The following is a 144,179-nucleotide window of genomic DNA, read 5'->3' as shown; positions in this document are numbered from 1 at the left end:
CCCCACTCTGCTTTGTACTACCTGGTGGTACTTGTACCACTGGTTAAAAAGCCCTGTTCTAGACCAATGTTTCTCAACCTTGGGAACTCTAAGAAGTGTGGACTTCAACTCCCAGAATGCCCCAGTCAGCTGGGCTGACTGGAGAATTCTCACAGTTGAAATCTTCACAACCAAGAGTTACCAGGTTGAGAAACATTGCGCTAGACTAATCTAGTGCCGAAATTTGTTCTCTGCTTTCACCATTTTCCCTAGATTGTTCTTACAGTTCTTTGCAATCTGTTTCCAATTTTTGGATCTTCTCAAGGTATGTACACAGGTAGAAGATGTATAATGTGCATCACTTTCTGGCCATTTGGCTGCCTCTGCTTCAGAATCTGAGAGCTTTTAATTGAAACATAAGAATTGAATTTAATTGAAACATAAGAACCAGAGGTTGGAGACTGCTGGAGAAAAGATTGCAATGCATGACAAGAGGGAGAGAGAGAGAGAGAGAGAGAGAGAGAGAGAGGGAGAGGGAGGGAGGGAGGGAGGGAGGGGGAGAGAGAGAGAGAGAGAGAGAGAGAGAGAGAGAGAGAGAGGGAGGGAGGGAGGGAGTGAGGGAGGGGGAGAGAGAGAGAGAGAGAGAGAGAGAGATGGAGAGACCTGGTCTCTTCTCAGTGAAATAATTGTGGGAAGCTACCTTCCACACATGAGCATTTCACTTTTCTTTCCTCCTCATTAAGAGTTATTTGAAATAACTTTTCCAGTCAATTGAAGGAGAATGGTTAAAAATTAGAATACATTTTTTTTTTTTTTGCCACAGCGTCATTCAAGGCAGACCTTTTTAGTAGTAGCATCTCAACTGTGGAAGTCCCTCCATAAGGAGGAGAAATTTGTGGCTGGCTCTCCTTCAGCGGACTTTTAATTCTGTGCGTTATTTTAAATCTCTGTGGAATCTTCATACTAACAATGCTCTCAAATTTTATTTCATAAGGTATTTTTTCCTGCCTATCTGTCTTGCATCTTTTATGTTGTCTTTCCCTACAAAGGGTTGGTACTGTACACCATCCTGAGTTACAAGAGGAGATTGCTTTGATATAAGTAGTAACATAAGATAAGATATTCAGTCTTCAAATGTTGGCTCCTGTGTAACTGAAGCGGCACAATCAGTGCACCAAAAGTCGCTATGGGCAGGTTGGGGAGTCCCATAGTTCCCAGAACTAGAAATAACTAATGACGGGGAACCTGCCCAGCCGCCCGATCAACACTCAGCACGGTGATCTCACAATGCTGACTCATAATTAAAGGCACACCAGAGCAAAGGGGGGGGGGAGGGGCTCTGAAAAGAACAGTGTATGACATAGCTAGAAGGCAAGGATGGATGATATACAGGTAGCCCTCTACCTATGACCACAATTAAGCCCAAAATCTCTTTGCTAAGCAAGACTATTGTTAAGTGAGTTGTGCCTCATTTTGCAACCGTTCTTGCCACAGTTGTTAAATTAATCATTGCAGTTGTTAAGATAGTAACACGGTGGTTAAGTGAATCTGGCTTCCCCACTGACTTTGTCAGAAGGTCACAAAAGCTGATCACGTGACCCCAGGACACTGCAAATGTCATAAATACGAGTCAGTTGCCAAGCAGCCAAATTTTGGTCATGTGACCATGGGGATGCCGCAATAGTCACAAGTGTGAAAAACAGTCACTGTTTTAAATGCTGTTGTAACTTCGAATGGTCACTAAACAAATGGTTGTAAGTTGAGGACTACTTGTACTTTATTCTAGATCATCTGACTAAGAATGAATAGATTTGATTTTATTTCAGATATGCATAAAGTAAGAGTTGGTTGGAATGTTGACTCCAATATCAAGCTGCCCATATTTCACGGGCATCTTCTGATCTCTCAGACTGCAAATATATATATTATATATATTAAAAAGATTAGAAAAGGGAACACTGCAGGCATCAGAAAAATGTTTCTGCTGCAGAAAACAAAATGCCAAAAGCTGGCTCCTCCCTACTGTATATATAATTTTTTTTACATTCATTTTGGTTTTAGGTCTTGCCCTTTGTTGTTTCTCTGTATTTTATGCTTCAATGTGTATTTGGCAAACTATCTTGCAGATTGATGGCAAAGTGCAATATGAGAAACCGAATGAATCTCTCTCCCTGCTTCTCCTTATTTTCATTCCTAAAATAGATCACAGAGAAATATTTATCATGTGATCATAAATGCTTATCATTTGATTATAACATTGAAAAGGACAGGCATTTTAAATTGTGATTGCATCGTGTCTATACTGATATAGGAGACAACATTCTAATTCCACTAAGGAAAGAAAGCTTTGGCTCCAAAAGAACTGCAGAGGGACTGGAAATCACCGAGACAATATTCTGCAATCTGATCCTTTCCCTTAGAAGAAAAAGTTGGGGAGCAAACCTTCCCAGTATGGAGAGTTTTCAGAATGTATTTGAAAGTTCCAGGTTAAGAAAGCCTTTTCTGTAGTTTTAGGGTAATCTACATAAATTTTGCAGGCAAGTCAGGAGACCCTTGGGTACCCCGATGGACTATGAAATATGTATTTGTTCAGTTTGAACACACAAAGGACTCTCTCTCTCTCTCCTCTCTCTCTCTCTCTCTCTCTCTCTCTCTCTCTCTCTCTCTCTCTCTCTCTCTCTCTGTGTGTGTAAAAAGAGCTAACCTCATTTCTTCTGGCGTCCAAACATACTCTCAATGCAATAAGAGCATACATGTGCATCCACAACAATCTCTTCATGAGATGTAAACATTGGGATGTCATATGTCACTTTGCTACCATAAGTAAACCTTCTGTGAATGACAGAGGCACTCAAGATGGAGGCTGATCACATAGTGAAGTTTGGGTTGGGTAGTCATTGCTTCCTCCTTTATGCATTCTGACTGTGTTTGAAAAAGCCTATTGTGCAGAACAAAAATGGAGCAAATTACTTCATATTGCCCCACATAAGAAATAATAATTGTTCTGGGGACATGTTTAAGACCAGCAAAATTGAATCCCTGAAAAGATGTTGTTAAAAACATCATTTGGGATATACATATCAGTATCAAACAAGGTACATTCTTTTATGTATTGAGACAAGTCAGTTTCTACCTCACTTGCATATGATCAGTGTTTATTTGGATTCTCTCTAGCCATGTCATAACCTGCTCTGCTAAATAATAGTACACTTTTCTTAATATGCAAATGAGCTCTAATTCTTGAAAATATAATACTGTAGTATTGTCCACATCCCTTTATAAATTTCTACTATTTTTCTCATAAACATGCAGCACTCTTCTGCAACTAGTTAAAGTAGGTGGCACTTTTAAGGCTTTCACACCAGCTTGGAAAAAAAAAAAAGAGAGAGAGAGATGTGGCTGCTTTAAAAGCTGCATTAACTTTAATGAACCGATTCCTTTAAGAGGGGCATCTCTGGTTTCCACAGTCTTGCACAAAAGTTTGAGAAAAGATAGGATGCTTTACAGAAGAAATGCTGGGCTTGAGCAAGATCTGAAAAGTGTTGGAATTATTTTTGAGGTACATACACAGCTCTACTCTATACAGCTATGACATTTCAGATCTAGCTCAGCATCCCTGAAGACTAGAAACTGAAAAAAAAAAGTTGACTGAGAGTTTCAGAAAATTAAATTGGAACTATGGAGCACAATTATGGAATTTATGTAGCTCTACACAGAGGTTTCAAGAAGTTGTGGTCTTATTTACAGCAAATATGACTCCTGGTCCAGCGCGAAATGACTGTTTCTCACATATCATTGCAATAGACAGAGGAAACTGTATAATTGGAAGGTGCACTTATGTACATAACTTTAGGAAGGGGAAAATATTATAGAAAGCATTACAATTGTTAATGAATGCCCTTCACTCTCCCTCAACTGACATTAAGTAATGCTTTTAAGGTAAACTACCAAAGTCTTTATTAGACTTGGTTGCCCTTATTCTAGTACATCACCCTATAGATATCAATCACATATATTCTCTTTTTAAAAATGATGTATGTCATGTGAAGTTTGATACTCATTTTTGGTTCCAGGATCCCAAAGTCTGACTCCTTTCCAAGGAGGCTTTAATTATGAGTCTTTGAGATCTGGAACCCATCCATCATACTGAAAAAATTTGGGTATAAGTGCTACAATGCAAATGCGGAGGATGCTTTTAGAATGCAAGTTTAAGGTTTGTATAAAATAATTACAATAATTATTTGTAATTATTGGCCTAAAAGCGAGCAAACCTTAGATTAACCAAGACAATCCCTTTTTTAAAAGGAAAGAGTTCAACTGCCGAATTAGGTAGAATGGATAAAAACATCTTGTGACTCCATATTACTAAACTGTTGATTCTGAAAAAAAACACACATAAACCATGGCAATGTTATTTCAGCAGCTCTGTCTCAAACCAGACATTTGGGCATATTCATAAATATAATAATGAAACTCATTGTGTGGGATATGACAACCTAAGTAGCAAGAAAGTAACAAAGAGGAAAAGGCCCTTTGAGCAGACTGATTTAAAGATGCCCTTTCTAGCTTAAAAATATTTTAAGATGGGAAGATATTGACTAACAGAAGAATAATTGGAAGAGACTAGGAAAAGCTGGTCACACAGCTGGTTCCTTTGAAGTATGCTGCATCTGTTTGGCATGCAAACCTAATTTTAAGCTGAAAATTATTTGCCCATTTGGACATAGGTACGATGACAGTAGAATTCAAGGTCACTCCCATTCTCTTGGTTAGACATCTGATTCTCCATCCTGCTCACAATTCTCTCTTTAGTAATGATGGTAATATTTATAAGAAGAGTTTGATGGAGATGGAGTACGTGGTTGTGTGAGTTCTCCTGAATACCAGCAGAAGTGTGCTGTAGAGCCATGGCTATGACCCACAGTGTGAAGACGAGCGGGCTTCCCCACATCTACCTAATATAGACCAAACAAAACTTTTTTTCCTTTTTAGTGGTTCTATTTCAGAAGCCAACTCAATGTGTTCACCACCTTTGGGTTTGCCTAGGATTAAAGAGAGGCGCATTGAGATGGTTTGATGAAATAAGAGAAGCAATTGTTTAAGTCTTTGGAAATCCAAATTCAAATTTTGACTAATGTGGAGTGTGAATTAGATCTTTAGAGACACACGGTCATTTTTCAAACAAAGATTGCAATGTGCTTGAACATGGTAAGAGGAACTTTTGACTGAGCCTTAGGCTGCACCACACTGGATAAAGCAATACGAAGAATCCTGGTGGATTTACCATTCAAAAATTTAACTTCAAAATTGACCGACAAAAATGGCAATAAAACATCAAGCTTAAAAGCTACTCTTTAAAAAAAATCATGAAAGAATCTTTGAAAGTTGACATCAGAAGTTATTGGCTATAAGAACGTTGTCAATTGAAAGAAGCCAATGGCTCTGCAGTGGTTTTTTTTTCAATATGTTATCAATCTACCAGAACCCATATTCTAAGAACAAATAGGACCTTAATCCACACAGTTGAAATGTTAATCAAATTTCAAACCATGGAGCTGAGTTTTGTGTGTGAGCAGTGTGATGGGATGAATGTGTCACAAAAGAAAAAGAGAGAGAGAAGGAATTAACAATGAGAAGATTCCCATACAAAGCATATTCTTAAATTGATACAAGTCATCTCTTGAATATTCGTATTCATCCTTCCAACAAACAGTAACTTCAAAGCCAGAGAAATATTAGCTTAGTTGGGATGTCTCACATAAATGTTAATTAGGGCATATTTAATGCATCCATTTAGAACCCTATTGCTACAATAGGCCCTTGCAGTTGATGCCAGAATCAAATATGTTGAAAGCAGGAATTTGTTTTTAAAATGGCCTATAAAACATGTCAACATTTGCAAAGCTGTTGGAAGGCTCTCTGCATTTGTGCGGGTGTATGTATCTCCTTCTATGCATGGTGGCCATTCTGAGCCATTTGAGGTCTGGCTTCCAGACTAGGCTACCTTGGGAGGTGTCCAACTCCTTCCTAGTGCTGAGATTTTTCATTGTGGCTGGCAGAAAAGGCAGGCATTTGGCAACAGCCTCATATTGATAGGATGCTGGCATATAATTCTGCTGCTTTTTTTCCTCAGGGGTAGGAGAGACTACATTGTGTTATGAATGGAAGGTGTTTAAAGGGATGTCTGCAAAAGCTCAGCTCAGCTCTTATTATTGGCACATGAAAATGTAACTGAAGCACCCACCTGCCAGCAGGAATCTTGGTGTGGCTTTTAAACAAAGGTTGTAAAAAGCAAGCATGCCCCATTACGCCAGAGAAGGGGGAAAAAAAAAGAGAATGTTACTGTATTTTCCCAACTGCTGTTATATCCCCAGCAGTGAGAATGAAGGAGGATTCTGAATGAGCCAACATTCCCAAGCTGATATAGGCTTTTAATGCCTTAAAAAAACAACAACCCCACATTAAAGAAAACATGGATTTGGTGAGGTCATCTCTGTATTTTTGAGAGCGCTGTTCTGCATTTGGTCATAGGTGTGGGGATTCCATCTTGGGGCAGAAGGAACCAGTTTAAGTTTCTTCTCACACATCACTTTTTTTGGAATTACGATTGTATTATGAAATGTTTATCAAGTCTGTGTGTGTATGTGTATGCGCATGCATTTTCTCCTTTTCTTCAAGATTAGTTTAGTTTTAATTAAGAAAACCTTTCTCAGGAGAAAGCTTCTCGAGGATTCTTCCTGCCCACAGGCGACCATACTTGTTGTTTTTAATTATTTTTCACTGTTACCCAAACTGCTTTGGGTCCTCCTGCCCAATTAAATTGAAGACATGGGATCCTCCCGCACAATATGTTTAATATTTAATTTTAATTAAATTAATTAAATTGTTTATTTAATTTTATGTCGCATTGTTGTGCAATGAGTAATGCAACATTTATGATAGGAAGACATTGGGAGGAAGTACAGGTGGAAGTGGAGGAGGAGGAGGAGGAGGAGGAGGAGGAGGAGACGGGTGGGGCGGTGGGGGCAGGAGAGGAGAGCTTTCAAACAAGCTAATCAAAGTCGTCAAAAGACTCTTTGACATCATTCCTAGGAAAGAAGCAACTGAATGGAAGGAGATAACAAAAATAAAAAATAAATAAATAATAAAAAAAACTCCAGGAGTTATCAGATAGAAAAAGTGTCGACGCACAGTACTGAGAGAGGCTTCTTTTACTTAAGCTATCTTGCGTCCTCACTTGTAGCAATTACAATGGTCACAATAGTCCTTTCTGAATTAAGCAGGCAATCAAGTCAGCGTTAGTAAACCTAACGCTTAAGCTTTGTTTCCAACTTGCATAGAATCAAAGAGGGCAAATATATTACTATCATTACACGCTCACTACATAGGCACAACACATTCACAGCACTGCCGATGATGAGTTCCCCCCAATTTTTTTCTCGTCTCTTTTCCAGCAGTTTTTTGCTTCTGGCTTGAATGAGTAGATAGAAGTGACCTCAAGTTAGGATTTGAATTTGCTTTGTAATGTACAATGCAAAACAAAACACACAAAAAAAATCAGTTTCATCTTTTTCAATCAGGTTCAATGTGCTTTTTTCTTTGTGCAGAAAGATAACAAAAGAAACATTCAAAAATATGGCTCTAAGTGAAATTGAATTCTTTCGTGGTGTTATATAAAAGAGGGGTTTTTTTTTGTAAGTAGGGATTTTATTTTAATAAGTTTTCATTCTTTTGCTTTGATTATACGCTCATCAATTTTCTGAAGTTTGGTTTCATGCCTGGATCATTATCTTCAGTGCTAAATGGTGAAATAAACATGATAGACCATAATGTATCTGTCCAATATCTCTAGGGACACTTGGATCCGTATCAGTGCTTCTGTGAAAGCGAGTTTAATATTATATTTTTATGTTTTACTGTGTAACATTTCAAGTTCACAGTATTAACAAGTTGTATGATACCTTTCAAAATTTGGAGATTGAAGATTGTAGAAATTCAGCTGCCCAGTGGCACGTACACACAGTGGTAGGTAGAAATTTAAAGCTTAGAACATAATCCTGCAGGATTTATAGAGATATTTCACTGTGAATTCAAAAGGAATCTAATGTAAATTTTGCTCAGGGAAAAAAAACCCAAAACAGCAAACTATTCTCTTGCAACCTGTAACACATCAACAGGGATTTTTTTTCAAATTCACTATTTTTGACTCTCTCCTACAGTATCTCCAAGCCCATGCCATATCCTCCTGTTATAACTAGCGAAGTGGTTTAATTCTACTTGAATTCTGCCATCTTTGTAGCTGTTCCTTCTGCTCACAAAATGTCAACAGGATTATATAGCACTGAACTTCATTTGACTCTATGGGATTTTGTTTTTGAGACAGGGAGCACACCACTGAATTGCAGGCTGCCCCCTCCCTTTTTTTCAGGGGAAGTACAGGTACAGACTACATAATACAGATACACAATTCTCCTAATTCTCTTAGACTGTACATAAATGCAGGTCTAAATTTGGAATGGAGAATAGAAATCTCTTATAGTTGAGCACTTTGGAGAATAGATAGTGGCGCCTCATAAGTAATTTTGACTGGCCTCTATGAAGGCTTGCATCCAGTCCATATGATGGAGACATTGCCATTCTCACAGTGAGTTCATCCACAGATTATCCATAGTACAAACTGCAAGTATGTTGTGAATGTGCACATCTCCAATTGAACAAAAATGGTTGAGTGTACATCAACAGCTGTTATGTACTCAGAACAGACACAATAATGGCATGGGATTTTTCTCCCATTCTTCACAATACCCATTGCCCAGATTTAATGGTTAAGAATTGAAAGAGAAATCCAATCCATTATTTATTTTTGGACCGTGACAGTTAGGCAAACATAAATATCTCTCCCTTCACATAGATTATTCATATTATAATGAACAATGTCTCACCCTTAAGGAGGAGACGGCTAAAACCCAATCTCTCTTTCAAAATTACAGATATTCAGACAGCAGCAGTTTTGTCTCAGCAGATTAAATATTATCATAAAAACAGCTGATGGTGCATTAAATTAAAAATCTGATTAGGACAGTCTTTACTGAAGGCTTTTCAAGACTAATGCAATTATTCCACTGTGGACTAAACATTTGGACTTAAATTGGCAGCGTTAGCCAGAAATTTTGAGGGGTGTTTTATTTTCTGCTTACATAAATTAATGGAAAGTTTCTTTAAGATTAAACCAGATTAACCATTACAAACTATTGGGCAGAGGCTGAATAGCGAGGAAAAGGTTGCTAGAAGGAAATGCATAAAGAATTTTATATGCTCTATTTACAACTTTACCATTTATAAATATATGATTTATTTAAATTAGAGGAAGGAAAAATTAGAACTAAATATTTTAAAGTTAGATCAGACTTTCATTTGCAGTCATTTGTATAAAAATGCTCCCTTGTGAATTAGAGTACAACCAAAAATCCAGCCCATCTAATAATGTTTATTTTCCCCCCTTGCAGGAATTATGCACAAACCTCACCAACCTGAGGGATAGACTTATTTTCCCCAATTACCCCATTTATTCCAATATCTAGGTTACCAAATGTAGCTGTTTTAAAGGGGAAGAATACCTAAAATCAGTGCTCCTCCTTTCTCGGGATACAGATAATACAGATACAGTGAAATAATCCAGATGACCACCAGAGTGTAGGTTTTTTTTGTCTCTCTTTGCTGCCCTCTCAAGGTTTTTCTTTGCAGTACAGCTCTGCTAACCCTAATTGGGGAGTAATATTTCTGATAAACATTTTGCAATCTTTTTTGTCTCTTATACAGACTGACGTTCTTCCCTGTACTGAAGCTGGTAGAAACCCCAAATTTTAAAATGAGGGAAGCTCTTTTTTTGTTTTCTGCTCAATTTACACTGTAGTGGGATGAGTTAAGTCTTGGGCAAAGAAATATGAATTCTAAAGAGGTCAGGGACTTCCAAGTGTCTGATCAGAATAGATTGGCAGGCTTGTGGTGATGTAAATTTCTGGATTTATCAAGTAGATAAATTAAGGTGGTGACAGTAAAAAAACATAGTGATAAGCCTAAATTTGGTTGAAAATAACCACAAGGAGACTATAAATGTCTTGCTTAGGGTTGCATTAAAAACAAGAAGATAGTGGATTTTGCCTTTAAAATTCCAGCTGGCAGAATGGATATTATCTTTTATAATTTGAGAAAGGCAGAAATACAAATGTAGCATCTGGAAAGACGACTAAGGCAAACAAAGTCTTGAGCAAAACCCAGCTATTGTGGAAGTAGCTACACACCTGTCTCAGCTATAGGGAAAACTTTACTAGTTAAATGTTTGAGAGAACTAAAGGGTAACAAGGCTTCTTGCATATCTACAGAGGACAAAGTAGGCATTCTTAAATGTACTCTTTTTCTGTAATGGTATACATATCTCACATAGTTTATTCCATATATGAAGCCCCTCAGTCCTTAATTCGGCCATAAAAAGGCTCTAGGTTTTAGAAGCAACAAAGAGTAGCTTCCTTGTACAGGTTGATTGCTGGATAGGACAGGCTAGCATAGATCCAGATGAACATCTGGAGTAGAAGCACAGCAATGTTCCGCCTCATTTAGAACTACTATGCAGTGAATAAATATAAATAATGTTATGAGATATGAAATAATATTTTGCATCGTTCCACAATGTAGACTGAATCAATAATTATCTTGGACTGCAAATGTATTGCTCTTTGGAGCTATACCTGGACTGAAGCCATCTTCTTGACTGCTTTTCAATGTACCAGTACCAAACCTTCTAAAACATATATACTAGATTACTGCTATAATTGATGTTTGATGTTTAATGCTAGGCTGGAAGAAACAATTTGCATCAGTAAGATATTCAGTTCCTAAACAGCGTCCACAGTGATTGGGGATCCTGCTACTTTCCTCACTTTCCTTAAGTCAGCTGTTTCCCTCTGTCTCCAACCACAAATAATGCATACAGTATGTTCAAAATTCTTGCCTTCTGTTAGACTTTCCCCCAGGTTTGCCAGTACATTTCTTGTTCTTGCAAATTTCACTGCAAGAATTCAGTGAAGAATTCAATCCGGCCAATTTTAGGGATGCTTTGCAGAGGGACAGGAAACTTGATTTTACCTTCAAATAAATGACTCTGCAAATGAACAAAAAAAGAAAACTAGATACATATCTCCTATTTGACATAGGTACTCCGATGGCCACATTTGAATCCCTTGAAACAGAATCTACATAGAAACTCTGAACCTGATGTATGGTTTTAATCACTGATGGTCAAATTTGTACGACTACTGGAGCCATTTAGAATTTTAAGAGTATATTCTGGAGAACATAACAATATGGCTGCTATAGTGGATGGGATATCTGCTACTGATCCTGACTTCTGATTTAGCTAAAGTCTAGGCAAAAAGCTTTGGGCTTGAAGTATCCAAGGTTACCTAGAATTGGTGTGAAAAACTGTTACCTAGATACGGTTGAAAAACTGTATCAAGAGCAAGACTTATACTTGCAACGTACATAAAAGATTTGAAAGGCAGAACATCAAGGCTTAGGCTAGGCAATAACAAAGGCCAATTATCCAAGAATTTTTAGAAAGTTCAGGTTCATCATTTTGAAGACAAGGTTGCTGCTGATGCTATTTTAGTCCCCAAATGAGTTGTTGCTCATCTCACCATCCAGATCCTTCATGGTGAGAGGGGCTGCAAATAAATTTAATAAATAAATAAATTGGTGCTAATTATCCTGAAATAGGATGCAGAATTAACTAGAAGAATGTATGTTTGAAGTTTGCTGCTTCTCTGTCTCTTTACTCTTTGATCTTCGGAATTTTGGTGGCATTTCATCGCCATAGCTGAGATCTCACATAACAGTTTCTGAATTGAAACCCCTTTGCTACACAGCAGACAGATACAGGATATTTTGTTGAATTTCCTCCAAACTGGATCTCTGGGGAATTGGAAAAATGATGGATGGCGACTACCTGCAACTAACAGCAGATATTGTTGTTATCAGAGGTCACTAAAATAGAAAGGGATGCCAGGAGCCATTTGACTAGTCCAGGGGTAGGCAACCTTGGTTCTTTTATGATTCGTGGACTTCAATCGTCCGTTGCTTGTGCACATTCACAGAAGTTAGACAGAAGTCTGCTACATTTTAGGCGATAACAGTTTCTTATCTGATATAAAAGGAAATTAATCTGAAGTTCTTCAGAATAATTTGGCGCATGTAGCAAAAAAGGGAGACGAGTCTTCTTCAAATATTGTTACAGAAAGAGCAGCACAGAATAGATTCAACTGAGTCATAACCACAGGGGCAGGTTCAACTATTGTACTCATGTCTGAGCTGCAAAAATATCTGTGAGACGAGACCCTTATTAAGCCAATTGTAGTTATAAAGTCATTCATCTTTTTGAGTGTTCAGGATTTTTTCATTAGGAAATTTGATAAAGGAATTCATTCTCCCCAGAAACTGGCAATGTTATGACTGATTTCAAGCCATGTCTGTAGCTGATTACTATGTATATTCTTAGACAGAATTATTTAATCTTAAAACATGCAGATGGCGTTTATCAAGTCAGATCTTAGAATAGAATAGAATAGAATAACCAAGTTGGAAGGGACCTTGTAGGTCATCTAGTCCAACTCCCTGCCGAAGCAGGAGACTCTACACCAATTCTAAACAGATGGCAGTCCAATCTCTTCTTGAAGGCTTCCAGTGATGAAGCTCCCACAATATCTGAAGGCAATCTATTGGTTGATTGTTCTCACTCCCAGAAAATTTCTTCTTATTTCTAGGTTGAATCTCTCCTTGATCAGTTTCCATCGTTATTCCTTGTCTAGCCTTAGATTGTGCAGGCAGCACATGAAACCACGCCCTCTCCAGTCCACAGAAAAATCTCTCCCCACAGAACCAGTCCCTGGTGCCTAAAAGGTTGGGGCCCATATGAGATAGAATTTTGTGTCAAGTAACCCAGTGCTAAGATAGTTAACCCAAGGATAATTTCTCAAAATATGCAATTTAGTTGGTCATTGAAGAGTAAAGATGGTACTTTCATTGTAAACCAGAGAGAGCATCTGAAAGTGCACTCCACAATGAGTTCTCAAAGTCATGAAGGATAAATTTGCAATAGGAAGAAGAGCAAATATGCAGACAACTGGTTAAAAAAAATGAGAGAAGAAGAAAATATAACTGAAAAAGCAAAATGTTTTGCAACAAGTAAGATTAGAAAGACATAACAAATGGAAAAAGGAAAGACAGTTTCTGTTTGATCAGGTACCTTGCAATCGGATTTATTTGATAGGGTGATGAATTTAATTCTACTTCACAATGTACGATTTGGGTTGATAAATTGGCCAATGAAGAAATGGGATCTAGCTAAGTAAGGAGACATTTCTTGATAAAGCAAAATCATCTTTTTGATAAACTTCAATCCTGTGTGAGAAATGTCTAATTTCTACAAAACAATGGAACTTTGAAACTGCTAAAATGGTCAGCGTGTCAGATAAAGCTCAATAAAACCAGCTATTTAGTGGCAAAATTGAAAGCTCAAACTCTGAAACCTTACGCAACTGCAGAGACACTTATCCTTCATGCTTGCACTATTACAGTAAGTAAAATATTTGAGAGTAAAGCAGAAGAACATTCCTCTCTCAGATAGCATAATTAGTAAATTGATTCATCATATTTCCACTGATAGTGAAGACAATGTTTGTACCTCATTTTGATGGTTATATGTCATAAAAACCAGTCTGATTTTTCATATTGACAGATTTTCTCCAGGGTGATCTATCTGCAAATTGGTGTTTCAGATCTCTGAACAGTTCAGCCATCACCACTGTAACTGAGTCCACTCCTCTTACTGCTGGTCCTCATCTTTTTCTCTTCCCTTCCAACTTTCCCTCCATTGCTTCTTCAGAGAAGTAGATTTTTGTATAATGTGCCCAAAATATAATTTAAGCATGGGCATTTATGCCTTGAGTGAGAATTCTGGGGTGATTTATTTGCTTATCCGTTTATTTTTTTTCTTCACCGTCCATGGTATTCTAAGGAGCTTCCTTCAGTACAAAAATTCAAAAGCATCAATACTCTTTACTTCTTCAAGGTCCAATGTTCATGTCACATAGCGTGTCATAGGGAAACCATTGCCTGCACCATCCTGATCTTTGTTGATTATAGACATACGGCATTTGAATTTTTTTTCCAAGATCTTCATTGCTACTATGTCAAGTGCTAGTCTTGACTGCTGGTTCCTTTACTGTTGCTAATTGATGCCCTCCCCTACTTCTTTGCCAATTCTAAAGTTAGTTGCTATTCATCAGTTTGATCTTTTTTTTATTACCCCATTTCCCTTTTTTTCTTTTTAAAGGGACACATACACAACCCAAGTAGATACTGAAGGAAAAGTTCGATGATCAACATTTATTCATCATGATTATTGCAAAGTAATTGAATACCCTTCCTGTCCCCAGCAAACAACAGACGTATAATCACTGCTGCTGATTTATCCCAGCTGGAAATACCCAACCATGAGAAAGCCTTTTGTCTCATCCAATGTCATTCTCTCCGTTCTGCAGTACTGGATGGCAAATATAAAAAAGTAGTATTGACTAAAAGGCTCTGCTCCAAGATTTTGGAAAGGTAGAAACCACAGAACATGTCCTTTTTTGTTACTCCTTTTATATAGATAGTTGAACCAGATTTATCCACCCTCTAGCCTCATGGCTCAGACTCGGTCTGTGCCCAGATAATGCTTACAGATGAACTTTCATTTATTGCAATCCATGTGACTAGGTTTCACACAGTAGCATGTAAGAACTGCTGGACCTTGATAGGCTAAGCTCCCACCACATAGATGTATTTTATATAACTTTAGATATTAACACATTTTGTGTAATTTTGCACATTAATATATATAAATTTTAGATATCATCATGTTTTTGTAATTTCAGATACCACATTTTATGTAAGTTTAGAAATATGGGTTCCAGTTAGGTTGTTTCATTGCCAGCTTATTTTAATTTTGTCTCAAATGTTATTTATTGATTTCTTAAGATAGATTTATAAATGTTCACTGACAATTTATAAATTGTCACTGATCATGGAAAAACTTCTTGTATTAGTCTAAGACTATAATAAATTGACTGAGTGAACTAATTGAATAGTTTCTATGTTGTAAAGAAACTGAGGGAACCTGAGGGAACTTGAACAGATCCAGATATTTAAATCCAAATGTTGATGGTAAGTTTCTTTTTGTTTTTGTTTTCTTCATGGCAATATAAAATAGGAAATATGCCAATAATGCAAGCATGTATATAATTAAGCAGTTTTGAAGGTGGCCAATTTATTTGCAACAGCTGTTAGTGAGGTTGTAAGTGCAACAAAGAGTTGTCTGGAGATAAGCACAAATTTCATTAAGCACAGTTTAAAATAACACCTTCCTCCTTGTTTATGAATATGTTTTTCCCTTAGAAATGTGAGGATCTTGCTGTAGGGGCACATCAGCTGCATAAACATGGCTTAAAAAGTCAAAGCATTATTGATCACACTTTCTTCTTCTATTCATAAGCTGATCTAAAATGAATGGCTTGTATCTTTACAATTTAATCAAGAAAACAAACACATGGATCATCAAATAAATCCAGAATTTTCACTGAAGGCACAAATCAACAGACTCAGATCATATTTTGAATACATTATGCAAAGACCTAGCTGTCCGGAGAAATCTATAAAGGAGGAAGAGTTGTAAGGAAAGGGAAAAAAATTTGCTCATTTTCTCAGCATAGTCTTCATGTTGAGCTGGTTTTACATCATATCACAAATTTATTTTTTTTAAAAAAACTATGAGCACACATAGTAATTTTTGTGCATGTTTCCATTAATATGTGTCATTTAAATATATTTTATCACATATCTAGTTACAAAATCATGTTCCCAATATAATACACTTTTGTCCACAACTTGGACAATATATGCATGCCTATATTCTCTTAGTATACAGAGTGTTAGTACCTTTTTAAAAGTTAAAAAGTTAAAAATCATAATTGACTTTTAGAGCTGTGTCATGGAGATAGAAGAAACATGCATTATTGATTGAGATGATGGAATACTTTGGATTATAAACCTTTGATTGATGAACAATTTTTAATTGCTTTTTTCTCTCTGGACAGAAAGGTTATGTTTTTCATTGGACAGAAAAATTAGAAAAATTCGAACTTTACTTATATTTACTGAGGGCAGACTTAAGGATGGACTGATAGGCCGGCTGGATAATTTGGAGTTCAAATGACAATTGAACCACAAACAAAAACAAAATGGATGTTCCATATTTAGCTTCAAATGATAAAAAATCATCCCTAACAAGTCCCCAACTTGATATACCAACAAAAAAATGTTGATGAATTTCAGAAATAAATTCTATGTTAAAATCAATACAAGAGACAATTGACTTAGCTCATGATGAGACTAAAAATAATATAAAAGAGATAAAAGAACAACTTTTTAATCTAAATCTACAAACTCAGAAAATGACCACAAAGAAGGAACTAGCAACCCAGAAAATAGAAGGAAAATCAGAAGAAGCAGATCCAAAGATGGAGGACCTAAAGAAAGGAACTAACAGACAGACTCAGACAAATGAGGAATTAGAAGATATAGCGATAATATCGGAAATGGAAAAGATATCTTACCTATCAAGATCTCAGAACATACTTGAGGATAAGAAAGAAGAGCTGATTGAATGGAAGATAAAGATGTTAGGAGAATTGGGAAAATTGGAGAAGGAGGGAGGCTGTTTAATGAATATCAGTGGGCTGAACATCCTCCCAAAAATACTTTAATCAAATTGTCTTTCTTATTCCAAACAGTATACCCAAAAATAGACAAATTATTTAATGATTCAAATGCATTGACTTGGAAAGTTAGTTGGCAAAGGAAGAAAGCTAGAGTAAGACTGAAGAAAATAGAAGTTTTGACCCATTAGATGGGATATTATACTATTAATCAGATGTTTGAACATGGCTGAGAATAGATAATTGTTAGAAACAGAAGTATTATCATAACTAGAAAGATAGGATTTGGTAAGAGAAGGGAAATATGAAAAATGTTAAGAGGGCTTGAATAAGGAAAGGTTTTGGTTACCCAAATATAACTTATTATGAGAAATTATAAATGATAGAGACATTTTGAACACTGATGGGAAATTAAAATTTAAAAAAAAGCAGGAAAAACAGGATATTAATTGAACAAATGGATATTAAGTACAAATGAAATTAAGATATATTTTGGTTAGAAAAGACATTTTAAACCAACATTATTGATATTATTAGGAAAATGTAAAAAAGATGTTGATATTCAATTGTATATGTATTAACAACAATAAGAATTGTATTTGCCTAATGTGGGAAAATGTGTACTATCAGAAGAAGAAAGGAAGCATTGGATGGTGTAATATTGGGCCTAGACTTAAGAAATTAATATGTACCACTGAATTACTAGAAAAAACTAGAAAATTAATAAAATATTTATTTAAAAAAAAGTTTAAAATCATACTGAAAATGCTACAGGTATGAATTTATGGACTTAACCGTTTCAATTTATTTATCCATTCATAAAATATATGCAAAAATATATTTCAAACACATTTCTTCCCATCCTGATACTACCACCTTTAGAACATAAAAGAACACAGAACATAGGTATATAAAATTGCCTAACAATATCAACACCATTGTTTAAAAATGTATCCAGTATTTAAATATATTTAAAATATCAGCCTTTGGAGCCACTGTGCTTTTTAATATTTATATCTGGGGGAAAAGCCATCAAATCTGGTGCTTCTGAATCTTTTATCTTCCTTGGGACAGGAAAAAGAAATCCTTGAAGTTGGTAAGCTAGAGCCTTAAAATGCATTTGAATTGGTCTAGAATAGATTGTAGCTTCATATAACCTACAGATTGATTGACCTTCCTCTAATCTATCTTGGAATTTTTCCCAGGAAAATCTTGTTCATTGGGGAAGGCTATTATTTCATAAGCAATCTAGTGTCATATAGAGTGAAACTGAAGTACGTTCTGACATGTTCATCTTGCGCTAGTTTTGAATGTGTATACATAAAAATGAATGGAAAATATATCTAAATCTAAAATATCTAAAAAGTTAATGAGCAGCACCATTTTTTAAACTTGTTCATATGTTTGAGATATACCCTTTATCTATTTGCACTTTGTAAATTTGTGTGTGTGTGTGTGTATACTGTGTGTATGTATGTATGTATGTATGTATGTATGTGTGTGTATATATATATATATATATATATATATATATATATATATATATATATATACTTACCTTGAATGAACACCCTGTCAGCCCAGATATGGGAGAAAGAAATCATATATATATATATGTAGGTCTTTGGTTATTCGGGTTTTCTCCCACGTAAAATTGGAAGTGTCTTGGCGACGTTTCGACGAAGTCCCATTCGTCATCTTCAGGCTGGTGTCTTCAGCTTCGTGCTCCTCGAAGCACGAAGCTGAAGACACCAGCCTGAAGATGACGAATGGGACTTCGTCGAAACGTCGCCAAGACACTTCCAATTTTACGTGGGAGAAAACCCGAATAACCAAAGACCTACATACAAACACCCACGAAAACCTCAAAAAACATATATATATATATATATATGTTTATATATATACACACACACACACACACACTGTATATGCAGGTCTTGGTGTATTCGGGTCTTTTCCCATGTAAGATTGAGAGTATCTTGGCGATGTTTCGACAAGGTCCCACTCGTCATCTTCAGGCTGAGGTCTTCAGCTTTGTGCTTGTGCGAGCATACATACATACATACACACACACACACACACACACACAAACACACACACACACAGAGATATATCACAGTTGTTTATATACATACATACATATACATACATACACATACATGCACATACATACAAACACCAATAGGCACATACATATATTTAGGTACACTTTTACATGGTCCATGTACCTTTTATAGAGAGGCATGCAAATAATTGTACAGTGATTCTTAGCATAAAAGATATCAAAGTTTTTTTCACTAGAGGAGAACATAAATCATAAAAACATAGGTCTGGAATGGTCCTTTGAGGTCTCTAGTCCAACCCCCTGCCCAAGGCGGGTCTCCTTATACCATCCCAGACAAATGATTGTCCAATCTTTTCTTGAGAACCTCCAGCGATGGAGCATCCACAACTCTGGGAGGCAAGCTATTCCATTGATTAATCATTCTCACTGCGTCCATCATTTCTGGACCATCATTTTCAACATATTTTTAAAGAGAGCCCTTGGATGAAACTGAAATATTTCTTTTCCATTTATTAACTTTTTTCAGAGGTAGCAATATGGAATCCAGGCTTCTTGAAGATATTACAAAATACTACGTGTAGTACCCACAATTGACACAAAGTCAAATGCACTATATTTCCATGAGTATTTCATAAGAATTCTCTTTATGAAAATGACATTTATCTGGAACATCTACAGCAGATATGGGTCCCTCAGAAGTGGAGAATAAGGGTAAGTCAAAGGAGCAATTATCTCTTCCATTATTTCTGAATGCTGGCTTTAGTGAAGTCCAAAATACCTGAAGGTCCATTATTTTTGGAAGACTGATCTATAAGACAGTTGTGAGTCAATGCTGTCTTGATCTACCTAGTCAAGTTATTTATATTAAATAACATCAATTTTACTTCTTTGGTCCTGGTCCCTAAGATTTTTCCAGGTGCTAGGACAGTGGTTCTCCAGCATTGGAGATGGATAATCCACGCAGTGGGTTGAGACTGTATTCCTGGCCAATCAGATCAGTCAGCCAAAGTTGCCACGCCCGTCCTGGACCATGATTCCCCAGTCTTGACTGATCTGGCCACACAGAAAGACGTACAACTTTGGCTCCTGGGCAGGTATAGTTCCTTTCCATTGGGGGGATTTTCTTCTAGTAGCTGAAATTGCTTAGTTTAAAAGTTAATTAGAGATAATTTAATTCAATTTAATTGATTACTCAAAAATTTCCTGGCTAAATTGTAAGACTCAGGAAGTCAGATTCCCTACAGGGGAAACCACCCTCACTTAAAAGGGGGAAATCCCTAACTCCCCTCCCTAACCCAAACCCCAACCACCTTCCCACAACCGGAGCAGCCGGCAGCCGCCTTAAACAAACGGGGAGGCTCGTGCAACCCCTCGCGTTAAAAAGAAAGAAAGAAAGACAGAAAGGCAAGCAATTAGCGAGGGGAGCGGAGGACAAAGGGGACGCATGCTGGGAGGGAGATTGATTAAGGGAAACAGCTGGCGTGCGAAGGAGCAGTCTCTTTCACTCACTAGGCTGCTCAGGATTTTTAAACGAGGCGCCATTGTCTGCACAGCTGGGAGCATGCGCAGCTCTTTGTTACAACCGCACGTGGCACAGGCAACCTTTTTAGCACAGGCGCAATAATCTCCTGCTCCTTTTAACACATGCGCAGTAGTCTCCTGGCAGCGGCGGCCATACTTTTGTCCAAACAGGGGATCTAAGGCTCCCTGAGAAGCCTAGGTTCAGCCGCTGGAGTGAATTAATAGGCAAGCAGTACTAGGGTACTAAAGCATCTATTATTCATTCAGAGACATTCAAATCAGACACATAGCTGCTGGTTCCAGGACTTGGTGTCTTCAATCTAAAGTAAATAAGAACCTTTCATAACTAACTGTGTTTAGTTGCCTTTGGCTCCTTCCAGACTTCGGGTCCCCCATTAGTGGCCCGTATGCTTCTGGATTTAGTGATGGGTTCCAGGCATCCCCAGTCGCGTGCCTGTTCTTATCCGTGCACAGTGACTAACCCTGACAATTTTGCAGAGTCTGCTCCTGAGTTCCAGACGCCCCCAGTAGTGCGCCTGTCCTTACTCAAAGTTGGAGCTCTCCTACTACCTGGGTCCCCCCTATCGTGGCCCGGTGTTAGTGGAGAATGGAGGAAGCAATCATTCCCTCCAGTGGAGCCCTGCCTTCATCCTCTGGAGCACCCGCTTCAGAGGATTCGGAATCCTCTGCAGCCCCTAGAAAGGCTGCAAGGAAGTCATCAAAGGAGGCTGACAAACAGGCAATCAGAAGACACCAAGCCCTAGAAAAAGAGTTTGACAGAGCCCAGAAAAGGGCCAGAATTGAAAATAGGCAGAATGGGGGGATAGGTCCTGATCTACCGCTGGGTCTCCCTTCATCCCCACGGGCCATTTGGTCATTAGGGAACTCATCACAGTCCCAAACAGAGGGTGGGATAGGCGAATTCTCATCGCTCTCCCGATCCCCCTCCCCACGGAGGTTACAGGAAACCCCGAGGACCATGCTAACCACAGCACCTGCAGGGTCGCAGGCAATGGTTACTCCTCCTGCATTGACGGGGGATCTGCTAGCTACCCTAATAGCACAGGCAGTGGACCATGCATTTGAGGCCAGGGCTCAAACTTCCAAAGCCAAGCCTCTAGGACTTAGAACGAGGCATCGGGAGGAAACGGAGGACCATCACGACCTCTCCTCCTTCTCAGACTCGTCGGTCTCTGAGGAAGCTTACCTGGACCAGCCAGGTACATCACAAGGGATTCAAATGTCTGAGGAAGAGGAGGACACCTCACCTCAAGGGCCGTCCTTCAGCGGCCTGTTTAACCCTTCTCTTTTTGTTACCATTCTGCGCAAGGCTGAGGCCACAGCCCATCTGGGGCATGGGACACCAGCGGAGCCTGTCACAGTTGACACGGAGGCTGAGCCGACGTTCGCCGAAAAGGTAACCACTCAACACCGCATACCATGCCCGACCATGTTCCTAAACACAATAAGGAAACAGTGGGCAGCGCCAACCTCCCTAACGCTTCCTAGCAATGCGGAGAGGAAGCTATTTAACGTAGCAAGGAGCTAGAGGGAACTTTGGAGGTGCCGGTGGTGGACGAACCCATAGGTCCCCTGATATCGGACACGGCCATATCAGGAGATTTTGCTGAGGCTCTTAAAGCCGAGGACCGAAAGAGTGAGTCCAACTACAGGAGAACGCACCAGGCAATAGCTTGGGCTACCAGGGTGACTACCTCCGCGTCCTTTTTCACCAGAGCCACACTTTGTTGGCTCCGTGAGTTACAGGGCCGGGTTCCCATGGAGGATATACGCACTCACCAGGAACTCAGCAAAATGGTAGCGGCCACGGAATATGCGTCGGACGCGACACTTTTAGCGACCAGGTTTTCAACCAAGGCAATGGCAGCAAACAACACGAGCAGGCGCATCCTCTGGCTAAAGAACTGGCAGGCGGATACCAAATCCAAGTGGAAATTGGCTTCGGCTCCGTACCAAGGGGCAAAGCTGTTTGGTGAGGCACTAACGCCATACCTGACAGAGAACAAGGACAAGCGCAAGGTCCTTAAACACATGCTTAAAAGGCAGGACAAGAGACCCGGCTCCTGGGGAAGGAAACAATCCTTTCGTACGGAAGCCAGGGTCAACTACTTTCAAAATTCCCAACCCTTCCAAGCTAGACAGGATAGGGAAAGACAGGGGGACAGACAGAACACAAGACATAGGCAAACGCAGGAAGACGGCCCTTTCGGGGGAACAACCGCCCCTTCTGCCGTACCAGATGACTCCCACCCAGACCTTCCCATAGGGGGCAGACTAGCAGGGTTTGCTCCCCAGTGGGAAGAGACCACCACGGACGTATGGGTCAGGAACACCATACGTCATGGTCTATCTCTAGAATTTCTCTCAAAGCCCCCGAACCACTTCCGCCCGTGCCCCTGTCCCACAAACCCAACAAAGAGAAGGCTCATGAACGAGGCCGTTCAGCACCTTCTAAACATACGGGCCGTAGAGCCGGTGCCTATGAACCAGAGAGACCAGGGGTTTTATTCTATCCTCTTCGTGGTCCCAAAACCCTCGGGGGGTTGGAGAGCCGTTCTGGATTTAAAAAGGCTAAATTTCTACATAAAATACCGCAAATTCAAAATGCAGACACTACGCTCCATCCTTGGAAGCGTAAGGAAAGGGGATTTTCTGGCATCGATCGACCTCACGGAGGCATACTTGCACATCCCTATCTCTCTGGCTCACCGCCGCTTTCTACGGTTTGCCTACAGGGGGCACCATTTTCAATACAGGGCACTTCCATTCGGCCTGTCATCAGCGCCCAGGGTGTTCACCAAGATTCTGGCGGTTCTGGCAGCACACCTAAGAAACGTACCAGTCAGAGTCCAGTGCTACCTGGACAATATTCTAATCCAGTCATCGTCCGCCCAGCAGTCTCAGGCGGACCTAAAGTTAGTGATAAAACTGCTGCAGGACCACGGCTTCTTGGTGAACTTTCCAAAGAGCCCTCTAACCCCAACTACGAGAATACTCCATCTGGGAGCGGTCATAGACACAAAGGAGTGCAAGGTGTACCTATCACAGGAATGCCTCAGCAGCATAAAGAAAGCCGTAAAACAGGTAAGCCGCGGTCAGTCAGTGACACTGGTCTGTCTCTCCCAGCTGCTAGGGAAGATGATATCGACCATAGCAATAGTTCCTTGGGCAAGGCTGCACTCAAGAGAACTGCAGTGGTTCATGCTCCCGTTTCAGAGACAGCAAATCAGTGCATCCCGGAAGAGGGTAGGCATACCTCTGAGAGTACGACACTCCCTCAGGTGATGGCTATCTCCAGCTCTCCTCAGGGGGTCCCCCTTCAGGGAACCAGACAGAGTAGTAGTCACAACAGATGCGAGCTTATTCGGCTGGAGAGGCCACTTGGGGATCAAGTGGACACAGGGCCGCTGGTCAGCGGTGGATCTCCGACACAACATAAACTGGCTCGATCTGCGGGCTATTCACCTAGCGTTAAGGCATTTTCACAGCAGCATAAAAGGCAGACACGTACTGGTCCTGACGGACAACATGACAGCCAAGGCCCACATAAACCGTCAGGGGGGCACACACTCTCACTCGCTCTCGGCCGAGGCCCTCCTACTGGGGGCCTGGGCGGAACAAAATCTGGCCTCCATAAAGGCCGACCACATATCGGGGGAGGCAAACATCCAAGCAGATCTGTTGAGCAGATCAACAATAGATCACTCAGAGTGGCAACTACACCCGAGGATCTTCAGGGAGGTCTGTCACCGCTTCGGGCTTCCCCAGGTGGACCTTTTTGCCTCTCCTTCCAATGCCCACCTAACTTGCTTCTTCTCCCGATTCCCATCCAGGGGAGCAGAGCAGACGGACACGTTACGGAGCCCATGGCCAAGGGGACTCCTGTACGCGTTTCCACCCTTACCTCTCCTTCCGACGGTAGTATGCAAGATTCTGCGGGAAAAGGCCAAGGTAATCCTTGTGGCCCCTTATTGGCCAAGGAGACCTTGGTTCGCAGACTTGAGGAGTCTCTCCCGCACGAATCCATGGCGGATTCCTCCGGAGAGGATCTCCCTCAAGCAGGGGGAGATCTCCCACCCAGAGCCACAATGGCTACAACTAGCCGTCTGGCTCTTGAACGGTCAATTTTAGCCAAGGGGGCTTGCTCACAGGGTGTAATTAGGGTCATACAGGCATCAAGGCGCCCCTCCACGAACCGTATCTACGAGGCCACGTGGAGAAGCTTCCAATCATGGTGCTCTAAACAGGAATTGTTACTCGAAGGGATCACAGTTCCCAAGATCCTAGAATTTTTACTAGATGGCCTAGAGAGGGACCTCTCACCAAACACGCTGCGCAGGCAAATCGCCGCCCTCTCAACTATACTTTCTGCCAGCCCCGGTGAATCCTTGGGCAAGCATCCCTTAATACGATCCTTCCTCAAGGGGGCTGCGAACATCAGACCGCCAACCGTGCACAGGTATCCATCGTGGGAACTACCACGAGTACTACAAGCTCTTACCAGAGCGCCCTTCGAACCACTCAAAACATGTGACATTCGCTACCTGACCCATAAGGTAGCATTCTTAGTAGCTATCACGTCAGCTCGACGGATATCCGAGTTAGCTTCTCTCTCAACGAGGAAGGACCTGTGTCATTTTCACAGGGACAAGGTAGTCCTAAGAATAGACCCTTCATTCATTCCAAAGGTCAACTCCTTTTTTCACAGATCACAGGAAATAGTCCTACCAGACTTCTGTCCAAACCCAGCTCATCCCCTGGAGCAACAATGGCACACCTTGGACGTACGAAGGGCACTAAGACATTACATTTCACGCACAGCGGAATTCCAATGCTTGGAAGCGCTTTTCATATCCTTCCACCCCGCTACTAGGGGCCGGAAGGTCTCGTCCTCTACCATCGGTAGGTGGATTAGGGCATGCATCACTGGGGCATACCAGGCGGAGTCCTTGCAAGTCCCCAAGCATATCACGGCCCACTCCACAAGGAGTGCTGCCACCTCAGCAGCATGGGCCATGCAGGCTTCTATTGAAGAGGTATGCAGGGCAGCCACTTGGGCCTCGCCCTCTCCATTCATTCGCCATTACAAAATCGACAAGTACTCCTCTGCAGAGGCCTCCTTCGGTAGGAGGGTTCTCCAGCAGGTTCTAGACCAAAGTTACACACGGGACCAGTCTATTCCCCAACCCAAGGGACAATAGGCTTTGGTATGTCCCACTGCGTGGATTATCCATCTCCAGTGCTGGAGAAGGGGCGTTGACTTACCTGAACGCCTTTTCTCAGCGCGGAGATGGATAATCCACACCCACCCTTATAGACTAGGATAATAGGGTATATTTAGTGGAGCCAAAACGTCTTACTGTCAGTCAATGGCTGCGCTCGTGTCAAGACTGGAGAATCATGGTCCAGGACGGGCGTGGCAACTTTGGCTGACTGATCTGATTGGCCAGGAATACAGTCTCAACCCACTGCGTGGATTATCCATCTCCGTGCTGAGAAAAGGCGTTCAGGTAAGTCAACGCCCCTTTTCAACCTGTGGGTCGGGACCCCATTTGGGGTCGAACAACCATTTCACGGGGGTCGCCAAACAATGCAGTCCAGCATTTTCCTCCCTTTTCCTTAGCTGTGCTACTCCCTTTTATTCTATTGGCTTTTGAAAGCCAATATAATAGACTCTCTTGAATAGAGTCTAATTCCATTGGCTTTCAAAAGCCAATAGGAATTGTCCAGGCTGTCTCTGCCCTGCTGAGCCTGCCAAAAGTCCCATTCTGCAAACGGTGCTGCAAGTTGTCTGCAGCGAAGACGAGCTGTCTGGAAGCTTCCACCCCTCCTTGCTGAGCAACTACTAAAAATGTAAGTAAAAGAGAGCCAGGGGTGGGAGGTGGGAGGCTGGCGGGCACAGGGAGGGTTGCTGGTGCGCGTGGGGCCCGGCAAGTCCCTTACCTTCTTTGGGCTGGGCCAGCTGGTGGCCCAGCTGGTGGTCGGCCGGCACCGTCTCTGCCGCTTGCCAGCTACACCTCGGCCGGTGCAGGGGGCGTCACCACACATGTGTGGCGCTCCCGGACAGGGAAAGTCCTTGACTTACGATCGGTTGGGTAGTCCTCGACTTACGACCAGTTGGGGATCGCGGCATTAAAAAGGTTGAGAACCACTGTGCTAGGAATTCTGACAGATTTTTTTGTGTAATTTTGTCTCCTTTAATATTAAAGTTTCGTCTTCCCAATTTCTATATATATACTTTGAACATTTCTGATAGCCCTAAAACAGTTTTAGATATTGCATTTAGAATTCTAAGAATAAATCCCAAATAAGAATATTTTCTGCATTTCCCCCATCATCTTATTTAGAATGGGAGCTATTTTTATTTGATAATGAATAAGATAAGAAACACATACACAAACAAAAAAAAGTCTGGATAGCAAACATTGCAGTACCTGGAGACAGCAGAAGAGAAGAGAAAGAACTGGAGAAAAACCACAAAATACAAAGCCCTGCAAATAGAAATAGAATTATTGTGGCAAAAGAAAATAAAGATAATTGCAGTAGTAACAGGTGCCTGGATACAATCCCAAAACGTTTAAACATTTAAACCACTTGAACACCATCAGCATTGACAAAAATCACCATTTGTCAATTGCGAAAGGCAGCTTTACTTGGAGCAGCTTACATCTTGCAATGATATCTTTAACATCATCAAACAACACTGCCTTATTCCAAGTCTTTGGGAAGAATTTGAGAGGTGGATAAAAATGCTAAATCCAGGCTACACATCTGGCTAACTGTGATCAACAACAACAACAACAACAACAATAATAATGTGAAAGAGAAAGAGAAGGGAGATGGAGAAGGGAGGAGAAGATTGGATCAAATTATAGGTGTGTTTTTTTTAGTTAGGTAAATATGTGACTAGAACAATAGATGAGGCTGGATCCAGAATTGCAGTAGGTGGAATTCTGTTCATGCCAGAAAAAGGGGAGAAAGAGACAAATATGCCTTATTTGCCTGTAACCTTGTGGCCTATAAGAAAACCTCTCCAGAGGCTTGAGATCACTCAGAAATACATGGCTCTGAGGAGAAGAGAAGGAAAAATGATATAGAGCAGTGGAGGCGAAGCTATGGCGCGCATGCCAGAGGCGACCCTCGGAGTCTTCTCTGTGGGCACGCTCGCCATCGCCCCAGCCCCACCTCCCCCTGTGGCCCCTTTCTCACCAGCAGCCCCCCCCCGGAGGAGAGTCCCCCCTGGGCGTAGCCCACATGGAGCAGTGCAGCCAAGCACATGGCAGCCAGGCAGCAGGGACAAGATTTCGCCCTCAAACCCCGTTGCATGCAGATGATACTGCAGGGCATGGGTGGCGGGCGTGGCCACTATGGTGCTCCAGGGCCGCCTGGGTGATCTGCAGTGGGCCGTGGAGGCGGTGAGTGGCCCTGGGGGCGGGTGGGGGCAAAGCGGGCGGCAGGATGGGGGTGGGCCAGTTTTTGGGCACTCGATCTCTAAAAGGTTTGTCATCACTGATATAGAGGCATGGCACTGAAAAGGGCCATAAAGGCAATAATTTCATCTCTCAGCTCAACGCAAGAATCCAAATCACAACATACTTGAGATGATTATCCATCTAGCAAAAAAGAGTTTCATTGTTAGGACGTTTTTCCTAACCTTCAAATGTCACCATGGCATTTGAAGTGGGATTTCCTATCTTCACCCCGTTAATTATTTTCAGGGCTGCTCTTGTATATGGAATGGTTTATTTTAAAACAGCAGCTAGAATTGCACCTTTTAGATGCAATTCCATTATTTCAATTTAATTTCCTAGCACAGTGATCTAGCACAAAAAAACCCTAAACTTGCTGCAGAGTAGATATGCCTTTATTTTAAGTATCAAGAATAAGACTTAATTGTTTTTAAAACAATACACATTTTAATTGATAAATCTAATTAAGAACATTAAACCAATTATCACTTGAAGCGGTAGCTAAAATGGATGCAGTAAAGTGAGGAACAATCCAGGCAGTAATTAGATTTCACCCTAGCTATTTAGGCACAATGATGCAGCCAGAAGCTAAGGACTGTAAGTCATAGTAATTTCTTAAAATCATCTCTAAACACCTCCCACTAATGCCAGCAGGATTTAAAAATCACTTGATTCTGATGCACGTATAAGTCAACCAGAGACGGATCAAGAAATATTAGATTCTGTAAGATATCTGAGATATTTATTTGAGAAAGCATCCAATGCATGTGGTGAAGATCAAGTGATATCCTTTCTTCTCTCATGCATTTAATGAAATAAATGGCAGAGGACCTTCCTTCAAACGCTTCTGCATGTGATCTTCAAGTCTATGCAATTATTTTTCCTATATAATTCATCACGTGGTCATAATCTTATCAAGCTAATCTGAAAAATCTACACATATATATACATAATGTGTTTAGACATCTGTTTGTCTCTATCACATCTTTAGATGTATTTTGTTTTGTGTTACCACTTGCCATGTTGAAGAATTGAGAACTTTGTGGAATTCTGTTCTGTCCGTATAAATGAGTTGTAATAGCAATGTTCAATCACATGAGGAGGATATTGGAAAAAATGGATTTATTCAGATTTATATGTAACGCTGTGATGAAAACAGACGAAAAGCTTTGCAATAGAGACAAGACGTTTATACTTCTGGTTGATGGACTAGACAAATATATAACACTGGATTTTCTTGAGCATCCTAGGATAAATTTGATTTCAGACGTGGAACAGAGTTATTTGTCTTGTCTGAGTTGCAAAGATTGACATATCACAGATAATTCTGTTTGAAACAAATAGTTTCATAGGACATCTACTGTAGTACAAAGCAACTAAAAACAATCCCAGAAAATTCCTTGCATGTTATGAGTGTACAGCCCTGATTTGTTATTGTGTATGTGTTTCAATACATTCTAAAGAGAAAGCAGTTTTCTTAGCCATTTTTGAATTACTGAACCTAGCATGATTTTGCTGCTTCAAATGGCAGCATTCTTTATTTTATTTTATTATTTTATTTTATTTATTTTATTATTTTATTTTATTCATGCAGTTCATAGTATATGCTGTTCTAACAAATTTTATTTTATTAATGTATTGCCTTACAAAATGGGCACCAGAACTGGCATATGAGGTTCTGATAACAACACATATAATAAATAGGCCTCTCTCCAATTGCTTAAAGTGTTATAATTCTGAAATGCAATAGATTAATCTCAATTAATCTCAATTTTGTGTTCTTTAGATGTGCTGGACTGCATCTTTCTTATTCCCATATACCAAACCAGCCACATAGTAAATGGGGATAATGCTGATTGTAATATAGTATACATGAAAACCACTAGTCAATAAAATATATCTTCTGAATTTCTATAGGAGTATAACCCCTAGGTTCAGTTATCCAGGAGTCCTTAAACTAGTTTCATTTGCAAATTTTGGATAGATAAATCAATACGAGATTAAAGAGGCAACCATTCAACAACCTGCAAGCAGATTTCCATTCACATGATGGGACTTTCTTCCTTCTCATCTTCAGAGTAATTATTCCAATTATATATTTCCCATCAGGATGATATACCAATACAAATTTATTAAATCTATTCTCTCTCTCTCTCTCTCTCTCTCTCTCTCTCATCATTATCTGTCTGTCTGTCCGTCCATCCATCCATCCATCCATCCATCCATCCATCCATCCATCTATCTATCTATCTATCTATCTATCTATCTATCTATCTATCTATCTATCTATCTATCTATCTATCTCTATCTACATTATTATTATTATTATTATTATTATTATTATTATTATTATTATCTGGGTAGATGATAGATAGATAGATAGATAGACAGATAGATAGATAGATAGAGATAGATAGATAGATAGATAGATAGATGTGTGTATGTGTGTGTGTGTGTGTGTGTGTGTGTGTGAGAGAGAGAGAGAGAGAGAGAGAGAGAGAGAGAATTTCTGACTCATGGGATAAAAGAGGACAAATTATATTCTTTGTCCTATCCAAGTCCTTGATTTTTTTCTGATGAAAGTTTCATATTTTCATTTGGAATTTTTTGAAAATAAGGCCCGAAAGGTGAAACATTAAACTATTGTTGAATTGAACTATTAAAGAAACAGGGTCCCACCCGGAAGCCAACACACAGACACCCCCATGGCTTATTAAAGAACATTCAAAACAAAGACTTTAACATGTCATTTTATGCTTGCAGACATATCTGATGTTTCTGGGCAGTGCCTGATATTCGTAGCCTGTGAATTTCTGAAACTTGCTTGAACAGAAATTTATGCAGGCCAGTGGAATTTTATCAGGCATATATAACAGTTTAACCAAAACTTAAACAAGAGATCAAATGAATGGAATGAGAAAGTTTCCCCCCCCCACTTCCTTAGATTTTTGTGAAGATAAGAGGAACATAACTTTCAATGTAATGCTTTGACTAATTCCAGGAATAATTCTTAAACTTTTTTATTTATTTTGTTAAAATTTCACAAATAAGACATATTTTGTGACAATGAAAAAGAATCTTCTTGCACATCAAGGCACCAAAGTTTAATTTACCACAATGCTAATACAGCCATTGCCTTGGGCACATAGATGCAGTCTATCAGGAAACATATTTTGTAAACATCTTCCCACAGCAATGAAAAAATGCTTAAATATTAATTTGGTTGTAATTGGCAGAGAAGCAATTAAAAAGATACCAAGCTGACTTCCTCCTTTCTCCATTTTCTTTGCTTTTCCCCTCCCCCCCAATTTATCCCTAATGTAGGAAGTGATTGTAAAACAATAGATCCCTGAGCTGTCCAGAATTCTAAGCTGAACTTGCCTTAAAGCTACAATATGGATTTAATTTATATGCAAATGTAAGCAATAAAAAGGCAGGCACTGTCAAAATTATAGTGTTTTTAAGGAGAGGCTGCTGAACTGGCACGTAAACTGGAATTGTGATTTTAGTATAGGAACTAATTATTATTGGTCACAGAGTTCTATTTTTTCCTTTTAATCTTCCCTCTCTCTCTCTCTCCCTCTCCCTCCCTCCCTCCCTCTCCCCCCCCCTCTCTCTCTTAACAAAGTGGAAATGACTTCCTTCAGAAAAAGGCAAGAGGGGGTGAAAGGGAGAGGAAATTAGAATATTGGGAATGAGTGAGTGAAAAGAGTCCAAAATATCTCATGTGAGCTTCCGATCAGGACAATTTCACAGTCTCTCTTTTTGACTGTTGTGCTCTGAACTGACCAGCACTATATGGAAGGCTGATCAAAGGCTGAGCGGAAACATCAACGAGAGCTAAACAGAGGCTAACGTATGCTAATAGAGAAGCTAAATGTACTTTAATCCTGTTATAATACAAGGTAACTCTTGGAAGCAGGGAAGGCCTGGTTGCTGTTTCCCCTTCGTCAGCCCCCACTGCTTTCAGGACCCCTGGAAACCCTGAATGGGACTTGCTTCCTTTTCACTTTTTCCTGTCCTTGATGCAGCTTGGCTATGGCTTTCTCAGATGCACAGCCAGGCCCCTCCTTCTCCGTTTACTAAGTGTCAACAGTTGGATGAACAAGGCTTCTGAGCTCCTTAGATCAGTACCCTGTGACCTTCCACTTTTAAGCCCAGACCATTAGGCTAAGCTTTCCAGCTGTTGCCTGAATTATGAGGGTTTTTTTTTTGTCTTCAGAGGAGGACAGTGCATAGTGGAATGCTAGGCAACAGTTTTATATTATGTCTTCACTGCCACCCAGCTTGCTGGGCTGATTGCCGTGCGAAGGAAGGAAGAAAGGGAGGAAGGAAGGAAGGAAGGAAGGAAGGAAGGGAGGAAAGAAGGAAGGAAGGGAGGAAAGAAGGAAGGAAGGAAGGAAGGAAGGAAGGAAGGAAGGAAGGAAGGAAGGAAGGAAGGAAGGAAGGAAGGGAAGGAAGGAGGGACAACGCCCTCCATGTCTTTTTCCCAACCTAGGTCCAAAATCTACTCCTTTGAAAGGGAATCAGATTTTGATGAGGCTGTCATTGCACCATATTTAAGTACATTTTGCTGAATCCTGATATGTTTCCTCAAGGGGAAAAAATAAATGAACAGAACAGAACAAAACTGTGTGCTGAGTTGAGCCTTGACAATAAAATAATATTTTCTCACCCATCCTGAATTTAGCTTTCTCTGGCCCAATTTTCCTATTTTACAACTTTTGCCTTCAGGTTCCCAAATAAGAGACGGCAACATACAGACAGTCAAAGGAAGTGGATGGGGAGGGGTGAAGGTAGAAACCATTTATACTCCCTGTAATTATAATCCACTCTATGAAACGATATGTTTTGATGGGGTGGTCCCAAATTCTGCAGGCGAGGCAAGGCCTAGATGATTAAAAAAAAAAAAACCTGATGTAATTTTTAAGCAAGCCAACTGCCTCAGCAACTGTATCAGAAGAAAAAAAAGACACCCAAAACGAAACAAAACTCCCACAAAGGATTCATTGAAGCATTACCTCCCACCATGATGCTGAAAATCTTATGGTTGGATAAATATCATCCTGTTAAGTACAAATTACATACTGGATATAGCGAGTTGTAATAGTGTATTTCCATGACCCGTTTTGTATGAGAACACCAATGGCAGAAAGGATCCATTTATATATAGCACTGATCGTGGCTTAGAATGTGCATGAAACCAGAAGAATGAATGTATTTTCTTTGCGAAACAATGCTATGCTCATATTAAATGTTTTTTCAAAAGTTATTGAGTTTGCTTCCTTCCCTCTTACTCTCGTACTCCTTGATTCCCAAATGCCATAAATCCAGTACTGTGAATCCTTCTGAAATGTAGGGCAAAGATAACATATCACAGCTTAATGAAATACTATGGTTATGTTCCCAAGACTCACCCGTGTGAGAGGAGTATTTGGTTGTGTTTCAGGTCACCACCTAGACAATGTCAGTGCAAAATTATCTTTTCTATACAAAAGGATGCAGATCCTTAATGCGATGCGTGTGGTTATAAGGCCACATAAATAATAAACAGGCATAAAACCCCAAATGCTTAGCCTTCGTTCAGATTCCCGAATGGGAAGTAAAATGTTAATTCTGAAAGTCCATGGAAGTCTATGATTCTTCCTTGGCTAAGGCTTACTTTACATCAAAAGCTGTAGATGAACCATTCTATTGTCTAGATTTAAAGAAGGAAGGAAGAAGAGAATGAGCTCACAACGCCAGAGAATTCTCAAAGTGCTCGTAATAATGTCATGTTTATTCCATGAGCTGCTTGGCTTCTCCAAAGAGTTCAGAAGTCCAGAGCAGTTCATAACTTTGCCCTGCTGAAAAAACAAAAAAATAATAAATGAGCTTCTAAAACCCGGCTCAAACTTTGTTCAGTTCTTGCCACACATGACGGGTCGCTTGGGATTTCTTTCACCAGGAAGGACTTTCAACAGAAATTCATGACAACTATTGAATAATGGAACAGAAATGGGGTTGACACAACTTATTGCCCATATCATTAAGGAAATACTCACACACGCACACACAGACACACTCATGCACACCTCTAGTGAGTATTTGAAACAGAGGCAAATCCCATTCTCTTTTCACAAGTATCCAAGTTCCGGAGACTTGCAAGAAACACCAACATCAGTCTATAATGTATTATTTGGCAGAGATATAATGAGTTTGGTTTGAGAATGTTGAGTTGTAGCTGATATACACAACATACCATGTTATTTATTTCCCATTGGCACATTCACTCCCCTTTGCCATTTAAAATTCAGGGCAGAATAGTCTATTTAATTATAACCATGTTCAAGCTTAGAAAAATGCCCTATAGTGCAAGCTAAACCTTTACTATGACCACTATTACTGTATATGCAATACAATATTCTGAAAAGATCACATCAGCTTATTTATGTATTAGCCTCATATGAATAAAATGTCTTCTCCCAATAACAATTTGATATGAGTTTATCAAATTTATATAATAAATCTAATCCCTTCCATATTGATAGTAATATATTTGTTAAGTAAATGTTAAAGAAAAATATATACAGTAAGCATAACAAGCAATATGGTGAGAAGAAAAACATGTGATTTATACTTTTAAAGGAAATAGTTCTGTATTCCTTTGGCAAACACCTTATTTTATAAGTAAGGATAGCTTGCAAGGCTACAAAGATATGGAAGCACAATAAACAGCATTGATGCAAGCTATTTTTAACTATGTTCCTTTCCTGTTCTCATCTCAAGTCTTTAATTCCTTTGCCTTACTGTTTCTTACTAGTTCCCTGCATTCTGCATAATGTGTACTTTAAAATACTAGGACTTTGAGTATGAATGTCTATTAAAATCACATTCACTTTTTAAATGGGTTACACACACTGTTTTATAAAAAACTTGTAAAGCATGCCATTGTGATAAGAAAAATACAGAATTAACACCTTACAAAATATTTGATTGCAGGTGGTTAAAACTGCAATAGCTGCTAAGGATTTAAGCTTACATTTTCTAATTCAGACAATATGGCTTTAACATCAGATACACAGTAATGCAAGGTATCTATCTGATAAGCCATTTTTGTGGCTGGAAGCTGGAAGACACTCCGTTTGAAACAGATAGATCATACAGGTAAGTCACCTGCAAGTATATCTATTGATTTTAGTTCATTTAAAAGCAGACTTATTTTTTTTATCAGGCTATCTGGAGAAAAAAGGACTGAAATTTCCTCATCCAGATTATTAGTGATGCTATTGGGAATTTGTTGCCAAATACATAAAACAGGCATTCATATTTTTACCACAATATTGGTATTAGAAGCCTTGGCTGGTTGAAAGAGTAATTTTGATCAGGAAAACACTGTGGGAGAAAGAATTACATTCCTAGCACTACAATCAGAGTCTCACTGTATGACAGCTTTAAAATAAAAAGAAACAAAACTGAAAGATCCAATTATACATTTATTTATTTTATTGATTTTATGCCCATTCCAGAAGACTGTGTGAACTCCAGAGTCACATCCATTAGAATCTAATGAAAGTGTAAATTCTGCAGAGCTACTTTAGGAGCAGAGGAGTAATGGGCATGTCCTGCAGAACTTTTATTTCTCCATATCACAACCTGCCATCATCCCACATCACAAAGTCTTAACTATTTTCAGACCTGAGCATGAACTTATACCATGTACCTAGTATAGTATATGAGATCCTAACCTCTTGAAATGATATGTGAAGAGAAGGAAAAATAAATCAGTCCAACTCTGTAGAATGTAGGAAAGATGCCCTTGACAGAGATATTCAGAAGCTGTTGTGCAGGCAAAAGGCCTAAAGCAGTGTGTCTCAATGGCCACTTGAAGATAGATGGACTTCAACTCCCAGAATTCCCCAGCCAGCATGGCAGGCTGAGGAATTCTGGAAGTTGAAGTCCACCCATCTTCAAGTGGCCAAGGTTGAAAAACACTGGCCTAAAGCATCTTTTAAAGTCCAGAAGATCTGAATAAAATTCAGAAGCAGCCAAGAACCTGTCTAATTAGCTGAATGATACAAAGGAGGAGGAAGAAGATTGCAAGGCTCTGTCAGTATAGCCAATCTCAATAAAAATAGCTTTAGCCTTCCTGTGGAGTAGATTTCATAGTGCGGTCCACCTAGTGGGGCTGACAAAGTTGTCTATTTTTTAAAAAAAAATATTCAAAGCTTCTGGAAACATTCAGATTTAAACCGTTAACACCAGACTGAGTTAATATGCCTGCACTACAGTTTCCATTTTATTGTGAATAATAATGAGCCAACTTTTTTTTATCCTTTTAGACTACTTGGTTTTATTAATCATAGCAAAACCTGTAACTTCTGAAACTCTATAAATTTTGATAGTCAAGTATTTTCCTGTAAAAAATATTCCACAAAAGAAAGAAGAGTGGAAATGATTTGGCAATAATAATTTTTTTATGATGCTCATTTACAATTAGTAGAGTTCTCTTCCATGTTTGTCATAAACTGGCAAGTCAAGACTTTAAATAGAACCTGTGGTTTTGCAAAGGAAAGAAGTCTTGGAATTGTGTAAATATCTTACTGATAATTTATTGGAATTATGTCTGCTATTCTATTCTAGAGCTCTGCAAATGGGTAAAACATTCATTTACGAAAAGAACAAAAGCTATTTTTAAAGATCTATTTCAGTAAATAAGATTTGCATATTTGCACATAATTCAGACACCCTGATAGTGTAATGTCACAGAGAGATTTCTTGATAAAGAAATATATTTTAAATCAGCATTGTATTAGCATTCAGATAGATCCCAACTCTTGTGCTAATACAGGAGGGTGCCTGGAAATGTACTGCAGCAAGAAAGGGTGGGAAAGAATATCACTTCCTGGAAATGCAGCTGCTTCTGATCATACAAGCTTTGGGCACTAACTACAAAAATCTCCTTTGAAACTCATCTGCATCATAGTAGTGCTGAGACAGAACTCTTTACTCACTGAACCCTTCCTACTATCTTTTACTTATTGCTGATGTGATAGATAACTAATTTTAAAGGCTTTACTGTTTAAGAGGAATCAGCTGCCATCCTAAACTTACTGACCACAATTCAACTTAGATCTGGCTGATGTAATGCAGTTTCATGCCTGCTGTTCTATTGACCTAGTATACCTAAAAATGTGGGATATATTTTCTTCCATAAACCACAATTATGCACTTCAAGTTCTGTTAAAAAGGAATCAATGGAAGTTGATTATGGTTATTGGTTGGTTGCATAATCAGCCAGATGTTTAGACTGGATTTGACATATTTGTCCACCTATTGAATCCTTCCCAAGGACCCAGGATAGACCGAGGTTTAATGATGTTAAAGGTATCATCACGGAATGTATGCTGTTCTAAGTAAAGCTGCATTTTGTAATTGACCATAGTGATTTTGTCAATGCCGATGATGTTTAAGTGGTGCTTTAAATCTTTTGGGATTGTACCCAAGGTACCTATTACTATTGAGACTATTTTTACTTTCTTTTGCCATAGTTGTTCTATTTGCAGGTCTTTGTGTTTGTGATTTTCTTCACTTCTTTCTCTTCTCTTCTTCTGTCTCTAGATATTGCAATATCCACTAGCCAGATTTTTTTTGTTTTTTGTTTTACCAACAATTATTAAGCCTGGGGTGTTATGTAGCAGGTGCCTATTTGTTTAAATTCTAAAGTCCCAAAGAACTTTAGCTTCTTAATGTTCTATTACTTTCTCTGTTTTATGGGTCCACCAGTTCTTGCTAGCAGGCAAGTGATATTTCTTGAAGACACTCCACTGCATCTTTGCTGCTGGCCCTGGTTGCTCAGCTCCATTTGTTACCAGGTATCCAGGAACAGCAACATTTAGCAAGCTCCTTGTTGACCCAGGCAATGACCAATTTGGTATGGGTTTCTGAAAGTTATATCTCACCATATTGTTTATGGGACAGATACTCTTTATCTGGCTCCTCTGGTGAGACCTGTCCATTATGACTGAACCAGTGGCACAATTGTCATCTTCCTCAGAGCATGCAAACCCCACACTCACATCAAGGTAGTGGTTCCCCCTCATTGGGGAATTATTATTACTACCTTAAGCCTCAGTATTTTTATTACATATAAACTTATGCTTTCTGGGTTCTGCCTGGACAAGCTGCCTATGTACAAAGCCTGGAGCAAGATTCTTTCTGGGGCCCCGTTGTGCCAGAAACATGCAAAGCCCAATTCTACCAAATCCATTTTGGGCTCTTCCTCTTGCTCTGCTGAGAAAAGCCAGTTTCTCCAGGCAAAGACAGAAACATTAGGTTTTTCCTTAGCTATAATGTGCACAATAATATTCCTAAAAGGGAGAGTAGGCATTTATGTTCCTTGGGTCCCAACTCAAGGAAGGTAAGGCTTTGGGTAAATTTTGTTTCCCCCTCTTCCTCTTCTGTCTTTGGAGGTCATGTGAATGTCATTGTGGGGTGCTTTTGGGGTATTATGGGTAGAAAGAGTAATTTTGTGGAAGAGCCCAGACCATGGAGTTAAGCAAGAAAGACGCTGGAGAATAAACATTCCACTTTACAACAGGCACAATCCCTTGATCGTCAGATTCATTGCAATAAAAACTACAGAACCTGTTGCCGCCGCTCTTCTTTTTATAGGTAGTCCTCAAGTTATGACCAAAGTAGAGTCTGCCCATTGTGATCATAAGCTGTGGTGGGCATAAAGTTGGTAGGCCATGGCCTGAGTAAACAACTAAGTTTTTTTAAAAAATACTTAAAGATGAGCCATATGGATCTCCAGGAGGATGTTATTCCAAATGACAGATGCAGTGACATAGAATCACAGATATGTAAAGCTGCATTCAATTATAGGTTTTAAAAATACTTGCTACTGAGTTCTGAAAGAGAAGAACACCTACCATACATGGAAAAAAACTTGGTTTTTGATTCATATCTGTGCCAGAAAACCCTTATATATTGGTTGAAATTCTCCAGTCTGTAAGAAGTCCAGGAACTTTCTATTTGACCTTTCTGAGGTATCATTTATTTTTGTTAGCCAGAAATGAGACTAAATAGGTTTATCTTGGCCAGAAACTTTCATGTGGAAACTTTCATTTGGCCAAGAGTCATAATCTAGCATTTTCTGGGATTTATATTACTTTGTTGAAAACTGAGAGCAATTTCCTGCCCATCAGAACTATAGCATCAAACCTAAAATAGGCATGGCGTAGTTAACCTATAACCTATAACCCAGCTTCACTACTTTCTGCTCTTCTGTACCCTCCAAAAGGTAAACATAACATATTCAAATTTCCAAAATAACATTAATTTGGAATTATCTATATAAGTGCAACTGATAGAGATGGTATGTGAATGCACGGCTGTGGCTTGTACTACAAATCACAGTGATGGGTTCACATACCATCCCTATCAGTTGCATTTGTATGTGATTTAAAATGTGCAATCTAGCCATCTGGTACAGAGACAAGTGATAATTGATCACCGGACCTGTAAAACCGCAAGACAGCCACTAAATAACGGCAATCTCTCTTCTACATCTTTGCTGCCGTTAGTGGCCCTTTGGATTTTCCCTCATCTCAGATGTGATAGCCTATATGCACCTTGGAAGGCTGGAACCAAGCCAGGTGTCCTTAGTTTTAATTTTCAAGCCCTGCAAGAACAACTCTCTTGATCCTAGTCTACTTTGGAATATTAAAGAAGATAGTATACATCTGGCATCCTATTAAAGTCAATGGTAAAACTTCAATAGGTTATAATAGCAGTGCTTTGCAGCAGAGATAAGCATGGGGGGCATACTTTCTGACGGGTCCTTCCATTACTCAAGCTAGAAAACATTATCAGTATTACCTAGTTTGGTAATATCAACTCCAGCACTGGTAAAGTTACCTAGCCTGGGTAATGATATGTCTGCAAGACAACAAGCTCAAAGAGCACCAAGGACCCCTCATGTCAATCCTAAGCTACAAATATTCTCCTTTATTGGTGCATACCTTCTATAATCAATGCCCCCTCCTTTCAATTATTTGTCTCTCAGGTTAGTTGCTGCAGGGTCAAATGATGATGGTGTAAAGCCTCTGCTACCCTGGTAGGCCAGCTGGTTTAGTCCCCGCACCCTTACAGCTGTCTTTATGGGCCACCAAACAAGGAGGCTGCTACACTTTGCTGCTGAGAAGAACACTGAAAATAAAGCAGCAGAAGCATTAAAGTGTAAGGCCTTTAAAAGATGGATGACAAGAGAATTCCATTCTCTCCCTTGCACCTGCGAGCAGTAGTATAATAGCAACCAGATGATTCTCATTTGCCACAGACCTACATGTTTATAGGCTGCCTGCTTTAATGCACTGGAGATTTTCTTGCTTGGGAAATTGTCTGGAAGCTTTGTGCAGAGAAATACATCTTGTGTAGAGGAGGAAGAGGAGGATTTTTTTTTTTAAAAAAAAGTGCAATCTCTCTCTAGTTATAGTTTCTCCGCTTAATATGGCACAAGAGAGAAGAGAAACTCCTTAATGGCAGTCTCTTTCTGAGTGAAATTGTAAACTCCAGATGCTGACCTGGAAAAGGTACATCTCTCAACCAAAGCATCTGGTGCCTTTGTTCATTTTTAGGAAACTGTGTGAAGGCTGATGTTACACCAACCTCAGGTTCAGCCAGGTGGCAGGCTAGATAGCCAGCTTGAAAAGTTTTTAAAAATTCAGCTCTTCCTATCATCCTTTAAAAATGAAGACTGAAGTCAAGTCTAATAAGATCTAAAATAATCATAAAATGGTGACCTGTTCAGGTTATGTTGATGTCATCCATACAGACTTTAAATGTTTTGACTGATATGCTCTTTTGCTCAAGTAGCGGATTGATATTCCTATGCTTGCTTTCAAGTTTCACTTATTTTGTTGAGTAAAAGAGTATCTTGCTTTTTATTCCTAACGGAGTACCATGAGTTTAAAAACATTTTAAAAAGTATGCTGAAAAACAGTCTAATAGTATTTAAGTCAATAAAGACAAGTCCCTCCTCCTCCCCAATTAAAATCAGCCATCAGCTTTTAAAATGGCAAGGGACAGTATTGGTTGTGGAAATTAAAACAAAACCCAAAGTATGTAAAAAAGTAAAAGGCTTTGTCATTTTGACAAACAGCAAGTTAGCAGTAAAAATAGAATAAGATGTTATGAATAGAGAAGAATAGCATAGCCTCAGTTTATTAGTAGTTATATGGTAGAAGAAATTTTGGGTAACAGCATTTTTGGGTGCCTCCCTCTTCCAGTGGAGCTAACAAGGCCTCTTGCAGATAAGATAATTCTAGTCGCTCAACTGAGAACACCCTGTCCCACCCAGAAGTTTGTGCATCAGTGGTAAGATGACGCAAATTAGGGTTTCAAATAACTTTTAAAGCGAGCAAGTAGGCTCATTTAAGAGAATGCCATACTTGAACAACTGGGTCTCAAGAAATCCTGGACTTAGGATTCTTAAGTTTGCAAACTGATATCCTTCATAGACTGGAACTCATCTGGCCACAAGAATTTCATAAACTTCACGCTGCAATTCTATTTAGAAGTATTTGGAGGCCAGTCCTGTTGAAAGCAAAACTATATTGTTGCATACAAATGTGTAACATTATGCTGTCAGTGTATTAGTAGTAATGGGCATGGCCTAAATATCTTCTTAATGAAAAAAAAAACCTGTATAGCATCAATTTAGTAGTAAATTAAAATAATGCTAACTCAATCTATATTGTAGAGCTTAGAACTACAATGTGAGTTCTTTAGTTACTTTTATATATATGGGTCTGGAATCTCAGCTTGGGAGAAAAAAACCACTTGACTCCAGAGTTTTAGAAAGCTGGCTTAGAAGAACAGTTGAACTCATCTTCCATGTTACTTATTCCTGAACAAATCATTGATTTGAAACGTACTTTCCAGAAATTATAACTTTATTCATTCCTAGGAAAACACCTAGACTACTTTGGGTCCTAATAAGGATAACCCAAACTTCTCAGAATTAGTTGAATGCTATTTTTAACACACACACACACACACACACACACACACACACACACACACACGGAGGGAGGGAGGGAGGGAGGGAGGGAGGGAGAGAGGGAGAGGGAGAGCACACTAAGATATAGTAAAATATCAAATCTAATTTACATGTTAAAATGTGGAGAGATTTAACATTTTAGAATAGTACCAAAATGAAACACCATTGAATGCCAAATGAACTGAATAGTCACTTAGCTGCCTAATGCCCAGGTGCTGTTGAATAAAGAATGGAAAAATACTTGGGAAACAGGAGAGAGAGTTCCCTATATTTTAGGTAATAGGCTGAAGCTTTAGGTCAGAAGAAATAAATTATTCCTTGAGATGGCACAACTCTGGTTTTAATTTCAAAAGATTAATATAAGAATCCTGATTTGGACAAAGCAATACAGTAGGAATGTGGTCTGCTTGTCCCTAAGTACCTCTGGATCTTAAACGGACTCTAGCTCTGTTGCTTGCAGTATAAGATTACATGAATGAATGGAAATATTTAAATTTTTCACAGATGCACACCTGATTGCTGCGAAAGTTAAGCAAGGGGAGGATACAATCAAGCACAGAACTTTAATATGGAGTGTGAATTGTGCTTGGTGCCCTGTTGCCCAGTTGTGAAAACAGGAACAAGAAAGCCAGATAGGAAAACATTTGATTCATCTAATGCAGACATGTCAAACACAAGGCCTGGGGGCCGGATGCGGCCCACAAAGTGGTTTCATGTGGCCCGCAAAGCCATCCTGGAAACAGTGAGGGAATGGCTCCCTCTACCTTGGCCCTGGCCCAGGTGGCCAGGAGCCAATGTACAATTTTGTGATGGCCATCTATGCTGAAATGCATTCAGTCTTAGCTCCACAAGACTGTCCAGAAACAGTGAGGAACCAGCCCCTGCCACATTGGCATGCTGGAGAGGTGTCACTCTTTCTGAGGAATGAAGAAATGGACCATGCCTTGGCGCTTGCCCCGGTTCCACCTCCTTCTGCCAGAGACCCTCAGATCTGTCTCACTCCTGCCCAGGCCCCCACAGGCACCCTTGACGTGAACGATGTACAGCTGGCCATGCACACCCAGTAGGCCGCACCCACTCCATCCATGCCCATCCAGTAGGCCACACACCCCCTGGCCACGCCCCCACCCCCCGAGGGTAACCGCAATGCTGATGCGGCCCTCAATGAAATTGAGTTTGACATCCCTGCTCTAATGTGCTGAATTGATTACTGGGCCTTTTGGTGTTCAATCCCTAAACTCCAAATCTCCTTGGATTGGGCTGCCTGAAAGATCTAACAGGCTGATTATATACGGCAACCTGGGCATTTGGAAGCCAACCTAAACCCATCTCATAAATGAAAAATAAAATTGCAATGTTATAAAGAACAAGACAAGGCCAAACAGGAAATGGTGGGCTAGGAATAACAAAACTGGAAGCAACTTTTGTGGTTTGTGATTACCACCCTTTGACATGCAAAACATTATTTTCGGCTGTGATCCTAGACATGATTGCCTAGAGCAGGGGCATCCAACCTTGGTAACTTTAATGCTTGTGGAATCTTAGAATTCCCCAGCCAAACATAAAATTCAACTCAACAGCTTGGGTGTTTGCTGCAATAGTAGGCAATTCTATGGGTCAGACCAGAGGACTCTGAATCCTTTAAAAGCCAACATAATTTTAGCTTGTGATGGCTGCACCCAAAAAAAATGTATATATCATGGAATAATCTGAGGTATGGAGCACATGTCAGATACTTGGTTTTTCATTACAATTTTTTAAAGCCCTCCACTCCCCCCCCCAAGTCAATCAAACTTGCAAGTGCAAATGTGCTGCTTTGCATGCACAGACATAGCTATGACTTTGAGAAAATCTGAGATCACTCTTGCCAATAGACCTGTTAAATTGGTTTTATCAGTCAGGTTGACTGGAATGTTTGAGTACATACAATAGACTCAAGTGTATTAGTCTGAAAGTCTTTCTAATACAGGCTGAATTAGATATGGCTAAATAGTTTCCTAGCAATCTCAGCTGCTCTTTTCCCTCCCCGATCTTAACATTCCTGGAATGAAAATAGTTTGGATGGAAATGCTGATAATATCTCTTTTTAAAAATTCTGAGATGTAAAAAAAAAAGGCTCCTTAGACCCCCTCTGCCCCTACCTACTAAACTCTTGAGGAACGACTGAGTGAATTGCAAAATATAAATGAACTGCAAAACTGAGTGAATTGGCTGTTAAATATGGGTTTAAATTCACGAGGAAGAGTTAATAAGTGGTATTTTCCACAGTTCTGTGACAACACATCTTTTGAAAAGGTATTCCCGAAATGGGTGGATTTTATTTACAAATAGTCTCCGACTTATGACTACAACCGAGTCAAACTTTTCTGTTGCTAAGCCAGAATTTAGCCGAAGATTTATTTTGTTAAGTGAGAAATTTGTTAAGTGAGTTTTGGTCCATTCTAGAACCTTTCTTGCCATAGTTGTTAAGTGAATCACTGCAGTTGTCAAGTTAGTCACACAGTTGTTAAAGGAATCTGGCTTCCCCATTGAGTTTGCTTGCCAGAAGGTCACAAAGAGTGATCACATGATCCTGGGACACTGCCACCATCATAAGTATGAGTCAGTGGCCAAATGTTTGAATTTTGATCATGTGACCATGGATAGGCTACAACACTTGTGTGAAAAATGGTCATAAGTCACTTTTTCAGTGCCATTGTAACTTTGAATGGCTACTAAACAAAGTGTCGAGGACTATTGTGTTGCATAATTTTGGCAACATTTTCTAATATGTCTCTCCTCCACCTGCCTTTTGCTAGGTGAATCTGTTTTTCTTCTGAATGCAAGCTTCGCTTCCTTTATGGGGAACCTTAAGTTATTTCTGTTCAATTTGGGAAGATTGGTAGCACTGAGAATGAGATAGTATGGGCAGGCATGTTCCTCTTGCTAATGTTCATGTCCTATATTCAGATATAAACACTGATGTGTCTCCTTCCCTTGTTTGTTTTTACACAAGGTATTCTAATTGTTGATTTCAAGCATGCCATGCATGATAAAATCTGGATGTGCAGCAGGCAATAATGAGAATAGCCAACAAGAATGGAGGTCAGAAACTGAGGCAGGAAAAGTTCTGCTTTCCCCAGCATGTTCATTTCATTCTCTTATAATAAAGCAAGTGAAAATGAGTTGGATTTTTTTTTAAAAAAAATAATAATAATGGGGTTGGGGAAAATTGTATGTAATTGCTTTGTTACTTTAGTGCCATTATCTTCAGTCTGGATGCTCTCAAGATGGGTGGATTTCATCTCTCAGAATTCTCAACAATGGCCAGGTAGGCTGGGGGGGTTCTTGCAGAACATCTGGAGAGCATCCGCTTTTAGGAAAGGTTAACATTTAATATTATTGTTTATCAAGGGCTTTACCTTTAATTTCTTTGTTAGGTTGTGAGCTCTGAAGCCCTATATTGTGCTAAATTTTTATGTTCCTTCAGAGAACGAGTGGGATGCAATGATTAAATGTTGGAGTAGAATAGAAGACTCCAGGTTCTAATCTACTTTCAGCCAAGAGAACTCACTGTCTGACTTTGGGCCATTCAATCATTGTCTGGCCCGCTCAATCTACCTTGTGGATGGCATGGGAAAAATAGAAAGAGGAATTCTGCATATATGTGTGTTAATGTATTTTTGTCCTATTACAGGCACAATTATTTAGGCAAAAGTGAAATTATGGTTAGGTTGAGTTGAACTGAGTTCATGGGACTGATGGAGACATTGAAGTCTTATGTTAATAACTTGATTCTGTTTCTACGGAATTAATTTATTAAGGATCATCCTTCTAGTTAATACTCTTCTAGGCCAATTCTTTTGCTCAACCCCATTGATAACTGACTGCTTGGTAAAGAATGCTGTAGTGAAAGAGAGAGAAGAACATATTTGGAAGGATTGATAAGCTTTTTTCTCCATCCTTCCAAATAAGTTCTTCTCTCTCTTTCACTACAGCATTCTTTACCAAGCAGTCAATTCATCCTATCTCAAGAGGTACAGTAGTTGCTTGCTTCAGAATTCTCTGAACATTATTCTCTACTTTGAGTCTGGGCTTCTACCTTGTGAAACCAGTACTCTAAACAACTGACCAAACTGATTAGACTGATCTTTATTTGATTTTTCCTTTATCTGAATATTAAAAATAAAAACATCTGTCCTTAAACAGAACAAAGCCCAGTGTGATCCAATACTTTCTTCCCACAATATAGAGAAGATGCTTCCAACTGATTCATGCACAATAATAGCTGCCTCCCAGCTATAGATACTGTAGTGTATCTAGCTTCTAAGACTACACACAGCAATTATGACTAAGAGCCAGTTGAAATCTCATCCTCATTACTTTGTCTGATCCAATCTTGGCATCTTTAAGACTTGTGGATTTCAACTCCTAGAATTATGACTTAAAGTTGCTAAAGTTGGACACCCCTTGTCTAATCCTTTCTAAAGTTGAAGATGATCACATTCATGTAGCAAATACCATAACTTTAACCAGTGCTTTTTTGTAAAAACAAAGGTGCCAGAACTCACACACGTCATACAATCCACCTTGCCTACCCTACAAAGTTTACCTTTGTAATTGAAAAAAAAACCCTTCATTTTTTAGTGTATCTAAAAGATTAGGATTTTGTTCAAGGTAAGTTAATACTATTAATGTTACCATGCATAAATCTATTGAAAAAAGGTGCCAGACTTCTGTTCCGGTGTGTTCTATGACAAAAAAAGCCCTGGCGTTAACCATGTAATAGTATGTCCTTTGATCTCACCTTCATTAGAGTTCTCAGTTCTTCATTAGAGGATTCTGGGTTCTGCTATTATTAAAAAAATATTCATTTATTTACATAACTTTTATTCTACTTGTAGGAATGGAGATCTACCATAGAGATATAAAAATTGTGCCTTATAATGCATCCCCATCATGTGTCCTTCATTTAATTGCCTTTTATAAGATAAAAGACTGATTCTTTTTTTTGGTACTTTTTCAGTGCTACAAAATGTCCATTAAAATGCAAGTAATATGGTATGTACGATTTTGAAGAGATGCCATAGATTTGTATAAACTCTATGTAGAAAAACATAATAGTGATAATCTTTTTAATTCATTCCTTAATGTTCCTTTCAAAGGTGTTCTACCTTTATTCATAGCTACATTTAAGTCTGCATTTAAGCCCCAAATTTACCATCTCCCGGATAGGATTTTGGAGGTAGAATCCCACCTATCAGATATGTTCCAATGTAATAGTAATTTTCTCTACAAATGAGAATGCCACAAAGGAAATGTTAACTGAGCCTGACCCTACAAAATTTCTGATCCTAAAGAAGATCAACTATGTATTAACAAATCCTTCAGTGATATAATAAGGTAAAATAGCTCACTGATGATGTTACCTAGTTCAGGTAATGAAATGTCTGCAAGAAAACAACCAAGCTCAGAGAGCACCAAGGACCAACATTTCAATCCTGGGCTACAAATATTCTCCTTTATTAATAATATAGCTCATTCATAATTGGTTTAGGGTTATAATCTGATTATGAGAAATAATGTTATATGGCACTCCTAACTTCTTTCATTTATTTTCAGGCATTCAGCTTGACATTCAGTTGGTTTTTTTCCTGCTAGGGATTTCCCTTTGAAACTGCTAAAAGGAAGACAGGCTATATCCAAGAAAGTGTGTTCTTCAGCTTGCTCCATGTGTGTAAGTAGCACAAACACACACACATGATGTTGTTGTTTTTCTACTGTGATGCCTCTGTATACAAGATCCTCTTCTACACAAAATTAAAACATTTGGTGTATGAAAGAGGAAGACTACCTGTGTGGCTGATCCAAGCCTTGGATCAGTGTAGGGTTGCCGATCCAAGAGAAGCAGCAGAAAAATCAAGATTTCACAGCTCTCACTTTGACACCATATGCTGTGCTGGCAGAAGAAGTGGAACTGATTGCTCTGTCTTTTCAGTTCTTACTATCTTCAATCATACATACATGACGCCTGCAGTTAATGCATTTATTTTGCCCCATGGCATCATTTGGGATGGGAGTGGGGAGGATAGTAAAACATGAAGGTGAGAAACTTAACATAAATATTGAACACAAATGTTTAGCCATCCATTGAAGTATCTGGATTTGAAGATCTAAAAGTAATCATGGGTCAGCTTATACATGCATGTAGACTTGTTGATTTCTCATAATTCTATCAAACATTGTAATGCAGAAGTATAAACCAATGGTATTAGCAAGAACTAGAGCAGTGGTGGTGAACCTATGGCACGGGTGCCAGAGGCGGCACTCAGAGCCCTCTCTGTGGGCATGCGCACCATCGCCCCAGTCCTAGGCCTTCAGCTGGGTTTTATAAAACCTTTTCGCTTTAGGCCTCCATGCAAAAAAAAAAAAAAAGGTTCAATCAATCAGTCAATTTCAACTTCTCACGGGGAAAAAAAAGATCTCACAAAGTTGGAATTGATTGATTGAACTTTTTAGTCCCACCCAATCTGCCGTTACCACCACAGCCACGCCCACCCAATGGGCCACACCCACCCAAATGGTCACACCCACCTGGCACCCGACGATGCATAAGTGGGTTTTGGGTTGCAGTTTGGGCACTCGGTCTCTAAAAGGTTCGCCATCACTGAACTAGAGATACATACAACTGGGGTGGGACTTCAAGCCTTCCAGTCTTCCAGAGACCACAGAATAGTATAGGGGAATATTTTTGGTCAATTTCTCTAGCACTTTAATACAGGAGAGATTCCTCTGGAAATAAAATGCTCCTATTACCCACCCTTAAATCTTTCCCAACTTGAAAACTGAAAATAATAATTTCAGGCTCTTTGGGGAAGGCTTTAAGAGGGTATATAGAAGCAACTGACCTCTTGGAGCAACTGGAACAACAAAATGTGCTGCTAAAATGCAACTATTTCATCATCTAATTCTAACACAATCTTGGGCTGCTTAGGTGCCACTTGTGACTAATTAACCATAATTTGTCCACTACTACTGCGACATAATGTAAGCTGAAAAAAGATTCTGTCCTATGTGATCTGTGAGGATTACCTTGAAAACTCTCTGGGTGATATCATTAGCTAAGAAACAACATCTACAAATGAAAGCATACAAAAGTGGCATGGTCTTTTGTAGAGTTGTGGAAGAAAATAAACAAGGTAAAGGCCATTTTATGTTGCCCTGTAGCTTAGAGATTGGAAGAGAAGATAATGGAAAAGATAGGTGTAGTGATCCAGAAAAAGCTTAGGAAAGAAACAGTTTAGGAAGGAATGGCAGCCTACAAGTTCTGGGTGCCATGCTGATCTGAACTCTCATTTGATGGCGCCCTCAATGGAGACCAGTGATGGGATTCAGCCAGTTTGCAGAACCGGTAGCTAATTTTTTTGTTGCCCAGGCCCAGAATGGACTTCTGGAAGCGGCATCCACACAGAGAACTGGTTGTTCACATATTTGAATCCCACCACTGATGGAGACCCTTATGGCTGTATCACAAAGTGCCGAGTGATACCACTAAATTATAATCTGAAAATGATTCAACACAGGCAAAAATGACAAAAATGAACCTAGACCAGGTGACAATATGTGTAATACTATATGTCAAAATCAAGGTGATAATGTGTGGAGCCATTTAACAAATATGAAGCTTTAATATAAAATCCTCACAACAAAAGACCTCCTCCAACCCAACCGTGTACTAACATATATATTAAAACACCGTACAAAACCTACAGACCTAACTCAATGGATGAGAACATGAATTACAACTGGTCTGGAAAAATGCAAACAGGCAACAAAATTTGTATGTAAAGAAAATTATCCTAGTAAGATGTATAAAATGTAATTGTAAAATGGCACTTCGATTACGAATCTCTTGCAAGAAATGCATATGCTCGCAATGCCACATTTAAAATGACAAGTTGTCTGAGCCTCTGAAAATAATTCAGTTTTTGCCTCTTTTTGTTTAAGCAACAGAGTGAAAGCGTGTTGCAATGTGTTGCAAAATTAGGATCCAGATGCCCACTTTAACAATTAGTAGCACTATTCAAAGAGTTGAGATCTATTTTCATGTTTTTAACTGGAGAAATAACTGAAAACAGCATCTTGAAAATTTGTATGACTCGAGCAATTAGATAAGAATGCATTCTGCTGGAAACTAGAAACTATTCCAAGTCAATCATGTTACTGCTGTTTGATGATGACTGTATTAAGGTTAGGGTTACAAAAGTTAGCACTATATATTATAAGATGTCAACATTGCAAATCTTCAATTTAACTAGTGCATCAGAAAACTCAGCCACAGACTCAGTTGAATTATAGCTATTTTGCAATGGACTCTCTACCCAATGGGTGAGTCCACAAATTAGTTATATTTTCAAAAGCTTTGCTAGAATGGTTGACTGGTGAGTAAGAACATTTTGACTCACATTTCTGGCAATGAATGTGAGTCCCTGCATTTAAAATAACATTTTTTTTGCCCTTAGTCTAAAAAATCTACAAGTTCTAGGGAAAAAATAAGAACCCGGAAAATGAATTGCCAAAAATAGTGACGCTTTCCTTTCTGACGACCATCATCTTAGTTTGCATGGTATTTCAAATAGCCACTGATAATCAACAGACAATATTTGAAGAAAATTATTGCTTTGATGTTTGTTTGTTTGGCTTTTATGACCTTTGTGGTTATGTTCAATCAGAAAATCTCTTTGTGGAAATATTGACTGTTTGGCTGAATTTATAAGATGGGATAGCATCTTCTAATAGTTATGGTTTCATGCTTTCCAGAAAATATGAGACTGTTCACACTTTACCATGGTTGATAGGCTCTGTCTATCAAAAGGGACTCTTAAAATCAAGCTTCCATACTTCGAAGAAATACTTCCCCTCTATTCTTACTCCAGGTTTATGAGTGATTCAAATCATATAATCACTACCAATGAGAACAAGATGTGACATATATTTGGGTCAAGGCATTTAAATGCATCATGCTTCAGATTAAGACTGAATTTACAGCTTGATGCAATCCAGCTTTATTTGCAAGGTTGACCCTGTGAGAATTTTGGGACAGTTTCCAAGTTAATGTGATAATTCCAGGATTTGGGGGATATCATCGCAAAAGAAGAATTTAACAGAAAATAACTGAAAGAAATGGTGGCTGCTTTTCTTTTCTTTTACTCCCCTTTTCACTTTAAAAATCCCTAATGCTAGAATAAGTTGCGTGCACAGTGTTCAGGGTGCAATCACAATACATGACAAAGCAGAAAAATTCCTGACTATATCAATCATTGTAATACAATATATATTCATCTTATGCCACCGGGAAAAGAGTTTGAAATCAGATGGCTAATGCACCTAGGTGGAAAACATCCAATGCAGGAAGAAAACTGCTCTTTGATTAACTGGCGACTGAGTGATATACCAACAATGATATGAAACTTGAGGCAGAATTTCCTAACCTAATTGGTGTATTTTGGGGTGCTGCCAAAGGAACAGTTTGTCTGGCACAGCGCATTCCAGCCACTAGTCACTCTCGTATCATTTCTTAAAATTTAAAGTCCCCAGGAACAGATTCACTTTGCTTTAGAGTCCTGACAGACTGAAGATGCAGCAAAGTATGTGACAGAAACAAAACTGAATTAAGGAGACGGTGTTTAGCATCTCCCAGAGCTCTACAACCTGGCCTTTTGCCAATGAAAGGTCTGAGTCATTTATTATCTGAAGAGGTTTCTCCACAAGATTGCATTATATACCACCATCTTAAATATTTGGTACTTGGAATCAAGGGTAAACCATATGTCATGAATAATACACGAGAGTCACTTTCTGTGGCTTGAAGGAGGCTAAGAAAACTTAGAGTGAGTTTGCTCTCTTTATGAGGATTGGGAAACAAAGAGAAGCAAAGGAAATGCTGAACTTTCTTTTCAAAAGTTTTTTTTCTTTTACTTTAGAAAATCCCCAATATATTTAGACAGTGCCAACCTGTGACTTCTTGCAAAGAATGATCCCACAGTCATTCTTTGAAATAAAATGCAGGCAGGCAGGCAGACTGTTGCTGCACCACTAACATGGGACTTCTTTCAAGTAAAAAAAAAATGAAATAAAAGAAAAATCCCATCTCTTTGCATCGCCATTTTTTTTTTTACCTCCAAGATTCTTTTACTCCTTATGAAAGGAACAGGATATACTAGGCCTCTCTTCCAGAGCAGAGAAAATCTCCCATCTGGAAGAATGAGATTCTAGGTCCATGGTAGGAATTGGCTTTTAAACCCACAAAGGAAAGAGTTTTTTGCTTTGATAAAGCTTCAAGTTAATTACCTACTGCATGGGTGTCAAACTCGATTGCATCACATGACGTATCATGACGTATCATGACTTGTTTGCCTTTGTGGAGCTGGGGTAGGCGTGGCCTGTACGTGATGTATCTGGCCCGCGGGCTGCCAGTTTGACACCCCTGACCTACTGAAAGCAAAATAGTGAAGTAAAGCATTTCTTGTGCTTTGAAACCATGAGCCAAGGGGAGCACCATGCTGCTCAGAGAAGAAAATGTACTCTTCATATGCACAAAAGACATTTCTTTGGAGGCACAGCTGCTAGATGACTGAGCTCAGCCTTGCTTTGGGCCTGTGTGAGGTGATACCCGTTGTCTTCACTGCCCAACACATTAAGGCAGAACACATCCATTTTGTACACCCACAAATACTACCTTTGTTCTCTTGGGGGGTAAAAGAAACATCAGTTCCTCCATTTCATTTATAGCACACTTTCTGAAGGTCTGTGGGAAATTTCTGAATTTAATTTGTTCAGGTGAAGGACCACAGAATGTAATTATTTATTTATTTATTTATTTGTTTATATTAGTATTTTAAGTTGAAATGCAATTCTGGCAGTTCTCAAGGAGCTTAATACAAACAATCAAGCAGCTACAAGATAGTGAATAAAACAGCCATAGTGGGACTGGGAAACATACAATAATCAAAGAAGCAAGGTAATCTCAGTGGTGGGTTCACACAAGATCCTGATAGGCAGAAAGAGTCAGGACTTTAAAGGTTTCATAAAAGACAGCAGAACTGGGGTTATACCTGAGGGAACTGCTGTCCTAATAGGCAGCTGTGGGACAAAGAAAGTCAACAATTATTGTTTACAATGGGGAGGAACAATTTTTTGATGGAAGGATAACCAAGAAGGATAATCCTTCCTTCCTTCCTTCCTTCCTTCCTTCCTTCCTTCCTTCCTTCCTTCCTTCCTTCCTTCCTTCCTTCCTTCCTTCCTTCCTTCCTTCCTTCCTTCCTTCCTACTTTGTGTACTAAATATTTTCAGTTCGTGCCCCAAAGTCACAGACTATAACATGGTGTCTGAATTATGTACATTTCTTTTAATTGTATGACTTTATATTTACTAATGCATCCCCAAGTATTTCTCTTCCAGATAATGACAACTTCTTAACAAGTACGGTGTCAACTTTCTTGGTCCAATGGCATTTCCTCTAGTTTCAGTTAAGGGTGGTCTCAACATTGGATATCCATTTCGCTTCGAGCTTAGAAAAGGGGGGGATGTCAAATAGCTAACATGCATTAAATATTCAAGGTTAAATTAAAAACAAAACAAGCATTAGCTTAGGACTTCTGAAATCTCATTATATATACCAGAATCCACTGTACTATATGATGGTGGATCCATTATTTTTATTTTATTTTATAATTTTATTTTATTTTATTATTTTGTATTGTATTGTATTGTATTGTATTGTATTGTATTATTATTGTATTGCATTTGTCACCCACCTCCTTTTGGACAATTCTTAATCATGGATCTAACAAACTTTTGCAAATTAAGATTTGCAAAAGTTCCATATACCGTACATATATACTGTAATAAAGTGACAATACACATGGTTTGGAATAAATGGCAAGAAACTGGCAGTGATGGAATACTATGAAAGTCTTGTGAGTTTTATCTAATAAGATTTACTCTATTTCTGCCATCTCTCTGAATATCAAATAAATGCTTTCCTGAGCTGTAGGCTATTAAATCCCAAGACTTTGTTGGATCTTCCAGGTAAGGACCCATCAAGGTCTCAAACCTGATCCAAATATTATGAGTTGGTCATAAGACATCTTCCTATGCAGCTCTTTCAGGCACTAAATTGATGGGCAGTGCAGTGCTGCATGAAAACTGGGCACTTTAAGTAAACAGCAGTTTCATTTTTTAAAATTCAAAATGAGAGTGAAAAAGTCTCATGTCATAATACACGGTTTCCTTTTTTTTTTTTTTAAAGATGAGTTTAAATGTAATTGAATATGACCAGTGTAAGAACATTTGGGCAAGTCTAAGCTTAAGGAACAGGTATTGGAAGATAGTGCATTTGAACAAGAGTGAACATCTCTCAGAGGATATAAAAAGTCCCCATCTTCCTCTCTCTTTTTATTTATGAGTTATGAGCTGAATCCAGCTTCTAAGCACACAAATCCCCCTTGCTCACAGGTGGACTGCAACTACAGTTATACCAGTGGCAATTGCATTCTTGTGCTTTAAAAAAAAATCAGAGGGACCCTTTCCTTAAATTTGATTTTTTCATCTCCCTGATCTCCTGTCCCCCCCCCCCCCGGCAATGAATTTGCAGGCTGAAAAGTTGCCAGTATGTTCTTACTTTGTAACGGGAACAGCAAGCTGATCCTGCTATATTTAGTGTGATCCCATAGTGTGGCATTTCTTTAGGATTTTGGAGATTTGGAATGTGAAATTCATTTTCATTGCTTTAATTCACTAATCTGAGACTAAAAGCCTATATTGGACATGCTGTACTAAAAGGAATTGTGCCTCAGGCCCCCAGGAGAATTCAGTTGTGTGTGAACTGGGCTGTAGCCAGCAAAGTTTGAAAACAAAGAAAAAGGAACATGCTTAAATGCAGAAAGATATTCCTTCTTCGAGGCTGAAATATTACTATCAATCTATATAATACAACACAATAACATTGCAATGTATAATACTGAATAATATTAATATCAATCTCTTAAATGAAAGCCAAGATTGGTGTAATGGTTAAGGCACCAGGCTAGAAGCCAGGAGACTGTGAATTCTAGTCCTGTTTTTGGTCCAAAGCCAGCTGGAGATCTTGGGCCAGTTACTCTTTCTCATCCATAAGAAGAAGGCAATAGCAAACTAATTCCTAAAACCTCAGGGCAGTTGCCAGAATCAAATAGTGACTTGAAGATAACACCAACAGTAATAAAATACCATACGCTAGAGACATTGTGTTTTTTCACAATCCAAACAGGATGGAAAGACAAAGATGAAGAGCTATCCATCTGACCAAGTTGACTCAAACTCCAAGAGCTGAACATTGTGTGGCCTGAGCCTTGTGGGAGAGAAATAACATAAAATTGAAACACTTAAGTCAACCATCATATTTCTTGAACAACTAGTACTCCACCACATATTTATTTTTAAAGCATAGGCTTAACTCTGTGATTCCGAGTGGTTGACATGAAACATCTGGAAACACAAGTATTTGCCTGCTGATTTATGTACCTTTAGCGAACTCTTTGTGTTCTTTGGCTGGAAGATGAGTCCTACTAATGTCTTTTTTCCTCTTCTGAAATATTGCTGCAGTTTTCAAAACAATCTGATATGCAGGTGCATTCTTGAAGTTGGGTGAACATCTGGAATGCCCACTTACCATATCCCTCATCAGGCACCTGATGATCACAATTTCCACTCTTGTATGGCAAACAGGGGAAGTTTAGTGCCTTCACAGACAGTACACCTCCTGGCCCAGGGGATCCTGCAGCTATGCTGAATATCTCAGTGGATTGGCCAAACAGATTGTCAAGATCAGGTCCCAGGGTCAGATTTTCCTGGAAGGAACCTGAAAATCCTGGAGGAATAGCCTTAAGTAATATCAGTCATTATTGTAACCAGTTCTCAGCCCTTTCTTCCTTCATTTCCTCTTTTAATTTTGCAGTGTTGTGAAGGTAATTTAGCTTAGTAACATGGAATTTTATTTTAGGATTGACATAATGAGATTTTTGCTTTCTTAATAGCAGTGTTGTCAAATATATCCCTTACCAGCTTTGCTAGACTCAGTTCATTCTTTCAGGATCATAGCCATTGTTCCAATCCAATTAAAGGGTGAGTGAGTATTGGGGCATCTCCAAAAATGGAAAATTCACATGAAGTTCTTGGGGGGGGGGGCTTCAAGAGTTAAGCTCAGCTTGGACTTGGCTGGCTTCTCACACAGAGATTCTGAGATCTTATGCTACTAGTCTCTATGTGTAAGATACTAGGATGCATAACTAACCTTCCTGTTGCTTGGTTTTTTTTGTACTGTGTTCTGCTAAATTTGGAACTGTATAAGTTGTGGCTCTTTATAACTCTTTTCTGGCAATAGTTGATGACTTCTCCCTCTCTAATTCATGAAGTGGGTGCAAATTGGGAGGTCTTCCAGATGTAATTTGGTGGTACTATGAACTGCTAAATAGGAATTTATTTGCTATTTGCATTTGTTATTATCTAACTTCCTTTTGGATTATAATTTAATGTAGAGTATTGGTGATAAATAAGGGCTAGGTTTCAGGGATGATCTACCAAGGATGGGTGCTTGCTGGGAATGTGGAAGGAATTTGCCAAACAATATCCTATAAAACAGAGTATCTGTTGAAAGGTCCTTGGTGCTTTCTGAGTTTGATTGTTTTCTTAAAGATCCCTTACCCAAACCATCATTAGTGCTTTTGAACATTTTATTATTATTACATTTATTTATATAACAATATTTTAGACATAATAGCTTCTATATTAAGTAATATCAGGCCAATTAAATCTTGTATTCACCCTGTTGGTTTCCAGATGTTCTGACCTATCATTCTTGGCATTCATCACTATTGGCCATGCTTTGCTAGGTCTTCAACTGCAAACTGAGTTTTCTAGATTGCAGTTGAAATAAATACCATAAGTAAATAAATGCATAGTTGTGGTTCAGTAACATTAAGAGAACTATAGGTTCCCATTTCTCCTATGAAACATATAGCATATCCCTAAACATATGGGGACTTGTGGTCAAGGATCTCCAGCTAGCTGTAGCTTATCAGAATAAATAGCTAATAAATGTTTAATGGTATTTTCCATGAAACATATATGTGTACATGAGGAAAATAAATAACTGTGGCACAGAAAGTATACTTTTAAGCTCACATTACTCTATACTTCTGCTGATTTTTCTTTCATTTTCATCTGGTCGTCTTGTTCATTCATATTCACTTACAGTACATGATTTATTAACTCACTGATCATTGCTGGATTGCATCTAGATTTAGTCCTACTTAGAACAGACCCTCTGAAAAATTGGGATTTCAATGAGCAATAATGTAATTAAAGCTATGTAATTGTGACATTATTACTTTACCTTTAACAACAATTTTTCCTCCATCAACCAGCTTACGATGAAAACAGATTCAATAAAAGCATAATTATAAAACAAATGGATAAAAGCAGTGAGGGTAGAAAATAAAACATCATCTTCCCAAACTCTGATATAGAGTATTAAAGCAGCTATTTAGAGAGCAGAGAGCAAAACAACCATTCAGATAAAGGAATGGAAGCATAAAAGGGTATTTTTCTTTCTGTAATCTGTACCCTTCTATAACTTCTACTATTGCCCTAAAATGATTCTTAGGCAGTGAAATCCACTGACTTCAGCTAGATTGACTTCTACTTAAAGGGATTCAGATTAACATATCAGACATTTGGCATTAATTAGAAATAGAGTGTAGTCTCTAAAAGTGGAATGCAAATGATTATTCTTTATGGTTTTGCAAGACTCTGTAGTTTTTCTTGTAGCAGTTTAAGTTAACCAGTTTAACTTAAAATCCAGCTCTCTGGATTTTTTTTTTTTTTAAATTAAAGATGGGTGAAATAAGTAATTCATAATTGAATGATAGAGCAGTAGATCAAATAAACATGCCTGGACATCCATTTTGACTTAGCTCAGAATGATATAAACCTGGTTATACTGGTGATTCCTTTTAAGCCCTAAATTGTATTAAGTATTTTATAATTGGTTTGGCTAATTTCAGATTAAATCTAAGGCTGTTTTATTTGACTCTTGTTACAGTTAGTGCTTTAAACATTATAATTCCAAAGGAAAACTTATGTCTCAGAATAATTATATTTGAACCAATCTTTGTTTTTGATAGCTGTAGTATTATAAGAGTGAAACAGGCATGAAATAATTAAAAGTCAGCCCAAGTATTATTTTAAATGTTTTAAATGTTTATCCCCCCCCCCAAAGTACCATTCAGAACTCTAAAATGGTATATATTTAAGCCCTGGACTAAATTTCTCTTAAGAAGTCTGTGACTCTGATTCAAAAAGTGAGGTATTTGTTTTGTGGATTTAAAATCACAAGGAAAAAATGGTATTCAAAGTTTTGGTAAGCTTGGTATGTATGTATTTGTTTGTTTAAAACCAGCTGGTTGTTAAGATAATGATCATTAAATAACACTAAAGGACCATATTCTTACCATAAAATTCTAGTTTTTCTTTACTTAACCTTCCTCTTTTTAAATAATTAAGCACCCCAAGCCTGAATATTAAAGGTTTCCTCTTGTCTCTCTTACTTTCTCTCCATATTACTGACATAACAATATATTTACTTGAATTTTGAAACACCCCTCTTGATTTCATTGGCACAAATTACCCATTTATATATGTGAGGAATGGAAAGCTATTTCTACTGAAACCTAACAAAAAAGTTATAATGAAAGTATCAAGCATATTGAGGCTAATACTTTAGAGTGCCAGTGTAAAGGGATAATTAAAAATATAGTTGGATCATGAAAGAATGGACATGATGTGCAATTTGCTAGCTTTGTCAAACATGGAAAAAGGGTTTTCTTACTCCAGCTTTGTATTATATATCTCATCTCCTTAGAATTCTGTAATATATGAGCTACTCAAAACTTATAGAACAATACCATATTAATCAAAACATTTGCAACAATTTATAAAAGTATAAGAGTTTGGGAAGAAAATATAGACATGAGAAAAACATTGGATGGAAGTGTTCTTATTTAATTGTTTGACTGAATACAAACTGGTATTTTATTCTATAAAAGAAAGATGTAAGTAATTTAAAAGGCAGAAGACTTATTAAGCTACAGTTCTTCTTTTATTCTAATTGTTCTGGAAATCCTTAGATATCTGTAAATATATGCTTAGAAATACAAAAACCTTGATATTACTAAGCAGCTTGCACCAAAAGTGTTTACAATGGCAGGCACATATGTGCCCACACACAAATGCTAGATATATATTCCGATCGAGCAAACATCCAATAAAATATGTACTGTGCAATGCAAAAAACGATTTCGAAGATCTGAAGACAGCCCTGATGACAGTCTGCATTACTGTTAAGTTCACCAAGGCACATCTGCAAAACAGACGAGAGACATCTCAGTAAATCTTCTCTAGAAAAAAAAAGGTAAATGGTTTTCATTTGCCCCAAATAATGTGCGAAAACTTATTGGGGTGGGGTGGAGGTTAGAGAAAGTTGCCAATGATGGATTTTACAGGCATGCTAAGTCTGTAAAAATGTACAGAGTTGACTTTTCCTTCGTACAGTGAATAGATGGATATTTGGAGTCATACAAAACGGCACCGATTGTAGAGGCATCTCTATGAAGATCTAAGATATGGACACAAAACCGGGTTGAAGTTAGTACATTTAAGGCCACAGACCTATGTTGTAGCAGTAATAGTCTGTTAAATATGATGCATGGTATTTTAATTCCCTTCCTCTTTTGTAGCTATGATTTAGAAAGAGCTTTGGATTCCACAGCAATTAGTGGCCTTGAGGACTAAGTTTTTAATGTAACACTTTCAACTCTACAGTGCATTCTCCTTCATAGGATCCACAGTAAGATCTTGATATCTTACAGAATGGATAAACAGTGTGGTATAAAATTAAGGAGATGGATTTAGGATTCTTATGTAGTAATTTTTTTACAGAGGCCAACATCAAAACTAAATTATTCAGCATAATCAGTTCTGGCACAAATCATACCCTTCTCTTCATTGTGTGTAAGGTAAATGCACAAAGAAAAAAACACACACACATCTTCCCCCCACTCCCTCCCAGGCATATATGTATATAAAGCTAGATAAAACTGGGGACTTAAAAGTGCTCCAAGACTTTAAGTTTCACATACAGAAATTTAGGCTTCGGTGCACTGCCAAGAAATACTAATGATGATCCTCTACAATTAGAATATTTAAGAGATTAACTATGCAATGAATGATGAGATCTGCCATCCAAGTAGTGACCCTTTCCTGCAGTTGAATAACTCCTTATCAGATATGATCTGAACACATGTTTTCTCTGAGGGTTATCAATGTGATAAATCAAGTAAAAAAAACTGCTACGTGCTGTTTTTAAGGTTCATATATTAAGGCATTTGAATTAAGCACAGAAACACAAAGTTACCTTAAAGAGTAGCTCTAAAAGATCAGCACCAAAGTTCTGACAGAGAAGTAAGATGTTGGGATTATTTTAAGAACAACCTTCACAGATCCTGATTCTGGCCTGTTCCTTACACAGGAGGTATTTTATCTTCACGGCATCTGGATCTGTCAAAGAGGTGCGGTTGTAGACCTTACCAGATGTAGACACTCCATCAATAAAAGAATAACTAACAAATCATACTATAAAGAGAAGTACTACAGCACAAATATTGTATATCCATAAAAAAACCCAAACTCTGTTTTAAGGCTGAAAGAAAAGATTTGGGCAGGGAGGACAGAAATACCTTATAATTTTCTAGACAGTTTTGAAAATAAATTAATGCTTCTCCCCCTTCCCCATTCCTTTCCAGATTTTTCCAAAAGTGACAATTAACAAATTAGTCTTGTTTTTTCCCCCTCACAATGAAGACCTTGTACTATAAAGATACACTGTTGACCCATAAAGATAACTCTGTATATTGCCTTGAAAGGCTCACCTGTTTTATGCACTATGGCTTGTTCAGATTTGTCGTAGCTGTTGTCCATTCTTCTGCAATGAAAGCAGGAAGAGATAAATACGGAAAACACATCTGAAGGAGGTTTTGCATAATTCTGAAACATCCTGCTCAGCTCTTATTAACCTTTTTAAATGTGGCATTATGTACACCTTATTGAACCCGAGCTGCAATCTATTTCAAATTGGTGGAATATTAGGCATAGTTTAGCATCCATAGTTCATCTTGTAAACAGTGCTTAAGTAACCATGGCCAGTGTGGAAAATATTCTATGAACAGCAAGTTACCCACTCTATCCAGTTGCTAATGCTTGTCATTATGGTTCTTTTTTCTTAATGCTAAATTAGCAGGCACTGGATATAGAATGGAACAATATTGTTCATGAGTTTAACTTCCCCTAAACTCTTACCCTGATCCCCTTATGCATACACACCCACACCCACACCCACACATGGCAAAGTATTATTTACATAAAGTAGATCCCAAGTAAAGGATTCTGAAATTGGAACTGTGCATCTTTATGTCCAAGAAGCCCAAAGAGTTCTCATTGCCTGGCGTGAAATCTTAGCTTGATTCACGCAAAAGATTTTGTTTGACAGATCTCAGACAAAGAGCTGTGAGCCAGCACCCTCCTCACAACCAGTCTGCAATTCAGTACACATAGCCCCTCCTCATTAGCCTGTTCTCTCTCTCTCTCTCTCTCTCTCTCTCTCTCTCTCTCTCTCTCTCTCTCTCTCTCTCTCTCTCTCTCTCTCTCTCTCTCTCTCTCTCCTTAAAATGGACATAAAATTAATTTATTTCAAACTCGATGCCACTGCATGGAACGTTAGAATATTGTCATCTCTGTAATTCTGGCTAGGAGTAGAGAGAGAGCAGGAAGGTTGATAAATAGGTCAAGAGCTTAGCCATCTGGCTTTTCCATGAGCTAAACTTAATTTCTGTCATTTTTAAAAAAAACTAAATCTAAGACAAAGTGACTCACAAATTATTCTTCCAGGAGGGATTCCCCTCCCTTTTTTTTTCTTTTTCTTTCTTTTCAAAGTTGCCCTGGTGCATAAGGGGAACTGCACTGCTTCCACCACCCTGTGGTAATTCTATGCCATGACACACCTTCCATTTTCAGCTGTCTATTACCTGCAAGCGGTCTTTACAGCTCATTTGTAGCTATTGCCAACTGATGCATCCATATTTATTTCAAGAAAGATGCAAACATGGAAAGATTGAAAACAGGGACAACTGTCATAGAGGATAACTCTGCTCAATATTTGGAATAATTTAAACTCGTGCTGCAGTCTAAATTTAGATTTGTTTTTAAATGTGTCTAACTATAGATTTTTAAACATTTGCTTGGGGTTTCTTTTATTCTGTTTTGTGAGGTGGATGTTTAACTCTGTCAAATTGTTTCAAAGGGTGACCTTAAAAGCCATCCTACAAAAGTGAGAGAGAACTTGTTTAGGCATCATGCCATTTGCATTGTTCTGTTGCAAAGAGAAGGAAATTCCCTCAAACTGTTGTGATCCCCTCAAATGGAGCATAACATTATGGTCATTTTCTCACTGCTGGCAATTTTTCCAGCTACTTGGCTTATTATATGTAGCAGATGGTGTCCAAACAAATCAACAAGCAAAGTTGTAGAGATGGAGTTGCAGAAGAGCAGAGGTAAAGGGTTATTTGTGTGAAGCAGACTGAGGGGGAGACTAGTAAAGAAACCCATTTTTCTTTAGATGGTAAGATAAGGTAAGATCCAGCCTGTGATAGATGAGTACACTGATTTGGCAAACTGGTCAACAGAAATAGCGGTTGTGTATGATCTATGCATGTTCTTAATTTCTCTATTTTATGAAATTAGAGAAATTGCAATTAAAGCTAAGTCCACTCCAATCACTTGCTTACACTCATTGGGAATTTTGGAAAACAGTGTGCCACTTTTCTCATGTCCATCTTGCAAGCAAAAACTTTTCCAGGCAGAGCAAGAAATGTATTTGCAGCTTTAATCTTCCAATGTTTGGACCACCAACCTGTCATGCTTTTGCATTTTGGCCACATGTTCCTAGCAGGGTGGGAAGAAGAGGGTTTTTTTTTTTAATCTGACACCTGCAGTCAAATTAATCCTGACTTAAGCTTGACAAAATGACTGCAAGAAAAAAAAGCTACTTGAAAAATATTTTATACAAAACAGCTGGGTTAATAAGTACTGGCCAAGAAAAAACATTAAGATGCTTTTAAAAACGGATTTCAAGAATATACTTGATTATCCTTCCAGAAACCTATAATTAGTACAATTTATTTGGAAAAGTTATATCCTAATATATCAAGGAGTCTATTTTTTAAAAAAAAAATTTCCCCAGAACTGGGTTTTTAGGACAGGTTACAGCCTGAAAGTAAATATTTCTGTCAAAAATTTATGGGCTGCCCCATTGGCAATTCATTGAGAAAATATAACTCCTCCATTCTGTTGGATGTATCTACAAATATGCATAGGATTTTCTTGTTGTGGAGAAAATAGAAGGAAGAAGGAGCATTAGGTATGGTTGTTTCTTTGAGTTATTTATAAATTATATATATATATATATATATATATATATATATATATATATATATATATATATATATTACCTTGAATGTGCACCCTGTCAGCCCAAATATGGGAGAAAGAAATCTTCTTTCTTTTTCTTTTCTTTTGCCTGTATCAGCTCAATCCAGAGCCATCCACAAGCAGCAGTCGCCAACTGCGACATCATTTTACATTTTTAGGTTGCTAACAAAGAATAAAGAGAGAACTGGTATAATAAAGGTGGAGTATATAGAAATAAATAATTACCAAGATTCACGGGGCTTACAAGCTGTACAGTTGGTTTTAGAAAATAATTAGTATTAGAAAGATGGGTGCAACAGTGATATGTGGTAAATACGAAAATACCCGTGCTGTAAACAGAATCTGATTCATATGGTTGTCTATGGAGATTCTCAGTCATTCAGGTCATGGTTGTCCCAAAGGTGCTTTTTCAAAAGGCAACTGGACTTTCTTTGTTTTTCCTTAAAGATGTTTTGCTTCTCATTCAAGAAGCTTCTTCAGGATTCGTATGGTTAGGAAAGAGAGATATTTAATGTTGTTCCAGTTTTATGGAATCTAGCTGCAGAAGCAGAGGTAGGTGAGGTTGCTTTGGCCCCATTTTGAAGAAATAAAGGAATAGCCTGCTCTCAAAAGCAAAATATGCTTTCCAAGCTGGCCTTGGACTATCGTTCTAACCTCCATTGATCATATCCTCATCCCAACATTACATTAACCAGGAGCAGGACTTGGCATATAAGAACAGATCATTCCATAGTCAAGCAAGTGTGGAAACAAGTGTGTCCCCCACAGACATGAGGGGCATAGTAAGACTGCAAGATTTGCTTTTCAATATATTAAGATTTAGATTGTGAAAAGGCAGCATATTTTCAGACTATCTGCTTGGATTAAATATTATCCTTATAGCCCCAAGATTTCAATACTCTCAGTGAATAAATTGTTAGGATATTGAATTTAGTAGCTGGAACAATAAAGTGCACAATAGGCCAGAACACATAGTTGTGATTGATTAGTTAGAGAGTACTGACTCATGCATGAGATAATCTATGCTATGATTGGTTGCTGCAAGTGTAAAGGAGGCACTTCCTTTTTCCCCGCCATTTTCTTCTGTGTGTTCTGTATACTGTTTAATCTACCTAAGATATTCCTGTGTTCCTGATTATCTTGCATTCTTTCTTTATGTATTATGACAAAGACTGTTGTAGGTTTGAATGTTAAATATCATCATTCATCATCATTTTAGCCACTGTCTATCCCTTGCAGGATGAAGGCTTTTCCCACGTTTCCAATCATTATGGTCCTGAGCTTCTTTTGCCAATTGGGCCTGCAATACTTGCTGATATCATCAATCCATCTTGTTTTAGATCTCTTTTGTGGAAGCTTTTTATCAAGTGGGATCCATTCTATGACTGCCTTGGTCCACCTGCCATCAGTTCTTCTTGTTCCTCAGTTCTTTCCATTTCACTTCTTTTACTCTCTTGATGATATCATATACTTTCATTTGTTCTCTAATCCATTTGCAGGTCTTTCTATCTTGTCTTGTAATGCTGAGCATGTATCTTTCTATGGCTCTGTGCGCCACTTGTAGCTTTTGTATTGATTGTGAGGTTAGTGTCCATGTTTCACTGGCATATATTAGAGCAGGTAGCACACACTAATCGAAAACTTTTCTCTTTGGGCATAGGGGGGAGTTCTTGAAAATTTTGCTTAGCTTGCTGAATGCCTGCCAACCACATTTAACATGCTGTTCAATTTCCTTTATTATATCGCCTTCCATTGAGATCCATTGTCCAAGGTATATGTAGTGGTTTTCTAAGATTACAAGTTTGTGCTACTGTCTCAAACTTCAGTTGAACAGCTGCTATGCAATTCCTTGACATTAATCATATACAATCTGAAAATATGTGTGTATATGTGAATCCATGCATATATGTATGCAATATGTACCTGTGCATTTAAATACATCCATATAAATATAAATCCTACTCCCATACCAATTGCAGAGAAGAACAAAGTCCTTGTCCCACAATGTTCAATCCAACATCTTTCCCTTTCCCTTGAAGCTTTGGCAGGGAACTGTTCTGACTATAAAGTTACAAGTAGTTATATGTGGGTGAGGTAATTTCCCATAACCATATAATATATAGATGTTTTCATTGTACTTGTATTCTGCAAAGTAATATGGACCAGCAAGCCACATTTGACATCAAAGCCATTTTTCATAGAGTAAAAGCAAGTAGCTTTATTATTTTCAAGCCCTTTGACTGTTTCACATCTTCCAATCCCCATCTGTAGCTCTCAAGATGAAATACTCAACCACATAAATTTGACGAACTCCAAATTCCTTTGATATGTCCTCTTTATGAAAAGACTCTTCCCAAAACAAAAAAGGCAAAAAAAAGCCACAAGATGTATCAAATGTTAAGTTTTAATACAGGTGTCATGGTTCCAACAGATGAAACTCAGATGCGCTTCACCTGTAGCTCCAAGCCAGCATTCCCACTCAAAACTTTGGTTACATTCTTAGAAACCCCCCCCCCCAAAGCATTAATTTTTCAAGCTTAAGGAGACAAGAAAGAAAAGTTTAAAATACACATTAATTTGGGTTTATTAATGTGGTGGATGTTAAACTAAACTAAGCCTAGGTGGAATATTCAAAGAATTTTTAAAAGGAGGGTAAAATTTACTCCGCAATTATTTTTACTAGGTATTGTTATTGACTGTGATGCTAAGGAGGTTATATTGATGTTAAATTTGATTACAGCCGCTAGGTTGTTAATAGGACAATATTGGAAGAAGGAATCTTTGCCTACTTTACAAGAATGGTTTCATAAAGTTTCGTATTTGGCAGAAATGGCAAAGATTTCGGCTTTCTTAAAGGAGCAATCTCAAGAAAAAATTTTTGCGGTATGGGAAAAATGGATAAATTTTATACAACATAATTTGGATATGGAAAAATATTATTTAGCCTTTTTATAATTTGTAATGATTGTTTTTTCTTTCTTTCTTTCTTCTTTTTCTTTTTTATATATATACATTTTTTATGTATTATTATTCATATATTTTTTTTTTATATATATATATGCTTTATTCTTCGTCTACTTTCTTCTTTCTTCTTTCTCTCTCTCTCTTCTCTTTTTATTTTTTTTTCTTTTTTAGTATATATTATTCATTTTAAAGTTTATGTTATGTATATTATTATTATATATATTATTACTGTGATTTTTATTATTATTATTAATTATTTTATAAATTGCAAATGTTATTTTTAAAATATTTGTTAAATAATCCTATATTCAGTTCTGGGAAGTCGGGGGGGGGGTGGGGTGGTTGGGGAGGGGGGGGTGGATTTTTATTTGTAAAACTTTTGAAAAATTTCAATAAAAAAAAAAAAAAAAAACTAAACTAAGCCTAGTTTTAATCAGTTTTGGGAAAATAGCCTCTGATAAGTCATATCAAGCGCAAACATGTTTTTCAACTTAACAGTAGCACACTCTTGCTTCAATACAATATCTTGCTTTGGAAATGAATGCAGCAAGTTCCCTTTGTGGAGACAACAGCCAATATTCTTCCCCAATATTAAAAGATTTTAAAAATTCCTTCAGAGGATCTAAGCAATAAAACTAGATCTTGATGGGCTAATTTGAAACAGAGGGGTAACTGTATATGTGTGTATGCATGTTTGCATGTTTATGCATATTTGCTTTCTCTTCAAGATGTATAGCTAACCCAGAATTTTGTCTTCTGAAATATTTTATGTTGTGCCAAGTATCTTATTCTATGCTACTGGTCAAAATTAGCTGCTACGAAAATAATTAGCAGCAGAAATGCTCTAACAATAATTGTTATCAATTACATATATTCCAGTCTTTATGGCTATATAGAATATATCAGAGACCTGCCAGGCAGGGATATGTATTGCAGCACAGTTTTGTAATACTGTGTGGAGACTGCTTTCTCATCCTCAGCTTAATCTTTCATAACTTTATTATAGTAAATTGCATTATGTGACCATGGAATGCTGCAACTGGCTGTAAAGATGAGCTAGTTACCAAGTGTTCAAAATGCAGCCACATGATTGTGTGTGTGTGTGTGTGGGGGGGGGAAAGCCATCATTGGAACTCCAAAACTGGGTTGTAAATAGCATTTGGAGGAATCAGTCATAACTTCAAAGGGTCGCTAAGAGAGGACCTACCATATATCAATTTCAACTAAGTCTTGTTGGCCATGGAAAGCAGTTTTGCTGCTTTGTCTCATGGTTTCTATCACCGCAGACCAAAAGTGGACAGGGTGTCCTGTCTTCTCCCCATTCTTTCACTGAAGCCCTATCTTATTATGTTGCCTATGTAAACCTAGGATGGTAGGTAGGAAGAGTGAGGCAGATGAAAAGAGAACTGGGTCTATGGCACAAAATGACAGTTCGAACACCTAGGGAAACCTTGTGGCCAGTTTGCTTAGGTACACCCCATTGTCTTTAGTGAAGTTTGCTCTGTAATTGGAAAGAGTGTTAAGGACTGCATTTTAAAGCTGTAGTATTTTGTGCACAGTATCCTCTTTCCCGTGAGTCATTCTCTCAAGGCTATATGGCCCGAGCCTATTTATGTGAACATTTTCTAAGAGTCCCAAGTTCAAATAAGCAATTCTCTTGCTTCTAAAACTCTTCCAAGCTATGGTCCTATCAAACAACACTCTTTGAACAACACGGTTGGTGAATTGGTCCTGCTTCCTGCCTTTTTCAAAAGACCATGCTATTGAACTAAATTAGCTGTCTTGCTGTAAATGATTGTTGAATTAAAGGTAATTTTTGAGTTAACATTTTCTAACAATGTAATAAGCAACTTCCAATTAAAGTTTTCTATATATGTAGAAAATGTGTAATGAATGAATAGGTAAAGACCCACATAATGAAAGCCTGTTAGCAGAGTGAATATATTCTTGTAACTCAAATTTCTATACCACTTGGCTATTATCTTCCATCAGAACAGAATGTACAATTACCAATTTTATCTTATCTTGGACTTATTATTAAAGAGTAGTAAAGGAAACTTCATCCCAGAAGCTGTAATGTGATTTTTGATTAATAGTGGGATTTTTATGTGACAAGAATATTTCTCTTAGGCAAAGTATGGACGTGTATCTTTACCTGAACTGATTAGTTTCTGCCATAACTTTTCCCTGACCCTATAGAATTGGATTAGTGCACGTTGGCACGCTGGTGTATTTGTACACATAAAGCCAGTTATCTTTCCAAGAAATCAAACTGCTCTATACTGTATTCTACAATGTTTTGTAGATTACAGTAGACAGCAGATTGTAATCAATAGAGATCTATAAAAAAATAAATTGGGTTAAGAAACCAGCTAGCAGTTGTCCCAGCTTTGGGAATAAATTGGTTAAAAAGAGAAGAAGATAATTCATCGGCTTCAATAACTCTGAACAGGTTCAGACCACCAGAGATATGTCGGCAGCTGTAATATTTTAATCTTGCTAACACTTAGGTATGTTTTGGGACCAATGGAGAAAAAGGGATGCTGTTATTCCCATAGAATTGTCCCCCCCACACAAAATATAGCAGTTGGAGCAATGTTTCTGAATGTTGCTGCACAACAATTTCCAGCTTCCTTTGTTGGTGGCCATGAGCCCTGGGTTTGCTTATAGTTGAAGTTCAATGACTTCCAAAGGGCTGCAGTTTTCTTAATCCTGAAGTACAGGGGTTTAGCTTGAAAATGCTTTTGCTAGGGACAAAGATGAAAAAAATAAATGCCTTGCCAGAGATAGCCGCTTCTTGAACATTTTCTGGCTAGAAGTCCTGAAATTTATTTATTTATTTTTCACAATTTTGAATCGCCTGTCTCCCTCAGAGAGGGACTCTGGGTGGTGTATAATAAAATGTTAAAATGTAAAATAGTATAAATAAAAGTTAAAAATTTAGAAGAAGGCAAGGGTGATTAAACATTGCTATAGTTAAAAGGCAAAGGGAAAGGCTTTCAAGATACTAACAAGCCTCTTGGCTCCATGTTTCTCTGGCCTCCCCATGGAGGCCACAGAGCCATTTTTCAGTGGTGGGATTCAGCCGGTTTGCACCACTTTGGCAGAACCAGTAGCTAATTTTTTGTTGCTCAGGCCCAGAATGGATTTCCAGAAGCAACATCTACACAGAGAACCAGTTCACATATTTGAATCCCACCACTGCACGTTTTGACTCCTTTCTGGAAGGCCAGGAGAGTGGGGGCCCAACTCACTTCACCTTTCCTGGACCCACGACTCAGAATTCTTTAACTGATGAGTCTGCAACACACCTTACCTCCCCGACTTACTGGCTGATGTATTGGGATGATATAATGATGTAATTTGCACTAAACAACCACTAATACCTCTGACTGCACTTTTTTTAAAAAAATCTTGATGCGATTATTGCCAAATCTGTCCATGATTTCTTATAGTTATGAAAGAGATATCCTACTTTTCTAGACGAGTTCTATAGAGAGAAAAGGGGTTTTTCTTAAATTGAGCCAAATATGTCAAATTGTTGGCAATTCTTGCCAGCTTGGTATCCTGCAAATTTGATGAGTTCCCCTTCAATTCCCTCATCTAGATAATTTATGAAGATATTGAAGAGTACTTGGCCTAAAATATTGAACATATTGAAGAGTACTGGACCTTGAGACCACTGCATTGTCAGAAGAAGTGGAAATGTGTTGCATTTCAGCAACTGTACTGTCAAAGGTCAAAGCCTACCAATCATGCCAATATGCTATCCATAAACAGAGCAAAAGAAGGTTTGTGAAGAAGAGTCAAACATGGAACTGTTTCCCTAAATATGTTCCTGATGACATGTTGGCTGCCGCCAGCATATTAGTATTCATTCCAGCTGATTCATGTATTCTTTGACTGAATTTATTACCCTAATTATTGGAATATGAACTGCAGTACCCTTTATATTCTAGGTTGATTATAATGAGTTGTTTTCTATGAAAAATTGCTTTTGTTCGTCTTTTATAATGTTATGATGAAGACGTTTTTTCATTTATAAATATGTGTGGGGTGCAGGCATATGAAGTTATTTTGGCAAGCCAAATATTTTCACAAAAACTGGGCAAAATCCTGGCTGGACTGTTCTTCTTGGGTTAGTAAAACAGCATCAGTACCAATATTTTTAGTAGACAGAATATATTTTACTGAAATTAAGAAAACTGCTTTCAGAATTTATGTTGTATAGGAATTGCATACATGTACACATTTAAGTATTATGGCAAACCCTAAAAATCAGAAACCAGGAACATCTTTTTTATCATTTTGTGTTTTACAAAGAAATTCTATACAAAGCATTCAGAGTTTGCAAGCAGCTGGCAATATTATCAATAATAGATTACTGTGTTTTATTTGTATTTATTTACCTGGTTGGCCAATGTCTTTAATTAAATACGTTGTGTTTATTTACTTTACAATTTTCTATGCCATCCTGCAAAATTGATTTTTCATAATTTAACATGCAATATTCTAAAACAATTTAATTTTAACAATTAACAATAATTAAAAACACCATAAAATCAGTAGCAGCCACAGTAGTTAAGAATTTTCTCTGCAGTATATAAATGAAGTCTCACATTAATATATTAGGATGCCTGACGGAGTAATAATATCTTGCTTGGCATCAGGAAGACAATAACATTGGCATTAGACGTTTCTCCTGGTGAAGGTTTTCCAGGGTTTCTTTTTTTGGGGGGGGGCTGCCATTGAAAAGGTCCAGCCTCAGATAGTCACTTGTAGCCTCTCAACACAAGAGAACTGCCAGAGATGATTTTAGAACCCTTCTTTGCAGACCGGACAACATTCTAATGTGCAACTCTTCAGTTCCCTCAACTCTCGGGTCAGCCAAGCTCTTGCTGAGAATTCTGGGGGCTGAAGTCCACACATCTAGAATATGGCAAATTTGGGAAATACTGCTTTAGAAATGGCTAGGACCTTATAGGAAGAGGTGCCTTATCCAGTATGTTGGTCTCAAGCCATGAAATACTTTTTATAAATTAATGTAATTTTAGAGATCATTATTATTATTATTTTGGTGCCTTCAAGTTAGTGTTGACTCTTGGCAACTACCTGGGCTACTAGCTGCAGTGTCCTTGGTAGGTTTTCAGGAGTGGCTTACTCTTGCCTCCTTCCTAGGGATGAGAGAAAGTGATTGGCCCAAGGTCACTCAGCTGGTTTTGTGCCTAAAGTGGGACTAGAACTCACAGTCTCCAGTTTCTAGCCTAGTGTCTTAACTTATAGGTTATAAGTTAATAAGTGAATTAGGACTAGAAATGGACTTGGAGAATACTATATCTAATATGTTCATAATGCCTACTTCCATTCAGTATTCCTGCAGAGGTATCTTCTTCTAGTAAAGTTTCTGGACTGTCTTCAAGGACAGCTTCATATATAATAAATTACAGCAATCTAAACAAGAAGCTACTGGATTATCACAGTGAGGCTACATCTAGTCAAGTAAGCTTATAACCAGTACACTAACTTAAGTAAACATGATCTCACAGAGGACAATTTTTTCTTTGATGACAGAGAATGATTTAAAAGCATGTCCATGATACTGCATAAATCTGATCATGATATGTTACATGATCTAAAATAGTTTGAAAGCCATTTACCTGGGTAGATAAACTACCTACTCATAGCAGTTCTGTCTTGCCTGGGTTGAGCTTCAGTTTGTTGGCTCTTTTCAGTTGTTAAACAGTATAATGTTTATGTGGAGGAAGCTGGGAAGGGAGATAAAAATGGCATTATATGGTGCTATCACCATGGAAAATAACGCAACGTATAGAATTGCCTGAGATGTCATAACATCACTATATAAGTAGGAAAACCATGGTTGGGCAGGAAGTTAGCAAGCCTGCGTTCGAGACCAGAATGGTGTCATGGGGTGGAACTGAACTCTCGTCCTTCACTCCAACTCCAGCTGGGGACATGAAAGGAGCCCCCCAAGTGGCCATCCCCTTGGCAATAGTAATGTCACCAGCTAAGTCTTTCAACCTGGTGCTTGGTGCTTTGACATGAGTGCAAAAACTATATAAGTGCACATTTGTATGATGTCAGGGCACACATGTCACTTTGATATTATTGTGGCTTGTGATAGGCATTGTTATGTTAGTTGTAATGTCAATAAAATATGCAGTGTTGTTGGACATTATTGGTCTTTGTATCATAATGAACTGGTATGAAAATAGATGAAAGAGAAGAAATTCCATTTCCTCTCTCTTTCTCTCTATTGATGAGTTATAAGAAGCATTATAAGAAGCTGACCTAAACAATTATACTTAAAATTGCAAGCATCTATGGGTAACTCATCGCTTAGCTTAGTTTTTGAATGCCAAAGTATCATATTTCTCCTTAGTCCCTTCCCATGCATGAACACAACATATGGACAAACAAGAGTATTCATTTTCCAGTTTAACAAACAATAAGGCAACACTAAAGGATTAGTAAGATAAAAGAAAACCTCAAAAATATTCCAACATTTAGAATTCCCCATTTTATCTCCGGGTCTAGATATGCCACTGCAATCACAGACTTGTGGAGATGTGGACATCTGCTAATATTGCAATAGATTCTAACCCAGTATTTTTCAAACTTGATAACTTAAAGATGTGTGGACCTCAGCTCTCAGAATTCCCGTCATCATGCTGACTGAGGAATTTTGGGAGTTGAAGTCCACACATTTTTAAATTGTCATGTTTCAGCAGCACTGTTCTGACCTAATAAAGGGCAACTGCAAGTTGTGTTGCACTGCCATATACCTCTTTCCTGCCATGAGCCCCAGTCCCTTAGGAGCCCAACAACATGAACTCCATCCAGCAGATGGCAGCAAAAAGGCTTTTGTAACTGTCAGTTCTTTAATTGTTATGCGTGGAGGAAAAGAAAATTATCAATTCAAACTTTTGGTTGGCTGATTAGATCTGCATCCACCAAATTCTCCAAATATTCTTAACCTTCAGAGTTCCTTTTCTTCTGCTGCATGCAGCTGCCACTAGTTGTCAAATACTTATTTGTTTCTTTTTGTTAGCCAAGTGACAATAAAATATATACGGCCACTCCATCTCTATCTTTTTCTCTCTTAAGTAACGGAGCAAACACAATTCTGCTGCAAATTCATTTCTCTCTATCTCTTTATGTATGACTTTGGGGTTTCTTTACAGAATTACGTTTTATAGTTTATGCTCTCTTTTTCTTTCAATTTCACATTTTACCCTAAGGTTTTTTTCCCCCTCTATCCAATGAAATAGGAGCTAGCTAATAAGGTAGCTCCCTGTGTGAATGGGATGCAGTTCATCATGCAATTTGTTAACTGAAAAAAAAAGCATAAATGATATGATTCAGGGCAAATGATTTTATCTGCCTGCTGCAATAATTGAATTTGCATGTTGTTAACCTTACCAGACATAGACTGGCCAAAAATTTGCATTTCAGAAAAGCCTAGAATTAAACTCAGTATTATATTATTTCTCCTGCAGCCAGCTAGCTTGCTTTGCACATCTGCCCCAGAGTGTTTTCTAACCCTTCAATAAAGAGCCTTGAGGATATACAGATGGGAGGGTAAATTCCTAATTCCTCTGAGAATTATTTCTCTACCAATGAAAGAAATAATGGAAAAAAATTAGGAGGATCTTAATATTAATAGTTCATATTTACCTGACATGAAAATGGCTTTGTCACTGATTGCAACATCTCACAGTACATATCAGCAATTAAGAATGGCTTTTTTGGATTAAAGTCCAACTGAAGTTATCCTAACAGAACAAAAATCACAGGGCTCCTGCCCTGAGTTTCAGTAAGGTAGGATGTCAATAGAATATTATTTTTAGTTAAGTATTGTGTTAAATAATATTTTAAAGTGGCTACATTTCTATAATTTTCCTTTTTTAAAGTTGCTAGTACTTTTCAGACCTTCCTTCCCTGAGTATCAAAACAATTGCTGCCATTCTACGTTTCCTGCTTTTTCTATCTGGCCACTCTTCAAATTTCTCCCAAAATCCATTGGTGAGACTTGACCAGAAGCATGTTGGGAAATTGAAAGGGGCTTTACCTTGATGTTCATTTCTGTAGGGGTAGGCAACCTTGGCTCTTTTATGACTTGTGGACTTCAACTCCCAGAATTCCTGAGCCAGCCATGTTGGCTCAGGAATTCTGGGAGTCGAAGTCCACATGTCATAAAAGAGCCAAGGTTGCCTACCCCTGTAGGCCAAGGGACAAAATAATTTGGGAGGATTAGGGCAGGCACGAACAGAACCCTCAGAATAGCACTGGGGTTTGGCATTTGCTTCAGGAAGCCAGGCTGAGATTATAGGTGCAAAGGACACTAACCCTAAACCTTTTTAAGAAAAGTAGGAAGGAGGAAGAAAATAAGGAGAATGGTAAAAGAAAAAAAAAATAAAAACAAGGAAAACAAAGAAAAAAGAAAACCAAGAAAACAAGGAGAATGGGAAAAAGATAGAGGGGAGAGAGTGTGATTGAAGGACAAACAAATACAAAAACAACAAACATAGTAAAACAACTTAAGTATAGGCTATATATTTTGAGTTTGGTTTATACTTGGGCCTGGGTTTAAAAATTTCAAAATTTGTTCAGGAGAATACATAAAACTGCTTTCTATAGATATACTTTCTTGTCCCAAACTTTTATGGGAAATAATTATTGATGGTTTTATAGTAAACAATTTAACAACTATTATTGGGATTTAAACAGAAACCATCCTGCTGAAGCCAATGGTTTTGAAACATGGTTAAATCCAGATATTTTGGATTTTTTAGCAGGTCTATGGATCAGGTTGCCTACATAACAGAAGGTCAAGACTGAGGGGTCTGTTGAGGTGGCTGTCAGATACTTGTTATATATCCCACTTAACCCTAGAGTTCATAGGTCTTCCAAGTCAGTGTGAAGGGGTTTAATCTTGGCTATTGTTATTGAAGAGGCTTACATCAATTACTCCTTTTAATACTTGCAAATCTCTCTCCCCTTGACATTTCAACCCCAACATTATGGAAAGTTGCTTATAAATACCACCAGAGTTCTTGCAAAAAAAATAAAATTAAAATAAAACCCAAGATCAGTATTTTAAGAGAATAGCACTTGGCTTTTCAAACCCATAAAGTATCAATTCAACAATTTCTCTCCCCCCCCCCACATATTGTTTATGGTAGGAATTCACCAAAAGGATTATCTATTGATCAATATAATTAACCCATGATTTCATGCATTGCATTGTAGATAATATTCCATAAGGTCTTTTTTAGAAGGTGTCAGTGGTATGCCTTGATGACAATATCAAAATAAATGTAATTCTGGGCTTTAGTAATGATACAGTGAAGTATTATTCTCACAAAAATATTATTTAATTATAATAAAAACTTAATCTTTAAAAAAACAAATAAGTAACAATGGAATTTTTAAAGCTATATAAATATCATTGTAAGATTAATGCAGCAGTTTCTTCACAATCTTTTGTGTTCAATATGGTAAGCTAGAGCTGTCTTAAAATGTTTTGTTTCATGGGACAGAAGTAGCAAACAATGGCTCTTTCCTACCAGCCAAGAGGCATATTAGCTAAACCAACAAGCTAAGCAATCCAAGCTCTCAGATGGAACAGCTCTCAAGAACACCACATTAGAAAAGCAGTAAGAATAAAGTACATAACAAATCTATCTATCTATCTATCTATCTATCTATCTATCTATCTATCTATCTATCTATCTATCTATCTATCTATCTATCTATCTATGAGAGAATTGTTGTCTTTCCCTCCAGGAATGTCAAAAACAAAGACAACCAAATCAGTTAACCTGTAATTAAAAGCAGAATATAAATATGTATCTCTTTCTATGATAAAATTAAGTTATCTACTGTCTGCACAAATCAAAGCCAAATTCATATCTCTAGCTTTATCTTGTCACAGATTATTTACTGCTGCTTCTTCCTCAAAAAGCACACCTGCACATACCCTGAATTTCCCTGGGCAGAAGGAGGGAGCATTGGGACACTCCACTCTTAAATTAAGGCATTAGGAGCTTAGTTCTTCAGCATGACACATATTTCAGGAATCTCTTGATTGGCATGAACAAAATCTGTTGGATCAGGCTACAGTATGCACCTGTACATAACCCTTGGTCTACCAAACAATGGAGCTGTTTCAGAAGAATGTCTGAAGCTGGTTTGCAGTAGATAGGCACTGATTCATTCAATTCCTCCATATATTTTTTTACATTTGAAAACAACTTGACCTTTATTATTTTCACTATGGCAATTCTGGAATATTAACTTTCTTTGTCATAGTAATATTATTAAAAGTTACGAAGAAAAAATACAAACTAAAAACATAATAAAAAGAAAGAATAGTGCAGAAATGAAAAAAAGGAGTAATAAGAATATAGTAAAGAGAAAGAAGTATGTAAAGAAATGTCTTCTCCCTTCATCATAATCATAAATGATTCTAGTAATTTATTATCCTCACTTAAAATACAACTAATTATCTCTTCTTCTCATATCACTTCTCTTACCTATGAAAAATCCTTAAAGCCTTGCCATTTCAGTTCAGCAATAGTCCATTAAAGATTACCAGAGATAACAACGTATCTATTTTAACCTTGATCAGATCAGCTAACTTTATATTCCTTCCTTTTGCATTCAACAGTCTTAATCTTTAGTTCCTTAAAATAATGCCTAGAACTTCATTTCTTTTTTTTTTTTTTGGTTGTTAGTTTCAGAAGTCTGGGAGATGACGTTAAAGATACAGGCAGTCCTCAACTTACAACATTTCATTTGGTGACAGTTCAAATTATAATGGCACTGAAAAAAGTGATTTATGAATGTCTTTCACACTTAAGACTATCGTAGCATCTCCATGGTTATGTGATCAAAATTCAGACGCTTGACAACGGAGTCATATTTATGACAGTTGCAATGTCACAGGGTCATGTGACTACTTTTTGTGAACTTCTGATAAGCAAAGTCAATGGGCAAACCAGATTCACTTAACAACCATATTACTAACTTAACAACTGCAGTGATTCACTTAACAACTGTGGCAAGACAGGCCATAAAATGGGTTAAAACTCACCTAACCAATATCTCACTTAGCAACAGTAATTTTGGGCTCAAATGTGATCGTAAATCGAGGACTACCTGTACATGGAGGATCTCACATGGTGAAAGCTGAATTAAACAACTAATTAAACTGCTGTATCAAGTGACGTTCTTTTTAAGTAATATCGAATGTTTACTCATGAAACTTCAGAAGGAAAAAGAGAGTGGGGTAAAATGTTTCACAATCCTCATTGCTCATCTTTTCAGTTTTCTGTTTATGCCCATTCAAAAATGCTTTCCTCTAGCCTCAGTGTAACTCTCTTTATTTTGGCTGTTTAATGATGTCATGTCAGTTGTTCAAAGACAGTGATACTATTCTCATAGACTTTCTGAATTTATCAGATAGACAATTTGTCTACATCTGGATGAGGATGAGGCAATAATTTCTGGTCTTACTCCAGATGAAGGAATATTTATGCTCTACTTTTCTTTTTTTTTCAGCTGACAAGAGTAATCACAATTTACCCTAACTTCTATGTTGTCATCAATCTATTAGCAGAACAGACCTGTGCCATAATACAGAGAGCAGCCTTCCAAGAGAAGTAGAATAGCAATAATGTTTTTGACTTATATGCTTTCTGAATAGTAGAGTGTCCAAAGAGTTTTAGACAAGGAAAACTTAAAAAAGAAAAGTCTCCAGATGTAATTATTGGAAAATCATGTCCTAAAGGTGCTTTTCCAAAATGCAACTTTCATGAAGAAAATCCAGTGGCCTTTTGGAAAAGCACCTTTGGGACAACCATGACCTGATGATTGGGAATCTCCATAGACATTAGAACATCATGCTGTATGTGTGACTGTGTATCTCACGCACTGATTGTGAAAGCATTTAAGATCATGTAGAACCCGCACACTTTCTACTGCTTGCCTGGGCATGGGAAAGAGTCAGCTGCACTGATTGTTAAGAGAGGACTAGAAAACTTGAGCACTTCAGTGTCAGCCAAGAGGAGTGATGGTGAAGCATGTTGATACAGGTAGTCTTCGACTTATGAGCACAATTCAGCCCCAAATTTCTGTTGTTAAGCAAGACAGTTGTTAAGTGAGTTGCCCCATTTTATGACTTTTCTTGCCACAGTTGTTAAATGAATCACTACAGTTGTTAAATTAGTAACACGGTTGTTAAGTGAATCTGGCTTCCCCATTGACTTTACTCGCCAGAAGGTTGCAAAAGGTAATCACATGACCCTGGGACACTGCAACCGTCATAAATATGAGCCAGTTGTCAAGAGTCCAAATTTTGATAACGTGAACCTGGGAAAGCTAGTCATAACTGTGGGAACTGATCATAAATCATTTTTTTCAGTGCCATTATAATTTTGAGCAGTCACTTCAAGGACTACCTGTAGTTATATTTGAAGCCACAGGCTGTGTCTGCCTGTTACAGACAATTTCTGTGAAATGCCCTGGGTAATCAAAGTTCAGATATATTTATTTGAACATGTACTTTAATATGGGAAACTTGTCTTTTCCAGACCACAAAAATGTTAGTTTTGAGATGGTGTGAAAATACAGTTTCTAGGCAACATGTATACTTTTTTTGAAGAATAGCTTCCTACACATTTATTCTGTGGAAAACAGAAGAGAATGGGAAGTTTCCTAGGCATTGTTTTGGATGATTTGTCTTTTACTGATGCCACAAAGACATTTGAAAAATATATGCATCTAAATAGAGGATTGTCATATGTGGAAAGGATAATAAAGGATGATATGGACTAGCTCAGGTTTCATAGCACAAAAGATTAAGCTGGTATATGGGAGGATTGAGTTAGGTGTTTTTAGATTAATCCAATAACAAAAGGTTTAGTGATGTTGTCATCCTGTCATGTTCCTATTACATGCATATAAAATAGTCAACTCCAGATACTCTCTTTAAAAGATGGCCAAAAAGAGATTCATAAAAAAATAGTATAGTCTATGCTTTCAGTAGGTATTAATTAGGAAGGAAGCAACTGATACACATTATTGAACAAAGCTCTTACTTGAATTTTTAAGTTAGCCTATGCATAATCTCTGTGTTTATCTGGATGCATACAAGCACAAAAACATTTTTTTGGGGTTTGTGAAATAAAAATTGGCTGAGCACTGTTTTTCCATACTTGAACAGTGCCAAAGCTACATTATACACTGTACCTCTATAGTGTAGATAGATTATTATCCTGTAGTTGTAGCAGATGAAATTAGATATGGTAATAATGGCAATGACAAATGCCAAATCATGTATATTTTATATTACTCAGTAATATATAGCAGGAGATAAGGCCTGTAAAGTAGATTGCCAATTCTAGAAACATCTGGAACATTCTAGTATTGCTCCAGGATATCCCACCATCTTGTCATGCTATATGAATAAAATACTGTAAATACAGTATTGTATTTGTGCAAACATTCATCTGTTGTAAGAAGAGATGTTGTCAGAAAGAGTATTGGCATTACTCAAAATACAAACAACAACAAAACTACAGTTAGAAAGCATCTGATTATTTGGCAATTAACATGTGTGAGGAATTTAACTGTAGAATAGATCATATAGAAGCTGGGAAATACTTGTGTAACAAAAGGCTTACAGTTCATAATCATAAACCTCAGGATGGAATTTGGGACTGATTTATAGCCTTCAATGAACCAAAAGGGTATTTGACTGTTTATTCTTTATATTCATTTGGTGTCCAGATAGGCTAACTTTTTCAGTTTTCATAAGAAATACTTTGTGGTGGCTTCTGTTGTTCATTCTCACATGATTATAACCAGATGGTAAAATATTATTTTCCTTAGGTTAAAGGTACTCAAAAGCAGCAGTTCATACTAACTTAATCTGAGGCTGATGGAGTGGTTTGTATCATTGGAGACATCTAGATTGAATTATCTTAGCACCTTATTTTATGTGGTATTTCTTCTCTCTCTCTCTCCCCATACACACACACACACACACACAAACATAAAATTAGGGTTTTTTTCTTAATATAATATACAACTAGAAATAAAGACAATGGAAAAATGGGAAAGGAAAGGGAATAGAGGGGATAAAGTGAGGGAAGGGAAAAGAAAAAGCAATGGCTTCTTTTTTATGCAGTAAGATACATAATAAAGTTATAGTATCAAATTTTTAGTTATGCAAAATAATAACTGTTAGCCATTTCTATGACAATAATCTGTTTAATTACAAAATGTCAAAATGTTATTTTTCTCTCTCTTTCATGCAGAAAGTCCAGAAGCGGTTTCCAAATAACCACAAAACTATTTACATTCTTGTTCCTAATTAATGCAGTTAGCTTTGCCATCTTTTCAATCCATTCCTCCATTGTGGCAGTTAATGCTTCTTTCCATTTCTGAGTGCATAGAAATCTTGCAGCCTTAAATATACATAGCAGCAAAGTTCCATTCCCTACCCCCATTTCTTTATCTAATAGTCCTAAAAGAAAACTGTCCAGTTTCTATTGTAAGAATTTTTTTAAAAAAAATTCTGAATTAAACCATGGATCTGTACCCAATATTTCTTTGCTTTGTCACATGTCTACCACATGTGATAAAAAGCACCCTCCTCACACTTGAATTTCCAACAAAAGGTGAAGCACCCTTATACATCCTTGATAGTTTATCTGGTATCAAGTACCGGTGGCATTTCTTCTCAACTTCCTTTGGTCACATTATTAAACCATAGAACAGCCAACACACTTCAGACACATGACTATCATTTACAACATATTATTAAATTGCGGGGTCAACGTGCATGTATACATTATTTTACTCATGCCTTCTTCTTCTGCATAAGACCTAGCAGATGACTTACTCTGGGCAACCTCCATTGGAACAAGTCTTGCTCTTAATCCACTGTTTCTTATCATAATCCACAGTTGCCTCTAGAGATGGGTGGCACATAAATTTAATAACTAACTAACTAAATAAATATAAAATGTTCCTTTTCACAACTTCAGTGAATTGATGGTGGTGGTGGTGGTGAAACACAACTCTGTCTTCTGCTCCATCTAAGGTCCTGAAGCAGGATTTTATCTAGCCAGTTTGGTAGTCCACTTCATGCCAATCACCTCTCCACTCCACCTCTGGTGGGTCACAGCAGGCTGTGCGAGGGCAAAGTGCAGTGGTCCTGTGAAATGCAGTTGACAATACAGGGAAACCTGTCTGTCTGTCTGTCTGTCTGCCTGCCTGCCTGCCTGCCTGCCTGCCTGCCTGCCTGCCTGCCTGTCTGTCTGTCTGCCTGCTGCCTGCCTGTCTGTCTGTCTGTCTGTCTGTCTGTCTGTCTGTCTGGCTCCTTCCTTCCTTCCTTCCTTCCTTCCTTCCTTCCTTCCTTCCTTCCTTCCTTCCTTCCTTCTTAACTTCCTAACTTCCTAACTTCCTTCCTTCCTCCCTCCCTCCCTCCCTCCCTCCCTCCCTCCCTCCCTCCCTCTGAAATTGTCCAGATGAAAGTAATTGGAGTTGCTTTTTTTCTAAAACATCCTAGTCCTTGAATCTTATTCTGCCACCAAATTGAAGTGGCTGCAGATAATTTTTGCATCTTGCTGATAGGTTGAAACTAAATCAAAACTCAAAAGCATGTGGTCAACTTGAATTGGTTTTCCTTCAAATTGGAAATCATAAACTCCAATTAAATTGTGCTGATTTGAAATATCAAAGATCCAATTCAAATCTAATCAAGACTGGTTAGCATAGACATATTTGGTATAGGTGTTATTGTGTGTGTATGTGTGTAATTCACCCTTAACTCCTGGTGACTATATCCTAGGTAATATTTTTGGAAGTGACAAACATTTTAAAAATGTATTCATTGCATTTTTGTTGGAAAAGCAATGAAATTAAAGCTTTTATTTAAACATATTGTTATATTTGGGTAAAAAGTAATCATATGTGTTAACTCAACTTTGAGATTTAATATTTTCAGTTTAATATTTTCAATCTGGACAAATTAAGTGGACTTATAGCTAAAAGTCTTAGTGTTCACCATTATAAAGATACATATATGGTTCCAACTAGTCAGAAGAATTAATATAGGTCAACTATCAGTGACTGTAAGGAAATATGGCTCCAGTTTGTGTGTAATTTTATTGTTGTCTATTGATTCTTTTTTCAGTTTTTTTCTTTTATAATTGTGTATATTTTTTATTTTTCCTTTGTTTTTTGTACGTATTTAATTAAAAAAAAATACTCTTTAAAAAACCACATTTGTTGAAATGGTTTGTCATTGCCTTCTTTCAAGAGCTGAGATGTCAAGACTGGCCCAGATTCACCCAGCTGGCTTCCATACCTAAGAATAGACTAGAACTCGGGACTAAACAACTTGGGAAAAAACAACTCATCCCTTAAGACTACAAAATAAATCTCAGGACAAAAAAAACAGATTTGATAAAAGGCAATGTGGAGATGTTGAAAACATCAGAGAGAAAGGAAGTGATAAGAGAAACAAAGAAGGAGAAAGAGAAAAAGATTTTCAAGAAACATGGAAAGGCAAAAGCCTCACATAAAGACACTTTATTCGATTTACTTCTTATACCTACAGAAACAGTCATGAATATATGGAAAAACTTTTTGATTCAGCAAAACACATTGATCAAGAAAGATACTGGTCAAAGGAAAAAGATCAAAGTGAAAATTAAGAAAATAGATGATGGGATCTACCAGAGAGAATATTTAAAAAAAGAAACATTTGTTTGACTATGGTTAAAGAAATAGAAAAGATTCTGAATACATATGTCATTCTAAGAGAGATAAATTCCTTAAATGATACTGTATGCTTCCCCCCTTTTTTATTTTATTTCTTGATATAAGTAATATAATACTGCTGAAATGGCCTAGATGAAAGAAATGTTTTAGATAATTAAATGTGTCTGAATTTAGGGAAATGATAATGTATAAAAAAGAAAAAAATGTTTTGAATAAGAGTTAAAGGATTAGATGACTAGATGCATTAAATGGAATATTTAAAGATTAAATATATTTTTAATCATGGTTAAAAAGAATAAGAAATTTTGGGAATGGATATATATTAGTTTAGGAGAAATATATATTTTAAGTAGTATTTTACTTTTTATGTTTCTTTATTCTTGCTCTTTTTTCCTTTTGTTTACTGTTTTTACTATTCTTTAAGAAATGTAAAAGTGTTGAGATGGTTTATATGGGAAAAATGGATTTAAATCTTTAAATGTAATTATCTGTTGAGAAAATCTTAACTATTTGTTTATGGGAGAAACAAATCTAAATAAGGACTGTAACAGGATATAAGATGAGGCAACCAGAATGATTAGATAGAAAAGAAATATTATATTGATGTGATCATTATTTCTAAGAATATTGGGAAAAAAATCATATATGTAACTGTTATTTATCAAAATAATAAGAACTGTATTATTTCAAGGTTTGGAAAGAAGACATTTTGGGGAAAAGGGGAAATTAACTAAATGTATTATGTGGATTATGGATTATAGAAACCAGTTGTTAATGATTTTTTTTTACAAATGTAAACCCAGCAAACACACTGTTTACCAACTATTCAGTGATTTCTGTTTAAAAAAATCAATAAAATATATGAAAAAAAGAGAGAATAGACTAGAATGTGGGTATCCCTGCTGTTAGTCTGGTGCCTTAGGACCAGACCACATTGGCTCTCACTTGAGACATTAGAAGTGTCCAAAACAAATAAAATGGTTTTGTATTAATGGAAGGAAAGAAAGAAAGAAAGAAAGAAAGAAAGAAAGAAAGAAAGAAAGAAAGAAAGAAAGAAAGAAAGAAAGATTAATCCTTCTCATTTCTTGTTGGTGATTGTGCTTTTCTGTTCACACACACTGCCTCTTTTCTCTCTCATTTCACTGTAGCTGTGTAGCTTGGCTGCACAATCCTGTGGTAGTTTTTCATTGCCAAGCCACTTTTTGGCACTGGAGAGAGTTTAAACATTGCTTTGTGGTTTGGCTTTGGAAGTTGCTATAGCAAAAACAGAGATTAAAGGAACAAAAATGTAATATACCCTACTTGATTAGTTTGTCCAACTGACTTCTCTTGAATATGACTAGTAGGTGATCCAATGTACAGTAATGCATTTATGAGTCTGGTTTGTTATCTCAGAGATTTGCATATTGTAGAACATAGCTATTGCTTCTTTGTTTATTTAATCTCTAAATATATTCAGAATAACCTTTTGGCTTAGATAATGTCATGGTATCTGTCAGCAGCTATTCAAGGAAATACACATACATGCACACACCCATAAAAGATCAATGCAAAATTCACAGGTTAGAGCTCTTCTTCCATTTAATCTGTTCAACACACTTCTTTCCAGATTCTTGAAAGTTTTTGAAATTAAATATTAGAAACAGCTTTTCTTCAAAATGGGGAAATGAGACACTCAACACCACCAGATTTAATATTATTCTTGTCTCCCGTTGGCTGCACTCCTTATCCATGGAAGATCTTTTGGCCAGAAGGAATAAATCATATTGAATTAGTATTGAAAGAGTTGAAGCAAGAAAAGCATCAACAAAGAAACAATAAACAACAAGATAGAATATTTGAGGCATTTCAAGAATTTACCACAGAGAAGGAAATGACATTTCTGATCAGGTTTGAAACACTGATCACAAATATTGCACACAAATGTAAACCATGTTTTAAGGACAAATTTGGAGGGTGAAGGGACATTTGGATCTTATTTAGATCTAGTTATCACAATATGTGAATAATATTTTTTATTATGTTAGTACATTATAAATACCTTTCACTGAAGCATGAGCAACATAATTCACCCATGCAAAACTTAAAAAAAATCTTCTTAAGAATCACTTTTTTTCAAAAAGCTCAAAATAGTTTATAAAATTATAAAACAAATAACATAACAAGACATGAGTTCTATCACATCTAATACTGGCTGATGAAATCTGCCTGGAGTCCAACCAGAGTTAGTATGCAGTTATTATTAATATCTAATCTGATATTAAAGCCTCTCCCCGAACCAACAGAAATCATAATGTATTAAGGATTGTTCTGGCATAAAATATTTCTAGATATTTGAAGTTATTCCAAGGTGCTGGTTTAAATGAGCTTCTCCACAATTTTCAGTAAATTAGTTGTTATCCTCAGATCTGTTGAAATCAAGGATTACCACATGTTTTAAATAATAGTTGGAATTTGATGGAGCTAAAAAGCTATTTGAATTGATTTATAGGACTGGCTTCCCATTAACATTAGCCAATATTTATTCAACATGCTAATTCAGTCTTCTATGGAAACTGGGAACTTCAAGCTAGCATTTCTATAGGTTGATAAACAGCCAATCAGCTGACAGGCTTTTAAAGTAACATATTAAAAAAAAATTGTATTTGGGAACATGTGTAATCTCACATTACAATCTCTGGTAACTAACTGTTTGATAGTAAATGTGAGTAAGCTTCAATCTAGGTTTATCTATTTGTGACTCTTCAGAATCTTATGGAATAGTCTATTATTAAACAAAGTGTGCTATTTTGTACAGCTTTATTCTGAAAACCACTCAGAACATGCTTGAGAGATTTGAAAGACAATTTGATTTTGCTTGGCTATTGTCAGTTAAGTGTTTTCCATTAATTTTATTACTGTCCTACTAATGAAGACAGATGTTGGATGGCAACCAGTTTATCCAGATATAAGATATTATTTGACTACCCAATTTATTAGTGAAAGTGATTCATTGCACTGACAATAGAGAAAAACAGATGACTTAAAATTTATGATGAGGTAATTTTGTATCTTTCAGGCTTAGTAATGAATCACTATTTTCCCGCCCTCTTTTGACCTAATTTTCAAAATTGTGTACCTGGATTTAATATTAGGATGTAGATAATGTCTATTAATCTTACAATTATTTTACCAGGTTTTAGGCAGGCATCAATCTCAGAGTGAAGAAAATAAAATGCAGATGTAACTTAGAGCTCCAGATAAATAGTTATAATGCAGAATTCATTTTTACTATTCAATGTATTAATTTGTAGTTAATAAGCACACTTTGGCAATTGAGTGGACAGAATTCTAATTTTTAAAAATAAACATAAAATGATCCCATTAGTTAATACTTGCAACACAGCAAGTTACAATATTAATAAGCAATAGCTGTTCTTCTTAGCGTGTGTCCTGGTTAGTTGAAAATTCTACTTGCTTTACACTCTGCTCACCTAGCTCTTTTATCAATGTGTGATGTGACAGGTGTAGGTGTGAGTGTGTTTTTCAACCAGATTGCTGCAGAGCTGGATACTGATTTGTGCTGAGAGGAAGTAATTGGCCCAAGGTCATATATATAGCTGGCTTTCAGGTCTATAGGAAGACTAGAACCTAGGTCTTGCTGCTCCAGATCTAGCATTGAACTCTGATTCTTGCTGTTAACAAATAGTATTAATAAATACTAAATGGGAGACATAAGAGGCATTGGCATGTATGTGGCCTTTAAAAGACTGAAATAAATAAAGAACTATCCAGATTTATTATAGTTATGTAATTTGCAGAAAAGATATAATCTGAGGATTGTTTAAAACTCTTAGGGCTATGAAATCAGAATCCTAATATGTGCATAGAGCAGCAGGTTTGGGGAGATTATTATGTTTGTCATCAAAGTGAAATTGTCTGAGCCCTTAGCTTACACTTCATCCCACTTTCTCCTGTATATAGAAAGATTGTGTAGGTTGGTGATTAAGAAGGACAAGTGATGGAAGAAATTTAAATCTTCCATGGTTTAAGCAAACACGTCCAATTTGCTCTGTTACATTACATTACATTGTTTATATAGTGCAAAATATTATAGAAAATCCCAGTACTAGGTTGTCTTAAAAACTTATTTCTAAGGGCCAAACTATATGGAACATTGTGCCAGATGTAGTTCTTTGAATTATTCCTTTTGTTTAAATGCAGCTGTTGATTGAAATAGTAGACCCATACCAGAAGGCCAGGCTGCTTCATTCTTTTTACTTGCCTGTCTTTTCTAATGAAAAGATGTATTTTTCTCTCTCTTTCCCCCCCTCCCTCCCTCCCTCCTTTCTTCTCTCTCTCTCTCTCTACACACACACAAACACACATATACATACATACATACATACACACATATATGTTGTTTGCCAGTATGTAATATATTTAACAGTACAGTTAGCTGTACAATTAGCTGAACATTCCAAGAATTTACCACAATTACAAATGCACCTATGATTTGACATTAGGTGTGCCATCAAATTGTGAAGTGTGCTTAGTAGACAACTTTAATATATATTCCTGGATATATTTTCTTTCTTTCTTTCTTTCTTTCTTTCTTTCTTTCTTTCTTTCTTTCTTTCTTTCTTTCTTTCTTTCTTTCTTTCCTTCCTTCCTTCCTTCCTTCCTTCCTTCCTTCCTTCCTTCCTTTCTTTCTTTCTTTCTTTCTTTCTTCTCTCCCATGAACACAATACCAGCAATATTCTGGAGCCCTGGTGGAGCAGTGGTTAAAGTGAAACATTATGGGCAGATTCTGCCCACAGCCTAGAGTTCGATCCTGAAGGGGCTCTATTCCATCCTTCTGAGGTCAGTAAAATGAGGGTCCAGATTGTTGGGGACAATATGTACATAATGCTGACGTTGTAAATCACCCAGAGAGTGCTATAAAGTGCTATAGACAGTACATAAACCTAAATGCTATGGCTATTGGTATTACTGTTCTCTTATCTGTTGCTAGGTGCAACAACACACCGAACAAAAATGGCACTTCCAAAGACATTTGGAAGAAATTCTCCTGAGAGTTTCCCCAACTCTTTTGCTGGGGATCACATTTTTGAGAAATTGCAGTGTCGAGTTTGGGACATAGTGGCAAAAGGGTCTCTAGACTTCTCAACAGTGGCTATAATCCCATTTTGGTTTTTTGGGGTGGGGCTGTTCCTCCAAGTCAGCTTTTTGAATACTGATAACTGCCTGTAAAAGTCTCTCCAATTTCTTGACCAGGTTTTCCAGAAATGGTTTGCCATGGCCTTCTTTCTGGAGAATGGTTGGCCAAAGCTCACTCAACTGGCTTTGTGCCTAAGGCAAGATTAGAACCTATGGTCTCCTGGTTTCTGGCCTGGTACCTTAACTCCTACACCACACTGGCTCCTGTAAACTGATGGAATAGGCATTCACTGTGTAATTATGGCATGCAGCTTTTACACAGGCTTCCCATCAGCTGCTGCTACAGTTAGGGTGGGCAAATGGGACTGCTGGAAGAAAGAAAAATGTGCATGCATCACTACTGTGGATGGATTTCAAGCAAGATTTAGACAGACCTATCTTTGTGTCTGAGATCTTCAGTTCTAGGAAGGTGGAAATAATGAGGAAGGGAAAAATAAAGGAAGATAATGAAGAACACAGTAAAACCTTAAAGCATAAGCTTAAGATCTAGTTGTAATGGGCACCTTTGGCATGGCAAAAGTTCAGAGATCCTTGTTAGATCAAGCACACACACACAAACCCATTGATCTGTAACCTTTAGCTGGTATCAATTTTTAAGACGTAATGATTTTGCAGACACACTGACAATGCACAGAATATAGGAAGACTAATGAGGAGAATGTAAAGATTCCATCATCATGTCAGCAGTTCCATTTAGTGACAAAATATAGACTTCAAGCGACTAACAATGCTAGGGTAATACCACTAGAACAGACTAAGATTTCATTGGGTTTAGCATACATTTGAATCTAGAGTCTTCTTAAATCCTACCCTCATCCCTAACTCTCCTGTATGCAGATTAGATCTATAAGTGTTGTCAGTAATAGTGCTGTAGGAAATATAAAACCATTTTGTACGTTAAACAGTCAGACTTTTCAAGATAGGCCCAATTATAATAAAAGCTTCTCTGCAAAACAATGCAGCCCTTGCTTCTAAAAACTGAAGCAAAGTTGCCTTTTTGCTGCCCTTCAAATTTCTCCTCTTCTTCATGGTCAGCAACTAAACGAGGCTTTAATTATCTCTGTGTATGTACAGATATTTCAGAATTGGCTTTTGTGAACCCTTAATTATTAATATGGAGGCACAATGGCTCAGCAGTTAAAGACCCTGAGCTTGTCAGCTGGAAAGTAGTCAGCCCAGGTTTAAGACCAAGTGCTGCATGATGGGGTGAGCTCCCATTACTTGCCTCAGCTCCTCCCTACTTAGCAGTTTGAAAGCATACAAAGTTGAGTAGATAAATAGGTACCACTTTGTTGGGAAAGTAACAGTGTTTCGTGCACCTTGGTGGATAGTCATGCTGGCTACATGATCTACATGGAAATGTCTTCAAATGATGCTGGCTCCCTCAGCTAAGAAATGGAGATGAGCACTGCAAATGTTTATATTTGAATCTAACCATAGTGTGAACATCACATGACATAAATTATTAGTATAGTATTTAAATGTTGATCTTTCAAAACAAGGTTTCTTCCCAAAATTAAGCAGCTGCTTAATTTTCTCTTTTGCTTCTAAAGATTTGCCTTTTCTTAGATATGCCATTTTGTTATGAGTTTTTGAATAGGTGACCAAAGTAAATGCCATCTTGAAAGAATTTCCCCCAGTGATTTGCACAGAATCACCACCACCACCACCACCACCACCACCACAACCATCATTATTAATATTACTATTACTACTACTACTACTGCTACTACTACTATTATTATTATTATGGATCATCGCACAGTCAGCCAGATGTTCAGACTGGATTTGGCATTTTGTCTACCTATCGAGTCCTTACCTGGGATAGGCAGATGTGGATGTTTGATGGTATTGCAGATATCGTCGCAGGATGGAAGCAGTTCCTAGTAAGGCCGCCTTTTGCAATTGACTAATAGCGAATTTGTCAGTGCCAATGGTGTTCAAGTGGTGCTCCAGTTGTTTTGGGATTGCACCCAAGGAGCCTATGACTATTGGTACTACCCTTGCTTGCTTTTGCCACAGTCTTTCTATTTCTATTTGTAGGTCTTTGGATTTTGTTATCTTCTCCAGTTCTTTCTCTTCTATTCTGCTATCTCCAGGCACTGCCACATCCACTATCCAGACTTTTTTGTCTTTCTTATCGACAATTGTTAAGTCTGGGGTGTTATGTTGCAGGTGCTTGTCTGTTTGAATTCTGAAGTCCCAGAGCAGTTTAATTTTATCATTTTCTATGACTTTCTCTATTTTATGATCCCACCAGTTTTTGCTTACAGGCAAATGATATTTTTTGCAGATCTTCCAATGCACCATTGTTGCTACTTTGTCATGCCGCTGCTTGTAATCAGTCTGTGCAATCTTCTTGCAACAGCTTACCAAGTGGTCCACTGTTTCTTCAGCTTCTTTGCATAGGCGGCACTTACTGTCTGTTGCTGTCTTCTCAATTTTGACTTTGTATGCATTTGTCCTTAAGGCTTGGTCTTGTGCAGCCAGAATTAGTCCCTCGGTCTCTTTCTTCAATTTTCCTGCTCTTAGCCATTGCCAGGTTTTATTATTATCTGCTTTCCCAGCTATTTTTTAATGTATTGGCCATGTAGTGCTTTGTCTTCCCATGCCTCTATTCTGTTCTTCATTTGGTCTTTCTTGTAGGCCAGTTTGGTCTCTCCAGTAGTCAGTAAGCCTTCCTGATATACTAATTTCAGTGCATCTTCATCATTGTTCTTCAGATATTCTTCCAAAGCCATTTTTTCTTCTTCAACCATCTGATGTACTTGTAGCATTCCACGCCCACCTATCTGCCTTGGTAGATAAAGTCTGTCAATGTCTCTGTGTGGATGAAGGGCATGATTCATTGTCATTATTTTTCTGGTCTTCCTATCCATTGCTTTTAGTTCTGCTTGAGTCCAGTCCACTATTCCAGCTGTGTACCTAATGATTGGAATTGCCCAGGTGTTGATTGCCTCCATTGAGTTTGGACTTTAAGATCTTCTTCACTCTCTTGATGTATTCACCTCTAATCTTTTTCTTGACTTCAGTGTGTTTGATGTTGTCAGCTTGAAGGATACCCAAGTATTTGTAGTAATCTTCCTCATCCAGACTCTTAATGTTATTTTTGTGGGGCATCTTGATTCATTCAGTTTTCATTATTTTTCCTTGTTTGATAGTAAGTGTGGCACATTTGTCCAAGCCAAACTCCATAACAATATCTTGGCTATATATACGGACAGTGTTGAGCAGCGATTCTATTTCAGATGATGTTTTTCCATCAGCTTCAGATCATCCATATAAAGGAGGTGGGATAGTCTGGTAGATGTTTTTGATGTTTGATAGCCATGTCCTGAGTTATTCAGAGGAAATGGTGCAATAACAAATAGTAATGGTGACAACGAATCTCCTTGAAATATTCCTCTCTTGATATTAACCTCTCCCAGTCTCTCACCATTGATCTGCAACTGTGTCTTCCATTGTGCTATTGATCTTTGCACAAATTTTCTGATGTTTCTACTGACTCCTGTTATTTCTAGGCACTTGATTATCCAGTCATGTGGCAGAGAGTCAAATGCCTTTTTGTAGTCAATCCATGCCACATTCAGGTTGGTCTTCCTTTTCTTGCAGTTTTCCAAGATCATTTTGTCTATTAGGAGTTGATCTTTTGTTCCTCTGCTATTGGGGTGGTTTCCTTTATTCATTTATAACTGCCACTGTGCTGTACATTAGTTGGTTTGTTTCTTGCAGTGAATTTGTGCTTATACTTGATATTGCAGTATTTGCATCTTTTAATGCTTGTGCTAGCTGTTTCTTTGGAACAAGCTTCAATGCAGGCAGCCTTATTCTGTTGTTTTTGTGCTGTTCTAGATGCTCAGTTATTCTTTGTTTCAATTCTTTTATTTCTTTAGTTAGAGGGTTTTGTTCTTCCTGAGGAAGAGGTGCCTGGTTTCCAAATGAGAACAGTTGTATATCTCTGCTGGATTCCTTCACTGCCAACTCCCCCTGGTTTGCCTCTACATTCTGAATTACTTCTGGTAAGGCTTTGATTTCTTTGCCCTGGGTAAACCTTTGCAGTTCGTCCAATTCTGTTTCTGTGAATACTTTATTTCGTGTTATAAATCGGCGTTGATCTGCTAGTCTCTGTTCTGTTATTTCTGATTCTGGATGTTGTTCTTTCCAGAACTGGTGCATTGTTTTAGATATCCTCTTCTTGTTGGACTTGATCTGTAGTAACAGATCATTATTTCTTTGTTTTCCATCACTGTGTATCTGCGACGGGTAAACACCTTTTCTTCCAGTAGTTCTGCAGCTGCTGGCCCTGGTTGCTCAGCCAACAGTCCTGAGTCCTGTAACCCATTTTTCACCAGATATCCAGGAACTCCAATATCTAGCGCGGACCTTGTTAACCCGGGCGACATCCGAGCCGGTATGGCGTTCTGCAATTTACGTCTCACCATATTTTTTATGGGAGAGACACTCTTTGTCTGACTCCTCTGATGAGACCTGTCCAGTATTGTTGAATCTCTGGCATAGCTCTCATCTTCCTCAGAGTACACAAGCCCCACAACCACGTCAAGGTAGTACCTCACTGGGGGATGATGATGATTACTATTATTATTGCATGAGAGCATTCCATTCTTCATGGGAACTTCACATTTCATTTAGAGAAATGACTATCTATTGAATCAAAAGAGATGACTTCATTGAGCTATCTGTCCACAATGACATCAAAATCAGGGAAGTTTACAACTAATTCTCATTTCATCAGTATGCAAGAGCAATTTAATATGCACACTTCAAACTGAATTGCTTTACAGGAAACAGAACTCACATGATTAGTATACTATCTATTCTAATTTTGCAATATATATTGGGTAAGACTATTTTAATTAAGTCTTAGGTAAAAATAGTTTAGTTTTTCCTCACAATCCATATCTCAGTTTTGTTTTGTTTTGTTTTTTTAAAATACCTCATGAAAGGAAAAGATTTTGAGATCTTGAGCAATTATTCTAACCCAGGATTCTTACTTTTTGTTCTTATCACTGATTTGAAATCTTACTTGACTATTTATCTTGCTGTAGCCATGAAACAAATATTAAATACTGTTTATTATTAACCCTGGAACTTACTAGAGGGTAAGGATTTTTGGATTTTTGTCTCTCTGTTCTACAAAAACAATCTCACCTTTGCTGGCATCTAAGCTGGCCTTAAATCAAAGCAGCCCCCCTTTTTATATTCTCTTTGCTCCCTGCTGCTCTAACAGGATGCCAGTAGCCTTTTTCACTGCTACTGATCACTGCCTGATATTATTCTGGCCCTATTGTCCACATCACTGGTCCACTGAAAGTGCTTGGCACTCCCAACAGCCCACCTCTATCTGAAAGGAGCACATTGCTTTTCTTTGTTATGGCAGTTCCTCCTGCAGAAATGATACTTATCCCGCTCAGGCACATTGGCCACTTTAAATCTCTTTTCCTAAGGGACATTGGCTTTACAGTTACACACAACCTGTTTAGGTAGAATGGCTGTCAGCATATTTCTGAGGTACCTTTTAATTTGTCTGGTTGCTTGAAAATGATCTGCACAAGAGCTTTGGAAAATGACTCCTCACTAAGGCTGCATTGAATGGAAAACGAAATGTAGGATAGTGGCAGAATGTGTGCTTTCCAGGCAAACGAGACTGGTTTCCCCCACCATAATTTCTGTAGTAGGAGTGGGAAGATTCTTGATATCCTGGAGAAACAGCTATTAATTAGTGCAAATCACAATAGACAGCCTGGTGCTTCCCTGGGTTATAAACCACAACACCCACAGCTCCTTGCTAGGAAAATGGGAAAAAGAAGAGGGAAGGTGTGGTTCAAGGCATTTTGGGGGAAGGGGATCAGATTTTCTACCCCTAGTATAATTAGAATGGAAGTAGAGGAGCTAATGGTCTGACCTGGCATGGTCAGGGTTATGTTAATTGAAAATTTGTTTTAAAAGGGCTATATTCAATCCAGGCAGATGATTAAAAGAACACTATTCATAGTATATGAGCTGAGAAGTGGCCCCGTGCATAAGCTAGATCTGTCTCCAGTCATAGATACATGTAGTGGCCGTGCTGCACATGTTCTATGCAGGAAAATGAGATTTATTCTGCATGCAAAAATGAGATTTATTCTGCATGGAGTAACTCAAGAGGCCTATATAGCAAAGGGGGATCTGCAAGGGTTGCATGCAATGGTGCCATAGGACATGGGGAACCTGTATTTCTGTGGCTTTCTCCATGCTCTCTGAATGCAAAAGAGAGATGTGACTGATGCCCCCTTTTATTTCAATACATTGAAATATGCCAGTATTATTTTCCTCCTTTTCCAATACTTCCTTTGTGCTCATGTGTGCCTTGGCAATCCTAAACTGTGTCACAATGTCTGTGGAAAAAAACAGAGGCATTCCATAAACACTGGATCCAAGAACAACGAGGGCAAATTGGACAGATGGCATTGAAAAGGGAGGAAAAGCAGGACTGTAGCCTACAAAAGAACAGCTGAGAAAAGAAAACAACAAAAACAGGGAGATGAATGTTGATATGACAACATATTAAAAAAAAAGAGCAATTAGCCATGGCTCAGATTTAGATTTTAATCAGCTCTACTTCCAGGTTTTAATTCCCCAACTCCAACACTCATTCTTTGTATGCTTGAATTATATTTAGAAAGCTTTTCACATTCTGCAACATCTTTCAACTACTTTTCAACCTCTGCTGTAAGTTGAATGAGAATTGGAACAAGTGCTGGCTATCATCTGCACAGCCAACCTTTGCTGACATAGCCAAGGAGCCTGGGTTTAACTAAAATCTGCTTAAGTAGAGTTTTTAAGATAGATTGATTGATTTAGTAACATTTCAGTACTTACACTCCAGGAATGATATCCTGGTATAACCCAGCTAAGGACTGTTGGTTTTTAAGGAGACTAGAGTATGGATTTGAACTCATGTCCATATTAAGCATAAATGTCATTTTTCCATTTGTATGTTTGACCTATGCAAATAATTTGTTCTTTCTTCTATGAATGATATACTCTCACTCACTTTGCATAATTAATCCACCCACGGAGCTCTTGGCCCCCTTCAAATCTCCGTCCCAGATCCTTAATTTGAATGGTGAGGGACTGAATGCTTTGATTTGGAAGTTAAATTGCATTTCATCAGTGATAATTTCTTGGTCATGAATTAAGCAGTCCCAGAGCTAGTGTCAGGAAAGGTATGCACATTCAGGCATCTAGTTAGTGTATCATTTAAGAAGCACTTTCATGCATGTGCAAATTCAGATGTAATATTTGGATCAGTTTGCATGAATCTATTGCTCAATATAGTAACAGATAATGGAAACTGTATTTTGTCTGTAAAGTTGTAGACATAATTGATTTTTTTTTCTTGGGCTTATCTGTATATGAAAGGTTCAACATTTTTTTTTGTCTTTGTCCTCTTCTAATACTTGTTCACATATGCACAACACTGCTGTGTCTCTTACTTTTAACAGGAAACTGACAAGACTTTCCTATCCATGGCTTGTCTATAAATCTTTGAACTGTAATTTCACTGTCAGTGTCAAAGTGGATTATCAATAATGGTCAAGCAGAATTTGGAAAGGTCTAAACCAGTTTCATTCCAATTTAATTTCCCCTAACCTTCTCATTCTACCAGAAAAATTGAATATTTATGCAATTCTTTAAAAACTAAGATCTTTTAGACTGATATGGCAATAGAAAAGTGGGCTGCAAATGTCAGTCTGTGTCTTTTATATTACCTTTTAAGAAGTTCATCTGGGATCATTTAACTCGAAACTCTTTCTTGCTCAGTATTTTCTGTTTGTTTGCCAAAGGTAAGTACAATGAAATGGATACCACACAAACGACAAAGTCTTTTTCCTTTTGCCAATTTTTTTTCATGTTCATGGAATCCTGCTCTGTCTTCTCCTACCCTCTCTCCATCCTTTCGAAGTGAGTTACTTTTAAAAAATGAAACTTTGGGCAAATCTGAGCTCGGTTATTCTCCATCTGCTTTGAACTGCTCCTGTTCCTTTCCCTCAAAATCTCTCTCTGCTTTTCTTGGCTGTGAGACATTCCTTGTCCTGCCAGGTGACAAGAGCCAAATGTTTGTAACTGACAAATTAAAACAGTGAATAAATTTGGAAAACAATATTCTAAGGCAGTGGTTCTCAATCTGTGGGTCGGGACCCCATTTGGGGTCGAACGACCATTTCACGGGGGTCGCCAAACAACACAGTCCACCATTTCCCCCCCCTTTTCCTTAGCTGTGCTACTCCCTTTTATTCTATTGGCTTTTGAAAGCCAATAGAATAGACTCTCTTGAATAGAGTCTAATTCTATTGGCTTTCAAAAGCCAATAGGAATTGTCCAGGCTGTCTCTGCCCTGCTGAGCCCGCCAAAAGTCCCATTCTGCAAACGGTGCTGCACCAGTTGAGTAGTCCTCGACTTACGACCGGTTGAGTAGTCCTCGACTTACGACCGGTTGGGGGGGTCGCGGCATTAAAAAGGTTGAGAACCACTGTTCTAAGGTAACAAAGGTAATAAAAGATTGGAAAAATAGAGCAAAAGTCTTAGGGCTACTGAGAAGAAGAGAGTTTAATCATCTTGATTTTTAAAACTGTATATTTTTGCTACTGTTACAGATGTCAGAAAATGTATTTATTGATAATGGAAAAGCAAAGCATTCTTAATACATTATATGTATTTATTGACTCAGTATTGTAATAAAGTCTATATCATTTCAAATATCTATATAAATGAACTTTACCAATAGGTATACATAATGGATTGTATTTTCTGCGCCTCTTAAGCTCATTATTTAACAAATACATTTTCTCATTTTCATTTCTCTTCCTGTATTTTTTAAAAATTCATTCTACCCCATTTCTCTTTTCCTCCAAAAAAGACTGGTTTAAAACTTAAATATAATTATATGTTCCTGTGCATATGCCTCTTAATATATGTATTTTTGCACATATTCTTTTTAAAGCATTTTTCACAAATTTACCTTATAAAATATAATTAATTAATATGAATTTTTGTCTGAAGAATTCCATTTTAAAAAAGCCTGCAAATATTGATATGCACTGTAATTACATTTTCTGTTAAGCAGAAATGTATTGTAGATTCATGATAAAATGGAAAAATGAATTTTTAGCCTTCCTTCCTTCCTTCCTTCCTTCCTTCCTTCCTTCCTTCCTTCCTTCCTTCCTTCCTTCCTTCCTTCCTTCCTTCCTTCCTTCCTTCCTTCCTTCCTTCCTTGCATATCAGGATGTTCCAATTGAATACCTTACAAATCAGCACTGATAGTTCCACTGGAAATAATGGGAATTGCAATCCAACATCTTGAAAATTGCAAAATGAAATCCATTTCTCTGTACTCTGCCAAGTGAGGACTTTAGAAAGAGCCCCAATATGTAATTGGGCACTCACTATGGGAAATACAAATTGTATGCACTTATTATAATGAATGGGCTAATTGGGTAAAGAACTCTAAAGGCCCAGCTCAAGACAACTTTGAGAGTAGGGGTTGCATGCAAGCTTATGTTCCTTCCCTGTTTTCATTCTTCACATGTGCAGTTTCTCCTGCTACCATGCTGCCACAAGTGTTCATCAGACAACATTTCTACCATCCATGGCTAACCCCAAAATTAAAGCATGAAGGAAATGCCTCTCAGAGTAAATTCCGGCTGGAGTCAATGGCTTTTGCAGTTTGATTAATCTAGCAATTTGGCAGCTGCACAGTTAATACATCACAATAACAGTTCTTAAACAATGTGAGAAGGTGAGAAACAGATTACGGACAAGTGCCATTATCAGTGCAGATGAGTGAAACAAATGCAAACCCCAAAACAGGACCTGCTCCATGATCTCCTGTTCCTCACTTTCTTTTTTTTCCTTTTTTTAAATAAATATTTTTATTGAGTTTTATAAAGGTAATCAAGGGATAGGGTCAAAAAGGGTAAAACAACGGGAAACATACAAAAAGGTTAGACTAGGGAAAAGGGATAACACAAAAGTGGGATTAATCCCACAAAATAACATCGCTTCAGCAAGTCTACCAGTCCGGGTTTACATATTAAACCTTAATAATTACTCTATTATTAAACAACTTTCCATATAATCACGTAAATAACAAATTAGTCAATAAATTTCATTCATTTCACTACTTAATAATGCTTAATATTAATTAATTATAATCACTTTAAAATAATAATATACTACATATTAATTATAGTTTACCATATTATTTAAGATCACGAATATACAAAGAGGAAGAAGAAGAAATAAGAACAAGTTCATACAAATAATCATGGAATATAAATACAAATTATCAATTATCTCTTTAAATTTCATAACCTTTTCTCACTCTAGCGTGTTTCTAACCAATAATAAAATTTTCCCCATGTTTTAAAGTAAATTGTATCTTTTTTCTCTTTCATTTCTAAAGTCAGTCTATCCATTTCTGCACATTTGAGTATTTTTGTTATTATAGCCTGGTCAGATGGTAAATTTTCATTTCTCCAAAATTGGACAAATATTATTCTTGCGACTGTCAGCACATGCAATATTAAATACTCATTCTCTTTTCCATAATTCAAACCTAATATTCCTAACAAACAGAGTTTTGGTTTAAATTCTATCTGTATTTTAATCATCTCTTCTAGCCACATATGGATCTTAAACCAAAATTTTTTAACATTAGGACATATCCACCAGAGATGGTAATAAGTGCCTGGTTGTTGTTTACATTTCCAACACATATTTGTATATCACTTTCTTAGTTCTTTTCAAGGACAGATTAAAAATACAGAATTCTTCTTTGCACCAGGACAGGAGATCTGCCTAGAAATGTAATGGATCCCTCTTATTTTAGAGGTCAAAATTCCAAACATGCTGTTGTTGTTCCTAACCAGAATTCTGTTTCTGTCTGCTTAATCCTGCCAGATCCCTCCAAAACTCTGAGCAACATCATCTTCTTTTGAGATGACAATATCCAACTTTTCAACTTTCAGTTTTATTTTAACCGTGGCTTTTCATTTGAGGTTACCAAGCAGAAACTTTTCTTGGAAACATGGTGTCACTCAGAACTTTTGTCTGCTTGTACCACTTTCATTCTTTTTTCCTCCCCTGACTTAGAACCAGCAAAAGGCCATCTTAGTTACCTCCCTACAGTCCAGAAATATGCACATTAGCAGACATTGACCAAAAAACCTAATGTGGTGGACACTGTAGTATACACAGGAACTTGATCCTTGTTGATTAATTCCTGAATGACATTTCTAGCCAGTTCCTGCCACTGTGTATCCCAATCCCACCATTGTGACATAACACTATCAGCATGAAAATCTTTTATAAAGAGAACAAGTATATCCATATGCATGGAAACTTTTTTTTTTACTTAATATTATCAGTGAACTGGGAAAAATTAAGGTAACTCACATTAAGTAGAAGGGGCCACAATTCACAGTCAGGTCAGCTTGATCTGTTAGCTAAGAGAGAAATATTGGCTGTGGTGTTATACACTGATATCAAAAGAAAGAATGTAGATTTCTCAGTACTACTATTCCTCTTCACAGAATGTCACTGGATGCTATCAGCAATGTCAAATGTCTATTTTTATTTATGATATTTATATCCTAATTCTTTGTCACTTTAAATGACGCACAACACATAAACCATGGGTGTGTAGCTATGAGCCCAGGGCCACAAATTACCTCTCTTGTGTTCAATTTCCTACATTTTATTTTTGGTAATTAACTTCCAGTTAGTAGTCTTACTAAATAAGGCAGAAGAATTTGGGTGGTAGGGGAAATCAGTCTAGAAATAAAAGTAAGTAGGATTTAAGAAACACATAATTTCTATCCATTTTCTCATATGACCACAGGGCCATTCCACAAATTCTCTCTGTAGCCTTTAACTCTAAGAGTTGTCTTCCATCTCCTTTGGTAAAATATAAAGCTTTATGGTCAATATGCTTTATCTATGACATTTATTTCTCTTCCAATAGAATCTGCTCAGCTCAGAAAGCCAGCAGAGAATATTTGTTAATGTCTCCACCACGCAATGAGACAGAACTAGGATACAAGCCTATGAAAGTAGGTCTCCCTGGAAATAAAATCTACATTCTCATTATTAACATTTAGGAAACAGTTAAAATCTGGTTATTTAAGCAGGCGTTTGGGAATTAGAGATATGTGAATTAAATACCTGGAAGGTATATGATGCTATTAGTTATTATGCGTTTATGAATAATTGAAATGAATATTTTAGACAGATTGCATTGTATTATTATTTTTTTGTTATCTTTTATATGTTTTATTACACTTGTGAGCCTTTTAGATACCCTAACAAAATGAATATACCTTGCAACTTTCCCAGATGGCTTTTTTAAAAAAATGCTTAAAACCAAGTTCTTGCATTGAACCAGTGGTCTGAAAGGATCTCTCAGGCCACATTTATGTGTGCATATAGGTCAGAAAGGAAGAAGTCTGAAAGCCATTTGATGCACACAGTGTCACTTCTCTATTGATAGCTAAAACTATTTTGTATCTGCTGAGTCAGATCAGACTTCTGTTTCAACACTGATCTTTCTTCCATCTGGTGTTTAGATTCTACTTAAGTGTGCCCATGCATCATAGCATGGCTATTTGTTACAACTGAGTGTGAGATAGAGATTCTGTAGATAGTTTCTACCTTAACAGGTGGATATACTTGAAACACTGAGCTGCAGTTAGACTTCACTTCTGGGACTTATTCAAAGTGACATTGACTGGTCATGGAAAGCCGTAAATCACGATATGGGATCCCATGGTATTTTTGTAAATGATACCAGAGATTGATGTTTTGTTTTGGAACATGTCATTTTTATTCATGTTAACCACACTGATAGATAGGCAAAGGAGTGTGGTAGCATCTCTAGACACCATGTTGCTTATTCCTTAACTTGGTGACTCTTTGATCTGATTCATAAAGAATTTCCTTAAGTTGTTGATGCTTAATGGGAATAGAACAAAGGCTGAGGCAGCCAGAGATTATACGAAAATACATTTTAAATGCAACAGATTTCTTGACTCAAGCAACAACAAAAAAATGAGGTTGGTAATTCTTCCTAAATGGTGATGCCTAACAATACAAAGTAGGATGATACCTAATGTAGTGTAAGAAAATGGACAGCTTAGTATGCATTATAAAAGAGGAGTTTTCAATGATGATGATGGAGTCATATATTAGCATCAGACTGAGCAGCCTTTAAAAAGCCATTCTGTCTCCCTTTGTTTTCTTAATATTGCAGAGGGCTATTAAGCATATATTGAACAGAACTAGAAGTGGACCCAATAGCAACGTATAATAAGCTAATCAAATGCCAATAAAGAACACAGAGCAAAGACATTAATAAAGTAGTTAATAAAGCTTCAAACACAACAATGTGCCATTGTATAAGGCAATTGCCCAGCTTTTAACCCTATTGCAGTGATGATTCCCAGCAGGTTGCTGTTCTCTGCGGGTGTTCTCTGCAAATCATCTGGACAGCAAAGACCATGAAATTAATCCAGAGCCCCCAAAAAGGATGAATCTACTTGGTGCCCTTCACAGCCATATGTGCCGGCTACATCAAACCTTGTGTTTGTTTTGCTACTATGGAATGACAAAAATGCCCTTGTCAGATGGGTGGACATGAGGTGTTCAGGTGCATACATAAAAGCAAAGCAAGTTGGTTGTACTTTTAACCAGCTGGGAAGGGATTTTGGGCTTTTGATTGCCTCAAATGCTCCTTAGCATATATTGCCAGATTGAAAACAAAAACAAATGGAACATTCTGTAAGCATTGTGCAAAATCTATCCTTGATCCATTGTTTTCTTTCCCTTCTTTGGATGCTCACATTGTTTTTCTAATACCATACAGGAGTCCTCAGATGCTAACATTAGGTTTTGCAGGGGAAAAGTGGGTGCAAAGTTAAAACACATGTACTGCTTAAAAATAAGTGAGGTGTGATTTGGCAAGCTTTTTACATTTCTGCAATGATTTGAAGGGAAAATCTACTGGGTAGAACTATCCTGTGTGTCTGTGTGATCTGCATTTAACCCTCAGCCAGTTAGATCTCTTTGTTGAAATCTAATGGGGCAAAAGGTTATGTAGAGCTCATTACTGCAGACAGCTTTTAAATCAAAGTGGTAATGTGCCTACTCCATGCAGCTGCTTGTTCTAAGGCCTTTCAGCTGGCAAGATGTGATAGCAAACTTAGGGAAGACAAATCACTTTCTGTGTTAGAAAAATGCAGAGTCCACAGTCAATTAAAGAAGGCTTCATAAACCTAGCTAAGTAGAAGAATTCTTTATCGGGAAGATAAGTTGATGGGAATGTATGTATTTAAATTTATCTCAACAGTCTCTTTATGCAAGTCTGGTGTTTAGGATAATGATATAATGATAATGATAAAGAATGCAAGGGAAATATAAACTATCCAGGATTTATGCATAAGCTCACAATTAGTTATTGATACAGGATACGATTCATTGATTTTTGGGGGACTTTTTTGACATGAAGTTGACTGATGACACAAAATCCTAAATTGCCTGGGGCCAATGGTTCTTCCTAACCACCTTATATACAATTCTTTGATTTCTCAAGTTATTTGGCAAGTCTTTATTACAGCCTTCCATAGTGTGCTGTTCTCCAGATGTGTGGGGACTGGAAAATCCTACCAAGCATAGCCAGATGTCAACCATGCTGTCTGAAGAATTGGGGGAGACGTTATCTCAATACATCTAAAGAGCACCAGACTGGAAAGACTGTTTTATACAACAGACTTTTCCTAGATATTAGTTAATGCTTGAGGACTAAGCCTCAGATTGTCCTCATTGCCCTCATAGACCTCCCTCCCTGGAAAGACTCTATTCTCTACACCAAGGATAGGCAACCTTGGCTCTTTTATGACTCGTGGACTCCAACTCCCAGAATTCCTGAGCCAGCTGGAATTCTGGGAGTTGAAGTCCACGAATCATAAAAGAGCCAAGGTTGCCTACCCCTGCTCTACACCATCAGTTTAATAACCACTGCCATGTTCTGTCTGCTTGAATGGCAAAAGCCATTGAAACATAAAGTGGGATTTTTCAATACCCATGCTCATAGTTGGCCAAAACTCTCCACTTTGAGCAATTAAGCAACTTTTTTTTTAATTAAGTGCTTTTCAATTGACACTGCTATTTTTATTGAATATATACGGCTCACTGATTTTCTTTCCCTATAGTATTTTGTATTTTTGTGCAAACACATGCATAAAAATAATGCTCACAAATGTATTAATTATGCATACACATGCAGGATAAAACATGGTGCCAGTTCAGATAAATAAAGCAAAGCAAAGCATCCCCACCCTTGATTACTTTCCCAGGGACTTGAGGAACAATAACTGTCAGGTCAGCCAGAAAACATTTAGAGAATCAACAAATGGAACAACCTGCCTCCAGAAGTTGTGAATGCTCCAACACTGGAAGTTTTTAAGAAGAGATTGGACAACCATTTGTCTGAAATGGTATAGGGTTTCCTGCCTAAGCAAGGGGTTGGACTAGAACACCTCCAAGGTTAATTCTAATTCTAATTCTAAGGCAGGGTGTGAAACTGCTGGCCCGCGGGCTGGATGCATCATCCAGAAGCTGCACCCACCCCATTGCCAGCAATGGCAAAACTGTGCCGATATATTGCGCGACACCACGTGATGTCGCGAGTTTGACATGTCTGTTCTAAGGGATAGGGAATTTTCTTCTACTATTAATCTAACCATTCCATTTTATTATTGTATGAGTAAGAAATAAGTGCCAAGCTAGATACAGCTTATCACAGTTAGAATGGTTAAAGCCTAGAACCTGGGAGATTGTGAGTTCTAGTCCCACCTTAGGTATAAAACCATCTGAGTGACTTTGGGCTAAACACTGTGTCTCAGCCTTAGGAGGAAGACAAACCATTTCTGAAAATCTGGTCAAGAAAACTGCAAGCATTGGAATTGCCAGAAGTCAAGATTGACTTGAAGGCACTAAACAAATCATAGATACAACTGTAAAAAATGTATTGTCTGGAGAAATGTGGATAAAATCCGAAGATACTAGGAGATGACCACAGATTCTGGGATCCATCACTAATTTAAGATAACCCCCTTGCAAAATAATTACACTATCTGGAAAGCAGTTATTGTAAGGTCATAATATGCCCTCAGTGCATCATTGTTTTTGTGGTTCTATCCATTTCCACATAGAATCCAGTTCAAATCCAGATATAGCACACATAAGAGGCTGCTATATCTGATCCAACCATACTCAATTATTTTTCTGTATCCAATCAAATGTGTATTCTAATCTGCATAACTGTATATTTATCAATTTTATATAGCGGGATTGCATCCCTGTCCCCTTTTCAGGTTTACCCACAGGATAAAATATTTACCTTTGCTGCGTCTGGTACTGTAATAAACAATATATATTTCAAAAGAATATGAGCTGGAATTTAAGAATTTAAACTGGTCTGTGGTTTAAACAAATTCCTGGGGAAATGTGTGAGAGAAATTTCTTCAACATGTGTGCATGTAAAAAATATACAACATAGTTTAAACATAAAAATAAATTATTTTGTATAATTTCTATGGGATCTCAGTGGTTATTTTTCCTTAAAGTTGTGGAACAATAAGAGCTTCATCTTCACAAATAAAGGATCACTTTTGTTTCTTCTAATTCTCTGAAAAACAGATAGTTATCAGGGCATGAGTGGAATAGAAGTCCAAACACTGAACATCTCTCAAGATTAAAATAATGTTGAAATAATTATTACCTATTAATGCACTGTGTCCATTATACCCACAGGATAAAATATTTTATGAAATTGTCATTTTGACTGGGTCTACAGAACTAAAGGCACCTAAACTCAGCACTGTTTATCTTCTGAACAGACGTGATAGGCAAACCATTTCTGAAAATCCTTGCCAAGGAAACTGCAATTATCAGGAGTCAATGCTGGCTTGAAGGGACACACACACACACACACACACAAACACACACACACAGGCTAATAATAGATCTAGGAGAATCAACAGCACTGGTTCACCTGTCCCTCTCTTGATAAAAATGACCAGTCAATGAAATCATAGTTCAAACACCTGACCCAGTAATTGTAGCACTATATAAAGGCCTTAAATTAGATTGCAATGGTCACTTGACATCTGCTACCCCAAACATATCTTCAGTTGGATGGCTGCTCTTTGTCTGACCTGGAAACAATATTTGTCACTGGGTAGTCATTCCCCAAAACTGTAATGTTCAAGAACAGTCTCTCCAGGAGATGTCACCTTAGTTTTCTTTCATGCCTAGACAGGTAAAGGTCCCAATGCCTCGTGCAGTTCCTCAAAACTTTCCTCGCAGCCTCCTTGAAAGTAAATACAAAAATTATAATATTTAATATGACAAAAATGGGTAGCTTTTTAAATTGGACAACGTTCAGTTTAAGTCTCTCGTTCATGTAGTACAATGTTAATTCTGTGAGGATTTAAGTTCAGTTTAATTGCATTTAATTTTTGTCCTGTTTTTTTTTTCTCCTGGCTTCCTTTCACATTTTTGAGTGGGCCTACTCAGCATGCTATCCAAAACCCAAGTTATTATAAAATAAAACTAGGTAAAATAAAATAAAGTTGTGCACATTTGCCCTAGACTTACTCTCTCTTTCTTATTAGGCATGACCATTATGTATCAAGAGAACAAATGGCCAACTTTATCTTCTAGTTTTTCAATCTGCAATAACTGAAATGAATATTCAGATCAGTGATTACCCCCATAATATGTATTGGTCTTGCAGTAATTGTGACAAATGAGCATCTAGATGGGTTGAGGTGTCAAAGTCAATGTGGTGAGTACAACCATATGAGCAAAGATCCATTGTTTAGCACACATAAAATGAATGTTCATAAGGGATGGGCCTTTGGTCAAGTGGTTCAATCCGCCTTCTTGACTTCCCATGGATGCCACCTTATGTCAGTTGCCACCTTATGCTCGCTAATGCCTTGCTATTATGAGGTAACAGTCTGCCATGAACTGTGGGGAGGGAGAATGAAGGTAGGTGGAGGCTTGGGGGGCGAATGAAAGTAGAAGCCACCTTGAGACACTGTTCCAAGGTCATCCAGCTGGAGGAAGGAGGGATCTGAATACCAACCTGGGCTCAGACTGACCATTATGGAAACATCTTGCAGGAACTTGATTGGTGGGGAGCGAGAGGCAGACACAGGGAAAAGTAGAACTTAGTGATTTTGGCACACAAATCTCAGTTCTGGCTTTGCATTACTGTAATTCACTTGACCTCTGTTGAACTATACCTTTCTCAACAAATAGAGTTAAGGATCATTCTTACTTAGAGGTTCAAGTTGAGGCAGGTCTGACGGCTCCTATTGTGACCACAGGTTTAGTGAAATGCATGAAGGCTTTCATAAAATATGAGTGTAGGTATGCCTGCATAATGGCAAGTGTTGTCTTCATACTTTTAAGAAGGAACAAAAGGAGGTAAATATATGATGGTAGTGTCAGCTGGCCATTATGACTTTTATACTAAAGACACCTTAAAAGCTAAGTTGAAGTAAGGCTCAAAAAGTTTAGTTGTAATGTACAGAACTAGGAAATCAGCCTTTTAATGTTGCTCTTGCCTAAGATCACATTACTTTATCTCTCTCTCTCTCTCTTTTTCTCTTTCCCCCAAATGCCATTGATTGTGAAAGAAAGTTCCCTGAGGTTCTGTAATAATTTAAACCATAAATTTGTTTGTCATAAACTTATGTAGTACAAGGTTTCTTAGGAATAATATTAAATTATGATTCATTGTTTTGAAACACAAGCAAATGTATGTATAACTAGATGAAATGAAGCAGTTATGGCAAATTAGGGACAAATGTTACATAGCTTACAGTGGTTAAATAATCAATCTTAGTGGAGTTTACCACTATGTGAAAACTGAAATGCCATAAGCCAGATTTCCCTCTGCCCCCACCTTGCGTTTTAGTCTTTTCAGTTCTTGCAAACCACAAGTTCATGGCTGAAACAGATAGGATAGACATGATGTAATTTGGGAAATAGGAATTGAATGAAGATTGCTTGCTTCTTCGGATGTGTCTTTGCAGGTGCTTCCTTTATTAAAGATCAAGGCAAAACATAATCCCTGTTAGGGCAAAGAGCTCCTTAGAAGCCAGCAAGTGAAGCCATGGGATATCTAGAGGAAAGGTAGGGGCTTTGGAGTCTGGATATACTTGTACCATTTGGATTTAAGGCAGAGGAACAACCTCAAGGATGAAGTAAAATCTCTAAGCAAAGCTGTCATGGTTCCAACAGATGAAACTCTTCAAAAGAACTTCGAGGCATTGTTTACCTTAAAGAATCTTTTATTCAAGTAGCATAATCGGCACTGCATAATCGAAGCCAAAAACTGATTTCCCCTCCCCTGGGCACATAGTATCAAAGCACAATTCCTTCCTCCAATTAATAGTCATAAATCACATTCCCCAATTAGCTTGAAGCCCGGGCTTCCTCTCCAGTTCTCCAGCCCGCCAATTCTTTATCAGCTCTGGGCTCAATAACCTTGATTCTCACGCTATGTTTAGTGTTGTTATGTCTAGCTAGACTCTCATTCACATCCCCCCTCCTCCCAGCATCATCTAACTCTAAAAGTGAAAGGGAAAAAGATGGCTACATTTCCATCTATTGTCAATGCAAAACATCTGATGTTAGCAAAAAATCCGATGTATAGGATTTGGGTTGTGACTAATTTCAATCCCAGGAGTACTTCCACAGGAGTTGTTTCCACCACTGGGACAGATCCTGCCTGTGATCCCATTTGGTTATTCCTGTGCAGCAGAAGTTCTTCCAACTCAACTGTAAGACAAGAAGAACAGCATAACACTGGAGCTCTCTGGAGCCTGGGGACAGGCCATTTCTCCATCCTTAGGACTGGCCTGATTGTGACACATGTTTGCTGATGTCACTGCTACTTATAACAGCAGCATAATCTATCTGTTGCTATTGATTACTTTTCAGTGTGGCCTTTAGGAAATTAATATATTACCTGCCTGGATCTTAAGACTTTCAATGCAATCATATCATTCCATTGATTGATTATGTGCCATCATATTGTTTTCAACTCCTAGCAACCACATAGATTTTTTTTCTCTGACGATCTACAGTATCCCTAACCTGTTCTTTCAGGTCTCCCAATGGTAAACTCATTGTCACTGTAATTGAGTCCATCTACCTTGCTGCTAATTGTTCTCTTCTCCTTTCTTCCACTTTTCCCATCATTCGCCATATTGTACAAGAGATTAATTTCTAAATATTAAGTATGATTGCACAAAACATTAGCACCAATAGTCCCTGTTTTCTTTTAGTCCCATTCTTATCCTTTAGACCCCTTTTCACCAGTCTTATTCATTTTATTTATTTCAAATGATATAGCAACTCTGATGGATAACAAAAAAAGGCCCACTCTAGGGCAATAATGATCATTAATAATGATCTTGACAATACAGTACTAATGTCCAAACAGTGGCAGATGAGGAGAACAGCAGTTGCTATAATGACGTCCACTGCACAGGTTCTATTGGCTGGACAACCCCCTTGCCTGGGAAAATAGCCATGTTTTTTTAAGGCTTTCCAAAATGCCAACAGAGCCAGCCAGTTTTCAAGGAACATAGCATATGTTCTGCGCTTCCTATCTGTTTATGTGCCAACATAACATTCTGGTCCGTTTATAAGAGTGGGACAACAGTCTGATTTCCAAAGCTGGGCTGGCAAAGTGATGTTTGAAGCACCTAGAAAAACTCCCACTGTGGAATGATGGGCAAGTTTATGACAATTGTCTTCCTTCAGGCAAAATCTTAGCATGTTGATTCTGTAGTCTATCACACAATCTTTACAACATGCTGCCCGTCTCTTGCAAGCACAGCTTCCTCGATTTTTCATCTATCATGGGTCTGGGTGGTGTAATTAGCAGTCTCCACTCTGTATAAGCCAAATGTCAAAGTCACATATTTACGCAGATGTTGTTGCTTATGTATTGCTTGTGTGAATCTTAATGACACATATAAAACAAACTCTATAGGTCTCATTAAAAATGAAATGATAATGCAAAGTTTCACTCTATGTGCTATAACAAGGTGATAATGCCAATGATGGGATTTAACCTGATATCAGATTCATCCTTTAAATACTTAACACCTGATGAAACTTCTCTGGATCTCCACTGAAAAATGCCATGCATTGCCATAGGATATGCATTGTTGAGCAAGGTAATTAACTGGCAATGGATTAGTTATACATAGAACTGATTGCTTGATAGTATAGACCAGGGGTAGGCAACCTTGGCTCTTTTATGACTTGTGGACTTCAACTCCCAGCTTTGCTGGCTGAGGAATTCTGGGAGTTGAAGTCCACAAGTCATAAAAGAGCCAAGGTTGCCTACCCATAGTATAGACAGTAAATGATGATCATTCATATATTAACCAGGCATGCAAATAGTTGACCCTGAGATAATTTTACCATCTTCTTAGCATTACCTTGACATTGACAAAGTGATATAACACCTGCCCCTTTTCCTGTTTTTGGCACAGTGACTCTAGAAAATGCTGGAAGTCACTAGAGATTTATCTGGTGCTGTCTCTCTTAAGGTTCAACTGGGTTTTAAAGATTTTTTTTTAGTTTGTTTGATTTTCTTACTCTTAAAAGGCTCCTGAGATTTAGTAGGTAGATTAGTAGATTTCTCTAAATAGGAAATGAGTTTAACTGCTCTCACTTTTAACGTATGATTTTAGTTAATTGATCTCTTTTTATTGCAATCTGAATGGGCAACATCGGGTCAGATTTTTTTAGAGGGATGTAAACTGTTTCAAAAGTGCAGAGAACAGAACAAAGATGATTTGGGGTCTGGAGACTAAATCATATGATGAATGGCTAAAGGAAGTAGGTATGTTTAGCTTAACAAAGAAAGTTTAGGGGAGACCTGATAGCTGTCTTCCAATACCTGAAGGGCTGTCACAGGGAAGAGGGTTCAATTCATCCCCCATAGCATTTAAGCGCAGTGTTTCTCAACCTTGACAATTTTAAGGCATGTGGACTTCAACTCCCAGAATTCCACAGCCAGCAATGCTGGCTGTGGAATTCTGGGAATTGAAGTCCACATGCCTTAAAATTGTCAAGGTTGAGAAACACTGAAAGGGCAGGACAAGAAGCAATGGGTGAAAGCTCATCAAGGGGGGATCCAGCCTGGACATAAGGAGGAATTTCCTGACAGTAAGAATGAGCAATGAATTGAACAGCCTGCCTGAAGTTGTAAGTGCTCCATCTCTAGAGGTGTTTTTTTTTTTTTTTTTAAAAAAGATTGGACAACTATTTATCTGGGGTGGTATTATATAAGGAGTCCTTGCCTTGGGAGGGGGTTGGACTAGAAGACCTCCAAGGCCCCACCCAGCCCTATGATTCTATGATTCTATGATTCTATTGCATTAAGTTCTGTTTCCCTAAAAGTCTATTCTGGATGTTCTTTCAGAAGCTTTCCCCTGTAGAAGACGAATCTGTGGAGCAGAAAAGTACAGACCATGCTGGAGCCAAGGGTCAAACAGCTGTGCCAGCTGTTTTAGCATATTCCGAAATGTATTCATCTGGTTGCAGTACAGGGAATTCATTGTCTTTTAACAATTGAAATCATTTTCAACGCAATTCTGCATTCTTTTTCCTGGGTCATTGGGATACAGCTAATCAAGGGTTCAGTGTAGAAAAAAAAAATTGTTGCTAGCAGCCTGATCTGCAAAGTCCTTTTCTAGTGAATGAACCCCCTTTTTTTTTTTTGACAGCAGAATGGAGCCTTCAATTTGACAACCATTAGATGGGAAAAAAGATTTTCTGGTTGGGTCAGACCTTTCGGTTTGACAACTATCTCATCATACCCTAGCAAAAATAAGCCTAGAACCAGACCACACTTCTCTTTGTCATGGATTGCAAGCTAACAATTCTCTTTTTAAGGAAGAAAATTACAGAGTAGATTTGCAGAGCCGTTGAGGCTGCTACTACTTTACTTCTGCTTGCAAGACCAGAAGTTGTTCAGTGGCTAATAAATTACTTTTGAAAAAATCCTATTGCCCAGTTTCAGTTTTTGCATCTGCCTTCCTTATGTCTCTGTTAAAAGTGGATGGCAGATGAGCATGAAAGGAAATAATTATCAGCTATCTGCATAAAATCTGCAACAAATTACCTGTAAAATTTTGAGTATCCAAACAGGATGACACTTGCTTTTATAAGTTCATGGTTTTCATTCTTTAAAGTTTTCTAAGAAAAGAGCAAAGTAATTACAGCTCAGTTTTGACTTATTAAACATGACATATATGCTAATGTGAAACCAACTTCTGTCCTTTGTTATCCAAGCTTTTGACTTAAAGCAATTTTAAAGATAACAGATGACAATTTACCAACTCCACTATTCTTAACTTAAGACGGTAATTTTGTATCCTCCAGCAAAGAAGGTATATTCTATTCTCTGCATTTAAGTCTTGGGCACAGAAGTCAGATGATATTACAACCACAAAATCCATTTTTCCTTCATACCATTATGTATCCAAAAACACATGTAGTATGATGGAAGGAGCATTTCTCTCATATATTCCTGAAACTTAGTTCATGGGGCAAGTGGAATATGTAAAGCTAAATAGAATTTTGAATCAAGGGGTGGGAAGGGAACACCACTTCTAAGCTTAGTAAGAAAGTGCCTAGCTATAGCTTTGGGATTCTTTGTTTGCTCTTGACTACAGCAGGAATGGATTAAGATCCCTCTCAAGCAGGGATGCAAAAAAGGATTCTGCATTAAGCCTATTGGTGACTGCTGTGCTGAGGTTGGAAAGCAATCTAGATAGTTATAATTTGAGGATTTATTATTATCGACACCACATTTTTATTGGCATTTCCATCAAAAATTTTGGAAATAGCCAGTTTACACAATCAGCTTTTTTGTGGGGGGAAGAGGAGCCATCACAGCAGCAAGACAGCTTACCTGCTTCCTGAAGTACGGTAGTTTTATGCAGACTTCTGTCATCTCATTCTAACTCTTCATTCTGTACAATAGCCCTGGGTCATCTAGCAGTGGCCTAGCGGTGACACTGAGGAGAATGTGTGCTGATGCTAGAGCTCACACATGTGGCCACAAAGCAGTGTCTACTTTTGTAAACAATGGTGAAAAACTCAGTCTCCTCCTGCACGATACAGGGCTCACCTAAAACACTTTGCAAGGGGAGAGCAAGATAGCACCACTTCATGTACAGAGATTAGTTCCATTTTGGAATACAGATTCTAGAGAGGTCGCTTTGTGAGTCTTGGCTTGCAGGCAGATTTTCAGAGCTTTAAGACTTCCAGGGTTGTTGCCCATTTCCTTCCTTCCTTCCTTCCTTCCTTCCTTCCTTCCTTCCTTCCTTCCTTCCTTCCTTCCTTCCTTCCTTCCTTCCTTCTTTCTTTCTTTCTTTCTTTCTTTCTTTCTTTCTTTCTTTCTTTCTCTGCCTTTATTATTTTTATAAATAACTCAAGGTAATGAACGCACACAATACCCCTTCCTCCTCCCATTTTCCCCATAACAACAATCCCGTGAGGTGAATTGTGCTGAAAAAGAGTGATTGTCCCAATGTTACCCAGCCAGATTTCATGCCTAAGGCAGGACTAGAACTCACAGCCTTCTAGCCTGGTGCCTTAGCCACTAGACCGTTGGGACTCCCAAACTGCTCTCATCCTCTCCTGAATGGCTTGCTTGTAACTGTCCTCTTGAAAGCCACTTTCCTTGCTGGCCCCAATGCTGACAGCCTTTGCTCAGTACAGAAATCAGACTTTTGCACGCTTTGAGAGAACAGTGTAATCATTAGACCTTGCTGATTTTTTTTGCAAGGCTCAGAAACCATAAAACAGGTCTTGTTGGTATCTTTTTGGGAAAAAAAATAACAGACAAACCTGAAAAAAGGGAGGCAAATCTGAAAGAGGTTCAAGAGGATAAAAAAAAAAATGGTTTGTTTATAACTTTGCTTTACCCAAAGAAATTCAAGAGTAAAACCAAGAATGTAAACAATTAAATTAATTTAAAGGGCAACTTTATGAAACATAGGACTGGCCTTTATAATAAAGGATATATTGGTCACCATCTGTAGCCATAGCTCATATACAGCTCCCAGCACTTTTTAAGATCTCAGAATTTCCTTGAGTGAATAGGACTGAGAACTGTGGATTTTTTTTTCCCATTGGGGGATGGAGGGGGTATTAAAGGCAGAAATAATTGCTTTGAGCTTATAGGGGATTGAGATATTCAGTACCTTTCAAAAAGCCTACACTTATTTTAGATCTCTTGGGTCAGATCTTGAGTTTGACTTTTTTTCCCATGGGACTCTGGTTCCAGAAAATTCAGCCATGAATACACCATTGGTAAGTAAGGAGGCCCTGGGCAAAGAAGTAGAGAACAGAAATATTATGTGCACTCATAAGGGGCCACATCCAAACCTGAGGAATGTATATGGATGTTTAGATATTTGGGTACCTCCATTTATCAGAGAGGGCTGAGAAGGTGGTCTATACCTACTGTATCACCCCTGAGAGCAGCAGGATAGCTTAGAAGATTCAATATAGAACAGAAGATTGCAGACTGGATTATTATATGATCAATTCCTTGTACTATATTTTGTTTTGTCATTGTCCAAAATATAATGGCTCAAAATGTCCATGGAGATGGCAGTCGGCTTGCAAAATATATGGAATGTCAGGTGCCGGGAAAAACAAGAGATTCAGGAAGTTCAAATGAGTATAAAGATTTTCTGCAAGCTGAAGCTCTCTACAAGAACCTGGCCAATTGACCATTAAGGGAAAGGTGGGAAAGATAAGAGAGGCTTTCAAAGTGAGCTGGACTTAGATCTCTTGACTTATTATGATGTGTTTGACCCCTCCCTTGAGCTCAGCCTGTTCATCTCCTACATGGAACTGTTTAGAAGAAAAATGGTTTTATTCCTCAGATACCAACCTCCCATGCATGTCTTTTTCTGCTAACTCACAGGGCTCTACAAAATAATGTGCTTTCCTTGAAGCATCACCTCCATCTAGATTGACCCAAGGATCTGGCTTGAGGCAGACTTGAGGCACCAAAGTACTTGTTGGTGTCTAAATTAGCTGACTTGGCTGACCAGCTGGTTTTCACCATCCAGAAAATGCTTTTGTGCATACTTATCCAAAAGCCACTTTTAGAATCTGGATTAAAGATGACACGCTTGTTCCAATTGGCCAATTGGCTAAACCCCTACAGTTTCAGGAGTCACTTTTAAAAAATGCTTCATTAAACCTTTGTCTAACTGAAATTTCTCTTTGGAATTCTGTATAGTCATACTAATAAAGTTGAAGGGAATTTCCCCAAGATATTAATACTAAGACAGATTCCTGTTTGGTCAAGGACATTATTCTGCCAGTAAACCACAAGAACATCTGAATTAACCAGTCCTTAATTCTGATAAGGAAAATGGTCTACTCTTCTTATAGGTGTCAGGAGAGAATTCCACAAAGACACCTAAATCAGCTTTCAATAAAATAATCAGACAAATCCAATCCTTTAATTTATTTTTTTCTGAGAGTTTTCATGTTGCATTTTTTTTTTAGCATAGTTTCTCTGTACCAGTCAGTCCCTGGTTTAATCCATATGACACAAAACATAAGCCTTATATCATCATTATCAGTCTGTAATGAACAAGCAACTTCTACTCCTTTGTCAATTGCTACTCAGCATTTAAGAGCCCCCCCCCATGCTCTCCATAAAAACTAAATATTAAATGATTCCTGTAAGAGCAAAATTGGGCCAGCCTTACGTGCATTGTTTCAGAAAAGATTTCTACTATTGCAGAGATCCCCAACCTTTTGGGCACCAGAGATGGGTTCCGTGGAGAGAGGTTTTTCTGTGGACCGTGCTGCCTGCATCCTGCGGATGGAGCTTTGCTCGTGTATGTGAACCAGCTGCTGGCATGCCACGGACCGGGGGTTGGGGATTTCTATACTATTGCTTCAGCATCTGCAACCAACTTTGCTACTGGTTCTCACTGCGCAGGCAAGGTATTTTGCAGATTCCCAGGTCTTGAGCCATATAAGGAGTTAAAGGTAACAACTGAACTGCATTCAGAAGTCATTTGGGAAACAGAGCAGCTCCTGAAGTAGTCGTGTATCATGGGCCAACTATAACTTGCCCATTACTGCATGGATTGTGGCCCTGAAGGGCAGTCCCATGTTGCAATAGTCCAACTATGAGCTGACCAAGACAGGAGTACCGTATATGCTGGCGTATAAGGCGACTTCCGCAAGCGCTAAAATTGGCGCTATACGCCGGGTCGCCTTGTACACCGGCATATATGGTAACTGTGAACGAAGCCTATTCTGGGAACAATCAGAGCTGCCACAGTAGTTGAAGCTGTGCAAAGGTCAACCTGGCTGTGGCTTCCATTTTTTCCTCCAGCAGGAACTATGAGGGAATCTGTTGTGTGTGAGGACACAACAGTATCCAAAATCAAATATGAACCTATTGGAATCTATAGGATTCTAAATGCAGAGTCATTTTATCTTGCTAGGATTAAGTCTAAGCCTGTTTCTCCCCAGCCAGACCAGTTGGATGCAGGCATTCATAATGGAATTTGTGACAGAATTAGTTAAGAAACATGTTTTATGCTTCCTTTTTTAGTGGAGCACAATAATCATAATTATTTATGCTTTATTCCCTCCATTTCTAAATCAATTATTTCCTTCCCTACACCTCATTTTCACCATGAGTTGAACTTTTAACCTTAGTGTTTCCTTCCGCAACTTATCTGGCAAACTAAATTTCTCCATACTTATCTTTTTTTATGTAGTGCCATTACAAATAATGAACTGTTTATGTCCAGGAAATGGGTTAATAAAGAAGCAATGTTTCCCGTTTGAGATATTTGGACCTAGGTATGTATTTTAAAAATAAATTCTGTACCTCTGAAGTTAAAATTATTCTTTAAACTGCATTTGAAATAGTTATTAGGCTCTCTGTTGAAGAGCAATGAATACGTTTATTGTTTGCATGCCAAATTTCCAGAAAATTGCTCTTCATTCCTCAATCCATCTTGACATGTGTAGACATGTGACTTTGCGGAACTGTGTGAACAGAAAATGTGAGTTAACACCAGAGAAAAATGATTTCTCTGCTGTCTCCTTTGCTTCATAGTCCTGCAGCTGCTGGACAAAAAGCAGCCTGAGATTCAAACAGGAGCAAAGATGGCAATTGGGCATTGAGTGAGGTTGGGTGGGGGGGGGTGAGGTGGAGAATGAGTAAATATTGACTTCCCCTTCTAAGAAAGAAGCACAGAAGAAAAGTTGCTATTCAAGGTGAATTATAAGCTAAGGATACCAAGGAATAAAAGTTACCCATTTGGAAGACACATAAATATGTGGAAGCCATATAGACAGTACATGAATCTAACCAAAGATTCATGTGAAAGCAGCCTGGAGAGTGATAAAGGCCTGGGGAAAGGGTCAGTCTTCACATTCTGCTACCTGTGACGAACACTATTCCAGATTTAGGTTGCTGCCTTTGAGAGAGCACAGGCAGGTTAAAATAATGTTTAACTCTTCCAGTTGTATTTCCTCTCTTCTTTAAACCAAGTTTTTGCTGTGGATTTGATCTACAACACTTCATCAGTGAGGTGGTTCATGATATCGTCAGGAGCTGTGACTTCCTATTGGGTACTTTAGGCTGCTGTATAGTCATTGGCACAAGCCTTCATGGCTGTTCTGGCTTGATTCCAGAAGCTCCCAGTCACCTGGTTTCTACAGAAGAGCCTGCCCTTGTATTTGCAAAGTAGATGTGAATTCCCATGATTTGGTTTGGTATATAGTATTCACCTCTACCTGCTGCATAGATCTAAACTATGGTGTCCACCGACATTTTGGACTGACTGGGCCACATTGAGTGAAGAGTAACTGTCTTGGGATGCATACAAATGAATATAATTAATGTATACAAATCACATGATAATGTTAAAAGTTTACAATCTTGTGGGGCCGCATTACTAGCTGTCCAGGGACTTATGCTCTAACCCTAACCCTGGACATGCCTGATCTAAACTAAACTAAACTAAACTAAACTAAACTAAACTAAACTAAACTAAACTAAACTAAACTAAACTAAACTAAACTAAACTAAACTAAACTACTGGGTATTTCCAGCTATGTGTTGTTGGCTTTCTAATGCTTCTGTTGGCAAAAGATTTAGCATGCCTTAATTTTCTTTTTCTTTCTCTTTATGAAGAGAAGGATGACGGGGGACATGATAGCAGTGTTCCAATATCTCAGGGGCTGCCCCCAAGAAGAGGGAGTCAAGCTATTCTCCAAAGCGCCTGAAGGCAGGACAAGAAGCAACGGATGGAAACTAACCAAAGAGAGAAGCAACCTAGAACTAAGGAGAAACAATTAATCAGTGGAATAACCTGCCTCCAGAAGCTGTGAATGCTCCAACATTGGAAGTTTTTAAGAAGAGACTGGACAGCCATTTGTCTGAAATGGTATAGGATTTCCTGCCTGAGCAGAGGTTGGACTAGATGACCTCCAAGGTCTCTTCCATTATTATTATTATTATTATTATTATTATTATTATTATTATTATTATTATTACTACTACTACTACTACTACTACTACTACTACTACTACTACTACTACTACTACCTGGGGGAGGGAGGGGGCAAGGGCACAGCATGGTTTTGCTTATTTCTTTCTTTCATGAAACATTTCATGCCCATTTCTTTCTTTCTTTCTTTCATGAAACTTTCATGCCCATTTCAAGAAACTTTCTTTCATGAAACTTTCATGCCCATTTCAACAAGTGACTCAACAAGTGAACATTGCTAAAATAGAATTAAAAACAATTACAAATGGAAAACAAATTAAAATATATAGCAGTCAAGGAAGGTATCCCAATCAACAGTCACTAAAACAGCTTCTGCATGTCTCCATGGTCTACTTCCAAATGTTGCTGGACCTGGTCATCCATAGCCAGCTTTGCTATTACTTCCTTGCAGAATCAAAGAGTTTCCTTGTTTCTGATTGTTCCTTCAGCCCATACCCCTCCATCATACCTGTGATTATCTGGTCACAGGTATAGAGGATGATGTGTTCTCTTGATCAGTCCTGATGAAGGACTTCTGGCTTTTCATTTTTGTTTTCATCTTCTAATTTTGTTCCATTAAATTAAAACCCAGCAAGAAAACTTTACTGTACTAAAATGCATATTGTATTGCTCTTAAAAAAAGATCATGCATATTTGCTGACGATGATCTAATGGTCCAGCACAAGAGATGACAGGGTAAAGAAACTGTAACAGATTAAAAACAGACATAGATTGTCCTTTGCATTAGATAATTGCACATTGCTTTCCAAAGATTAGGCTTCAAATAATTTGTGTTTGTGTCTGCTCCAAGATGTGGCCAAGGACTGATGCGGCATGGATGGGAAATAATTTCCCTTCTCTTTTTTTTCCTGCCCATGCTCATTTAAATTTGAGATCTGTTTTGAGAGCAGATCTTTGGTGTGTGTGTGTGTGTGTGTGTGTGTCTCGGGGAGTATCAGATATGAGGAACTGTTTCACTTGGGTGTTGGAGAGATCCCTCTGAATTTCGACTTTTGAATATGCCTCTAGTCTCAGACTAATGCCATTCCCCACTCTCCCACTTGTTTCTTTGAATCCCTGACAGATATGTTGAATTTCAATCTCATTGAAGAGCTTTTACCCTGATGAGATAATCTGAAGCACATGATTTACCTTTTAAAAATCCCATTAATTATTCTAAAGACCTTCCTCATGTTCCCAAGCATGCCACACCTCTGTACACAAAACAGACCTTGCTTTTCTCATCTTCTCTCGTATATCTCTGATCATTTTTATCATCTGTCCCTTGACTGTTCAAACTTTGTTCTGTTATATCTCACATTATACTCTGATAAAGACAGAAGACTCTATTGCAAGGAAGCATAAGTAAGGAATGCTTTTGTCCTTTTTTTTTCATGACCTTTGGATTATTTCTCCCCAGAGAAGACAGGCAGCTGAGGAATGAAAAGTCAGTTTTGTTATTAGACCATTGTTTGTATGTGGGTGAAAGAGAATGTATGCACATCAGCTGAGGATCTGTAACAACTCACAAGGATATCACAATGATGACCTGTAAAACATGACCCTCCAGTTTAAAATTTGCATGCCAATGTCCGATACAATTAAATTAGTTCTGTCATTTGTGTTAGTAGGCACACCCCACATTTACCCTTCTGTTCCCTATTCCAAGTCTTCTGTGGCATACATTGTAAGTTTGTGTTGGTCTTTGTGCAATAATTTTTTCTTACTAGGATTTCTTACTCAGGATGTCTGTTGCTATTTCTCCTTTCCCATGTGAGGCCAGCTTCATTGTACATATCCTGTGGTGTAGAAACCAGAGGATTAAGTTGAACTGAGGAGAAAAGAGTTCAAATGCCCTATTTCACCCAAGCATATTGAGTAAAATTGGTCTAATTACCATCTCTGGGCCTAGTCAGAGGGCCACTGTCAGAGGATGATTGTGAAGTCAAAAGAAGTTTTCATGGAATAATGATTAAAGAAAAATATTATAAATAATTTACTTTTCTGGGGTATAAGTCTTAGATGATATACCTTCAGATGTGACATGTTTCAGGTGTCCGGGGTATAATCACGACTGGTTCTTTCTCACAGGGAGATAATCAGTATAATAAGATGGCAGGCCTCTTTTGTTTTCAGAGATGTTATTGGAGTAGAAAAGATAAGGGCATAGGTGGCTTTTGGATTTTATAGCAGCTGCAGAATGCCTAGATTATTTCATACAAATATCTTTGCATAATACTTCCAATCAGGAAACAAGATTTCTCTGGAGAAAATGTCTCAGTGATTTCAGGCAGTCTCCATAGTGTCTTTCTTTTACCGTCCCTTTATGAAGGAGATGTTTTGAAAATCTCAATAAAAAAGAGGTAGATTGGGGTGACTTAATTAAGCAATGGAGTATAATTGTGGAGGCTAATGACTTGGCACAGAATTAAGTCTGGTGGCTGACAGAGTCATCCTCATAATTTTGAACCTGGCAAGTGCTTTTTCAAAAAATATTTTGTCTTCTCAGCATTTACCTCAAATCTATTCCTGAACTCCTTTGCACCATGCAGGCATGGAGAGGTTGGGGGAGGGGTGATCTTGGTGTTCTTGACCTCTTGTTCTTCCCAAAGGAAACCCTTTTGCCACCCGATTGCCTGACAGCACATCATCTTTGTTACTAGATAAGAGTAATTGTCTCCCTGGGATGCTGAGAAGAGTGATGCAAAGAAGTCATTTAGCTCTCTTTGCAATGTCTTTATCCTATTTAATTGTTCCTATTAATCCCCAGCAGCAGAACCAGATGCAGCCATGTTCTTCCACCTTTACTGCACAATCTGCTAAGCATCATGCATAGCTGATGGAGAGTGAAATCCAGGATATTATTTGAGACACATTGCCAGATTTTGCCATAACTACTTCACACCAATGTGAGGCAATCATTTCATACCAAGTGAAGTGCATGTCCAGCATAACCCTTGAGTACAATTGCCATGTGCAGACAATCACAGCTGGGCCCTCTTACAGCCTACTGCTTAACAAACAAAAGGCCATTTTATGTCTCTGTGAATCCATGAGGCTGCTTTGAAAACAGGCTTTCATTTTAACCTACATCTTATTGGTGCTGCCTGGATAAAGAATGAGGAACATTGTGCACTAGGAAAACAGAGAAAGTTGAAAACAAATACTTGTTTTAGGGATAATTATAAATATTTTGCATATTCACTTTATGTATAGGTATGTGAACATATGCCTATGTTCCTCCTTTGACTACATGTGCTTTTCGGATGTTTGTTAGAGTTACATTGACATCTGTCTCTAGTATTTACATCCATCAGTTCCAAGCAAAGAACAGCCACCTCAAGCTCAGTACCACAGACAGATAGTACCCACTACCATGTCACCATATGCAAATTGCTGAGTTCTTAAATCTCTGTTGTCTTCATTGAAGAAAAGTTGGGGTCAAAACACCACCATAAAGTAATTCTTCTAACTAAGTGTTTGCTGAATGGGTTTGCTACTGATGACTGGTTTCATATATAACACTAAGCTAGAAATCATGGTTTGCCAACAGCCAGTGGTGGAATTTACAGAGTCTGCACATCTTTCCCACATTTAGGCAGCCAAGCTTAAGGGCAACATTTCTTATCAGAAAGAGAGGTAAGTTTCAGAAACAAAAAGCTGCACACATGTAAAGTTCTAAGATGAGCAGCCATACAAATCTTATAAATAAATAAATAAATAAATATACCAAAGGGATTGCTAAATAAAACTATAGATCATCTTGTTTTGATTTCCTTCATTTTTTAAATTCCAACCTAGACATCCAACTGGAGATTAGGCCTAGCCAATTTTACTTTTATTTTAACTAGCAGAGTTTTACCAACAGATTGTAGTCCTAAATTATCCTTCCTTCCTTCCTTCCTTCCTTCCTTCCTTCCTTCCTTCCTTCCTTCCTTCCTTCCTTCCTTCCTTCCTTCCTTCCTTCCTTCCTAAGGTTAGATTATTTCTCCCTCCATTTACTAACAACCCTTTGACAATAGAAAAAAATGGGGATGACAGAAGAAGGATAGCATGTTCTCAGAATATATAGCAATAAATTATACAAACATTTCATTATATATCCATTTATACATTCTTTTCATTCACCCAAAGGGGTTGTAATGTAAGCTGAGGTCTTATTCTCATAATTTTTGTGGGCATTAGTTGAGCAATATGTTGCCTAGCAAAAACAAGCAAATAAAAACAACATGACTAGGAAATTATGGAAGATATTTTTGTCTATGAAATGAACATGGAATGGAATTATGTACTAGGCTATAATATTTATGGAGGAAGAAATGGAGGGACTTAACTTAAGCTAAGCCAACATATGGATTTTACTCATTAAACCTTTCCTAAATATAGGCTGAATATATTTACAGTAGGTCTCACTATTCAGAAGACCTTTTTTTTTTTTAAAAAAAGAGGGGGAATCAGAGCTAAAAAAGTTGCCTGCCCCTATTATTGACCCTAAATTCCAGAATATGAGCAGTTCATCTTCATCCTTATTTTGGTTCTATTCTATTGCTTCCACCCTTGCATAAAAGTGTATCTCAAAACTAACTGAAAACACTCTCTTCTGAATCCTTGTTTATACCCATGTACAATTTCTCCCTTACTTTTGGTGCCTGGGTGATAAATTTAGACTACAATTTTATTAGGATCATGATTTGTGCTCTTGTATTGTCTAAAGCAATTGAAAATTTGTAACACTATATAATTTTTCATTTAATCCTATGATATGATCATGACTAAAACAAGTACAGTAATAATAAATTAGATGCGGTAAAATCAAAGCATGATACAGCACCTATAAAATTTTATGAATTTAACCATTCCCAGATTTATTATGAATTTTAATAATATTAAATTGTTCAGAAATAACTTGCCAAAATTAATATTTAAAACTATTCCTAGATCTTTCTGCAATCGTGAGAGAAATGCTAGCATTAATAAGGTCATACCTTTTACTCAGGTATCAGCTGAAAAAAAATTAGCTCAAAACACTGATGTTGCTATGCCATCATCGCCAATATACTAGATGGAACAAGGGGAATTCATAAATAAGTACCCTTTCTTGTGGCCATAGAAAGCCTAGGGAAATGGGATGACATTTGAAAGGATGAAAAGACACTTTGTAAAAGTAATCAAAACCAAAGTGTCTTCAAAACTCTCCATTTGAAATAGACAAAGAGCCGAGGTGGCGCAGCAGTTAGAGTGCAGTACTGCAGGCCACTTTAGCTGACTGTGTTCAGCAGGTCAGCGGTTCAAATCTCACCGGCTCAAGGTTGACTCAGCCTTCCATCCTTCCGGGGTAGGTAAAATGAGGACCCAGATTGTTGGGGGCAATGTAAATATATATACATTGCTTACTGGTGTACACCACTTAGAGAGTGTTTGCACTTAAAGCGGTATATAAGTCTCATAAATAAATAAATAAATAAATAAATAAACAAACAAACAAACAAACAAACAAACAAACAAAGGAATCCTGAAACCTTACAGACATAAAGAATCCCTCCAGGTTTCAGAAACATTCAGATATTCACCTGCCTGTTGTTCTTGCTGCATTTTTAAGGAAAGCATGAACTTTGGGTAATTGCTCTAGTGCAGGGGTGTCAAACTACCGGCCTGCAGGCCGGATGCATCACAGACCACCCCATTCCTGCAATGGCAAAAAAGTCACGATATGTCGTTGCGAGTTTGACACCCCTGATCTAGTGAGTCAATCTTCATCCTAGCAGTCATCCACTGTTGCAGGTGCTGCAGGGTGCCTCCTTAATCTTCTTGCATTAGGATTTGAGCTGCAATTTAATGCAACTATAGGTTGTGTTCCTTCCTTATTAGATGCCAAGCAGCTCCTGGTGCCCTTCTTCTTCTGTTGATAGTCCTATCACACATTCTACCTTCCTTCATGCCGGTGTCTTCTTTGCAAAAACAAATGTCTATTTGATAATGTTCATTTCATTGGTGGTTATTTCTGCTTCTTGACTGTATTTGAGCTATTAGTCCATTTTTTCATCTAATCTGGTATTTTCAAGAGTAAATTCTTCAGAGTTTTAAGATAAGAGATTCTCCAGTCACGCCAGGAGATACCAGAGGCTGCTTTTATAAATGTAATGGAAATTCACTATTACTGAACTACTTATATTTCTAACATAGCAGCAGAATTAAATAGTAAACTAAGGCTAAAAGTGTTATTCTAGAATAATCAGCCTGAAATGCCTTCATCTTCATTATTCAAGATCATTCTATTTTAAAATACTGATGACTATGCTTTTCTATTGTCCAAGCCCTACCTGTAAATTCTGATTATACTGTAGACAAAGCATTCAGAAAAATGGATCAACAGTCTTTTTTCTTGCCTTTTTGTTGGGGGGGAGGGGGGAAGTGAAAGGTGCTTTTGATCCAATGCAGAGTACCTCTTTGTGTTGGTCACCTGTTCCTTGAAGAAGCTGCACCTTTTCCAGAGCTTGTAGGATAGCTATAATGAGTCAGAAATGCATGTTTGATGCCTGGTGGATATGCCCTATCGTTAAGAAATATTGGTCTAAGATCCATAGATGGCTGGAAAAGATGATGAAACTACAGATAGAATTTAAACCGGAATTGTTTTTGTTAGGAATATTAAGACTTAATTATGGTGAAGAGAATGACTACTTGATATTGCATGTTTTAACTGCTGCAAGGATAGTATTTGTCCAATTTTGGAAAAATGAGAATTTACCATCTGACCAGATTATAATTACTAAAATTTTAGAGTGTGCAGAAATGGATAGACTAATATTAGAAATGAAAGAAAAAGATGATTCAATTTATTTTAGAACTTGGGAAATTTTTTATCAATGGTTAGAGACAACGTTAGAACTTGAAGGATTCAATATTTTAGAATAGATGACTGATTTTTAATCGAATTCTAACTAACATTTTGATGATATGACTATTTTTCCTGATTTACTGATTTTCATTTGTTACTTTTGATTGTTAGGATTTTTTGAGATCTTATTAGTAGTGTTTACTTAATAGATCAATGTATTTGTTTACTAATTGTTTTTAATATGTTATAGTCTAAGCTTTGGTAAAAATGGTTGAATATGATATCTACTCATTATTATGATCCGGACCGTAGCTTGTTTGTTGAAATATGTGATTGTACCTACCCTTATTTTACCCTAATTCCCTATTCCCTTCCCCTTTCCTTCCACCCTTTCCTTTACCATGCCTGTATTGCTCCTATTTTTCCTCATCTATATAAACTTAATAAAATTTTATTTAAAAAAAAAGAAATGCATGTTTGAGTTAAGGAGGCAGTAATAAGATCTGATGACCATGATACTGCCCTATTGCTTCCATTAAATATCTCCTTAAAACTCTTAACTGTTCAGAAAGCATCCTTACATTGGATCCAGTGCACTTTGTCTGATTTTGATCTGATTGTGTAAAGTTCTAGCCCAGGGGTGTCAAACTGCCAGCCTGCGGGCCGGATGCATCATAGTGAAACCGTGCCCACCCCATTGCCGGCAATGGCAAAAAAGTTGCGATACGTCGCAACACGTCATGTGATGTTGCGAGTTTGACACCCCTGCTCTAGCCTATGCAATTGTTAACAAGAAGAGAAATCCTCTGCTTCATTTCAGATATAAATCTATCCATAAGAATTGTGGCTGTCAAATCAAATCAAGTCAAATCTTATATTGTAGTTATAGACCAGTTGCCATGATAAATTCCACAAAGGATGCATAAATATAATCTTGAGAAATACAGCCCCAAAAGATATATATACTCAATAAACTGTAATTAATCTTAAACCATGTTGACATTATTATGAATTTCAGATCAACAGATGACTGTGATTGAATAAGCCTAAATCACATCAGCTCCTCATTTGATTTCCAACAGCAAGATGATTGCAACTATTTCATTTTGAACTGTTTGAGGTATCCACCACATCTCACTGTTGAGTTTACCACCAATGTTCAGCATAGTCAAAAGGAAAAAATCTCAGAGTTTTATTATGGAACATGAAAAATAAGATATCAATGACTTGTATTGTTACTGCACCATGATTTGTAAAATAAGTGATAAAATTGGATATAAAAACTGAATGAGAAAATTAATGTATGAATGAATTGGAATAACTGGCTTATGTTTAGAGAACAAACCTTCATTTGATCACTTAATCTAAGTAGCATTAAACAAATATTTATCATCCATCCCAAACAATCCCATACACAAAGATTTGAGTCTTCTAAACAAGGGTTATATTTATAATATCCTTATATTTCAGTTATAACCGTCCAATATTTTTCTACTGTTTCTATTTTTCTCTTAATAAGTAAAAGAGTTTCAAAAAGATGGCACCACCAAAACCTGTTATTGTTATAGTTCATTATCTTGATGCCTTGAAATAAACATTTTTGTTTGTTTGTTTGTTTTTGTATAGTCCAAGGTTTATCTATGGAACTCACAGAAGGAAAACATAATTGATTTCATTGGTGGAATACACTCAATAAATGTGTGGAAATTAAAGATTTCATAGTTACTATGTATGTCTAAAGCAGCCTTTGCCATTCTGATGACAGTGTTGTGTTTCCAAGTAGTCAGAAGCCCAAAAGCAGCAAGCAAGCAAAGAAACAAACAAACGAACACTTTCCTGATGAAAACTATATAAAGATCAGTATACTGTAAATAGTCAATTATCTTCCAAGAATAATTCTTCCATTCACTCGATGTAACAGCAAGAATTCAGGCTTCTGAATTTTGGAAAGACCCAATGAAATGAGCTATTACCCTCCTTGTGGGACTGGATTCAAGTGAAAAATGAGTTTTATCTTCCAATGCTTCCAACCAATCTGCAAATTATTTAAATGAAGACAAAGCAGTCCTCCTCCTAACATCTGCAAGCAAAATGCTCAAATTCCAAGCACAGCTTTTACTGGCATAAGAAAATAATAAGTGGAGTTCAATTTATGTCAGCACAGCTCAGGAAAATAAGATATCATGTCTTGCTGTCTGCTTGATGTCAGCTTCTCAGATTCAAGCCCCAATGCCTCATCCTAGGCTGTCCTTACTGAAGGCTGCCAAACAGCAAAGTTCAGCCAAAGTTCACCAAGCTACTACAAAATAGCTTCTCCCCTTCCACCCCCCTCCTCATTATGAACCTTCTGCTTTATATTGTACACACTTGATTATATCTTTCCTGGAAACTTATATAACTCTATTAGCCTCTTCTCCTATTCGTTTAACATGCACTGCATTCCTTCCTGGGCTTATGTTGTTTTATAGCTTCCTGCAAAAGGCTTTTAAACTTTTGCATCCAGAGAGGGTTGAGTCCCAGGGATACTTGGCTTCTATCAAGAGAGGTGTGAGGAAAAAGGGGGACGGTTTTTTGTAACATGCTTTCAGGATTTTGATGAGCCCCACCTTACTAGAATTCGTATTGAGCTTTAGATCCAAAGCACAGCCTCGCAAAAGTCTAATGCATGTACCCCCTCAACCTCTGGATTTAGCCTCATATTACCTGGTTGGCTTTTAACCATGCCTAACCAATGGTCTAAGACAAGATTTTTCTAATGGTGCTCGGTCAGTAGTAAAAAAACACAATAAATATTATGTTCACTAGACTTTTGCCACTTGAACAAGTGTTCCAGGATTTTATTTTTAACTGATTGATTCCACTCCTTGAAAAAGTTTGAAAAACTTTTGCTCTAAGGGACTCTTTTATGATAACATAAGAACCCAAGTCTTCTTGTGTGTCTTCCAAGAACGAACCAAGATATCATTTCTGCATCATTTCATTATCAGAGGAGCTCCATTTTTGCTGATGTTTCTCATCATTCACCTTTTTTTTTGTCTAAAAGCACTCTTTGAAGACTGGAGAAATTTTTTTAAACCTTTTGAACCTCAAAGCTTGATATCTCTAACAATTACTGTCTTTCTGCCTGTCTCTCTATTTCTTATCCATTTTTATGTCTGTTAAAGCCATCATAATGAGAAAACAAAGCTCTGAAACTGTTACGGTCTTTCCATGGACAATTTTAGAGGCAATAATGAAACCATTAAACAGATGTTAGCTGGACATAGTTTTAGAGTCTCACAAAGCTTTTCTGGAATGTTTCAATCCACTTCAAACTTGCAAACTTCAAGCTCCAGTGTAGAATGAAGACGCTGATTTTCCCCAGAGGCACTCACTGAAGTGAATTTGCTGGCTCAAACTATAAGGATTTTTAGTTCTTCCATTTTCTTGATTGGCTTTGAGCAGTCCTCATATTGAATTGCTCTCTGGGCAAGAGAAGATGGAGCGGTAACACTTAATTTTTTCTTTTGAACTTATTCAGCAGGACTTCTGTGGATGAAACCATAGCAAATTCTATTCATGAGGTTTGATCTCTAAATAAAATGACATTCAATTTATGCCTGTTTGCAATAGCTTTCTCACTGAAGTTGCTGAGATTTATTTCAACTGTGTATTATCAGGAGAGAAAAAAATTCAATATTACTGGCGGTATGGAGTAATTCCCTTCTATAAGATGGAGGGCACGGTAGGACATGCCTTAATGTTCTCAGACTGTGTTTTCCTGATCCAGAGAGCAACAGCTAATGAAACTGAACAGGATAAAATAGAGAGAAAGATGGTGGAAATTACTACAGATTTTAGAGCTAAACTTTCTTATACTAGTGTTCCACCGAGGCTGATCATTCTCTATTTTGTTGATTCCTGGAGAGAAATGGAAGGAGGTTCAGCATATTGGATTCAGATAAACAAGCGATTCTCAGGACAGAATCCTGTGATAGTTGCAGTAGCTCCTGTTATATGGACTTGTGGAGTAAAGATGTAGACAGTTGTGTTCAAGCCTGTACAAACAATGGAAGCTGTTTTTAAGCTACCCTTTGTAAACAAAAGTAAAATTCCTAGCAAATGAAAACAAGAATGCAGGGAAAATATTGTGTCTTCATTTTATTTATTGGACTAATTTAAAATGAGGGAGCACATTCAAAATTTCTTTCTCCTCATTCTTACCACAAGTGTTCTGGATTATAATGTCTTGTTTTCCAGACTAGGCAGAGTGTGATATTTTCCATAATTAATATTGTAACATGGTCATATTCCAGGAAATCTACTCAAATTATATGTATCTTTTAAAACAAGTAATTAATGCGAATGGGCTAATTTCAGATTACAGAGTTATGGAGACATCCATTACTTTTGAACGTCACCCAAATATTGGAAATATACCAACAGTTTACAACCAGAACAATAGACTATCTTACAGAATAATATTGATACTGAATGAATAATAATTCCGATCTAATAATCATGACTTTTATTTAAATTTACATCCTGCTTTTTGTTCAGGAGCTCAAGGTAGTGTGTATTACACCCCTACTCTTATTTTTCCCCACAGCAACAACTTTATGAGGGTGGGGTGAGGGATAGTAACTGGCCCAAAGTCAGATTGTGAATTTCCAAGGGTGAGAATAGATCTGAATCTGTATCTCCCTGGTGTCACTCCAAAATCTTAACCACTCCACCACAATGGATCCTTTTATCAACCAGTCCTGTTTATACAAAATACATGATCCATCTAATATATGACTCTATGTAAATTGCAGCATTTAAAACCTTGTTCCGGAGTAGTAATTTCTCATGACTGTGACTACTTCTACTTGGATCCTAGCACATCTACCAGTTTAGTGTGCCTGCTTTCAAAAACAGTTTGCTCAATATTATCACAACAGAAGACCAATTAATTTAGAAGAATAATTATCAATATTTTTCTCTCTTATGAATCTGTAGTTCACATATATGCACAGGCACATTCATATACATATACCTACGGCCACATTTTCTTCTCCAGTATTGTGCATAGGTTCATTTCTAACTTATCTGGTATCAATTACTGAGACAGATTTGCAATATTCAATGTCTATTCAGATGAAACACTTTAATACCTTAGATGGCTCTTTTTTGCTGGCAGACAAAATGGCATGATTTAAAAAAGCTTTTTTTAAAAAAAAAAAAATCAAAGGCGATCAAGATTAAAATTCCCAAATGTGTATTCTGGATGACTTCCAAACACATCCAGTCTTTATTCATTATTGGATATTGTCTTGATTAAAATTCCTGCTGGTTTGTCCTATGGTTAAAGAGTAATCTTGTATCTTAGCTTTTGGAATGTATTCGTATCATGTGACAGCTATGAAGTCCAAATTAATATAGAGATTTTTCTCCCACCAGCAGCACAGAAAAAGATTTAGAACATCCAGATTTCAGCAAAGCAGTTTATAAAAATTTATCTTCTCTCAGCCTTATATAACACAAGAATCATTTCAAACTCTCAGCTGGGAAGAACATAGGGTTTATTAAAGCAAGATACTTTTAAAAACAGTTTTCAATAGAAGGTGAAAACATTTAAGCATTTGAAGGGAATTTATTTTATCTCCTCCCACCCCTCTGAAAAAATACTAAAAAACATGCATTCCAAAAGGACATTTGAATACCATTCTTTCTTTTACTGACCTGGATGTATGCACATGTTATAAGCATGTAGGAGATCCTTCCAGGATTTTGGATGAAGAGACAGGTCTCGGGCTAGGTTAGGGCCAGCCAGCATGATTCAGTTGTGCTGCTTCAGTGAGTTCAATTTGCAGGAGACTGAAATTCTGACATCAAGCAAAAGTTCTCTCAATTCTTGAAAGATCACATCTATTCCAACAATTCCTGCCTGGAATGAATGCTTAGTGATGGCATTGATGATGGAAATCATTTGGCTTGAGAAGATGGTGACAATGAATTGCTCTAGCACTTGTTTAACAGATGATGGTGATCTGGAGTGGTTTTAATAATGTAGCCTTACTCCATTATGGTGTAATGATTTTTTTGCTTATTTCTACTTCTACTTTTTTCTTCATTCCAGGGGAAATGGTCTCCAGAATTTGTTGGAAAGGCAACTAACAAATGTTTTGACAACAGCAACAAGAACATCAAATAATTAATTTAGAGACAGTGAGAATAATTTATTTCATGTAAACATAGTTGCCCATAGCTATAAGGATCAGTGTGAGTTGCTCTCCAAGATTTTTCTTGTGACCTCAAGTCCCCATCCTTGGCTATTATTTTGGTCACCACAATGTAAAAAAGATGAGACTCTAGAAAGAGTACAGAGAAGAGCAACAAGGATGATCAGGGGACTGGAGGCTAAAACATATAAGGAACGGTTGCTGGAATTGGATATGTGTAGTTTAATGAAGAAAAGGACGAGGGGGGGGGACATGATAGCAGTGTTCCAATATCTCAAGATTGCCACAAAGAAGAGAGAGTCAAGCTATTCTCCAAAGCACCTGAAGGTAGGACAAGAAACAATGGATGGAAACTAATCAAGGAGAGAAGCAACCTAGAACTAAGGAGAAATTTCCTGACAGTTAGAACAGTTAATCAGTGCCTCCAACACTGGAAATTTTTAGGAAGAGACTGGATAACCATTTGTCTGAAATGGTATAGGGTTTCCTGCCTGAGCAGGGGGTTGGACTAGAAGATCTCCAAGGTCCCTTCCAACTCTATTATTATTATTATTATTATTATTATTATTATTATTATTATTATTATTACTGTTGTTGTTGTTGTTGTTGCTGTTAATTTTTTTCAGTAATCACATTGATAATTAACATGCTATGGTGCTTTACACCGAAGAGTGGGGAAGACCCAGCTTTATGTTTCTTGAACCTGCATATGGAGAATATTCTCTTCACTATCCTTTCATTTTGTCCAAAGTTGGCACCGACACTTAGCAAGTATATTTCTCTTTTCCATACTCATCTTTCTGCTACAAGGGGAGACTAAGTAGCGTGAGTGGGAAAATGACAAAATGGGCATTACAATATGGCAAGACGTTTCCTATGTCCTTGGGTGCAATGTTGCAATGCAAATATGAAAAGGGGGGGGTTGCATTGTGATTTTGCAACACAGTTCTTATCATTTTGGCATCCTCATTCTCATGCTCCATACAGATGAGTATGATACCTAAAAACCAAACCCACATAGCTGGATGATAACTAAGAGATTCTTGCTAGAGTCATCACATGTCTGTCCAGCACTTAGTCTACTATGATGGATAGCAGATTCCAGTCCTTGGCTGCGTTCCCCCTAATAAGTTGTCTTTTTCCAGCAATCTACCTAACTCTGCAGAAGTCTCATCCATGTTTCTTAAAGTCTCATCCATGTTTCTTAAAGTAGCAGAGACACCTTCCTTGCTTCAGTGCTAATCTAGGCTTTGTGTGGCATTATTAAAGGCTTCATTGCCAGAGTGTTAAAGAATAAAAGAAGAGTTTAAAGCAATGTTTACAACATACATTTTAGCCCTTAACCTTCAAATGCAGAGGAAGCCCTGAAAGTAGCAAATAGGATGGAGGTAGGTAACAAGTGACTTGGCTCCACTTTTTAAAACACTGGAGTTTGTCATCTACATTTTAGGAGTGATTAACAACCAGTACACCTTTTCTGTTAGCCAGTGATTCCCAGTTCAAAATTATATTGTATAAAGTTAAAGTAGTGATTTTATTCAAGCTGCACAGAGAATTTGAAATCATAAACCAATGTTTAATACAATAGATAAGAGTTAAAGATAACATGGCTGCAAAAATATAAATTTATGTGTGTATCCCAGAAGCTAATAATGGCAATTCCTTTGAATACCACAGCAATCTGATTAAAACAAACTCCCAAATATTGCACAATCACTGATTTAGACTTTTTGGCAATCTCATCCAACATTTTGTTAGTTGTTGAAATGTCATGACATTTCATGTCATATGAGGTCACCAAAAGAGTTTGCTATTGTTGAAATGTCATGACATTTCATGTCATATGGGACTACCAAAAACTAGTGACATTTCAGCCTTTTCATGGTTTTCTATTATTTTTGGGATGCCTATGTCACCATCTCAGACCATGGGAACTAGAAAAACATTTAGAATTTAAGTATACATGCTGCAGAAACATAAATGAATTTGAGACACCTTAGCTTTGGAGAAAAAATTGTTGACTTCCTCAGATTGGTCATTGCAAATGTAAGCTTAACCATACTTCCAAATAGCACTTTGTCCTGCATTCCTGAACATCTTTTTTTCTGGAAAGATTGCAATAAAAGCATTTATAAATATTTAGAAAGTGTCCTACTGCTGGTGTTGACATATAGGAAAATAGAGAATAGTTTGTAAATTTATTTTCTTAGGAATGGGTGATATACATCCTAGAAGTACCCATTTCTTCCAAGGTTACTTACAGGACCGCATACTGCCGCATAGTTCCCAGAGACCGGTGAGGTCCCACAGATTGGGCCTCCTTCAGGTCCCATCAGCCAGACAATTTCGGCTGGCGGGCCCTCGGGGAAGGGCCTTTTCTGTGGCGGCTCCGACCTGGTGGAATCAACTTCCCCCCGAGATTCGAACTACTCCCACCTTGCCGGCCTTTAAGAAAGCCATTAAAACTCTCCTGTTCTGGCAGGTCTGGGGTTGATGTCCCCAGGGGGGGGTCCGGGATACAACTGGACACGCTGTATAAATGCACTTATTTTATTGTTTTATCGTTATAGTTATTGTTTTAATTTGGTACGGCGCCCTGAGTCCCTAGGGATTGGGCGGCATATAAATTTTATTAATAAATAAATAAATAAGGTTCCTATTTCATAAATCTCAACCAGCTGAAGATCTGGATTACACTCTTTCATTTGGTCTCTTCCTATTGTGAAGATATTATACCACATCAGCCTATGTTGATCAAGATTTGAATCTATCCCATCACAGGCATGATATCTAAATTATCCCCACACACAAATGGACAAGTGTCCACCATATATTTATTTAAGATTTAACTTCTTTCATTTCTGTTTATGCTTAAACTTAGGCTTTTATGAATTATTTTGCTCACCTATAGGATTGTAGACCATATAGCTTTAAAGAAAGAAAACTGAATTATGGAGAGAAAACAGACATTAAAATTTCCTAATATTTAGCTTTTAACAACATAATCAAATATTCCTAGCTGGTCTTGCCAACCAAATATACAAATAGGTTCTTTTAAGTATAATTGGGATGCAATGTTACAATCTATAGCTCTTGTTGATGTCCTTTCCTCTATAATCAGAAAGGACCCTGTCTTTAAAAAGAGAAATCTAATCAATCATTCCTCACAATTCTTTGTCAGCCTCAGATGCTACCTGGTACCATTTGAGGCCGTAAAGTTCCACCCTTGGAAAGTCCAGGCATGAGTTAAACTGGGAACTGGGCAGGGGCCAGTATTATATTAGCAATATAGTTAAGGTTGTACAATATCAGATTGGAATTCTTTCATGTCATTTTTTTTCCTGTGAAGGATTTAAGGGGTCTGAGACTGTTCATCGCTTCCCTAGAAAGAGAAGCCCAGTCTCTGATCATGCAAGGTAGAATAAAATAAAAAGCTTCTCAGAAAATTTAGAAGTCTCTGAGATTTCCCCCCCCCCTCGTTTGAAATATCTCAAAGTTTGAATATTAATTTATGCTTTCTCCTCTATATTTGTCATTTTTTTCTTCCGGAATAAATCAATTTGTCATACTCATTTAACGGTATTGATTTGTAATTGGAATGTAAAGGTTTTTGTACTACAAAATCCTAGATAATGATGTGTGATAGATTGAAAAAAACAAGCTCTATGTAGACTTTTAGGCATAAAAGGAATAGTTCCTTTTCATCTGTTATGAATGCAAGGATAGGTGAATATTAGAGAAGGTAGGCTGCAGAACGAAACTCAAACAACCTAGGCTCATCTCTGTGTAGCCCTCTGGCACAATAGTTACAATGATAATTATTGCAAATCAGCATCTGATGCAACCGTACATATTATTATTAATAACAATAATGCATATGTGACAAAAAATACTGACATGCAAACTTTACAACATGGCCAACTCTGTGCAAAGTTTCCATTTGTGTATATTCAAATAATCTGTATTAAATGCATGCTATCATCTCTCAAATACTGTAAGTGCATATATTTTAAGACAAGTTTTGGGCTTTACTCAAAATAAATACACATGGTGGCAATAAGTCCAGGCATGTCGCTTTTTGTTTCCTTATTGAATATCTACTTTTAAGATGAACAAGTCCAAATATGTATGATTAAATGGATGCAACATTTGAACATAGCTGTAGAGATGGAGCAGTAGGAATTTCAATAAAAAGAAGATCAAGCATAACTCAAAACAGTATACTTAAAAAGAAAGTTATGAGATGTTTTATCACTGGCACATTAGTCAGTCATGACTGCCAAAATGAATCATTCCTTTCCTGAAATACTGGATATGTAATTAACAGATTGGCTGTTTCTTTCACGTGTGGTGGCAACGATGCACAGATTAAAAATATTGGAAATTAATTTATCATTAAATGAAACAAACTGTAAAAATCATAATCCTATTTTAACCCAAAATATTTTTTATCAAATTTCACTAAACCAGGCATTTCTTCAAAGTACATCAAACTGGCATTATATGTGATAATAAGTGCAAGGATTTTATTGATTTTTTTTTTATTGGAAACAATCTTAAATTTGGGAATATTCTTTAATTTCTAATATAACTTCATATCCAAAAAGTAAAACTGATATACAATTGGATTTCATATGGAGAGCATTTCTGGACTATAATTTTATACATGTAATTGTGCCACATACTAAATTTGGGTTCTACAAGTAATATTTTAATCCAATACATAGTCAATATGTTATTCACAGTGATTTTTCAACTTATGTTTACAATATTAATTACATTTTTCCTTTTCCTCTTATTGATTTCAACAGTGCTTATCAAATATATTTACAGCTTTACAAGCTTAATTACATATCTCAATTAAGTTGTATCCCTATGAAACATCTATGGCACTCTAAGACATTTACAGTGTGTTAGAATATATTAGCCATATTTAAATTTTCTGATTATTCAAGACTTCTTAGTTTTATTTTTTGTTATATTAGAATTGTTTCCCCTTACCCTCTCTATCATTGTCTCTTTTTTCTTCTAAATTATAATTTATTTTTTAAAAATACATATGGGTAAGGGATGTATGCACTTGCATCTGACATATTTTGCACATGAAATTTATGTTGCTCACATTAATTTTTGAACACATGTGCTTTGGCATATGGTTTGTATAATGATATGAAATTCTCCAAAGAATTTTTAAAAGGTTTGGGATGAAAGTAGAACATAAATTTCAAATTCAGGATTCATTGCTGATCTCTTAATTATACTAATAGCAAATGTTACCAGAAAATGAGATCATTAAAATACAACATTCCTTAGGGATAAAAATTCTGAAGTTCAACATAAATTTTCATTCTAATTGTTTTCCCCAACCCCCAAAACTTTATTTAAACCTATACTTAATGTTTCTTCCTTCTTTTTTTAAAAGAGGGAATAGGAACAGGGTAAATGGATAGTTATTCTGATATTGCTTATAGTTATCCCTTTACATTTCTTATTTCATTTTTTTCTTCAAGATTTTGAACATTTTGGATCAGAAGAACACAGAATAACCTTTTCTGAAATTTTATTCAGAAATGAATAGAAATATTCTGAATATAATTGGTATTCTCTCTAATCCCTGTATTTCATAAGTATAGGCAGGCTTGATTGTGTTTTAGGATTTAAGACTTGCCTTACAATTTCTCCTTTATTTTCACTTTTGTTTCCATGAAAAGATTTGTTATATCCTAAGCACTTTCTTTTCAAAGCTTCAATGAAATTTAAATGCAATAAATTTGAGATCTAATTGCCATATCATAAACTGTTGTTGTTGTTGTTGTTGCTGTTGTTCATTCACTAAGTTTTGTCTGACTCTTCGTGACCTCATGGACTACAGGCCCTCCATCCTCCACAGTCCCCTGGAGTTTGTCCAAATTCATATTCATTGTGTTGATGACACTTTCTAACCATCTCATCCTCTATCCTCCCCTTCTCCTTGTGCCTTCCATCTTTCCCAGCATCAGGAACTTTTCCAAGAAGTCCTTTCTTCTCATTTGGTGACCAAAGTATTTGAGCTTCAGCATTAGATCTTAAACTGAATTATCCCTAAATCAATGAAAAATTGATTTCACTTATTCTAATCAGCAGAAAGAAAATCTATCAGTCAGCAATACTTCCCTATACCTATATGGCCAGAATATCCTCATTTTTGCCAGACTGGATTCAGATCTACATTTGGCATGGAAATGGCTTTAGATGCTTTCATGGATTATTTGTACCACAAAAGATACAAGGGAGTGTGAGCCTTTTGATAATCCTTGATATCTCAATAGCTTTTGATACCATCAACTAAGGCAGACATGTCAAACTCATGATGTCACGTGCTATCACGAAATGTATTAGGACTGTTTTGCCAGGGGTGGGCATGGCTTCCGGATGACGCATACGGCCCACGGGCCAGCAGTCTGACACCCCTGAACTAAGGTATCCCACAACAATGCTGGAGAAAGCAGGGGTTATAAAAACTGCTTTGCCTTGATTCTGCTCTTATGTCTCCGGATATTATCAGGAAATGATATTGGGAGACATCTTGAAACCATGGAAAATGTCTTGGGCACTCCTTGTGATCAGTCCTAAAAGGAACTTGAGGAAATTTAACTACATACTTCAAATCTGATGGACAAATTTACCAACAAATTAAAGGTAAACCTATGGGATCACCGTTTTCAGGACGTATAGCAGAGATCGTCATGCAACATCTTGAAGCCATAGCACTTCCACAAATACAACCAAAAATATGGATCAGATATGTAGATGATACCTTCACCATAATAAAAAAAGGACCAATTAGAGAACACCCACAAAACCATCAATAGCATTTTCAAAGGGTTATAGTTTACTAGAGAAGAAGAAAACAACAACTTGCTACCCTTCCTGGACATCCTGATCAGAGAAACCACAATAGCAAACTAGAAACGCAAGTGTACAGAAGCTATACTAACCACGTGCTTCGCTACCAAAGTAATAACACAACCTCCCACAAGAGAAACTGCATAAGGAGTCCAAATGCACTGCAGCAACCTGGAGCAGCAGAAAAAGGAAATGGAGCATCTATACCACATATTCCAACAAATTGGATACCCATGCAACTTTATCAAAAAGTCCCTGATCACTCAGCCCAATATAGCACAACCAATACAAATCCTACATACATCAAGAATATCTCAGAAATCACCAACAGACTACTACAACCACATGGAATCAGCATACCACACAAGTCAATTAAAGCCCTTCAAAACATCCTAAGTAGACCAAAAGATCCAGCAGCCCCAGAAGAAAAAAAATAGGAGTCATCTACAACATACAATGTAAGGATTGCAACAACCACTATGTAGGACAAATAGAGAGAAGACTGGCAGAACCCATCCATGAACACCAATTAGCAGTCAGAAGACATGATGAAAATTCTATAATTTCACAACAGATTTAACATAGTTTCAATTGGGAAAATGTGACAATCATAGACCAGACCAAGTCCAAAAATGCCAAGGAATTTCTAGAAGCCTGGCACTCTGAAAAATTAGCCATCAATCGACACATAGTCATTAACAACATCTATAGACTATGCAAAAGACATAATCAACCAGCCCAAAAGGGGAAAAAAGACTCAAGCACCTCTTCATCAGCAGTCAGCACCCAGATCAACACAGATTAACTCCAAGGTATCAGACCAACAATCAAGTAAGCAATACCCCTGTCAAGAAAGTGCCAAAGAGCCAAGAGATACTTGAAGTGATAATTTGTTGATGTAAAACAATATTTGATTATGGTACAACTTGATAAAGTTTTAAACAGGTTTAATAGTAATAGAAATTTAAGCTAGAAATGGAGTATATTAAATCTATTATGTTATTTGAGGGAAATAGAAAGATGACAGTGAATGTACTAAGTTGAGCTGTTTATGTATGTTTTTATTTTGGAATGTTTGTTTACCCAAACACCACGGTGTGTTTTAAGTACTTTATGTTAAAATTAAAAAACCAATAAAATATATTTTAAAAAAAAGAAACTTCCAAAGAGCCAACAGTAAATAAAGAGTCAATCAAAGAAGTCACTAGAATATAACTGACAGCAAACCCCATTCCTTACTAGCACTGATGATACTACCTTGGGTAATGAAATGTCTACAAGAAAAAAAGCAAGCCCAGAGAGTACCAAGGACCCCTAATTTCAACCCTGAGCTACAAATACTCTCCTTTATTGACATTTAACCCTTTGTTCACTTTATTGATTACATTGCTGACTCCTTCAGAAGTTGAAAGAGGTGTTGTGATTGTCATCTGATATTTTCTTTTACGAGGAGATGAGTGCTGCTGTCTAGCCCTGGCTGTCAGTTCCACTATATACATAAATGGACATCATTATTCTTTGCTACCACCCTAGGCTTTGTCCAATCCCTCCCAGCCTGCTTGAAATTTGCCACAGACATTTCTCACAATTTGACTCATTTCCATTGAAAAAAGAAACACATTGTGTCAGAAAACAAAATTATGAAAGTCAGGTTTTCAAGTGGTGTAGCCCAAAAGTCCTTCCCTCATTCTGTGCATGAAGGAAAGCTTCCCATGAAAAAGAAGTACTGGCTTTTAAAAGAAAAATCTTCAAGAAAAACCAGGTAGAGCAGAATACTGCTCCATCAAGCAGGCAAGAAAACAGAAGGGAGTTATACCTATTTCTACAAATATGTACATCTCTACTTCACAATCCATTAGCCATCCTTTACTACCTCCTCCCTCTCCTCCGAAAACAACAAAACAGTGTTTAGCAGCCATTCCTTCCACCCTGTGCTTCTTGGATTGCTTTGGAATTCCTCCTCCTGTTTTTAGGAACAAAAGTTGTGAATTAAAAACAAGTTAAGTTTATTAATTATGTAAAATAATTACAAAACACAGATTAGCTGTTGAAAAGCTGCATGTGGGAAGGAGGGCCATGTCTCCTAATGTTGGACATTAACAATCATCTCTAGATCATCATAAGTAGCTGATTTCATCTACTTTAGTATAACTGCTGCTCAATGTCTGGCTGGAGAGCTATATAGAAGCTGTGATGAGTGGAGATGGGCAAAAGACCAGCTCCACCAGAGTCTGTAGAATAACCATAGAGTGGAGCTATAAATTGAAGTGGGAGGACCACAGTGGCAGTTTTATGGAAGAAGTTGGCTCTTATTGCCACCTGTTTCCACTTCAACCTACACAGTAATTCAACTTCTATGGTAATTTGAAGTCAGGATCAGCCTTTGCTTCTGTGTACATATTACCCTAACAGAACCTCAATCCTGCTTGGAATATCCTCATAGCAGTCTAGCATTCAAGTGTTTTCTTGTTCTGTTGATGGTGATGAGGGTATGTAATTATATTTTGGATCATTGATGAAAAAGGATATAACAGTTATTAATCTCAGTATGTTCATAGTGGACCCTGATTAAAAATTTTTAAAATCCACTTCACTGATACGTCTTTCATATGAACCTTTAAGATCATATGAAAGATGTATCCCTGAATAAAGAATAGGATAATTCAAATCATAAAGTCATATAAGTCAATATGTTCACAGTGTATCGTCCAATAATTTATGAAACATATTTTTTTCTGGCACATTCATACTTTGTAGACAATGTGTACGCCTGTATTTTGTTCCTGTGCAGTATCCAAGGGTGTTATGCTGCTGACTCCTGCATCATTGGTTGGCCTTATGAAAAAAAAATGTGTCTTTCATAAAAAACAATTAATACAAGGCAATTTGCCATAGAAACAAAGAAAAACAAATAGATTTATAAAGACATGCATGCATAGAAGGTTATTCTGCATACTTGGCTTACAGAACTCATTATTCAACTTACATTGTACATCAGTATGGTGAATGGCCATATATAGAGACCAGTCTTTTTTTTTCCAGTTTGCAAGCAATATTGGGTAATCCAAGAAACTGGAGGGAGAACAAAGGGATACTTTTTTCTCTATTCTAATTTAATTAGCCCTTGATTGTTTCAAGAGCAAGCCACTGAATCTTCAACTCATGATGGAAGCCTACCAACTGCTCCTTAACTTTACCCTAATAATGTCCCCTTTTATTCTCCAGATTGCTGAACTCAATGATTCATATTCCTTTAAGAATTCTCCTTAGACTCATACCCCCTCTCTCCCACAGTAACTCTAGCTGGTGCTATATTTGTAACTGACTAAATCTTTTATTGATGCTCAATTATTTTCTTTACTCACATAAAATCCAATGAGATCTTTGAGATGTGGGAGAAAATAAAATGAATTGACGGAAAAGATGCATTTGAAGTGGGGATGGAAGGGTTCAAGAAAAAGAATTTAAAGATCTCATGTTGCTGTCAGGCTCTCTGTTCCCCTTAACCCCATTGAATTTGTGTATGAGATTAAATGAAATCCTAAAACAGCTTTGATAGCTTCATACTTAGACTGAGAGGAAGCAGATGCATTCTGCCCACAATAAACAACTTTATATGTGCACCCTTATAGGAAGGGAGGGAGAAAACGAAAGCCCCTGTGAAACATTTTGATATACTTATAGCATTAAGCAGTTCTTTCTCTTTTCTTTTCCCTCTTTTCCTTAGCATTCTTTTATTCAATTTATCTTTGCAATAGCTTGACTAATATGTGCCAGATGGTTTTTTTCTTAGTAACCATTTAACACCGTGCTTGCAGTATTAAAAATTGTAACATTTGGTATCAAATGTTTTTTAAAACTGACTTTCATGTTGAAGTGAAATTCAGTTGGAGTAAAGAGTGGTTGATAGTCAAGGAAAAGGTTTTTTTTTTTTTTTTTTAATGAAATAGCTACATTGGCTTTTCTTGTCCTCTTCACTTGGATCCAATTGTTAGTCCAGCTTTGCCCATTCTACCATCCTCCTGATGTATTCCATTGGCAGCTCCCAATTCTAGTGAAAATATCTGGGACGGGGGCATGCTAAAGGAATACCATTCATACCTTGGAGACGTTCTAACTCCTTCTCCATAACTGAATTTTCTGGAGAACTCTAAACAGAGTCATGATAGTGCTTTGGTTAGAATGCAGTATTACTGTTTAATTCTGTTGACTGCCAGCAGTTCAATCCTGATTGACTCAAGGTTGACTCAGCCTTCCATCCTTCTGAGGTCAGTAAAATGAGAACCCAGATTGTTGGGGACAATATGCTGACTCTGTAAACCTCTTAGAGAAGGCTGTAAAGTATTGTGAAGAGGTTTATAAGTCTAAGTGCTATTGCTATCTCTCAAAAGGATTAGGATATTTTTCGGCTTGTTGACGTTTGCCTTGTGCTTCCCATAGAACACAGTGGGTGTGAGGCATTGCCAAACATGGATGGAGGCTTCACGGATGAACAGTCCATGCCTTTAACTACCAGTTGCAATATCAAGAAAAAAAAATCTGCAGTGGAGAGGATAAAAAGGAAAAATCCTGGTGTGCCAGTAGCCTTTTTTTGGGAGGGGGTACCATTTTGGTTCTAGCCTTTCCTTTACTCACCTACCCTATCAATTCTATTGCAGGCTTACCTGGAATTATTACAGAATGATATTTTTAGAATGTTCACCTGTTCTGTGAAATAGGTGAAGTTAACACAAATTGGTCAGCCAAGGTCATTTCATGCATTTCAAGGGAGAAGGAGGGAATTTTTGTTATTGTTAATTTTATTAAGAAGATATAAAGCAAATATATGTTCTTAAAGTTAAAAACCATAAAGCATCCATATTACAACTGGGTTTTAATTCTAGATTTCTTGGCATTGCTTTGATAGTCTAACTAACCCATGTACCAGACATTGGAAACATGGGCATTATAGTACCTATAAATTTTTATGACATGAATTCGGAGAATACAGAATTTACTTTTCCTGGTATGTTATTTCTTTCCATTCTGTGGACTTGAAAACTTCCTGCATTTTACTGTTCAAGTTGCATGATAAAAGCAACAAAGTGGATATACTGTTTCAGGTCAATTCTGGCAAATATGAAACTAAAGAAAATGAATATAACAAACAAAAGAAATCTGTTTTGTAAAAGCCAGACTTATGTAATGAAACCAAATGTATGGACAGGAATTTTAAAAGAAATCCTAGCGAGAAGATAAAAGGACATGAAAGATAGTAAATGCTGAAATGATACACCACATAATGGTACACTGTCAGGCAAGAAAGATAACATGATAACATACAGAGTCATCTTAAAGTCTATAGAGGTACTTGACCTACAGTTTGGAAGGAAACAATCTTTTTGTTTCATCTGGCTCATATTAAAAATAGGAAAAACTCAAACCGTTGCGTTTTTTTTCCCACTCTCACACATGTGGTTTGAAATCCATGCAATTTTTAACTGTCTAAAATTCTTTTCAAGGAACCTAAGAGAGAAAGAATTTGAAATCACTTTTCCATTTCATTTAATGAAAAACTGCACCACTGCTCTTCATCTAGACCCCTATCAATTTTAAACTGAGCACGGTTTCAATTGGCCCCAAGGGCAATCAATCAGCAGATAGGTATCAGTGTTGATAAAAGTCGAACTTCCTGTAGCACCATCTTTATAAAAATATCTAGACACTGAGTAAAATTTCAGCACTGTGCTTCCCTCATTGTTGTATTTGGACATTATCAAGTCATTTTAATCAGAGAGGCAGAGATCCCCGATTTCTATATGATGCAGTGGCTCATATATGCTGCTTTTCAGTAAAGAATCTGTGTTGTGGAATAGTCTTCTGGTAGACACCAAGTTGGTCGGCACAGTTTCAGTCTTTAGAAATTCTTGAAAACTGAATTATTTTAAAGGATTTATAGTGAAAGGTTGGAATCATTGGAATAAGTTCTGTTTTGGGGTTCATGATTTTACTTATAATTTAACCTTGCCACAGTTGTTTTAATTTCTGTTGCTTTGTTTG

The 144,179-nt window shown here is 37.5% G+C and overlaps 1 long non-coding RNA gene across 1 annotated transcript; it reads right to left on the bottom strand.

Moving 5' to 3' along the window:
* Positions 1 to 58,996: 58,996 nt before the first annotated feature.
* On the bottom strand, positions 58,997 to 100,036 carry LOC120313626. The gene is made up of 4 exons (XR_005558200.1): positions 99,964 to 100,036; positions 60,915 to 60,967; positions 60,401 to 60,543; positions 58,997 to 59,602 (listed from the first exon to the last, which is right to left on the bottom strand). It is a non-coding gene; the product is annotated as an uncharacterized LOC120313626 (long non-coding RNA).
* Positions 100,037 to 144,179: the final 44,143 nt, after the last annotated feature.

The sequence above is a fragment of the Crotalus tigris genome, unplaced genomic scaffold (assembly GCF_016545835.1).
Source record: "Crotalus tigris isolate CLP2741 ecotype Arizona unplaced genomic scaffold, ASM1654583v1 scf7180000018737.1251358, whole genome shotgun sequence".
Lineage (NCBI taxonomy): Eukaryota > Metazoa > Chordata > Lepidosauria > Squamata > Viperidae > Crotalus > Crotalus tigris.
This window is presented reverse-complemented; position numbering and strand designations above follow the sequence as displayed.